General features: G+C 43.6%; 1 protein-coding gene across 1 annotated transcript; it reads right to left on the bottom strand.

Annotated features, from left to right (window-relative positions):
- Positions 1-42,324: 42,324 nt before the first annotated feature.
- LOC124595099 (sterile alpha motif domain-containing protein 5-like) lies at positions 42,325-106,651 on the bottom strand. Its single transcript, XM_047133697.1, has 2 exons — positions 106,034-106,651; positions 42,325-42,432 (listed from the first exon to the last, which is right to left on the bottom strand). The coding sequence occupies exons 1-2, from the start codon at positions 106,616-106,618 to the stop codon at positions 42,325-42,327; spliced, it is 693 nt and encodes a 230-aa protein (XP_046989653.1). The 5' UTR covers positions 106,619-106,651.
- Positions 106,652-144,179: the final 37,528 nt, after the last annotated feature.

Here is a 144,179-nt window from a genome sequence, read left to right as displayed (position 1 = left end):
TATCGGTCGAAGGATGGCATTCACGTATTGCACAGCTGTTACGGCGCCTTCCATGATTACCAGCAGCGTAAGTCGGCCCCACATAATGCCACCCCAAAACAGCAGGCAACCTTCACATTGTTGCACTCTCTGGACAGTGTGTCTAAGGCTTTCAGACTGACCGCGTTGCTTCCAAACACGTCTCCGACGATTGTCTGGTTGAAGGCATGTGCGACACTCATCGATGAAGAGAACTTGATGCCAATCCTGAGCGGTCCATTCGGCATGTTGTTGGGCCCATCTGTACCGCGCTGCATGATGTCGTGGTTGCAAAGATGGACGTCGCCATGGGAGTGAAGTTGCGCATCATGCAGCCTATTGTGCACAGTTTGAGTCGTAACACGACGTCCTGTGGCTGCACGAAAAGCATTATTCAACATGGTGGCGTTGCTGTCAGGGTTCCTCCGAGCCATAATCCGTAGGTAGTTGTCATCCACTGCAATAGTAGTCCTTGGGTGGCCTCAGCGAGGTATGTGATCGACAGTTCCTGTCTCTCTGTATCACCTTCATGTCCGAACGACATCGCTTTGGTTCACTCAGAGACGCCTGGACACTTCCCTTGCAGAGAGCCGTTTGTGGCACAAAGTAACAATGCGGATGTAATCGAACGGCGGTATTGGGCGTCTAGGCATGACTGAACTACAGACAAGACGAGGCGTGTACCTCCTTCCAGGTGGAATGACTGGAAGGGATCTCCTTTCGGACCCCCTCCGTCTAACAGTCGCTGCTCATGCATGGTTGTTTACATCTTTGGGCGGGTTTAGTGACATCTCCGAACAGTCAAAGGGACTGTGTCCGTGATACAATATCCACATTCAACGTCGTCTTCAGTGGTTATGGGAACAGGAGTGATGAAAACTTTTTGATGTGTGTATTATTGCAGTGTGTTTGCTTTCAGATGTTACACGCTGTACAGGCCAACGGCCATCTGTCCTATGGAGCATAAAACGTGATTCGTTTGAAAAGGCCACCTGTCGCCACTCAGTGGACGTCCTGTTGTGTAGTTGGCATGCAAATTCCATCCTTCGTCGCCATTCAACAGCAGCCAGCATGGGTGTATGAAGCGTGCGCCTGACGTGGGGACCCATACGTAGCAACGTTCGCGTAACGGTCGTTAAGGAGACGATGTTGGGAGCCCCTTGTTTCATCTAGGTGGTCAGTTGTTCGACAATTGAACGTCTGTTCGCCCGTACGTATCTCAGCAGCCGTTGTTGACCCCTGTCATCTATGGTCTGTGGTGCGCCGCAGTTCTCGGTGTCGACGCATTTTGTCTTGTACGGTATACTTCAACCGCGGCGGCATGCCAACAATTCAGAAATTTAACCGCTTGGAAAGTACTTCGACCACTGGCCCGAAAGCCGATCACATGCTGTTGTGGACGTCCGATAAATCACTCCGTTTCCCCACTACGACAAAGACTGCACTGTTTTTCTGCGTACCCCGACATGTTTTATATACCGCCCCCAACTAGTGCTGCCACCTGTCGTCTATATGTCGTATTGCACGTTGACTTCGAACATGGGCATGATCACTATAATGTGTCTGGACTGTGTATAATGTTGTATAAAAATATCTGCTGACCTATAACTCGTCTTTAGCCTTGTTCAAAACTGTATTAAATAGCTTTGAAGCTTTACTGACACGCATTTCCTTTACAAAGGCTTCTACAGTTCTCGGCTGGTGACATTAGCTACGGGAGAACTGTATGATTCCAGAGTCACGATTCGATAATGTAGCCAGTGTATTATGACAAATGACCAGTGCGAGATCGTAAAGCCAGTAATTAAACAGATACACAGGGTGCACTCATACGATCCTAAGGACACTAATACACCAATTAACAAACATCTATTACCACTGTAATCAATTTATCCTGAATAAGTGTTTCAGTAATTGTGCAGGCACAGGGGTTAACAACGGACTGCCAAAGGTATTGCGGCCATATTTCACTGAAGAACGTGCCCTGCAAAAGAACTAACCATTTCCCCGTAACTTATTCTCGCCCTGGGCACGTCACTGCATTATGAAGTTCAACCGCAGGGCCAGCCGTTTCGATTAAATCTCGTGTGCGGACGAAGCAGCCAGCTGAAGCACCGCGGCGAATCTCCGCCCGTGCTCTCCAATTATCCATTACACCGTCTCTAGTTGTTCCACGGTCAGTAATGACAGACGAGCACCATTTAATACGTACCCATTCAATAAAACGGACTTTAGCTGGGACTGGTATGGAACATCATAAAACCTTATAGTACTATAACAGGAGTCCGAACATTGTACTGAACGTGATTCCGCATCATTATTCGAGGGTGTGCTCTTGGCATATCAGTCACGTCATTATGTCTGCAACATTTTCTTTCCAAATAAATATTCCACATAAATCGCTTCGAGTGACATTTGTTACCAATGACTGAAGGCTAACAAATAGTGAAAGTCAATCAGATTAACCAGTACACCATGGGCTTTCTTTCCAAGACTTCCACTTAGCGCAAATGACTTTAGTTCAAACTTTTTGTGAATGTACAACGTTTCGTCAATGAATAAACGATTGCAATTACGCAACGGCTCAGTTGAATACATGTGACGGAAAGAAGCGGATAAAATAATTTCAAAAGACTCTTGAAAACTGGGAATAAAAGGGCACATTTTGTCTCTCTCTGTCTCTCCCCCTCCCCTCTCGCCCCTTCCCCCCCCCCCCCTCTCTCTCTCTCTCTCTCTCTCTCTCTCTCTCTCTCTCTCTCTCTCTCATTGCGATATATTGTCGTTCCATGTTTTCGTGTTTCGCACGGTTCATAGAAGTTTCTAAACCTTGAATATAAATTTGTAACAGAACATCTAAGCCCTGTATCTTATTAAAAAAACTTTTTTTTGAATTATTGTTTTTAAAATATTGGCTTCGTTTATTGTATGAAGCATTACCACTATCTTCGCCGAAGCTAGTTATTCAGCATCTAACAGCTGGGGATCACGTACTAAGATTTATTTCAGAACGATATTTAAGTACTTTAATTTGTCAAACTGAGTTAATTTCTGCTATTAGATGAATACACTAAGTGGATTCAGAAGGATGTAGGTTGCAGTAAGCACTGGGAGATGAAGAAACTTGCACAGGATAGAGTAGCATGGAGAGCTGCATCAAACCAGTCTCAGGACTGAAGAAGACAACAACAACAACATTAGATTATATAACGTTCGAAACACTTATACTAGAAAAGCCAGAGAGAGAGAGAGAGAGAGAGAGAGAGAGAGAGAGAGAGAGAGAGAGAGAGAGAGAGAGAGAGAGGTGTCGACAGCGAAAATTTTATTAATGCATGTTAATCTGGATTTTCTAAGTGTTTTAATGTGAGCAACATGTCGTTGCCCAAACTCACATTTCAGAACATTTCGATAGATCTGTTATCCCACTAGTTTTGTGACTGGACGACATTCAAACCAAAGCAAGTATATTTTGTGCAAAAGAATATTTAGCCGGTGTTGACAGAAACCAGACTTTAAAAAATATGAACGAATGTGACGAAAATACACATGTAAATGTCGTGCAGAGCGTTAAAGTAATACCAGTTTAGTGACAAAGAAATCAGAAGGCCAATAACAAGAAAACAAGACAGCACTGGAGAAGAAAGAAATCTGAAGATCGGGTATCAATATCATCAAACACAGTTTTCCTAGTACTGTCTCTCTTCTGCAAGCAATGCATTGCAGTATTGATTAAGATTTAGTTTAAGATTAGCGTATTGATTCTACGTTCCTGATTACCTGTGGAACCCAACCGAAGCGGGATGTATTTTGTTTTTAGTATTACTTAATGTTATCGTAATGAATATTGAATGGTGACATAAGTAATAAATGCATAATTATTAAGCTTCGAATATTTGTCGATAGATTTCGAAATCGTTTGCGTGACCTTTGCCGTATTAAATTTACTTCTATGTAAAAGACGTAGCTACCTGTTGTCATTTCTCACGAACTCAAATTCAGAAATACATAATATTTTTTTAGTGAAATGTAAATTATACGATAGTGCATCGCATGTTAACATAAGCTCCAATAGACTTCTCATGTGGTAACCACACAGCTAGTTTACCAGGGTAATTTCTAATGTACAGTGCCATCTGTACCACATGAGGTACGCAGATGGAAACGATTCTTGTTTCTTTGTACAGTGCCACCTGAACCGGCATGCACTTTTATAGTGGCGCTGCACCTTGCGCATGCGTAGTAGGCCTCCCTCTTTCCCGCTACTCGCTGCGGGAGTCTAAATCATTCACGGGCTCTTGCTTTATGTTACGAGTTTTTCCGACGCGACGAACGATTTCGATTCGAGTGCTTCTCCCTGTCTGGAGTGAGATATCTCTACAGAAGGCAATAAAACCATGAAGCAGCCGTTCCGCTTCTGGGAAATGCAGCTTCCTCGGAAGCAGCAGAAATTGCAGCCAAACGATAACAGATTTATCAGGGACAGTCGAGTCTGTGCAGCGATAAAGCATCTACTCTACGATTGTTTCCTCGCTTCGCCAGCAGTATCGTGTAAGCCGTACTGAGGGGTAGATACCTACACTCTTATCGCGCAATAAGGAGACCCCGTGTTAAAAAGTGGGTATCATGATAAGTTTAAACAGCGAAGTGCTCTTAAGAGGAGAACGAGAGGGGAGTTCATAGTGAATGATAACCAGTAAACGTATCATTTGCTACGCGTGGCTCGACCTGATAAACAGAGCTATGGATGTGGATGAGGTACCCATGAAAGCACCATGCTGTTCAAAGTCTTATTCTTGACAAGTTTGCGGATAAAGAAGAGATTTGTGATCATATTTCTTGACTTATCGTTGAGTGATTGCGTTTACAAACTAAATGCGATTCTTTGTAATTAATTTTGAGCAAAAATTGTTTTTCTTTAACGTTTGTTATCCAAAGACGCTACAGCATTTTTATCTGTGGGGACTCACTTCCATTACTATTGCTTCCATTACTATATCTAAGTATAATTGGTTTTGATCGAAGATACAAACGGTTTCTTCGCTTCCTTTCAGAAGACATCCGGACAGACCACATAAAATGTTCACAATTAAAAGCATTTTGTTACTTTGAAGACCAAAATGATACAACTTAAGATATCTAATCACAACAAAACTATACACACATGCAATACACTTTAGGCACAATGAAGTCACACAGAAAACGAAAACGAACGTGAACCATATTCTACGGAAGTAAATCAAGATCTGCAGAAGATAGTACATGTGGTGAAACATAATATAATACTATCAGTGCATGCAATACCAAAACTTCTAAGTAGAATAAGCAACCAATATTTAACGTTTATATTTTATTGGAAGTTAACGTAAGATATGGCAGTATTTAAAATTATATGTTAAAAGATAATTTCTCAAAAATTCAAGACAGCACTGTTTCTCCACTAACGCTATGAGCTAGTCTTTTTCTGTTTATGGCTCTGAGCACTATGGGACTTAACTTCTGAGGTCGTCAGTCCCCTAGAACTTAGAACTACTTAAACCTAACTAACCTAAGGACATCACAAACATCCATGCCCGAGGCAGGATTCGAACCTGCGACCGTAGCGGTCGCGCAGTTACCGACTAAAGCGCCAAGAACCGCTCGACCACCTTGGCCGGCTTTTTCTGTTTAAACACTGCTTTAAAGTAGCTGGGAACTGTGGGCATAAACATGCCATGTCATTCGTAAGGTGTCCGTCAACACAGCCTATGGCATAACCACCTCATAATGACCGAAATCGGACTGGGACCGATAATGGGACAGTAAATACAGAAAATACGATTCTGAAGTTTTTATTTAAGTTTAAAATCTTTTGAATTAACAGAGACGAGGATTTCAGTATCGAAAAATATGTCCGAAATGCACTCCAGGCTATTTATATTCTATATATATATATTTATTTATTTTTTGTCATTAGTCTACGGACTAGTTTGATGCGGCCCGCCACGAATTCCTTTCCTGTGCTAACCTCTTCATCTCAGAGTAGCACTTGCAACCTACGTCCTCAATTATTTGCTTGACGTATTCCAATCTCTGTCTTCCTCTACAGTTTTTGCCCTCTACAGCTCCCTCTAGTACCATGGAAGTCATTCCCTCATGTCTTAGCAGATGTCCTATCATCCTGTCCCTTCTAATTATCAGTGTTTTCCACATATTCCTTTCCTCTCCGATTCTGCGTAGAACCTCGCCATTCCTTATCAGTCCACCTAATTTTCAACATTCGTCTATAGCACCACATCTCAAATGCTTCGATTCTCTTCTGTTCCGGTTTCCCCACAGTCCATGTTTCACTACCATACAATGCTGTACTCCAGACGTACATCCTCAGAAATTTCTTCCTCAAATTAAGGCCGGTATTTGAGATTAGTATACTTCTCTTGGCCAGAAATGCCTTTTTTGCCATAGCGAGTCTGCTTTTGATGTCCTCCTTGCTCCGTCCGTCATTCGTTATTTTACTGCCTAGGTAGCAGAATTCCTTAACTTCATTGACTTCGTGACCATCAATCCTGATGTTAAGTTTCTCGCTGTTCTCATTTCTACTACTTCTCATTACCTTCGTCTTTCTCCGATTTACTCTCAAACCATACTGTGTACTCATTAGAGTGTTCATTCCGTTCAGCAGCTCATTTAATTCTTCTTCACTTTCACTCAGGATAGCAATGTCATCAGCGAATCGTATCATTGTTATCCTTTCACCTTGTATTTTAATTCCACTCCTAAACCTTTCTTTTATTTCCATCATTGCTTCCTCGATGCACAGATTGAAGAGTAGGGGCGAAAGGCTACAGCCTTGTCTTATACCCTTCTTAATACGAGCACTTCGTTCTTTTTTATTTATTTTTATTTATTTATTTATTGTTCCGTGGGACCACATTTAGGAGAAGTCTCCATGGTCATGGAACGAGTCAATACATGAAATTATAACACGATTGTAGAAACAGATAAAATGAAATATAAGAAACATATTCAGGCGACAAATCGTTAGCTTAAATAAAGAAAATCAAAAATGTACACTGGAATTTGCTTAATTTTGTATCTCTTCCAGGAGCTCCTCGACAGAATAGAAGGAGTGAACCATGAGGAAACTCTTCAGTTTAGACTTAAAAGTGTTTGGGCTACTGCTAAGATTTTTGAGTTCTTGTGGTAGCTTATTGAAAATGGATGCAGCAGAATACTGCACTCCTTTCTGCACAAGAGTCAAGGAAGTGCATTCCACATGCAGATTTGATTTCTGCCGAGTATTAACTGAGTGAAAGCTGCTAACTCTTGGGAATAAGCTAATATTGCTAACAACAAACGACATTAAAGAAAATACATACTGTGAGGGCAATGTCAAAATTCCCAGACTATTGAATAGGGGTCGACAAGAGGTTTTCGAACTTACACCATACATAGCTCGAACAGCCCGTTTTTGAGCCAAAAATACCCTTTTTGAATCAGAAGAATTACCCCAAAAAGTAATACCATATGACATAAGCGTATGAAAATATGCGAAGTATACTACTTTTCGTGTTGAAATGTCACTTATTTCAGATACTGTTCTAATGGTAAATAAAGCGGCATTTAGTTTCTGAACAAGATCCTGAACATGGGCTTTCCACAACAGCTTACTATCTATCTGTACGCCTAGGAACTTGAACTGTTCCGTCTCGCTTATAACATGCCCATCCTGTCTGATTAAAATGTCAGTTCTTGTTGAATTGTGGGTTAGAAACTGTAAAAACTGAGTCTTACTGTGATTTAGCATCAAATTATTTTCCACAAGCCACGAACTTATATCATGAACTACATTATTTGATAATGTTTCAATATTACACACAAGATCCTTCACTACCAAGGTGGTGTCATCAGCAAACAGAAATATTTTTGAATCACCTGTAATACTAGAAGGCATATCATTTACATAAATAAGGAACAGCAGTGGCCCCAGCACCGACCCTTGGGGAACGCCCCATTTAACAGTGCCCCATTGGGACTGAACATCATTACCACTCTCAATATTGCGGAGGATTACCTTCTGCTTTCTGTTCTTAAAGTAGGAGGCGAACCAATTGTAAGCTACTCCCCTTACTCCATAATGTTCCAACTTCTGCAGTAATATTTTGTGGTCAACACAGTCAAAAGCCTTCGTTAAATCAAAGAAAACACCTAACGTTCGCAACCTTTTATTTAATCCGTCCAAAACCTCACAGAGAAAAGAGACTATAGCATTTTCAGTTGTTAAACCGTTTCTAAAACCAAACTGTACATTTGACAGCAAATTATGTGAATTTAAATGCTGCAGTAACCTTGTATATACAACCCTCTCAATAACTTTAGCAAACACTGATGGCATAGAAATAGGTCTATAATTGTCAACATTATCCCTGTCTCCCTTTTTATAAAGTGGCTTCACTACCGAGTACTTTAATCGGTCAGGAAACCGACCACTCCTAAAGGAAAAGTTACAGATATGGCTAAGTACTGAGCTAACATACGTGGAACAATACTTCAGTATTCTGCTAGATACCCCGTCATATCCATGAGAGTTCTTGGTCTTTAGTGATTTAATTATTAACTCAATCTCCCTCTTGTCAGTATCATGGAGGAGCATTTCAGGTAACAGTCTCGGAACACTTTTTTCTAAGAGCGCTATATGATTCCCTGTTGGGACTAGGTTTCTATTTAGTTCACCTGCTATATTCAGAAAGTGATTATTAAGTACTGAACATATATGCGACTTATCAGTAACACGGACATCCCCACTACGCACTGATTCTATATTCTCGACCTGTCTCTGCAGACCAGCCACTTCCTTTACGACTGACCATATGGTTTTAATTTTATCCTGAGACTTAGCTATTCTATCTGCATACCACATACTTTTTGCCTTCCTAATAACTTTTTTAAGCACCTTACAATACTGTTTGTAATGGGCTGCTGCATTTAGATTTTGACTGATTCTAACGTTTTGATATAATTGACACTTTGTTCTACAAGATATTCTTATCCCTTTAGTCAGCCACCCAGGCTGCCTGTTTGTGCTGGTACCCTGTTTTGAACGTTCTAACGGAAAGCAACTTTCAAAGAGCACGAGAAAAGTCTTGAGGAAAGCATTATATTTATCGTCTACTGTATCAGCACTATAAACATCTTGCCACTCTTGTTCCTTGATAAGGTTTACAAAAGTCTGTACAGCAACTGGATCAGCTTTCCTAAAACGTTGGTAACTATATTTAACATGTGTTGCAGCACAAAAAACTTTTAGACTTAAAATTTGTGCATCATGATCTGAAAGGCCATTCACCTTTTTGCTAACAGAATGCCCTTCTAATAATGACGAATGAACAAAAATATTGTCTATGGTTGTTCTACTGTTCCCTTGCACTCTCGTTGGAAAGAATACGGTTTGCATAAGATTATATGAATTAAGGAGGTCTACCAGCATCCTTTTCCTTGCACAATCACTTATACAATTAATATTGAAGTCACCACATATAACTAACTTTTTGTATTTCCTATAAAGTGAACCAAGAACCTCCTCTAGCTTTAGCAAAAATGTTGTGAAATCGGAGTCTGGGGATCTATAAATAACAACAGTAAGAAGTTTAGCTCCACTAAATTTAACCACACCTGCACAACATTCAAACACCTTTTCAGTGCAGTACTTTGAAATGGCTGCATCCACTCTTATTATTCCCTCTTGGTTGTTGTACATATTGTATATGACCCGTCTCTCCCTATAGCTTACCCCTACTTTTTTCAGAATCTCGAACAGCTTGCTCCATTTTATACTGTCGAACGCTTTTTCCAGGTCGACAAATCCTATGAAAGTGTCTTGATTTTTCTTTAGCCTTGCTTCCATTATTAGCCGTAACGCCAGAATTGCCTCTCTCATCCCTTTACTTTTCATAAAGCCAAACTGATCGTCACCTAGCGCATTCTCAATTTTCTTTTCCATTATTCTGTATATTATTCTTGTAAGCAGCTTCGATGCATGAGCTGTTAAGCTGATTGTGCGATAATTCTCGCACTTGTCAGCTCTTGCCGTATTCGGAATTGTGTGGATGATGCTTTTCCGAAAGTCAGATGGTATGTCGCCAGACTCATATATTCTACACACCAACGTGAATAGTCGTTTTGTTGCCACTTCCCCCAATGATTTTAGAAATTTTGATGGAATGTTATCTATCCCTGCTGCCTTATTTGACCGTAAGTCCTCCAAAGCTCTTTTAAATTCCGATTCTAATACTGTGTCCCCTATCTCATCTAAATCGACTCCTGTTTCTTCTTCTATCACATCAGACAAATCTTCACCCTCATAGAGGCTTTCGATGTATTCTTTCCACCTATCTGCTGTCTCCTCTGTATTTAACAGTGGAATTCCCGTTGCACTCTTAATGTTACCACCGTTGCTTTTCATGTCACCAAAGGTTGTTTTGACTTTCCTGTATGCTGAGTCTGTCCTTCCGACAATCATATCTTTTTCGATGTCTTCACATTTTTCCTGCAGCCATTTAGTCTTAGCTTCCCTGCGCTTCCTATTTATTTCATTCCTCAGCGACCTGTATTTCCGTATTCCTGATTTTCCCGGAACATGTTTGTACTTCCTCCTTTCATCAATCAACTGAAGTATTTCTTCTGTTACCCATGGTTTCTTCGCAGCTACCTTCTTTGTACCTATGTTTTCCTTCCCAACTTCTGTGATGGCCTTTTAGAGATGTCCATTCCTCTTCAACTGTACTGCCTACTGCGCTATTCCTTATTGCTGTATCTATAGCGTTAGAGAACTTCAAACGTATCTCGTCATTCCTTAGTACTTCCGTATCCCACTTCTTTGCGTATTGATTCTTCCTGCCTAATGTCTTGAACTTCAGCCTACTCTTCATCACTACTATATTGTGATCTGAGTCTATATCTGCTCCCGGGTACGCCTTACAATCCAGTATCTGATTTCGGAATCTCTGTCTGACCATGATGTAATCTAATTGAAATCTTCCCGTATCTCCCGGCCTTTTCCAAGTATACCTCCTCCTCTTGTGATTCTTGAACAGGGTATTCGCTATTACTAGCTGAATCTTGTTACAGAACTCAATTAGTCTTTCTCCTCTTTCATTCTTTGTCCCAAGCCCATATTCTCCTGTAACCTTTTCTTCTACTCCTTCCCCTATAACTGCATTCCAGTCGCCCATGACTATTAGATTTTCGTCCCCCTTTACATACTGCATTACCCTTTCGATATCCTCATACACTTTCTCTATCTGTTCACCTTCAGCTTGCGACGTCGGCATGTAGACCTGAACTATCATTGTCGGTGTTGGTCTGCTGTCGATTCTGATTAGAACAACCCGGTCACTGAACTGTCCACAGTAACACACCCTCTGCCCTACCTTCCTATTCATAACGAATCCTACACCTGTTATACCATTTTCTGCTGCTGTTGATATTACCCGATACTTATCTGACCAGAAATCCTTGTCTTCCTTCCACTTCACTTCACTGACCCCTACTATAACTAGATTGAGCCTTTGCATTTCCCTTTTCAGATTTTCTAGTTTCCCTACCATGTTCAAGCTTCTGACATTCCACGCCCCGACTCGTAGAACGTTATCCTTTCGTTGATTATTCAATCTTCTTCTCATGTAACCTGCCCCTTGGCAGTCCCCTCCCGGAGATCCGAATGGGGGACTATTCCGGAATCTTTTGCCAATGGAGAGATCATCATAACACTTCTTCAATTACAGGCCACATGTCCTGCGGATTCACGTTACGTGTCTTTAATGCAGTGGTTTCCATTGCCTTCTGCATCTTCATGTCGTTGATCATTGCTGATTCTTCCGCCTTCAGGGGCAATTTCCCACCCCTAGGACAAGAGAGTGCCCTAAATCTCTATCCGCTCCTCCGCCCTCTTTGACAAGGCCATTGGCAGAATGAGGCTGACTTCTTATGCCGGAAGTCTTCGGCCGCCAATGCTGATTATTTATCAAAATTTAGGCAGTGGCGGGGATCGAACCCGGGACTGAAGACGTTTTGATTATGAATGAAAGATGCTACCCCTAGACCACGGGTCATCTCAATCAAAGACGCTACCCCTAGACCACGGGTCTATATATGTTTTGAAATCCTATAAAAAAGGATCAATTAGATTTTTACTCCACAATATGTATGTCGTGTAATAACATTATTCTCAGCTGATTCTCATATTCATAATTCAGATAAACATTCATACTATCAGTTGGTGTTTGTATTTAAAAATGGAATTATTTTCTATACAGAACAGCGATCGATCTGCAATTTCGTGTAGATCACTGTTGTGGCCATCGGGCAATAAATAGGGAAACATCTGTCATTCTAAATGGACACATAATGGTCACAGTTGAAAACAACGTGAACAATAGTACAGTTTTATAGGATATCCACTTACCTTTAATGCCTCTGTAATTCCTGTCCAGACTGGATCTCCTGCAACACCACGGTGGATTCCATTTCTGGCCATTGTCAGAACCGATTTGGAGCTCCTCCCGCAATGACCACGATATCGACAAACCACTATAGCGTGTATAAATTGAGTGGCTGTAATAGATGAGTCAAAATTCTTGCCACCGTCAATAGACGATCGTCTCCTATAAAAGCAGTCGAGATATCCGGTTCCGTGTAGGAAGTAACAGACAGTAACTCATACTGTATTAATTAGTATCCAGATGCCACAATCTTTTATTAGGTTTAAAATTCTGTTTCAGACTAATGTAGCTGTTTCCTAACTTAGACGTCATTGTATGGTATTCGATCCACATGAAATGCAGCATAAACACATCTGAATAATAAATATGAAAGGTTAGCTGCTTGTCAACAACTATTCATGACAATCTCACAGTGAGCCTGAGTGTACATTACTGAAGAGAAATACGAGTAATTCTATCGCACCGACTGTATAGCCGCCTCTTGGCCTTTGCTACTTCATAAGATAAGATGATACTCGTACGTTAAGCGTCAACATAATGGCTTTAGTTTACATTCTATGACCGTTTTTTTTTCCAAAGAGTCGGTAGAAGTTTTTAGGATTGAACACTGACTAACCAACCAACGTGTTCTTAATTCAACATTATCAGATAATTTAATCGAAACTGCCTATCATTATGCATGGTATTTAAAATCCGTCTGTGAACTATTAAAAATACATATTTATTTTACCATACGCGTCCCGTTTTGTTGATTTAAAACATCGCCAGTGGTTCTACCTTACATTTGGAAATGTCGTCTACTTGTATGTTCCCAGGCGTTACGTTTCTGTAAAGTATGCATGTATTGTGTTTGACATTGATACTTTTCTCCTGATTTCACAATGACTCGCAACACTGCACGTTTCTTGACGTAAAATACAACAAAATATTGCAACACTGATGATAGTTTACATTTTGCCTAGGGAAGACCGATACAAAATAATAGTGGAAGAGGAAATCACGAAAATACGGCAAAATAAATACGCATTTTTAGTATCTGCGAAGACGAATCTGAAATACCTCATGTAGCTACGCGGCAACTAACGCACTATGGCTACATAACTGAAGAATTGCCGCTCATTAGTTCTTCACATATCCGAATAACCTATCATCAACCAGTGCAATTGCCACCAACCAGTGACGTAATAATAATAATTTCTTGTGGTTCAGTGACCGATTAACGTCGAAGATGAACTACGCTTCGTTCCAGGCGACTCTGCACATAGCTGAGAAGTGAAGGCTAGATTACCAGCAGGCTGAAAATTACCTGATCCATTCAGTTTCTATGCACGTATTTTACTCTAGATCACCAGACCCTAGAATGACGTAATGACGAAGAGGGCCGCAATTCCTATTACAGTAATCTACATGCAGCGACCGCGCAAAATACGAGTATCAGTAGACGTCAAAACTTCTACACTACTAGCTGCTAGCCTTTATTAATAATTTCTTCAGTCACTCTGCAAATTTCAGTGTTTACAACGACTATAATTTTTTTTTTGTCCCTACGACTGCGGCCGTTTCGAGGACAGTAACCGCTCAACATTGAATATCATAGTGTATTGAATATCTTAATACAATAAATTCAGATCTGTGTTCTCAGCGAGCGTAAATTTTGTGGGTAGGCCGTTTGTGGTGTGGCTCGTAGCAGCCTGCTGCGGGTGGGTTGTCGCCACTAGCAGAGTGAGTACGTGCCGGGCATGCAGAGCGGGCCAACGACTGGCCGGGTCAACGCGGTGTCGGGGCACCGTCCATTAATTAGGCGACTCGCGCCCGCCGCCAGCATCCGTCAAGAGCGACAGCTCGGTGTCCAGCCAGAGCCCCCGAGTCCACGATGGATGGGACGTCCTGCCCGTCGATGGCCAGAGCACTCATCAGCCGCTGCTGGCCATCTCTCTCGCCCCGGAAGTGCCTTCCGCTGGCACATCATCAGCGCTTGCCTCGGTGTCACTTGCAGCAAATTGACTGTTGGCTTTCCTCTGGCTGCAGAGGATTGTGTAATAATTTGAATGGAGCATTGCGTGAGTTGGCGTATAAAAAATAGGAAGGTAAGCGTACACAGATGAAGATGAGTGATACATACCGCGAGGAGAATTTGACAGAGCACCGAAAGATCTAAGGCGAAACAAAGTCCCTGGAGTAGACGACAGTCCGTGAGAACTACTGATATCCCTTCTGAGAACCATCCGTGTTTAAACTATGCCACGTGTGTGCGAGACGTATGAGAGAGACGAAATATCCTTAAACTTCAAGAAGGATACGACGATTCCAATTCCAAAGAAAGCAGATGCTGACAGGTATGAATATTACTGATCAGTTTACATTGAAGTGGCGAAAGTGGTGGGATAGCTTCTAATATCGTGTCCGACCACATTTTGCGGAGTGTAGTGCAGCACCTCGACGTGGCATGGGCTCAACAAGCCGCTGGAAGTCCCCTGCAGAGATATTGAGTTATGCTGCCTCTATAGTCGTCCATAAGTGCGAAAGCGTTTCCAGTACAGGATTTTGGTACGCCAATGAATGGCTGAAAATTGTCTCCAAGTAGCACAACACATACATTTCCAGTCAATAATCGGTTCAGTTCGACCAGAGGAGTCTATTCCACGCAAACACAGCACACACCGTTATGCACTCACCACCAACTTGCAAAGAGCCTTGGTGATATCTCGGATCCATGGCTTCGTGGAGTCTGCGCTACACACGATTCCTACCATCAGCTCTTATCAGCTGAAATGGGACTCGCTGACCAAGCCATGGTTTTCTAGTCGACTAGGGTCCATCACAAATGGTCAGGAGCCCAGGAGGGCCCTGAAGGTGATGTCCTGCTGTTAGCAAAGGCACTCGCGTCGGTCGTGTGCTGCCATAGCCCATTAAGGCCAAATTTCCCCGCACTGTGCTAACAGATACGTTCGTCGTACGTCCCATTATGATTTCTGTGGTTATTTCAGGTAATGCCAGAAATTTGGTACTTTCGACACATTCTTGAGACTGTGGATCTCGGAAAATTGAATTCCCTAGCGACTTCCGAAATGGAATGGCCAGTGCGTCTAGCTCCGACTACCACTCTACGTTCAAAGTCTTAACTCCCGTCGTGCGGTCATAATTATGTCGGAAACATAATTATGACCTGAGTACAAATGACGGTTCCGCCGATGCCCTACACTTTTATACCTTGTGTACGCCATACTATCACCATCTGTATATGTGCATATCGCTATCCCATGACTCCTGTCACATCAGTACAACAGTAAGTCATGGTTGCAAATACTAAGACGAATTCCTTAGAAAGGAATGGAAAAACTGATAGAAGCCGACCTCGGGGAGACCAGTTTGGATTCCAGAGAAATTCAGGAACACACGAGGCAACACTGGCCCTACAACTCCTCTTAGAAGATAGGCCAAGGAAAGGCAAACCTGTTTTTATAGCATTTGTAGACTTTGGGAAAGCTTTTGACATTGTTGATTGGAATATACTCTTTGAAATTCTGAAGGTAGCAGGAGTCGAATAAAAGGAGCGAAATGCTATCTACAATTTGTACAGAAACCAAACGGCATTGTAAGAGTCGAAAGTCATGAAAAGTAACCAGTGGTTGAGAACACCGTGAGACGGGGTTGTAGCCTGTTTCCGATGTTATTCATCTGTACATTGTGCAAGCATTAAAGGAAACCAAAGAAAAATTTGGAGAAGAAATTAAAGTTTAGGAAGATGAAAGAAAACCCTCGGGCTTGTCGACGACACTGAAATTCTGTCAGAGACAGCAAAGGACTTGGAAAAGCAATTGAACGGAATGGACAGTGTCTTGAAAGGTGGATGTAAAACGAATATCAGCAAAAGCAAAACAAGGATAATGCAATGTAACTGAATCAAATCATGTGATGCTGAGGGAAATAGATTAGGAAACGAGACACTTAAAGTAATAGATGAGTTATGCTAGAGAGAATATAAAGCGTACACTGGCAATGGAAAAAAAGCGGTTCTGAAGAAGACAAACAGATTTTTACGTGTTAACAAGTCTTTTCTGAAAGTATTAGTGTGGAGTGTAGCCTTGTATGGAGCAAAAAACCATACAAAACATGGAAGTACAACTGAACTATGAACAAAATACACTCATTCCATACATTAGAAAACTGCAGACCACAACTTGGCAAACTCAAGTGTACTAATTACAAATTTTACTAAGTGCAATAACTGGACAAAGACGATAATGCAAGAAGTGTGCTGAGATCAGCCCCACATACACAAAACACCCAATCCGCACTAAGACCGCCATCTCTGGAGATAAGTTGTTCTACTTTCTGACACCAGAATGTATTCAAATGAGTAGTCAGTGTTTCTTTGACGCCAAGAGGGAGTCTCCAATCAGATATCATAAATGTTTCTGAGGTAGTGGGTTGTAGCATGTCACGCTGTAAGCGTGTAGGAATATCACTGTCCGGAGCCCTATGAAAACTTTTCTCCCTTTGGTCACGCGACAGTAACTGTCAAAAGCAGCAGTTACGATTAGAAAGTAGTGAATGTTGTGAAGTGCACGCCACCAGACGTTTTAGCGGCCAGCGAACAACAAGCAGTAAAATCGCTTTCAAACGGTCTCAGTAATGCCAAAAGACGTCATATTGAGATATCGGATGTATGTGATTGGTTTGGAAAAAGGGTGTGAAGAAGTTATATAAATATTATCGACCTTCTCATATGCGTGTCGTGTCCTGCAGATCCATAATCACCCCCGTCGACCCTGTCTACGGTTGACATAAACAGACAAGCACTTGATATTTTAGTATGAAACATCATTGTAGGGGAAAGTACAAATTATATTTCCCGAGTTGCTGAACATTCGCTTCGTTGTCGTATCATGCAGATTATATTCATCCACGCTGGGATAGCTACTCGAGCCCTCGTTAAAAGGAACTGTGTGTTACGCAACTATTGTGATCTGTGGATATTAACACGAAAAATACTTATTAATCGCAAAACTGTATGTATAAACGACTAAAGCATGTATAGTTATAGACTGCGATACTTGCATCTCAGATTTTACACAAGATATACTCACCTCTGTATCCGAGGTGGCTAACGCACGCCTGTGCGGTAGCGCCCGGCTAGGCTGTAAACCGGTTCGAATCCTGGTGGTGGAAAATTTTCACCGCCGGTACATAGCAGGCAAGGGAAGGAGAGGCGGTGGCGTTAATTTCATCATAAGTCTCTGCGCCACTGTCCTCGATTAAATTACTAAACTCTCTGCAATGTCTCAGGAAGTGAGGGCATGCGACACTGTTGGTGATCCATCCGTCGGATGGGAACGGTAAACTCGGCGGTTCCCTTGATGCTATTCGTGAGGAGTAGGCTTTGTGCCGGCACCTGGTCTCACCCTCTCCCTTCTCTTCGTCCACGACAACACTGAGCCAATACTACACCATGCAAGCATTCATCACAGTCAGACGATTCAGATACACACTTGACACTTCACAACAGGCAGGAGAAAGGCAAGATCAAACCACCTAAATTAGAACGTTCTCTAGAACGGCTCCCCTAACGTCATTCCTTTAGTATGGGTCTACTTCGACTTGAACAGATACACGATTTTACCATAGTCTTGTATAAGTAATTTCGTAGTCTACCCTGTCCACAGCACTGCAGACTTTAAACAATTACAGGAACGCATGCATTTTGTGGAACAGGAGCACCAGGGTGAGCCTGTCACGCGCCAGACCAAGTACGTGAATATTAGGCACCGGCCAATAGAAATCATGAGTTCATTCAACCATATTTCTGGCGAGTCGCTTAAAGCGAGCCTCGTTTACTTACGCCTATTGGTAGAATGAATATCAAACGATGTTGCTTTGGCCTTCTCTTTTCTGGCTGCTACTTCTCGTCGAATGTCAGGAGGTGCGATTCTAGCGGCAGAACACAGCTTCTCCAGGGTAGTCGGCCGTAGTCAGCTAGTAATGAGGCGACGTCTCGTTTGTAGCCATGACCCGTTTTGATATGGTGGGATCTGTATCATACGGGGCATATCGTCCACACGGTGGTTAGCTTACGGTTTGTGGCAACAGTGCCCAGAAATAAATTGAGCACAACTGCTTTTTTACTGAGCTGCTTGTGTGATCTGACGATTATTCGTATACTGTTGAGTTAGATAAAGCACATAGCAAACGTTGTACTCATTGCAGAGATCAGTAACAGTAGCGAATATACTTAACAAAGCAAGAAACAAAAGCTCTGTGTGTCAAAAGTGCCTTATTAATGTTCATAACAGCACTGACATCGCGTAATACTCTGGTTTATATACAGCAGTATTTTTGAGGTAGTTTCTGGATATATAAGCGTTGTAGTCACATTGAGAAAACGTGTTAGTTGTTTTGCACTCTCGTGCAGCGGTTAGCTTAATTAAGAAATGCTCTCAAGCACTGGTCATGAGCGCACAATTTATTCTTTACTAGACCAACATCTAGATAAATAATGGCGATAAACTTACTGCAATTTGAAATACTGAGACCCGAAGACCTATAAATGTGTTCTTTTCAGCGAATAAGAATATTTTACTTCATAAGGCGTATGTGGACCCGTTCGGAAATGACTGGGGGTTTTCTATAAATCAATATATACCCTGTGAACTCCAAAGCCGATGTATAAGGAGAGTGTCCCACGATTTGTGCTCGTTTTACCGTCTACTGCCGTGGTTAAAGGAAGCGATATTTTCAAGTTCGACAACGGGCTACCATATCCGCTTTCTGGGGCTGAGGAGGGGCGGGGGGCGGGGGGCGGGGGGACGTAGAAGCTTATACCGAGGCGAGGGTTATTTCTGAAACGAAGCACTCCCCAAAGTGCTCCCAGTCATCTGTGGTAAGAAGCATTGCTACTAGACTAATGACATTTACGGATAACCACTGTGAAAGCATCGGTGAGTCCTGTATTGAGATAAGTTCAAATGGCTCTGAGCACTATGGGACTTAACATCTTAGGTCATCAGTCCCCTAGAACTTAGAACTACATAAACCTAACTAACCTAAGGACATCACACACATCCATGCCCGAGGCAGGATTCGAACCTGCGACCGTAGCAGTCCCACGGTTCCGGACTGCAGCGCCTAGAACCGCACGGCCACCGCGGCCGGCTATTGAGATAAGTGATGGCGGAATAAAATATCAACTAAAATCGCTCAACAGAGGAAAGAGATCTAGACCTAGCACGATTCTGCACAGATCATGCGAAAAAGCTTGCTCTCCTTGGAATAGCAGTTTATCGCAGGTCGCTATAGCAACGAAGACACTGGAGATACCCATTTTCTTGAAGATTCGTCGGTCAGGTGCTGTGTTCCTTGCCTTTCGGGACGAAATGCAGGTGAGTTGTTTCAAGGCTGCTGGACCTCTCTATCGCTTCTTCCAGCTCACTCGCAGTATCATTGTTGGCACGTTGTAAGGCTATTATGAAGTTTTCGAACCGTTCGAAACTCATTATCATATGTGTTTGATGTCTGGGCTTACATTATGACCAATCGAATAAAATGGTTCAAATGGCTCTGAGCACTATGGGACTTAACATCTGTGGTCATCAGTCCCCTAGAACTTAGAACTACTTAAACCTAACTAACCTAAGGACATCACAAACATCCATGCCCGAGGCAGGATTCGAACCTGCGACCGTAGCAGTCGTGCGGTTCCGGACTGAGCGCCTAGAACCGCTAGACCACCGCGGCCGGCACCAATCGAATAGTACGTTGGCAGAACAAGAAATTTTTCGGTGAAGAATAGCCAGCTCTCAGAAATTTCGTGGAGCACGGATTATGGACAGCCGTCGCTGTACGAATACATTTCAGATACATATTATCTGCTTGGAAACTGCAACAGAACTTTCTGAACGGAAGGCGAGGATTTTCAGTGCATGCTTTGTCCTGATCGCTGAGAATGCTCGTCCTCATACCGCAGTGCACGCAACACATTTTCTGCAGGCTTTAGACTTGGAGAAATCTCACTTTGTTTCTCGTAGTACTGATCTTGCAACTACGATCTTAATCCAAGTCGAATACGCAGACATGACAAAAAATTAAACACCAGGAAACATCACGCAAGGAAGACTCCATAAGTTTTTCAGTTTAAGCAATTTAGTGATGATTAGATCCCGTGGAACTATCAAATTGGGGTATTCTGATTACTACGTTTCACCCACAGTTCCAAACAGTCCGAGATATTGTATATGAGAATAAGATCGAGTCAGTTGAGTTTCAGTACAGTGCCTGAGACTTTGTCGAACCAGGAATGTACGTGTGCAGCCATGTGAATACGCTGTTGGTACCTTGGGAGGTGGGAATGTGCGTAACGCTGTCATCAAGAAGATGTAGAAGAAAAGGCATCATTTTGTAACTAAGAATACTGAAATAAACAACCTGGTTCATTTACACATTTAACTGAATGATTGGGCCCAAGTCATAGTACGAAAAACACCCCCCAAAAGTCACAGGACCACCTTTGGCCTGAAGAACACTTTCTACACGCCGCATTGTGTCGTCGAACGCCTTCCAGCGTTTGATAAGAGACGAAATCACGACTTTTTGAACGACACTACTACACACCTCCAATCACCTACTGACCAATTTCTTTGTCGTTCGGTCCTTTACAGACGTGCAGATTAATGTACCGCTGTGAGCAATGATCTTTCGTGAGGTACCCAACTCCGAAGGTCCATTTAATGCAGTACCCTTCACAACGTTCACTCGGAAACTGGTTGAGGTAGACACTGGTTCACTGACAGCAGCAGTTACTGTCCGGCTTGAAACCTATTGTCATTGGTAAGACGTGACACTCGACTCTTGTTCACGTCGGTTAGGACCTTTTTACGACAACCCTCTTACGCCGTGGCGCAAGCGTGCGAGTCCTACGCCGTTCCCTGTAGGCACGTTGGACTGTCTGCGTTTATTCACCAACAAATCGGGCAACTTCATCCACGGTGTGGTTTACGCACCTCGAAAGACGATAACTCTTAAAACTACCTGGCACATTGAAACTGTGCACCCGACCTTGACTCGCACTCGGGACCTTCGCCTTTCGCAGGCAAGTGCTCTACCGACTGAGCTATCCACGCACAACTCACTACCCGTTTTTTTTATTACTTCCACTAGTGCCTCATCTACTACTTTCCAAACTTCACTGAACCTCTCCTGTGAAACTTGCAAGACTAACACTCCTGAAAGAAAGGATACTGCAGAAACATGGCTTAGCCACAGCCTGCGAGATGTTTCCAGAATAAAATTTTCACGCTGCAGCGGAGTGAGCGCTGATGTGAAACTCCCTAACAGATTAAAACTGTGAGCAAAGATACCGAGTTGTAGTCTCGGTCCGACAAATTTGCTAGGGAATTTTACATCAGCGCACACTCAATTGCAGAGGGAAAATTTCGTTCTGAGAGGGTAGATCCTTTCTGTCATTCTGTCCCAATTCCACGTCAACCCAACTTACTGAGCTGCTTACATACAGTCGACTGGCGCATACACATCAGTTCACTGGCATGTCTAACGCCAACGGTGGAGGGTCACGTGACCGCTGTGTTCCAGTCCTACACCATCTACAGTGTTCCAGACCGACCAGCGTGTTCTGATAATAACGTGACTAATATTTGTTAAGAAATAACACAAATGTTAATCTCACAGTACGGTTGTCCCAATATAATGGCTGAATATGTTGATTAGATAATGACAGCTGTATCTGGACCAACAAACATATCCAGAACTCATCATTCAGTTTTCAGATCTAACGAAACATATTCTTTTATAATAATCTTTGTACAGTGTATTTGAGCATCATTTGTTCCATGTGTTACATTTCAAGAGAGATCGGTACACGCTGTTTGATCGAAAGGGAATCCAACAATCGGAAACGTGGAGAGGGCGGAACTGTGCTGGTGGTGCACTGTGCGGGCATCGACGTGGCGGTCGGCGGCCGCGGCAGCTTACAAAGGCCTGGAGGCGGCTTATCGCCGGCCATCTGCGCAGCCGAGAGCGGCGCCGGCCATCGATCCGGGGGACAAAGCTGCTCGTGTTTTACGACTCTGCTTCCGCGGCAGTCCCACTAATTAGCGGCCGCACTCTAACCTGGTTACAGGCTCGGCCGCGCCGATTTCTCTCTATCACTATCCATCAACTTTTGCTACGTCTGTCATTACATCCCCCCATCGGAGCTAAGCGCACCGCCACCCGTTAAATCGGTACCTGCCAATGCGCGTGAGGCCTAGCTAGCCCTAGCCGCGAGCACCGCCTCCCTTTCCCACTGCGACGGTCAGTCTGAACAGACAGTTGAACTTTTTGTACTGCGTAGGACGCCAAAGCCCGGTGGAATAAGGCGCAATGTACATAGAGCATACCCCCCACTTACATTCTAATCTCCAGATGTCAGACACTCAGATCGGTACTAATCGTTGTGTGCCGATCGAGAACCAACCAAAACACCGATTTAGTTCGTGCTGTGTGCTGTTGTCCAGTAGACGTTCGTAAGCTGGCACGGTAGCTCATCGTGTTCGGTCAGAGGGTTAGCTGCTCTCTGTAATAAAAAAACTGAGTGAACAGATCAACGACGAACCTGAACAGATGTCATGGGACGTCCGTCCCGAACAAATACAGAGAGAGAGAGAGAGAGAGAGAGAGAGAGAGAGAGAGAAGAAAAGGAGAAAAGAAAAAAAAAGGAAGAGGAAAAGCGTGTTCGGTTGGAGGGATGGCTACCCCTCTGTAATGGAGAAAAAAAAAAAAAAACTGAGTGAATGGATCTACGTGAACTTTAACAAGCGTTATGGGACGTCCGCCCCAAACAAATATAACAATCAACGACGAACAAAAGTTGGTAGCGCGCCAGATCGTCGTACTAAAGGTGTAGAGTTCGAAACCCACAGAAGCGATGTTTTTTAACCGTTTACGCGTGAAATTGTTATATGGGAGACATTTTTCTGACATATAAAAGGGCGTTTCGGAATTTGTTGCGATGCTCTTTTGGCAGTCTGTTTTCTCTTTGTTAGTTGAAAACAGCAATCCTATAGCGTACATTTATATATATAACACTATACCTGTCTATACAAATGTACTCTACAGGTTTGCTATTTCATCTAAGGAAGTGAAAGCAGACTGCCAAAAGAACGTGTAAGTAGGCTGTTTAGGTTTTCTTATTGGTAACGCCACGTAGCACTCTGTATGAAAAATCACTGGCTGTGCTGTGTGCAGTCTGTGGCTAGTTTGCATTGTTGTCTGCCATTGTAGTGCTGGGCAGTTAGCTGTGAACAGCGCGTGGCGTTGCGCAGTTGGAGGTGAGCCACCAGCAGTGGTGGATGTGGGGAGAGAAATGGCGGAGTTTTGAAATTTGTAAGACTGGATGTCATGAACTGCTATGTATATTATGATTTTTCAACACTATTAAGGTAAATACATTGTTTGTTCTCTATTAAAATCTTTCATTTGCTAACTATGCTTATCAGTAGTTAGTGCCTTCCGTAGTTTGAATCTTTTATTTAGCTGGCAGTAATGGCGCTCGCTGTATTGCAGTAGTTCGAGTAACGAAGATTTTTGTGAGGTATGTGATTTGTGAAAGGTACAGGTTAATGTTAGTCAAGACCATTCTTTTGTAGGGATTATTGAAAGTCAGATTGCGTTGCGCTAAAAAATATTGTGTGTCAGTTTAAGCACAGTCTTGCGCGCGCGCGCGCGCGTGTGTGTGTGTGTGTGTGTGTGTGTGTGTGTGTGTGTGTGTGTGTGTGTGTGTGTGTGTGTGTGTTTTGTTCTTACCATAATTTACTTTAAGTTAAAGTAGTGTGTAAGTCTAGGGACCAATGACCTCAGCAGTTTGGTCCCTTGGGAATTCACACACATTTGATGAAGGATTTCACAACTGGATTTCTTAGCTGCTGGTAAATCTTCCGTGTTTTTTGGCCATGTTACATGAAACTCTTCCATTTCTAACGTTTCATTCTGTCTGGTACCGGTCATCTTCAAGGGCGCTCCTGGCGACGCTGACCCTTGCCGGTTGATATGCCGACGCCGGAGAGTGACATAAATACTGCGGAAAAGAGGCGTGCAAGAAGTTTACACGTGATCGATAATTCTTGTCAGAGATAAAATTCTACTATCGAGCTGTCATTTGTTAAAGACGAAACTTATCTATCGATTCTGTAGAGCTACTGTCCATATAACACTAAGTTCGTAGCTTCTTCTTTTCTGTTAAAATTATCACCTTATTTATACATTTCGACGGCTTCTCTTTACTGCGTGGATAGTAGTTCGTAGCTGTGGATAAAACTTTGTTTTGGGGAAACTACTTTTCATGACTCCCTGACCGATGAGCACGCTCTATTATAGCTTTGATTTCTATTTTCCCAATCCGACAAAGACTTTCTTTTCACCCATGTACTGGCGCTTCTCTTGGTCGTTCCAATGTATAAACATTTTAACAGAAAAGAAGAAGCCATGCAACATAGTGATACATTAGATCTACAGAATCGACAGATAATTTTATCTTTGACTAGTTCGATAGTCAAGTTTTATCTCTGACAAGGATTATTATCTCTGTTTATCACATGCAGAGTTCTACCACGCCTCTTTCTCATAGTATTTATGTCGCTCTCCTACGTCCAACCCGCCAGTCGGCAAGATCCATCGGAATCCCGAGCATCGCTGAAGATGCCCAGTTCAGCTCAGGACTAAGTATTAGAAGAATGGTGTATTATGTAGTTAATTTTCCAAACAATGACTTGAAATCGTAGATAGCTGCTCCAGACGATTTCAGGCACCGAATAACTACAAGTGCACACCTGTGGTTCGCCTAACTACTAACTAGAAGACAGTAATCAACTCCCCACACATCTGCTGCGGGTATCCCGGTGCCTGCATGTTAATGGCGGGAGGGGCAGTCAGGCCCACGCAAACTTCTCTGGATGAACAGGATCCACTCAACAAATTACTACCAAACAGCCTACTCTATCTTAAAAGTGCCGACGCATAAATTTGAATACAAATGCAAAGTCTGAACAAATTCTAGTGATTATTCAGCATGCGTCTCGTGACTAGGCAAAAGGACCATTAGAGTACATTCGTTCGGCTGGAACAATGGTAATAATTAAGGGTAGGCTTTTTGTTTACTAAACACATTAACGATGAGTTCATGCACCTTCGTGTAACACAACAATATTCGGTGTGGTTCATAATGGCACAACAGTATTACAAGAAGTTTAGCATATCACACAACAGGGGAGAGAGTTAATGGCTACCTTTTATATTTAGTGCCTGGTGAGGGTACAGAAGTGTTTTGGGACCGCGTTATTATTGTTACAATTTGTCGGGAAGGAGCTTAACTACCTGTTCTTAACACTGATATTCTTATCTGCCTTGCAGTCGAGTCAGTCAAATTTTGTTGGAGCTGTGGAGCTCGTTCGTGAGGTAAAATGTTCCGATTCCGGTAATGTATCGGTCTCTTCTGTTTCCAAGACAGAGCTTCGGACTGTACAATCAGTCATCAGTTTACAAGAATGGGCACTGTCAACTGATAACTGAAGTAACCAGGTCACATCCAGAATATTGCATACTTTTTGCATACATGGGATGGGTCCACCTGTAAGTGTCTCACTGTCTGATTTTAGCCTTTTTAAGCTCTATGAAATTTATTTTCTTGTACTCTTATGTCAAAACATTAATCTGTTCGTCCAAATAAGGCGTAACGAACTACACTCCTTAAAAAGTCGTTTTTATGTCATTTGGCTACTTGACAATATAACCCGCAGATTTGTTATATTACTCATCATCCACAGTGTTTTCGTATTACCCCAACATATTTTGAAAATGTATCGATTTTTAATATATTCATCTTATATATATTTTAGTCATGTTGTGTTACATCTATTACAGCCAAATTCTGTAACAGAACACTGAAAACCCACCGATGCTCGAGTCTTGACTTTGAACCGGCAACCTCCTCCTTCCTTGTATATAAATCTTATAATTACCCAAAATCTAAGACAATGGTAACATGATCAAACAATTTTGGCTGTTATGGCTGGTGATTTTTGTTATATGATCATTAGGCCTTGGACAAGGCATGGCTCTCCGTCTAAAGTATCGTCTCCTAATGATGGAGATATTATCAGAAACCACAAAGACTCAGATAATAGTTCAAAACATAAACAAGCTCAGAAAGCAGAACTGTTTGTAGGCATCCACGGGATGGTCGGTTCGTGACGTCATCAGACAGCTTCCTAAAACCGCAGAGTCGCCTGTAGTGCGGGAGTTTGCTTTTTTTTCGCACCAAGGCCCACAACTCGTTTAATTTCAGTAATTCTATTCTGTTTTTGTTTTAGTGCCTTTGACTTTTTGCGGCTTTGTTGCGCGCTTGTGAATTTCTATGGGCTCTATGTACATCTTAGCATAGTGGTGAAAGGGCCCTGATGAAACTGTAGATTAAGGCAAGCGAATTTGGTGGTTCTCCAGTCCCAGAACATGATCTCCTACTGCAGATTTATTCGTGTTGATGACACGAAAATAGCTATTGTGTTCCTTAAGCCGGGTGTTGATGTTTATTTTAGTAGTTCCTATTATTTCTACGACGTAAATGTTAAGTTATATATGAAAAATTTGTTACGAGAAGACATTTTTGTAATACTCTAGGAAGGAAGATAATTCTATAAGTATGTCCCATCGACAATGAGATCGTTAAAAGACGGAGCACAAGTTCGAATTGTTTGTTTGTTCAGGAAATCGGTAGTGCCCACTCAAAGGAATCATCCCGGCATTTGCCTCTGGTGATTTAGGCATTTCGCGGAAGACCTAAATCTGGACACACACACACACACACACACACACACATACACACACACACACACACACCCATGCCCGAGGGTGGAATCGAACCTCCGACGCGAACTGTGACAAGAAGCCCCCGACCGCGCGGCTCGGTTTTTGAATGCTGGGTATTTGTAAAGGTGATTCAAAAGTTCGTTCCTGTAAACTCAGAATCTGTGACACGTGTATGTTTCACTCCCGAACCAGAATCCTTAATAAGTGGCTATCGGGTTGGTAATGTATGCCCAAGATTAAGTAAAGTAGTTCCACGCTTAAATACAATTCCCCTTTTTTTTACCTTAACTGTTTTGCCCTTTTGGGCGTTATGTATTAATGTTGGACCATGCCTCTTTAGGCAGTTTATAGTTTTAGTGCGTTGGGAAGAAGGCGTGGTTATCCGCACCGAAACATAGGTCAACATCCGGTTTCTATTCGCAGTTGAGGCGGATTCTTTATAATCATTAATTTATAATCATTACAATTGTATGATATTGTTGGCTGGGAAACGTCCAGCCGCATAGTAGGAAATGGTTTTCTTCCTCCATGCATTATAGCCGTTTTCCTTACGGGTATGTCAGAGTTGTATCACACTGTATTTTCTGAGTGTAGGTAAGTGTGACGGATGTGTGTATAGTGTCGTATTATGTTTGTGTTGTATGGTAAGAGATGGGGTAGGATGAAACCGAGAGCCAACATGTAGTCAGCTCCTCGCGAATAGTCTTACGGGATCGCTGGGCTTGACGTCCCCACCCGACGGACGGGTTACCATCAAAAGTGTCACATGCCCTCACTCGTGAGACACTGCGGAGAAGCATGGAGTTTAACCCAGGACGTTGAGGAAACACTGCTGATCAGGAACTTTGCCCCACCGCCTCTTCTCTCTTGCTGCCCAGATGTTGTTGTTGTTGTTGTTGTTGGTTGTTGTTGTTGTTGTCAGCTCCCAGTACTTACTGTAACCTACATCCTTCTGAATCTGCTTAGTGTGTTCATCTATTGGTCTGCCTCTATGATTTTTACCCTCCACGCTGCCCTCCAATGCTAAATTTGTGATCCCTTGATGCCTCAGGACATGTCTTACTAACCGGTCCCTTCTTCTAGTCAAGTTGTGCCACAAACTTCTCTTCTCCCCAATTCCATTCAATACTTCATCATTAGTTATGTGATCTACCCATCTAATCTTCAGCATTCTTCTGTAGCACCACATTTCAAAAGCTTCTATTCTCTTCTTGTCCAAACTATTTATCGTCCATGTTTCACTTCCATACATGGCTACACTCCATACAAATACTTTCAGAAATGACTTTCTGACACTTAAATCTGTACTCGATGTTAACAAATTTCTCTTGTTCAGAAACGCCTTCCTTGCCATTGCCAGTCTACATTTTATATCCTCTCTACTTCGACCATCATCAGTTATTTTGCTACCCAAATAACAAAACTCCTTTACTACTTTAAGTGTATCATTTCCTAATCAAATTCCCTCAGCATCACCCGATTTAATTTGACTACATTCCATTATCCTCGTTTTGCTTTTGTTGATGTTCATCTTATATCCTCCTTTCAAGACACTGTCCATTCCGTTCAACTGCTCTTCCAAGTCCATTGCTGTCTCTGGCAGAATTACAATGTCATCGACGAACCTCAAAGTTTTTATTTCTTCTCCATGGATTTTAATACCTACTCCGAATTTTCTTTTGTTTCCTTTACTGCTTGCTCAATATACAGATTGAATAACATCGGGGAGAGGCTGAGAAACCTGGCCAGATACTGGCAGCGAACATTTTCCACTAGCAGGATTCGAATCGTCTTACTTCTAAGTGGAGTGCTACCGCACAGGCGTGGATTAGCGACCGAGGCTACGGAGGCGAGTTCCGTCATATAATGGCGTACTAGGTCTGTAAAAGACAAAAGAAGGCCTCTTTAATGTAGGTAATCGGCGTCCTACGTTCCCCGAGAGAATTGGTTTCGCTGCTCTCTCTTGAACAGCCCGCTTTAATTAGCTGTTGGTGTGAAGCAGTGAAGTGTGCCGCTAGCGCGCAGGTCTCGAACCCGGGCCTGCGCCGAGGTGAGGTGAGGTGAGGTGAGTGTGCCGCGGCCCAGGTGAAAGCGGCTCAGCAGTGGCCCCTCACCGCACGCCTAGCGGCTGGCATCGCAGCCTCATTACGTCGTAAGCCCAGCACGCCAGCACTTTTTGCTTAGTTACCGGTTCTCTAATCCGTCTGACATGTCAGGATGCCTTTGTTTTTGTGTGACGATTGAGATCTGACACTTTCGGAACGTTCATTACTTTCTCTCAAGCCCAAACTAATATTTAATCTCGTAAATGTATTATTTACCTCAAAATGTACTCGTCAGTAGTTCAGACGAAGAACACGATGTAACGCACGTAAAAAAGAGTAGTTTATAACGTTTCTTTGACGATGAAGGTCTGTACAGTAGGAACGTATGCTCGTACAGAACAAGGTAGGGGACGGAACTCGGCTGCCAACTTGTGAAAGGCGACAGTTCAGCATTTGTCTTAATTATCTTAGGGATATCAGCACGGGAGAGGATTCCGCACTCACGAACTAGAGTCCAGTGTCTTAAACATTGCACCACGTCATTCATGCTGGACAAGTAGGTGGCAGGCAGCACTAGCAAACACAGCTCTCTGAATGTGTGGTCAGATGTTTTCTTCATGCTATTCATGCTGTTCATGCTGTTCATTTTTGGAACACAACCTACGACCAGCTTAGACACAGAAGTGATGACACTTTCTGCAGGACCTGACCATCATTTTACAGGACAATGCTCAAGCACGTACAGTGCAAGCTGTTACTGTTTTGTTTGAATGGTGGGGCTGCTAAGTGCTATACCACCTACTGCACTCCCATGACTTAAGCCCTCGTGAGTTCAACTCGATTTCTAAACTGAAACAAACACTTCACGGCATTCGCTTCAGAACGGATACAAATTCGGCGGGCAATAGGCCGCACCGCTCGAACTGTTAACACAAGTGGCCCTGCTAAGGGTATCCTACGAGTTCATTTTCACAATCTCGATTTCCGGTATCACAGCGTTTATCATACGAGGGTTAGAACTGTAATAGTGGAAACTATTTATTTACAGCTCGTACAAAATAGATACGTGTTTCAAAGTTTTACTGGTCTTGAGAGTAGTCACCAGCATTGTGTATAATCCGAGGCCAGCGATGTGGCATCTCCAGTCGTAAATTGTTTAATATTTTAAATGACAGCCCATTAAAAAGAAGCAAGTAAACTGCTTGAAACTCGTGGTCGATAAGCCATTCAAAGAGACGTTACACATATCTAGTATGCAAGGATAGAGAGAGATTCCTTGAGCTAGGTCGGAATGGTGTAAGACAGGAACGCGCTTGCCCGAGTCGTGTGTGTGTGTGTGTGTGTGTGTGTGTGTGTGTGTGTATGTGGGTGGGAGGAGGGAGCTCAGGCAGGCGCAGGCTGCAGCACGGCTATCAGAGCTGCGGTGCGGAGGCGGCGGCTTAGAAGGCACGCGGACAAACAGGTTCTCAAACCGGGGACCGTTACGTTCGGCAAACCGCGCGCAGCCGTGCCTACAGGCAACAGTGTCCGCTCTGCTCTAGGCGAGCGCATCGGCATTTCGCAAAGGGATTGCTGCTATTAGCGTGCTTGCCTCGTTAAAACTTCACTTACGTTTTTACAGAACAGCGCGGTTCTCCGCGCCCGACTGTAAGCGCATTAAATGATCACCCGGAGAAGTGCGGTAAGACTAGCTGAGTGTATACAGCAAAGCTTGACCCACGAGAAAAGAAATTACAGGGTTTATTATCAGTGCCATATAGTGGTTTTTTAAAGCCTGCGAGTAGCAGCTGACTTCACTTCTAGAGAGACTGAAGTGTACTGCACCGCCGACACAGAGTTCATAAAACCCAGAGAACTAGCTAAATTCGAGAGGGATGGAAGCGAAATAAGCTCTTTTACTGACGCATCTCGGTATTTGGCTGTAGTGACTTTGTAAGAGCACCAAAAATTTGTTACAGCCGAACGAAGCTTTTCGTATGGTTTTCCCTGAATTAACCGCTGCAGAACGTAACTTCGCGCTTTACAAATTACTGAAAGGTGTATACTGATGGATGTGGCGCAATGGGAAGACACTGGACTCTCATTCCGGATGGTGACAGCTCTAATCACCATTCAGTCATACATACTATGTTTTCCGTGGTGTCACTATATCGCGTAATGTTTTTGTGAAGAGGGCACGATCGATTACTTTCCAAATGCTTCCTAAATTCAAGCTTCAATCTCTAACCTCATCGTTGATGCGACGTTTAATCCTAATCAACGTTCCCTCTTGAAAGATGCTTGGTAGAGATTATTATTATAATAAAAGGTTTTCCCATTTCATCCTTACAATGTCTGATTTCTCTTCACGGTTGCTCCTACATCGGTAAGCAGAGGGTTTAAAATACTGGGTGTTTCAAAAAGAATATACGTATTTCGAAAGTACATATTTATTAAACTTTAGACACTAATATTAAACTTTACACACATATTTACGAACCTATCAAGCTCAGGTTACAGATGTCCTCCATCAGCGACACGAACAACGTCACAACGATACTCAAATTCCTCCCATACTCGGGCAAGCATGTCCTTCGTCACTGATGTTATGGCAGTACGGATCCGGTTCTTCAACTCTTCCACGTTCTCTGGGAGTGGTGGTACATAAACGTTGTACTTAACGAAACCCTACAGGAAGAAGTCAGAGGGTGTCAAATCCCGTGACCGGTGATCGTTGCAAAATGCCACACGTCTGCGTTTGTCATCAGGACGCAGAGCTTTTTGTAACAGCTGTAACTTGTACGGCTTCATAACCAACCGACGTCTCAAAACACGCCAAATTGTTGTTTTACGCAGTTTAACTCCCGACTGACACGACGAGTTGATTTTGAAGGACTACGCTGGAAAGCAGTTTGAATTCGTGCAACATTTTCTTCAGGAACACGAGGGCAGCCAGGACTCTTTCCTTTACATACACATCCCGTATCTAGAAACTGTCGATACCATCTGCGAATGTTCCACCCATTCGGAGGACTAATCACGGAATTGCACTCGACAACACAAAATGATTTCTGCTGTGGAGTAGCCATTTTAAACATATGACGGTTACCAAGCAAAACAGAAGACAACTGACATATAGCGGCTATTAATAAAAGCTAGAAATATGAAGGGAGACATAAGACCAGAAATCTATCGACGCATCAAGCTTGGCTGGCAAGCATTTGGGAAGAATTCAAAAGTATTCAGATCAAAAATGCTAGTAAATCTGAAGAAAGCAGTATTTGATCAATACATTCTTCCTGTGATGACGTACGGATGCGAGACATGGACACTGAACTCATTCACAAAAGGGAAACTTAGGACAGCACAGAGAGCCATGGAGAGATCAATGCTGGGCTATACAAGAAAGGACAGGAAAAGGGCAGATGACATCCGGTCTGTGACGAAGGTTAATGACATCTTAGAGAGAGTAGGTTCCTTGAAATGGCAGTGGGCTGGCCACGTCGCAAGAAGAAAAGACAACAGATGGACGAAGTTAGTACTGGAGTGGAGTCCGAGAGAGCACCGGAGGCCTAGAGGAAGACCACCAGACAGATGGGACAAATACATTAAGAAGATCGCTGGTAACACCTGGCAGAGAACTGCCCAAGACCGTCCCACTTGGAGAAGACTTCTGAAAGCCTACCTGAATCCACGACTCGAAGAGGCCACATCATCTAATGATTGAATTGGCTGATGATGATGATGATGAGTAAAAGCTAGACTATGTATTAGTTTCTCCAATAGCAGAGCCAAGGCCCAGCGATTGAAAGTATGGACAAAATAATACTTTGTAATACGTATATTCTTTTGAAACACCCCGTATAAGTAGCAGTCAAATGAAAACGAGATAGATGGAGAAAATAAGTAAACTTCATTATTCAAAAGTAATCGCCGTAAATCTTTATGTATTTATCGGAATGTGTGACAAAACGATCAGTGCCTTCATGGAAACGTGTTTGCGGCTCTCCCTGAAACCGTGACTGTACTCAAGCGTGCAACTCTTGATGGCCACAAATGATATTCTTCAGGGCTCAAAAAATATGGAGAACGCACGGGGAGAGATCAGGACTGCACGGGAGATGTCTAATGACTTCCCAGTGAAGTTGCAACAGAGTAGTCGAAACAACTTAGCCAACATGTGGGAGTGCGTTATCCTACAACAGCATGATGCCGTCCGTCAAAATTTCTGCGCGTTTCGACTTAATGGCTCGCTTAAGTATTTGCCAAGTGTCCACGTACCGCTGTGAGTTAATTGTGGCGTCGTGTTCCATAAATTCAATGAGCTGTGTGCCTTTGAAGTCAAGGAAAAAGGCCACAATTACGTTCCCAGAGATGGTATGTCTGTTGTTTCGATTACGTTGCGCAAATTTCGCTGGAAAGCCCTTACACATTCTCCATACAGTCCCTATATAACCACAGGATTTCCATACTTTTTGAAGTCCTTAAGAAAGACATTCGTGGCCGCCGAGATGCATGTCTTGGTACAAACATGGTTCAGTAGGCAACCGCGAGCATTTTTCCATGAAAAAATTGGCCGTCTTGTCTCAACAATGGGATAATCTATCAACATTTATGGCAACAATTTTTAAAATTATAAAGAGTTTACATTCTTTTTTCCACCTGTCTCGTTTTCATATGACTGTCCCTCATATCTACAAAATTTCTCCATGAAAGGATTTTTCCTTTTTTTTTTCACTTTTCACTCCAAGGAGAACAGCGGGCTGTTTGAGATCTGTCCCATTACAGAGTCGTGGTTCCTTTCAGTCAAATGTCCCAGCAGACTCGTATTGGGAGTCCAGTTTACGTGGATTTGGGAAAACAAAATACCTGTTACCAGCTGTAGACAAAACCAAGAATCCCTAGCCCACGATGTCTTGAGGGTCTCACGGAAAATGTTCCAAACACTGGCTACTGCCCCGCTAGCACCTAAAATTGCGTTGCAAAACACGGCCGTTCACTGAGATACAATCAAATGAACATAAACCGAGGTGACGAAAGTTGTGAGATAGCGACTTGCACATATATAAATGGCGGTAATATTGCTTATACAAGGTATCAAAGGGCAGTGCATCAGCGGACAGTCATTTGTACTCAAGTGATTCATGTGAAAAAGTTTCCAACGTGTTTATAGCCACACGACCGGAATTAACAGATTTTGAACGCGGAATGGTAGTTGGAGCTAGACGCATGGGACGTTCCATTTCGGAAATCGTTAGGGAATTCAGTACGCCGAGATCCACAGTGTGCCGAGAATGCCAAATTTCAGGCATCTTCTCTCACCACGGCCAAGGCAGTGGCTGTCGGCGATCACTTCACGACCGAGAACAACAATTTTTCCATAGGGTTCCAGTGCTAACAGACAATCAGAATGCGTGAAATAACCGCAAAAATCAATGTGGGACTTACGACGAATGTATCCGTTAGGACAGTGCGGCGATATATGGCGTTAATGACCTACGACAGCAAACGATCGATATGAGTGCCTTTGCTAACAGCGCTACGTCGCCTGCAGCGCGTCTCCTGGCCTCTTGACAATGCCGGTTGTACCCTGGAAAACCGTGGCTTGGTCAGATGAGTCCCAATTTAAGTTGGTAAGAGTTGATGGTAGTGTTTGAGTGTAGCACAGACCCCACGAAGCCATGGACTCAAGCTGTCAACAAGGAACTGTGCAAGCTGGCGGTGTCCCCATAATGGTGTGGGCTTTGTTTACATGAAATGGACTGGATCCTCTGGTCCAACTGAACCGATAATTAACTGGAAATTGTTATGTTCGGCTACTTGGAGACCATTTGCAGCCATTCATGGACTTCATGTTACGAAACAACGACGGAATTTTTATGGATGACAAGGCGCCATGTCACCAAGCCATAATTGTTCGCGATCGTTTTGAAGAACATTCTGGACAATTCGAGTGAATTATTTGGCTACCCATCGAACATTTATGGGACCTAATCGAGATGTCAGCTCGGGCACAAACTCTTGCACCGGCAACACTTTCGCAGTGAAATGAAATGTCGTGTGGCTAGAGCCTTGTCGGGTAGACCGTTCGCCTGGTGCAGGTCTTTCGAGTTGACGCCACTTCGGCGACCTGCGCGACGATGAGGGTGAAATGACGATGATTAGGACAACACAACACCCAGTCCCTGAGCAGAGAAAATCTCCGACCCAGCCGGGAATCGAACCCGGGCCCTTAGGATTGACAGTCTGTCACGCTGAACTTTCACAGTTATGGACGGCTATAGAGGGAGCATGGCTCAATATTTCTGCAGGGGAGTTCAAAAACTTGTTGCGTTAAATGTCAACGTAGGCTTACGCGGCCTTTGTCATAGTCAATAAAATTCTTCTTGGTTTAAGGCCGCACTGTCATCTGTAAAATTCCGATGTTTCGGCGACTGTTGCAAGGCGCCTTCCTCAGGGTGTGCAATACGCCCTGAGGAAGGAGCCTCGCAACCGTCGCCGAAACGTCGTAATTTTATAGATGCCATTGCGGCCTCAAACCCAGAAGAATTTTATTAACTTGTTGCGTCCATGCCACGTCCAACTGATGCACTACGCCCTGCAAAATGAGATCCGCTACGATGTTAGGAGGTATCCGATGACTTTTGTCACCTTACTGTAATTTTATCATTTTAAATGCGAAAATTTTTGGTTAGTATTTACCGTGACTGTTTTAGATATCGAATCATACGAGGGTGAGCCAATTAAAACCTTAAATTTGTAATAAAAAATCGGAATTTCGCGCCGTTATCCTGTAATTTAGTAAGCGTGCTACAAACAACGTGCAGAATGGCCTTTAGGTGGCAGCCTAGTGCAGATGCACACATACCGTCGCAGTATCAGTATAAAGATGCCCGCCCCATTTGCGACTTGCACCAGGGAAGAAGAGCCTTCTGTTATTCGGTTTTTGCGTAGTGAAGGTGTGAAACCTATTGAAATTCATCGACGAATGAAGGTTCAGTACGGTGATGCATGTTTGTCACAGTAGCAAGTCTACGAATGAAGTAGGAAGTTCGCAAATGGTGCGACTTCAGTGGAAGATGCTCCTCGTACAGGTCAGGCACAACGAGTTGTGACTCCACAGAACATTGCAGCAGTTGAAGCCATAGTGAAGGAAAACCGCCGAGTGACACTGAATGACATTGCACCATGTTTACAGATAAGTCATGGGTCAGCACAGCACACTGTGCATTATGTGCTCCAGTTTCACAAAGTGTCTGCAAGATGGGTGACACGGCAGCCGACTCCTGAAATGAGAGAGCGACGTGTTGATGCTTGTGAAGAACTTCTTCGGCGCTTTGAACGAGAAGATGATGGCTTCGTTGCAAGAATCGTTACTGGGGACTAAACCTGGGTTCAGTGCCACCAACCGGAAACGAAGAGAGCGAGCACGGAATGGCGCCATTTCTCATTACCAAAACCAAGGAAGTTTCGAACAGAACCATCAGCAGGGAAGGTTACGCTGACTCTCTTTTGGGACGAAAAAGGCGTCATTTTGGAGCATTACATTCCTAGGGGAACTACTGTCACCAGTGCATCATACACAGATCTCCTAAAAAAAAAAAAAATCATCTGCGGCCTGCAATCAAATCAAAGCGACGTGGATTGCTGTCAGCAGGTGTCCTTTTGCAAGATGACACTGCCCGTACAACAGTTGCAACAATCACAGACCTGCATTTTGAGTGTCTTCCTCATCCACCATACTCACCAGACCTTGCCCCAAGTGATTTCCATATGTTTGTACCACTCAAAGGTGCAATGGGAGGAAAGAAGTTCCGTTCTGATGAAGAGGTACGCCACGTGGTGAATGAGTGGTTGCGCGGACTATTAAAAGAATTTTTTTCCAATGGAATTTATACACTTTGTAAGCGCTGGAGGACTTGCATTGAGCGTGGGGGAGATTATGTTGAAAAGTGATAGAGCTTTGTACCATTTCTGCACAATAAATAATATTTTAAAAAATATTTAAGGTTTTTATTTGACTCACCCTCGTCCAACTAGTCTACTGTTACCAGTCTCTATTTTGTTTAATTCCCCAACACCTTTCGAAGGTTTAAAACTCTATCATCAGATGGATTTATGTGAACTAATTTGGCATGTATGTACGCAACACACCTCAGTGTAAAATCCCTACCTCAATTAAAATCCAAATCGAACGTATACTGCTCCTGACACACACATCTACAAGCTCGTGAACATGCCAGTGCTGTCTTCAGAATTTGACGTATGGTGCAGGGCGGAACCGTGAGAACTGTGGTCTGCGGCTTCGCCGTGTCACACCGCACCGCAGGAATTCGGCAGGCGCGCGCCAGACCAGCTGCGGCCGGTACGGCGGGAGACTGCGTTCGTGAACGCTTTGCAGAACAGCACAAGCAACGTAGCCGGGCACGGGCGAGATCTGTGTGGCCGATCTGAAGCGGCAGCCGCAACCGCCGCGGAGCGCGCGCGTTTAGGGAAATAAAGCACCGGCGTCGAGGCCGGGACAATGCCCCAGAGCGGGGAATCCTGACGGACTGCCAAGGTAAGCGCGCCCTTCGCCTTTGTGTAGCTTGGCCGAGAGTGACGTCAAGGTGGTCGTGACCTTATGAAAGTCTCCAGCGACAGACTAAGTCCCAGGCACGGACACAGAATCGGAATTATCACAGAAGACGGCTGGAATGGGAAAACACGAGCGGAGCAACGTGCAGCGAATGTGGAACGCGTACCTGTTGAAAGGTATAAAGGTAGGAAAATTGTGAGCATCGATTTTACCAACTTTTGTAGTTTTCGGACAGGAAACGGAGCTCGAGCAGTGTCTCCATAAGTTTGCTCGAACTGACACATTGCTTTTAACTGGTTACTAGGATTCCAATTAGTTTTTCCCTATCTAACATTATCCACCGTATGGGGCGTCAAATGTCAAAAATCTGTTTGAATGTAACTCGTTTCATTCGACATCTATGTCTACAGGATATCAGAAACAATCTGAAAAGCTTGCAAGGGTGTTGCAGGGTAGATTGTGCTGACAAATTCCGAATTACTTAGCGTTGATGTTAGCCAATCAGAACGTTCCGGGCACAAATTCAAACGGCCTGCCAAATACAATTAGTGTCAACAGTCATTGCGTAGATGACAGCATACGATATGTTACTCAGCCCTTGTCTCCGGTTCGATCCTTTTCGTGTCACTCTCTTGTTTAGTTTACGAATCCAAAAGAAGAACACGTTTGGCGACACGGTCTCTGGCAGGCCGCTTGAATTTTCGCGCGCAATGGCCCCAATAGTTCACTTGCGCAACGTATCGAATGTTTTTCTTAACAATTATTCCTCTGCACCGCCTACCCGGAAACGCACTTAAAAGCTTTTCAAACTGTTTCTGACCACTCCATATACTCAGCAAGTCACGGTGAATTGTGTGGCGAAGGGGAATCGGGGGCTCGTTAAACTTATGAACTAGGGTCAATTTCTAGGGACAACATCCCACGGGAAATTTCAGTGCCACTTAAAGAGCGCCAGGAAACCTCTATACTGCACATATAAAACAAGTAGCTTAAGCGTAAGAAACTATTAGAAAAATCTGACGACGTGTTGTTAGTCCCGTTTTAACAGAATTAATTTTCATTCCTCACGTTCATAAAAATTGACCTAAGGTAGTTAAACAGTGAAACCGAATCACATAGACAATGCCTCTAGATGTGACCTGACAGCGCAGTCGTAACACTCACAAAAGTGTTTTAGGTGAACATTATGTGGTTCCCCACATACTCATTGAAAAACTAAGAGACCTCATTAACAGTGTGGGTTTTGAAATTCCTGAAAGATTAAAACTGTGTGCCTGACAGGGGCTCGAACCTAGGACCTTTCCTTTCTGCCGACAAATGTTCAACCGACTGAGCTCCCCAAATACGGTCCGTCCCCATAGCTTCACTTCCGCCAGTATATCATCTCCTACCTTCCACTGCTTGGCTGTGGCTGAGCCATTTCTTAGCAATATTTTTTCTTCCTGCAGTGCTAGTCCCGTCAGGTATGTAGGAGGACGTCTGTGAAGTTTGAAAGATAGGAAGAGAGGTACTGGCGGAAGTGAAACTGTAAGGGTGTGTCGTGAGTCGTGCTTGGGTGGCTCCATAGTAAAGCACTTACCTGCCACAAGTGAAGGTCCCAGGTTCGAGTTCCTGGTCGGCATACAGTTTTAATTTGCCAGGAAGTTTTACAACCCACTCTATTTGGTAAAACCTATTAAGTTTTCCAATGAGCGTGTGGGGAATCATGTAAATTTCATCTAAAATACTTCTGTGAGTTTCACGACTATATTTTCAGGTCATTTTCCTAGCGATAGTGTGTGTAATCCAGTTCCACTGTTTTAACTACCCTACGTCAATTTTTATGAACGTGGCGACCAAGTGATTACCGTGCCCGTCGGCATCTCCGGGAGGACTGTCTCTAATTTTGTACATAAAACTTCAGGCAACGAACGGACAAGTGATGCATGAGACCTGATTTTTGGAGTTTAATAGAAAGGAAGATTGTTGCGGGTAATTCCTGTACACAAGCATATCAGACTAACTATTACTGTAACATAGGCTTCCTGTCCTGATCAGCGACAACTTCATAATCACCGTAACTTTGGTCAAAAGCCATTACTCCCTTCCATTGCATTAGCATACCTTCAACTAGTCGCACCTGCCGGTAATAGACATTCCAAACCCTCTCTTCAGGGCAGAACATAGGTTATCGTTGCGTAACGTATTCAGCTTAATGTATGGTAATGAGGACATTTGAGTAAACACTGCGCATCAGCGGCTTAAGAACCTGTATTTAAAGACGCTGTCCGTGTAACCCCAAATGCTGTACTGTGTGCTGAGATCAAATACAAACCGGTCCGTGGACACATAAAGGCGAAGCTGGGATGATCTGGTCGGAAGAGGGTGGTGCCGTACGTTCTGCTTCGATACTTTCCGGTCGTACTGTTCTCATATTAAACAGAATGACCTATTGACCTTACGATAGACTCGTCCGAAATATGTAAAACAGGAATGACTTTCCATAAATGGCTAACATCTTCACCAGATTGCGAGATTACTCGACTCACTGAAATCGCTGGGCGTGACGAATTGTAAAGGTGCAAGGGAGCGCAACCGCTCAAGTCTTTGTATATGGTTTGTCTACGATAAAGTTGTACCATCTTTATTAATTAACACACGATTCTTTTTTGTTTCCTAACTTCGCGTTACTCTGAAGCATGACATCATACTCTGTTCCCAGCTTTTCTTCACGCTTTGTGTCCATGACTGTTAGGGAAACAGTAATCAGAACAGGGACCTTTTCAAAATCAGAGCTTGCACGATGCAAATCGAGTTAACGACATAAGCTTACGGTTATGACTTCCATGTCGCGCTGAACAATGAAAGGTACTTGCCTTGGGCAGCGACTACAATTAAAATATCTAGAGCGTGCAGTTTAAGGCACAGTAACTTTTGACAGCGAGAACAAATGAGAAATCTGATACCATGATTAACAACTACAGCCTATAATCACGCGACGTTTTAGTTCTACAAAATCAAGAACAATGAAATGGCCGTCTCTAGATGGAATAAAATGTGTGGCTGTTGTAGTGGCGGCCAAGTCCGTTATAACGCCCATTTACCACTGTCCATTAGCAGCCACTGGCTTAATTACATTCGACTGCAGAAATTACTACAATGATCTAGATAAATAAAGGGGGGCAAATATTTCATAATGTGATTAAGAATTTCCTTGTGTACAGTTACAATTCAAGAACAGTATCGGCCTTATAACCTCTAAAGTGAAATGTACTCGACTTTTCGTTGCAAGAAGGTTATTCTGATAGCTATCATTTTTGTAGTGTCAGTATAAACGAATTTGAAGAGCGAGTTTGGTTAGCAGATAGTAATGCCATAGTTGTAACAACACAAGAATAAACATCTACAAACAATAGAAAGCCGGCGGGAGTGGCCGAGCGGCTCTCGGCGCTACAGTCGAACCGCGCGACCGCTACGGTCGCAGGTTCGAATCCAGCCTCGGCCATGGATGTGTGTGATGTCCTTAGGTTAGTTAGGTTTAGGTAGTTCTAAATTCTAGGGGCTCATGACCTCAGAAGTTGAGTCTCGTAGTGCTCAGAGCCAACAATAGAAATACCGTGACTGCGGGGAGAGGTAAGAAATAATGGAAAGGATACTGCCTAAAAACTTCAGATTTACAACAGTCAGACCAGATGAAAAACGAAATGATCGTGTGGCATTGATGGCCGGGAGGCCCCATCCGGAAAAGTTCGGACGCTGGGTGCGACTCTTATTTCACGTGACACCACACTGGGCAACTTGCGTGTTGATGGGATGATAAGGAGGACAAGACAACACAGTCCACGAGCGGAGAAAATCTCCAACTCGCCGGGAATCAAACCCGGGCCCGCTACAGGGTAGGCAAACACGTTACCCCTCAGCTAAGCAGGCGGACTGTTACACCAGACTTCTCCTCAGTTCTATTTTTAGAATTATAAACAGAAGTGATGTGTAATAAAAATGAAAATAAAAATACTTGGCTAAAACATTTGCTTTGTATCCGATGGATGTGACGCAATGATTAAGGTAAGTGACTTGCACTGGGAAGAAGCAGGGTTCGATTTCCGTACACTAATCCGATAACTTCCGATTTCAATTTGTTTCTAGATTCAGGTTAGCGGAACGCTGGGGGTCTTTCCTTCGAATAGGAAACGTATCGGTTCAACCCCCATGCTCATGCTGTTGAGATAACCTGTAAACTTCCTACCTCTGATTTTATCAAATTCCAGAGAAGGCTGTAAGTCTAAAAGAAATTTCTAGTGGGGGGAGCTAAGTAAATTAAATAGCGTGGAGTATATCTTGTGGAGAAATGCAATATAAAGAGAGAAAATAATGTTATTTGTGGATTTTAAGTAGTGGGTCACTGAAGCAAAAAGTACTTACTTGAATAAAGAAAATGAGCTATCCACGTAGTCATGGTCTGGCTGCTCACTGTTTCTTTTGACTTCTTGTAACTCATTACTACTTGCTGTAAGAAAGTTTTTGTACAATGTAAATAGCGCTGAGTTATCGATAGGCACATACAAAACAAAGAAAACTTGCTAGGTTTTGGAGTTATACACTGACGAGCTAGAGTAAAATAAACGCAGGCGTACGTACGTACGCACGCAAAACAAAACAACAAACAAACAAACACACACACACACACACACACACTCTACCGGTTAAGCAAAGCTCACAGCCTCCAGTAATGGAAGCCATCACTGTAGTGGATAACACCCAACTGCATCATTGGCAGCGTCGGGTTCTGGGATATCAATTCTACGGGACCACTGCATTATAATCACATTTCCGTTAGACCATATCTGTACCCAAATGATTACATATTCCAGAAAACGATGGTAAAATGTACATGCTGCAACGTTGCAGCCAGTATAATAGTGGGACAACTAGAAAGCTACTCTCCGTCGAGAGAGACGTAGTCATGTACCACTTCCCTCGGCGGCTGTAGTTTCCCAGGAAAGTGAACTTCCAACCGGTGAGCCATTCGAACGGCCACAACAACAAAAAGTTCATCATATCGAACTTAAGTTTAATCTGTAATTTCATGTCAGAACTACGAAAGAGTTATATCACTAAATTCTTCCCATAAGGATGAATTACTCTGGCGTAAAAAATTCAGATGTGCATCTTGATAATTAATGAAGTTGCGAAAACGCTTTGGTCTTCGTTTCATGAGTCTGTGGTCATTATTCATCTGTGTGAAAAGAGATTTTTAACTCAAAATTCATTTAAAGTGAAAAAGTTACGAGACTCGCACTGGTATGTATACAGAGCAAATGTGTAGACGTAAGGGAAGTTTATTCTGGAAATATGAGCTCATCTAATGTTGAAACGTTCCTTTCGTCCTTCTTCGGAACAATGGTGGCGTCGTGTGTAGTGTCTCTCACAGCTGCAAAGAGAAATACGTACATTCTTAGTGGCATGGGGCGAGTGCCCCGTAATGCTCCATCCATTCTCTTGTAGATGTTTGATGGTGGATTCAGATTGACCCTCTGCACCGCTATACTATTATAGTAGCAGACCCTCTAGGCAGGATTACACTTCCCACTACTCCAAAGTTAACAATTTAAGACTTGTATGTGTCTAACTAAATTTAGAAAGTTTCCGAAGGCCCGAGGCCCAGCACTCCACTTGAATACGCACACCGCTGCATTGAGAGGAATACTGTGCTGTATAGCGGCCTGGTGGACTACAGCAAGACATTACATTTCAGTGGACGTGTTCTCTGCTACGGCTAACGGTATTCGTTTACAAACACCTGAGCGGCTCTAGACGGAACATGAAATACGGTAAATGTACGGGGCTGGGGGTCGGTGCCCTGATATTAACATATACAGTACCGGCGACGGGCCTTTCAAGTGGAGCGGGCACGCCCTCGTGCGCCGCCGGTATTAAGGATGTATGGCGCGGGACGGCGCTCGCTCCCAACAATATCACGCGATGCGAGGCGATGTGATGCGGTGCGGGGCGATGCCTGCCTCGACCCCGGCGGCCTACGCATTCCACACCAGAGGCTGCGGGCGCGGGGTCGCGTGCGCCGCACACGCTGCCTTTCATTAGCAGAACTTCCTTTATACACAGCTGGATGCATGCACAGACAGCAGATTGGTTGCGCTATCTCTCTCTCTCTCTCTCTGCGCGCGCTCGTGTGTGTGTGTGTGTGTGTGTGTGTGTGTGTGTGTGTGTGTGTGTGGTGGGGGGGGGGGGGGCAGAGCATTAGTTATTCATAGGCAATTGGAGAGTATCTACGGGGACCTGGCAATGAAAGAATGGTGAGTCGTTGGGTGAGGCGTTTGTTATCACCGCAACATGGTCGAGCAAACCTTGTCGGCCACATACAGCTGTAACTCCTGTAGTGTTGAAACGTGCGGACACTCTCATTCCAGGTGACCGACGGATCACAATCAAACACCTCGCTGCACTACGGGACGTCCCAGTTGGTAGTGCCGACACACTCGTCCACCAGTTTGGCTATTCAAGGGTGTGTGCCCACTGGCTTCCCTGCCGCCTATCGGAAGACCGTAAAGAGCAACGAAGAACCATCGGTGCGGAGTTGCTTGCGCGTTACGAGGCTGATCGTGGCAATTTTTTGTCGAATATCGTCACAGACGACGAAACACAGGTTCATTACTTCGAAACGGAAACAAAACGTCAATCCGTGGAGTGATGCTATACCACCTCTCATCCGAAGAAAAGGTTCAAAGCCGCAGCCAGTAAAGTCAAGGCGACGGTCTTCTGGGACTCTGAAGGGGTTACTCTGTCAGATGTCCCCCCTCCTTGTGCAACGATCAACTATGAAGTGTACTGTACGACCCTTAGGAAACTGAAGAAACAACTTCAGTGTGGTCGTCGCCAAAAAGTGCAGACGAACTTCTCCTTCTCCATTACAACGCAAGGCCTCACACAAGTCTGCGCACCCAAGAGGAGCCCACAAAACTTCACTGTACTACAGCCTGGCTCTAGCACTTTCCCATTTCCATCTGTTTGGCCCAATGTACGATACACTTAGCGGGAAGCAGTACATGGATTACGGGGAGGTTACTGATGCAGTGTGACATTGACTCACACATGGACCAGCAGAGTGGAACCAGGCGGCCACGCAAGCCCTTCCAGTAGGCTGAGTAAGGCCGTAGCACTGAACGGAGATTTTGTTGGAAAGTAGAGTTTTGTTGCCAAAAGAATGGGGAATAATATGGTCTATTCGAATCATGAATAAATCCAACTTGCTTTCAGAAAAAACATGTGTTGCGTTGCTTATCGAACGCCCTTGTACAATCTTGGTTAATTTTGCACTTACTCACTCACAATCTCACTCGAGTTCTACATCTACATCTACATGTATACTCTGCAAATCGCATTTAAGTGCCTGGCAGAGGGTCATCGAACCACCTTCACAATTCTCTATTATTCCAATCTCGTATAGCGCGCGGAAAGAATGAACACCTATATCTTTCCGTACGAGCTCTGATTTTCCTTATTTTATCGTAGTGATCGGTGTCAACAAAATATTTTCGGATTCGGAAGAGAAAGTTGGTGATTGGAATTTCGTGAGAAGATTCCGTCGGAATGAAAAACGCCTTTCTTTTAATGATGTCCATCCCAAATCCTGTATCATTTCAGTGACACTCTCTCCCATATTTCGCGATAATACAAAACGTGCTGCCTTTCTTTGAACTTTTTCGATGTACTCCGTCAGTCCTATCTGGTAAGAATCCCTCACGGCGCAGCAGTGTTCTACACGAGGACGGACAAACGTAGTGTAGGCAGTCTTCTCAGTAGGTCTGTTACGTTTCCTAAGTGTCCTGCCAATAAAACGCAGTCTTTGGTTAGCCTTCCCTACAACATTTTCTGTGTGTTCCTTCCAATTTAAGTTGTTCGTAAATGTAATACTTAGGTATTTAGTGGAATTTACGGCTTTTAGTTTATACTGAGTTATCGTGTAACCGAAGTTTAACGAGTTCCTTTTAGCACTCATGTGGATGACCTCACACTTTTCGTTATTTAACGCGCACAGTTACACTATCACGCAGCCTTTAAGATATGTAGATGGCCAGTCTCTTCAGAAGACTTGGATGAACCAGCCACCCTGATAACACATTAAAAGTTCCTTCCTAATATCAGAAATGGATTTCCACTTTGCACCGGAACGTGTTTTGGCATATTAAAACTGTGTGCGCCGGTGTGGGACACGAACCTGCGCCTTACTAATATCTTAGGGAGCAAGTTTGATGTTTTAGACCACGTTCGTCTTATCGCCAGCTAAAATAGATGGTAAATCCGTAGATAAATTTTCTACTGATGTTTTGTTTGAATATAAAACACAAACGAAAATGTAGCGCGCTGTGGTCTGTACGCCACAAGCACCACAAATCGGAGCAACAGCTAAGCGATAAGAAAACGACATAGGCGTATTGATTTTACTAATCAACTTCTTTTCTGTACTTCCAGCCATTCTTCTATCCATCTACGAATGACACTGTACCACAACAGCGAGGTGAGAGAATCTAGAGCGGCGGCACACTGAACCACCTGTTTAACACTATGTGCATCCTTGGCTGCGACAGTTGTTAATTCATTTTCCTCAATTCTCCTGTATCCTGTTACCCTGAAGACTGACACTATTCTACTAAACGAGGTTAATCTTAGCGGATGACGTTCAAGAGCGTTTTTATTGGCCTTCGACCTTAAGAGATAAATAACAAAATCTAGGTACGACTTGGCAAAAGGTATATACAGACTTTGACACGGAAATTGAATACATTTATTATCACAATCACTGCTGCACAAAATTTCAACACAAAAATCTTTATCATTGAATTCTTCTGGTGTGACCTGAACGCAGCAGGTAACCGCTTATTAGGCAGATGGCCGGCCGGTGTAGCCGAGCGGTTCTAGGCGCTTCAGTCTGGAACCGCGCGATCGCTACGGTCGCAGGTTCGAATCCTGCCTCAGGCATTGATGTGTGTGATGTCCTTAGGTTAGTTAGGTTTAAGTAGTTCTAAGTTTTAGGGGACTGATGACCTCAGATGTTAAGTCCCATAGTGCTCAAAGCCATTTGAACCATTTTTATTACGCAAATGGCAAAAACTTCAGAATGAGAAAAAACAGCTGAAATTACCAACGAATAGTTATGGACAGCCCCTATGGTAGAGTGAAAGCTGGTCATAGTCGTCACACTTTAGGTGTATTAAAGGCCTCTGACGCGTGTGACAACAAAATTCTACTGGAGAACATATAATCAATAGGAATAAGAGGCGTAGCATACGAATGATTCCATACGGAAAAGTGGTGCTGAGGGTAAAGACAGGAACAGTCTATAATAGCGCGAAATCTTAGTAAAATATTTTTCAGAACTAAACTGTATCACTGCAAGAGATCGTTACAGCAGACTCTTAGGATTATTATTGTTCATATTCATCAACGATATTCCAGATGCTAGGTATCGGGGGACAATCTCTTCGTCAATGACCGCAAATCTGAGATTACATATAAAACATCAGACTTAAGTAGCAAATGAAACTCTTAAGGATGTTTACATTCAGTCAGTAAGCAATAAAGTAACGTTGAAAATAAAGAAAACAAACAACATTAAATCCAGCTTGAAGAGGAAAAATAATGATGTAAAAAGGTAAACTTTAATTTCATAGATTAGTAACGAGCACAAAATATTTAGATATGAATGTTGACTGCCACTTGAAGTGGAATACAAAGTACTAACAGAAGGTCACCATCATGTTATGCTCTTAAGTGTGTCACATAAAGTGCCTCGTAATTACATGTTCCTCCCATGTGTATTTATTCCTCAGCTATCACATTAATTTTTGAGGTTCAAGTGCACAAAAATATGGACACAATATTCAAACTAGAGAGGAGTGGCTTACATTTTCCCATATTCATCCAGCTAGGTTAATACCCATGTACCGCCTCAGATGCACAACGCGGAACCAATCTGGGAGGAAAACAAGCAAAAACAATGTGACATTTGATTCTGCGATTAGGCTAGACACAGGGAGAAGAGGTACATGGATTTCTCCCTGAAGAGGGGAGGGAGGCTGACAGTACTTTTAAATGCCTCTTGGAGTAGCGACCCCATCGTATGGGTAAGTTCGGATCTCCGTAATAATTGGAGTATAAAAAATTGGTTTCATGGTAAGAATTTTTTTAACCTACTTCGTATTCTACCTCCATCACATGAGTCCATACCATTGTATAATAGCAACTAAGAAGAACGGTGTATTAATTATTAGTAACAGAGCCATTCACCACCATGAAACAAACGCCAGACTTTCATACACACAACTAGAATAATTAAACAAAAAATAAAAAAAATAATTTCTACCAGGGAATCTAACTGTACAATAAACTGGCCAAGGAGCTAACTAAAACAAACATATTTTAAAATGCAGTTAAAGCACACTCTTAAATAAATGATACTATGTTGATACTATGCAGTAAAGGATTATTTAAATATAGCATAAAGGAGAGGTTTATGGCTGGTAAAAACTAAAAAATAAAAGCTCACTCTCGTTTCACAATATATTTTCAGAATATGGTCCATGTTACTGGAAAATTGTATGGCTATGAGTTCGATGGAAAATGTTAGCTTTGTTTCAACATCTTGAGCTCAACACCACCTTGATTATAGAGGGATGCACGGTCCATTCTTCAGAGATACGAAAACATACAATTAAAGTAATGGAGAAGCAGAAGTAGCGTCTTGGTCCTCGTAGCAACCGCAAGAAGACTAGTGTGGTGCGCACAGTGATTGCTACACTGAAGCGCCAAGGAAACTGGTATAGGTATGCGTATTAAAATACAGAGATATGTAAACAGGCAGAAAATGGCGATGCGGTCGGCAGCGCCTATATAAGACAACAAGTGTCTAGCGCAGTTGGTATATCGGTTACTGTTGCTACAATGGCAAGTTATCAAGACGTAAGTGAGTTTGAACGTGGTGTTATAATCGGCGGACGAGCGGTGGGGTAAAGCATCTCCGAAACAGCGATGAAGTGGGGATTTTCCCGTACGACCATTTCACGAGTGTATGGTGAATATCAGGAATCTGGTAAAACATCAAATCTCCGACATCGCTGCGGCCGGAAAAAGAGCCTGCAAGAACTTAACCAACGACGGCTGAAAAGAATCGTTCAACGTGACAGGAATGCAACCCTTCCGCAAATTGTTGCAGATTTCAATGCTGGGCCATCAACAAGTGTCAGCGTGCGAGCCATTTAACGAAACATCATCGATACGGGCTTTCCGAGCCGAAGGCCCACTCGTGTATCGTTGATGACTGCACGACACAAAGCTTTACATCTCGCCTGGGCCCGTCAAACACCGACCATGGACTGTTGATGACTGGAAACATGTTGCCTGGTTGAACGAGTATCGTTTCAAATTGTATCGAGAGGATGGACGTGTACGGGAATGGAGATAACCTCATGAATCGATGGACGCTGCTGTTGGAGGTTCTGTAATGGTGTGGGGCGTGTGCAGTTGGTGTGATATAGGACCCTTGACACGTCTAGGTACGACTCTGACAAGTGACGCGTACTTGAGCATCCTGTCTGATCACCTGCGTCCATTCATGTCCATTGCGCATTCCGATGGACTTGGGGAATTCCAGCAGGACAATGCGACACTCTTCATCCTCCAGAATTGCTACAGACTGTCTCCAGGAACACTCTTCTAAGTTAAACACTTCTGCTGGCCACCAAACTCCCCAGACATGAACGTTATTTAGCATATCTGGGATGCCTTGCAACGTGCTGTTCAGGAGAGATCTCCACCCCTCGTACTCTTACGGATTTATGGACAGTCCTGCACTGACGAAAAGGAAAGGAAAGTAGAAACCACATGTTAACATACAGGGTGGTCAAAAACGGTCTCAAACTTGTTAAGGGTGTTGGCGGGTAGGTTGTGCTGAGAAACAATTGTTAAGAAAAAAAAAAATTTGACACGGTTCGCAGTTTCCGTGTTAATTATCATAGAAGTGAGCCAATCGATCCGTTGCAACGTAGATGATAGTGCACATGACTGCTCAGTCTTTGGCTCGAATTCCATCCTTACCACCATCGTATGTCTAATTTTTTATCGTTATCTTGTTGAACGCCGGCCGAAGTGGCTGTGCGGTTCTAGGCGCTGCAGTCTGGAACCGCGAGACCGCTACGGTCGCAGGTTCGAATCCTGCCTCGGGCATGGATGTGTGTGATGTCCTTAGGTTAGTTAGGTTTAACTAGTTCTAAGTTCTAGGGGACTAATGACCTCAGGAGTCCGATAGTGCTCAGAGCCATTTGAACCATCTCTTGTTGAACGAACTAAGAATACATTTGGTGACACCGCCTCTAGCGAGCTGCTTGAATTTGAGCGCGCAACGGCCTGACTGGCTAACTAAAATGCTAATTAATTACAAAACGGCGCAACGTGTCGAATTTTTAACAATTATTTCTCAGCACAACCTACCTCTAATACCTTACAAGCTGTTCAAACTGTTTCTGAACACCCTGATTACACCGTGATAGTGTATATACAGAACGTGGCAAAAATTTGTGGTTCAAGCCATGATAAAATGCAATGTCTGAAACTGATATTTGGCCTCGTCTAAACAGCAACGAGAAGTTTCTGTTTTAGCGAGGCCAAATTTCAGTTCGATTCTCCTTAACGATTTTTCGTTGATTTGTGATAACTAGCTATAAGAACTTAGAAACTAATTTCTGTAGTGCGTGGGACTGGGATGTGTGGGGCAAGGAAGAGAGGGCGGAAAGTGCGAGCAGTGTTAAACTACCCGCACTTAATTTGGTCGAAATTAGCTTTGGAAGGCGGTTGTAATTTCGTAATTCGGATGACGGCAGGTAATACAGGGAGATTCAAAAAGAATCCCACAGCTTTAAAAATGTGTATTTAATGAAAGAAACATAATATAACCTTCTGTTATACATCATTACAAAGAGTATTTAAAAAGTTTTTTTTTTCACTAAAAAACAAGTTCAGAGATGTTCAATATGGCCCCCTCCAGACACACGAGCAATATCAACCCGATACTCGAACTCGTTCCACACTCTCTGTAGCATATCAGGCGTAACAGTTTGGATAGCTGCTGTTATTTCTCGTTTCAAATCATCAATGGTGGCTGCGAGAGGTGGCCGAAACACCATATCCTTAACATACCCCCATAAGAAAAAATCGTAGGGGGTAAGATCAGGGCTTTATGGAGGCCAGTGATGAAGTGCTCTGTCACGGGCTGCCTGGCGGCCGATCCATCGCCTCGGGTAGTTGACGTTCAGGTAGTTACGGACAGATAAGTGCCACCTATCAGGAGGTTTAACACCATACTTCGTTCGAAACGCACGCTGAACAACTGTCGTCGATTCTCTTCTGCCGTACTCAATAACACAAAAAGCTTTCTGTTGAGCGGTCGCCATCTTAGCATCAACTGACGCTGACGCCTAGTCAACAGCGCCTCAAGCGAACAAACGTACAACTAAATGAAACTTTATAGCTCCCTTAATTCGCCGACAGATAGTGCTAAGCTCTGCCTTTTGTCGTTGCAGAGTTTTAAATTCCTAAAGTTGTGGTATTCTTTTTGAATCACCCTGTATAAGCGACGCAAACTTAGATCGCAGTCAGCGGCTCTATGAAGGCAGCGTACGCCATTGTGAGCTAAGCTGTTATTTTGAGGAAGGGGGCCACGCCTTTGTTTCGGGCCGGCCGAGACGGGCCGGATAGAGATAGCAGGCTTATTCCGCGTCGGCGGCCAAGGACACGGCCACACATTCCTGGCGGGTGTCGGGCCCGCTGAGTTATCGCGGCGGTGGGCCGCAGCCACCAGCCGTCAGCCCGCAGCCACGCCCGCCTTGTGCCCCCGCCGGCAGGGGCGCGACAGTCACAGTACCAGGTCGTATCTCCCACTATAGACACCACTGGGACGCTCAATACGGCCTGCAAACGCCTCTCAGTGTCTCTTTCTTATCGTCACTACTGTAATGTCGCGGAATAGTAAAGAGTTGGAAACGTGGAATATTGTCATAGTTTCGTTGCCTATGCCGAGAGCCAGAGGCGGTAGGTTAGCCAAGAGGTAAGAGGGTTGCACATATATCAGAATGTGTCGTCACGCAGGGGCAATGGCCGGCTTACACACAACAGGCGTGAGAGAATTGCTTAACACGCAGGTTTGTGTTAGACGGAGACATTCGTAGAGTGTAAGACAGAGGTCGCAAGAACACCTAAGGGGCGAGTACGACAAATGAATCAGCAGTGTAAGTCGAACGAATGCGTTCATTACAAACGAGCATGACGACAGGACGTCGCTCGTGCTTCCTTTAAATACGCCAGCTTTGATAGCAACAAGGCACTCGCAGTTAGACTTGCAGTTAGATGTGTACTGGGTCGCTGCGTAGCGCTCAGTTCGGTGATCGACATGTTAATCTTTATTAAGGAGATGTTGCAGTAAGGGTGGCCGATCCAGCAGCAGACGTGAGGGGACAGTACCAGCTCTGCTCCTCTCTGCTGCCGCTGTCAATCATCAACCCAGGATTAGCAGACATTGCGGCAGACTCGCTCGCCGCCAATGCTGACCACATCAGTGAGCTGTCGTCGAGATCGTGCGGGACCTAGGCCCTGTGCATTCGCCGTCACAACCGGGTGAGCCGACGACGCTGAGGGACTGCAGCCCGTTCCGCCCGTCCACCGCAGACGAGCCACCAGGAGGAGCAGGCAAGAAGACGGGGTGGGATACAGTAGACTCCGCACTATGAGAAAGCCTCTCGTGCCGACAGCTCCGGGACTCCAACCCGGAGCCTCCTACGCGCAGCGGCTTGCTGCCTGAGCCGGCCGGCCAGCCGTGCGCCACCAGCCATGCGCGACTGAAGTACGAAGTAGGGACATTCCTCCACTACGTCACAGCACGCGGAGCTGCGCTAGCAAGACTGGTGCAGCCCGGAGCTGGTGTCATCGCTACGAGTCAGTGAGGACTCGGGGAAGGTCGTTGATATCACCAAGCTCAGCCAGCCTGTGTTACGCGGGCCACATTGTACTCGGCAGGAATGAAGGTGTTATGAATTAATAATCTTTCTTTGGTGTTTCTGACGCGTCCACAGTCATTTCCTAGCATCCTGACAACTGGAGAGGCCACCGCTCAGCCTCCAGTCCACCGTAGGCGACCGGGACCACCGGGGCACCTACACTACACACTAGCGTTCGCAGAAGTACACACTGAAGTGACTCCATTCTTTTACATCTACACACACACACCCCATCAACCAACATACAGTTCTAGGCGGAAGATGCACAATACCAATATCATCGATTTTCTATTCTGTCCTGTTCGCGTATTCAGTGTGGGTAAAATGAGTACATTACCTCTGTATGTACCCAAATCGTCGTTATTCACACGGTCCCTACGGGAGTTACGTGACGGTGGAACATATTCTTCTTCGAATACTAGTTCTCTAAAAATACCCAACAGACTTTCACAAGAACTACTTCAAAAAGATCCCCATTTAAGTTCCCCAAACATTTCTGTTCCGGCAACGGCCTTGGTGCAGTGGATACAACGGTTCCCGTGAGATCACCGAAGTTAAGCGCTGTTGGGCGTGACCGGCGTTTGGATGGGTGACCATCCCGCCGCCATGCGCTGTTGCCATTTTTCGGGGTGCACTCGGCCTCGTGATGCCAACTGAGCAGCTACTCGGCCGAATAATAGCGGCTTCGGTCAAGAATACCATCACAACGATCGGGAGAGCGGTGTGCTGACCCCACGCCCTCCTAATCGCATCCTCCACTGAGGATGACACGGCGGTCGGATGGTATCGGTAGGCCACTCGTGGACTGAAGATGGAGTGCTTTTTTAAACATTTCTGTTCCACTTTTTTATTGGCTATACCGACCTCTTACGAATCTAGCAGCATGACTTAATTTGTTCGATGTCTGCTTTTATGTGACACTTGTAATATTCAGCTCACTGTTTTCAGGGTGGATGGTCATCAGTCTCTATTCACACTGGGGTTTCAATATTTGAAGAAAACTGTACTGATCTTGACTTGAAATGCTGCTAGCTCGAACTAGAATAAGCTACATAAAAATGATAAAACTGTGTTATATGGGAATGGGCGACAACTTAACAAAAAAATGGGCGCTGAGTTATCCATTCCGAGTTCACTGATATTCTCTTCCTAGGACTTCATCTAGGATGACGACAGTCCACAAACATTAAAATGTAAGTAATACCGTTGCCGTTGTGATTTAGGATGGTAGACATATCACCAGCTAAAATGAGGGCTTTTCCAAATGTCAGCATATGAAGCATATGTAGCTAAAAATGATTTACAAAAAGTAGCATTCCACATACTTCACACACTAGTGGATCGTCTCACCACAGAAGAATCTGTGTAGTCTGGTGAGCATTACTTCATTTGAACGGTGTGGTAGACACGAGGCTGGTCATATTTAGGTGGCCAATTTAACTGACCACAGTTTGTTGCTTACCACTTCCTACCACTCGTCTTCCCTTGACTTGATACTTTCTCAATATTCTGCCTATCTGTGAAGAAATATTCCAAATAAATGGTAGATAAGCAGTCGACCTGAAGGCCTCTTCCTTTTCCTTGTTTCGTCGTCTGTAGGTCTGCATCACTTTGTTCACTTGCCTAGTTGAAAAGCCATTTTTCAGAAATACTTTTGGCAGGTGTTCCACTTCCGCTTGAAGGATAGGCAGAATATTGAGAAAGTATCAATTGAGAGTCATCTTTCGCCCTCCTTCCAACATTTCATCACTGGTGGGATCCGTTAAAGACGACCTGGGCCTGCGTAAATCAGGTGTTTACAAAATTCCGTGTGAATGCGGCAAATCGTATGTAGGGCAAACAACACGAACTGTGCAGGAACGCACTGTGGAACACCAACGGCGTACTCGCCTTCTCCAACCCACGAAGTCCGCAATCGCAGAACATTGTATTTCCACAGACCATTCCATGAATTACAACGACACAAAAATTTTGTCCCATACATCATAAATTTTGGAGCTCGATTATCAATGAATCTGTGGAAATAAGATTGTCTGACAACGAGACTCCCATCAATCGAGATAGCGGTTATCAGCTAAACTCTGCTTGGAATCCTGTTATAGAGAAACTTCGTAGTCGAAGTAGTTATCTGCATAAAGATGAAATTCGACCTGATATCAATACGCCAAGCTTTCACCGCGGAGGGCGCGAGGCGTAGCGCACGGAGTTGTTATGAACGCGCACGTTGAGCAGCGCATGCGGAATGTTACCTCAGTATGGCCTTAAATAGCAGAGCTCAGGGCGTACTCGCCAGTACCACTACAGTGGTACTCACCTGAAGATGGCCAGAAGATTCTGCGCCGAAATATCGTGGCAGGACGTTACTGACGTCCGGCAGTTCTCCCGTGTTTTTATGGAACAACACCGTTATTGGTTGATCACGACAAAATCTGTCTGAGTAGCAATTTGTGAAACGCGTTTATAAAATTACTATTGATCGGAACTCGCAAGGTCTGCAGCAGCTGATGGGCGAGATTCCTGTTTTGGCAGAACCAGCTAACTTTCGGAGATTAAAGTCAGAATGCACTTGCGGTACAGCGGTTGAACAGAAAAGCTGCTCCAGATCGTTACAGAGAACTGCAGAGGGACATGTCCGACTTAGAGCAAAGTACACAGATCGATCTAGACTCGGAACTTCCAGCCATTACTGGTGCCGTCTTCCACACTCAAACACCCCATTTCATACAGGTAAGCATGAGTCAGTGACGTAATCAGCAAGTCGATGAGAATGAGAGGCTGGTTACTTTACGTTAGAGCTTAATTATACAGTTTTAACGTTCGCGGCCAGCTAGTTGCTACCATCATGCACATTTGGGAAACCTGTTGGTGTTCGTACTTGCTTTTACACGGTTCTTTCTTTAAATCCGTAACCATTTACAGAGTCATTGGCCATGCACATGATATAATTTCATATCATTCTTTCATGTGTCAACCCGCCTGTGCCAAGGTATAATAATTACAGTCCTCTGACCACTTGTTAAATGTTTACATGTTTGATGCAGAGTGATATGAGGTGGAACGAGCATGTGAGGACTGTGATAGGAAAGGCGAATGGTCGACTTCTGTTTATTGGGAGAAATTTGGAAATTTGTGGTAAGGTCTTATGGGACCTAACTGCTGAGGTCATTGGTCCCTAACCTTACACACTACTTAAACTAACTTACACACACACACACACACACACACACACACACACACACACACACACACACACACACACAAACACACACACGAGGGAGGACTCGAACCTCCGACGGGAGGAGGGGGGGGGGGCGTCGCGCGGACCGTGACAAGGCGACTAAGACCGCTCGAAAGTGTGGTGCATCCGTAAAGGAAACCACGTATAGCACGCTAGTGCAACCTATTCTTGCGTACTGCTCGGGTGTTTGGGACCCGTCCCAGGTCGGAAGGGAGGAGGAAATCGAAGCAATTCAGATGCAGGCTACTAGATTTGCTGTCGGTAGGTTCGAAACACACACGAGTGTTACGAAGATGTTTCGGCAACTCTAATGGGAATCCCTAGAGGGAAGGCGATGTTCTTTTCGAGGAACTCTATTGAGAAAATTTAGAGAACCGGTATTAGAAGCTGACTGCAGAATGATTCTGTTACATCCAACTTACAATGCGCGCAAGGGTCACGAGGATAAGATGGGAGAAATTAGGGCTTAAGCGAAGGGAGCGTATAGATAATCTTTTTCTCTTTTTCAATTTGCGGGTGGAACAGGAAAGGAAATGACTAGTCGTGATACGGAGTACCATCCGCCACGTGCCGTAAGGTGGATTGCAGAGTATCAAGGTGGATGTAGATCCCATGGGCAAATCAAGTGTACGTCTTATGGCAAGAAACAAATTGTTACGCTGACTGCCAGTTTTCTTTTGTAATTAGATGAGGCCCTTCATTTATGTATCAGTGCGAGGTGTGCTCCCCCTGCCGGCCGTGGTGGCCGTGCGGTTCTAGGCGCTCCAGTCCGGAGCCGCGCTGTTGCTACTGTCGCGGGTTCGAATCCTGCCTCGGGCATGGGTGTGTGTGATGTCCTTAGGTTAGTTAGGTTTAAGTAGTTCTAAGTTCTAGGGGACTGATGACCACAGCAGTTGAGTCCCATAGTGCTCAGAGCCATTTGAACCTTTTGTGGTCCTCCTACTTTAATGCTTACTTGGGCCACCCCTAGTAATTTTCTTCACTGTGTGACATTGTTTCTCTTAAATTTACGTGATCTAATGGGGGAGCCTCCCTCCCCTGTAGATCACTGGGATTAGAATTATAGCAACTTAGGGGTATGCTAAACAGTTGACCCGACACGTCACAGCTTCCTAGGCTCCTTTGTCTGCTGCATCACATACCCATATTCTGATGTGTACAAGTACGCAGCACAATACCAACTCTTTTCCTTGGTTTTAGATCTGCTATAAAGCATTTTGAACAGCCTGAATTATTTTCTCTACTGGATACATTTCTAGTGCACATTGCAAGGTACTGAGAGAACTAATGAGAAATTTTCTGTTCCGGCGTTTTCGTATCTTCTCCAGTGCCTTCAGCGGCATCGTAATTCGTTATTCCCTGGAAGCGAACTCTGAAGACAAATGACTGATACGGTTCTGGGTTCGAGTAACGGTCTGGCACAATTTTAACCTCTCAGAAACCTGCAGATGTAGGGGGAATCGGAGGCACGAGAAGAATGGAGAATCGCTGCTCACTCATCTTCGGACTGATAACTAAATAGAGAAATTCGTGCGGGCTGTCGTGTTCGCCAGCTTCGTGATCCTGCGGCGGCGACGCCGCGGTGGGCGCCTCGCCAGCTGTATTGTTGGCCCCCTCCCTTCTCCCACCCTCTTCCCCTCCACGCCCACCTGCTCCCACGCGGCCTTCCAGTCGGCACGCGGGGCCGAGAGGTTATTCAAACGACGCCGGCCTAATGTGCACCTTACATCATCGCGGTACTCGTCGTTTTCGTATTAACGTCCTTTTCGGCTCCTGTGACTAATCACGATGACTGTAACGACGTGCAATCTCGAAACCACAAGTGCCCAATAACTTACGTGAAGCACACCTAACGATATAGTTTCGGCAGGTTGCCTCTAATTCCGGCCCGAATAAACAACCACCCGTCACAGGTTTCACACCCTACATGCAATATTTCAGGCCTGGGGAGCACACTGTTGTTCTCCTGTCGCTTAGAACAAGTGATTGTAGCGAAATATTTCAGAATACGTCCAGAGCGATGTGAGAGAGGCCGGAGCCCCTGTGGTAGACACTGTGATTCGTGGCATCTGCGATAGTTGAACTGGCTCAATCCTCATAGTAAGGGTTAACACAGTCATCAACGCAGAGGACAGTATGAACGCTATCGTGATTTACTAGCCTTGTTACGTTTCGAGGTGGTCCACCGCTTCTTGGTTCAGCCTTGGGGCCGACTCGAATCGCGCATCCTATAGAGGGACCTGCAGCAAATCATAAATTTTAATCGCTTACAATAGATATCTACAGTCCTGAAGAAAAAAGAAAAAACAGCAACCTGTGCCGAGCACCACAGTTTTCGAGTTGTAATCAGAACATATCCGCGCAACCAGCAAGTCCCTCAGTCCGTAAGTGTATTCCATTGGTTCAGTTCGCTACGCAACGTCTCACAGGAGGCTAGCGACCATAATACGATTAAATGAACACTCCCTTAACGGCGCGTCAGGTCAGTAAACAACAAGCATAAATTCACTAGTTAGAAATTTCTTATTAAGTAAACGCTCTCCACAAACAATATATCATGTGAGGAAAACGAGGACGTTTCTTTCTTCATGCGTTATAAGTAATGCACGCACTCTCTGCATAGCTGTCATGTTTTTCTGTCTAACTGAGCAGATTTTAGTGTGGTTTCGGTACTGTGTGAGTAGTGCAACCACGCTCCGCAACTAGACTCGCATGCTGCTCTTCGATTTTTAGGTCTTTGGATGTATAAATGGTTCAAATGGCTCTAAGCACTATGGGACTTAACATCTGAGGTCATCAGTCCCCTTGACTTGGAACTACGTAAACCTAAGTTACCTAAAGACATCGCACACACCCCTGCCCGAGGCAGGACTCGAACCTGCGACCGTAGCAGCCGCGTGGTTGCGGACTGAAGCGCCTAGAACCGCTCGGCCACCGCGGCCGGCGATGTATAAATTTCTGTGTAAATAATTTGAATTGGATACCCCACAAATGACATTTTTCGACGATTATGCTCTGTTAACAAAGTCCAGTTTATTTCTTTCATCGCTCTAAACAAGACATCGACCGACAGATTTCAATAATATTTTTCCGCTTTTACGGTTTCCCATTTTCCGGTTGGTCAGTTTAGACACAATGGTTTCATTTTAAAGTACTTTTCTTCTCTTGCTGTTCATTAGTACTGTAGCAGTATTTCTGTATTTGATACGTAGGGTGCTGTCATCAAGCACCAACTACGAGATCTAGAGCGATTAAGATGCCGAATCAATAACAATAGTTCATATTGGAAAATATCTGATATGTTATGCACACAATCTTCATAGCCAGATTTACGTTCTAAGATCGTAAAGACAAAATCTTCTGAGCGTTGATTTATTGTTGTTCCATGTAACATTCTGAGATAACTGTGTGTTACATCCTGTGGCGAGTCGGACTAATATTTTTACGAGTTCATTAAATAAATGTAGATTAACAAGCTCAGAAAATAAATTTGTAGCAAATGCTAAAAAAACGCACATTTATGTAAAAAAATAAAAGTTTCAGTCTTGCTGCAGATGGTTCTACATCTACATGGATACTCTGCAAATCACATTCAAGTGCCTGGCAGAGGGTTCGGGTTCATTCTACTGATGTTCTTGTCCTACAACAAAACCGGGTATGTGTATACCAACTACAGACAATTGACACAGCCGCAGCAGCCTGCAAACGACGAGCTTAGATCCCTGAGTGTTTTTTAAGTTAACAATGGGAATAGCGCAAAAGAGGTTTGGACTCGTACCAGAAGACCTAATTACGAATCTCCGCAGTAATGAATATATAATATCAGGGCAGAGTGACAATTTTTCCTGTTGGCAGCACAGCCGTAACAAAATGGTTCAAGTGGCTCTTAGCACTATGGGATTTAACTGCTGAGGTCATCAGTCCCCTAGAACTTAGAACTACTTAAACCTAACTAACGTAAGGGCATCACACACATCCATGCCCGAGGCAGGATTCGAACCTGCGACCGTAGCGGTCGCGCTGTTCCAGACTGAAGCGCCAAGAACCTCTCGGCCACAGCGACCGGCGATCATTCCCACTTTCTGCGTAAGTTAGGGCTGTTCAAAAATTGAAGGGATTGTTAACACTTACCATTGTTGTTAGTGTGCTGTATTTTCAAATGCATAACAAATATTGAGCGCGTGATGTATGTAATTCATGTCTTATGATCGCCGTCGAATAATGAGATAATAATATTATAGGGCGAAGTTTTTCATGGATTGCACAAGTTCGTTGTTCTATCTTGGAACAATAATGCAAAGAGGAGAATGTTCCATACGTGTTTGACTAGTACGTTTTGTACCAGAGATAATCTGAAATTACCTCAAGTTATTCTGTAACGTATGACTTTTAATACTATGTGAGGCTGTGACCAAACCTTGGACTTCACAAGTATACACTACATTTAAGTACGACCATATTTCATGACCACAATTTTTCGTCGGAGGTGGGGAGCCATAGCCTTATAGTAAGAATCTTCTTGGAAAATGAAGGAAAACCTAAATCAAGATCGGGGGAGGGGAAGTGGAGACCGGTGCCCCCAACTCACTCAATGCAGGACCAGTATGTTTGAAATAGCACAACCTCATTCGGTTTATTTCTGCTGCACAATAATACTATTCAGAGAAGTTATTCACTGAAGCGAAGAGTTAATGCTACGCTGGTCATTTATTCCCCCCCCCCCCCCCCATCAATCATTGCGCACAAACACTAAGTACACTATCAGCTGACATCTAGACTATAGCGATGGTATTTGGTTTCCACTGTGCACCCGTTTGCTTGGCTGAAAAATTGTCAGCATCGCTCCATAATGAGCGAGTGTTGAGTTCAGAAAGACGATAGGATGTTAGTATTACACACGGCAGAGTTTTGGGAGTAAGGGTTACCAGAAACAAACAAAAAAAAGTATTATTATAGCGAAAGTCTTGTTTGAAGTGACAGAGATATTATTATTAACTTATGTTACATATATTTTGTACCAAACCCCTTCTCAGTGTTGTCTAAGTACTCCTTCACCATAACCATAACCATGACGACATTAAGTTTCATTTTCTAAATGTTGCACCACTGAATAATTTCCTCAATGTGCCTTTGTAGATTCATACAGCTACTCAACAGCATAACGATCTCTTGCTTTTTCAGTGTAGAATAAGACGGTGTACTTTGCTAATATGGATCAAATTGAACGATAAATTGTGTTGCCTACTGGATGTACACGAATTTAAAAAAAATGATTAATGTACGGCATATTTCGAATGAGAAATACCGCACGGCTTCTTTAGCAAGTGTTCCTCTTGCGGTGACAGTTCGCAGGACAGAAATCCTCCCTTCGGCGGCTGTTTGCCGACCTAGTTTCCTGCCGGGGTTGATTAGCCGGCGTCGCATCAAAGTTGCTCGGCTTACCGGCGGCAGCAAGGCTCGTCATTAGAGGGTGTAAACAGACAGTCGCAGGGCGCTGGAGCCCCCACTGAAGGAACGGCGATGCGACACTGCGAAATCTCTCTCTCTCTCTCTCTCTCTCTCTCTCTCTCTCTATCTATCTATCGATCTATCTATCTATCGATCTATCTATCTATACCTCTCTCATACACACACATAACGGTAAACACTTTGGGCACAAGTGATTTCTAGTATGGAGCAAACGATAAAGGAATTACCGAAGTTCACGAGCAGGGAGCGCAGTGGGTCTGGTAATCGCCGAAATGTCGCACATAAAATGAAATACTGTTGGTTAATTTTTTAGTAAGGACAAAGAGCAACCTCGCTCCATTTCAGAATTAATTAAATAAATATTTATAGCGGAATATGAAATAGCGGCGGCGTGCTCGGCCAAAATCAGCTTCCTAGAAACGAAAGAAATTGCAATGAAAAGACGCTAACCTTAGAGGTAACAGTCTCGTCACTGGGGGATGTGTAAGGGACGATCAAAAAGTTTCCGTTCGAAGCCATACAGTTCAGTACGGTATGCCAATCAGGCAAAATCGCCGTGAGCAATGAGACAATCAACAAACAGACGCACCTTGTTGAAGATACCCGTTTGGTGAAGTACCGTGTCTTGCTGCGTGGAAATGTCCGTAACTGCTTTCTGTACATCCTCGTTCTACGGTAATCTTCCGCCCTTCAAGGGCTATTTTATGAGTCTGAAGCCGAGATAATCGCATGGGAAGACTTCAGGACTATAGGGCGGGTGCAAGAGTGTCTTCCACTGAAGTTGGCGTAACTTCTACATTACGACATTTGCGAAACGGGGAGGTGCGTTATCATGAAGCAGTAGCACTTCTTGTCCAGTTTTCCACAACGGTGGTTTTCGACAGACATACTGCCCCGTCCATATACATTTTTCATTGTCCGGTGGGTGTCTGTCGGTATTTGTCCTTTGGCAGCCAAGAAAAGAATAACAACGCGTTGATCCTGTTTGGATGTATTTGTTAATAACGTCGCCATTGTTCACGTTTTCACATTTACCGCATACACGCCGAAAACACACGAATGCCACACTAATCCCTTGCCGACAAGTCGGTGCTTATATATCGGCACCGGAGTCGCGCTTGTTGCATATCCTCTGAAGCAACGCCCTCAAACGGAAACTTTTTGATTGCACATTCTATGTAGTTTGGGCTAGTAATTCAGCAACGATCCTAAATCGTCAGCGTAAGTATCGTTAGAAAAGCTGTGAAATATTTCAGCAACAAAAATATGTAAACTTACTTTTACACCTATTAGTAGTCGTTTAAAATAATACTCTCTGAATGAAATACTGTCAGTCACATTCTTTGTTCCAGCGCTGTTCCTTATTGTCGGTTATAACTATTCAGGGCTTTATTACTTAACCGTGGAAATAAATAAATTGGTTGCTTTCCAAAATGACTGGTAGTCTTTTTGGATTATATTAATGAACCAACTACAGCCGTGCACATTGAAAGATCTGTTATAAGATATATAAACCAGCAAGAAAGACGGACCGACAAAAAATGATTGCTGCAAGTTATGGACAGTTTACGTTGCTGAAAATCACGTGGCTGGAACTTGAGAAACTGAGATTAGCATTACTATCGTCCATATTTGGATCTGTCTAATAATAACAGAAGTTCATTCAATCGTTAAATATTCTTAAATCATACAACTAGATTAAACATAGGTTCGGAAGTATCTGCAAGGATTCCCATGCAGCTTGTCCTTGATTGCTGTTCAAGAGTTCAAGTTTCTAGATACTAATACTTACACTATGTGATCTAAAGTATTCGGACACCCCCAAAAACATACATTTTTCATATTAGGTGCATTTTGCTGCCACTTACTGCCAGATACTCCATATCAACGACCTCAGTAGTCATTAGACATCGTGAGAGAGCAGAATGGGGCGCTCCGCGGAACTACGGACTTCGAACGTGGTCAGGTGATAGGGTGTCACTTGTGTCATAAGTGTGTACACGAGATTTCCACACTCCTAAACATCGCTACGTGCACTGTTTCCGATGTGATAGTGAAGTAGAAACGTGAAGGGACACGTACAGCACAAAAGCGTACAGGCCGACCTCGTCTGTTGACTGACAGAGACCGCTGACAGTTGAAGAGAGTCGTAATGTGTAATAGGCAGACATCTATCCAGACTGTTACACAGGAATTCCAAACTGTATCAGGATCCACTGCAAGTGCTATGACAGTTAGGCAGGAGGTGAGAAAACTTTGATTTCATGGTCGAGCGGCTGCTGATAAGCACACATCACGCCAATAAATGCCGAACGACGCCTCGCTTGGTGTAAGGAGCGTAAACGTTGGACGATTGAACAGTGGCCAAACGATGTGTGGGGTGACGAATCACGGTACACAATGTGGCGATCCGATGGCAGGGTGTGGATATGGAATGCCCGTTGAACATCATCTGCCAGTGTGTTTAGTGCCAACAATAACATTCGGAGGCGGTGGTGTTTTGGTGTGGCCGTGTTTTTCATATAGGGGGCGTGCATCCCTCGTTTTGCGTGGCACTATCACAGCACAGACCAACATTGATGTTTTAAGCACCGTCGTGCTTCCCACTGTTGAAGAGCAATTCGGGGATGCCGATTGCATCTTTCAACACGATCGAGCACCTGTTCATAATGTACGGCATGTGGCGGAGTGGTTACACGACAATAACACCCCTGCAATGTACTAGCCTGCACATGAGTCCTGACCTGAATCATATAGAATACCTTTGGGATGTTTTGGATCGCCGACTTCGAGCCAAGCCTCACCGACCAACATCGATACCTCTCCTCAGTGCAGCACTCCACGAAGAATTGGTTGCCATTCCCCAGCACCTGATTGAACGTATGCCTGCGAGAGTGGAAGCTTTCATCAAGGCTAAGGGTGGGCCAACACCATACTGAATTCCAGAATTGTTCAAATGTGTGTGAAATCTTATGGGGCTTAACTGCTAGGGTCATCAGTCCCTAAGCTTACACACTACTTAACCTAAATTATTCTAAGGGCAAACACACACACCCATGCCCGAGGGAGGACTCGAACCTCCGCCGGGACCAGCCGCCCGGTCCACAACTGCACCGCTTAGACCGCTCGGCTAATCCGCGCGGCGATTCCAGAATTACGGACGAAGGGCGCCACGAACTTGTAAGTCATTTTCAACCAGGTGTCCGGATACTTTTGATCACACAGTGTAATTATGTAAGTATGATATAAATGATATTGACAACTGGCAACCGATCAAGGGAGATGTGGTTGCTGATGTTTAAGAGAAGACTTGGATCACAGTCAGTGGCCTACGTAACTGCTCATCTTAACTCTTTCAGCGACGTGGTGTGGAGATAAGACACTGGATTCGTTTTCGAAGGACGGCGGTTAAGACCCCTCCAAGTATCCTGATTGACGTTTTGTGATTTCCCGACGTGCTTACCACAAATGTCGCAACGGTTCCTCTGAAAGGGGACAGGTGATTTCCTTCCCAAACGTTCACCAATCCGAACGAGCATTCCGTGTCGAATGACCCCACTATCGACAGGATGTTGTCTCCAAGTCTTCCTTTTCTAGGCTTTACTGGACAGTGGTACCGAGCCGCGAGTCGGCGGCAGAGACAGTGGCCTGCCTCAGCGACAGCGCCGTCACAGGCACCCGGCAGCATAATTACCGCTCGGCAGCGCCGTGCGGCACACCACACAGTGCGGCAATTATTGCGCGGAGGTCGGGCGCTGTAGCGGGGCCTTGAACCCCGGATCTCGGCAGGCGGTCCCGCGCCCGCGCTCGCCTTCGCCTCGCCTTTCCCAGGAGGATCCCGGGACGCTGGAAATTGTTTCGGACGGACGGAGTAATGGCCGACGGGCAGGCGGACCGTGAAAACGGGCGCCAGTCGTGCCGCGCGGCCAGCCAGCCACGCCATAAAGCACGTTCGTCACGCTCCGAGAACTGCAGATGCCATCGCGATCCTTTTTCCTCTCTGCCCGTCTGCATCGGACTGAACGTCAGATGCAACTGCAAAATTTCGGTTTTTCTGTACGAGCAAAATTTCCTTATAAAAAGTCTGCGTAGACACATACGATTCTTCGTAACTATGAAGTCAAATGAATACAACCGTCATTTACGTGTCACATGATATATGGCGTATATTACGTACGTGCACTATCGAAAAACGCAGGTGTGTAAAATGAGTGACCTCATTTCGCCGACCGCTACGGTCGCAGGTTCGAATCCTGCCTCGGGCATGGATGTGTGTGATGTCCTTAGGTTAGTTAGGTTTAAGTAGTTCTAAGTTCTAGGGGACTAATGACCACAGCAATTAAGTCCCATAGTGCTCAGAGCCATTTGAACCATTTTGTCCTTACGTTAGGTTTAAGCAGTTCTACGTTCTAGGGGACTGATGACTTCAGCTGTTAAGTCCCATAGTGCTCAAAGCCATTTGTACTATCTGAACCTCATTTCGCTCCGTCTTATAAACATAGCTTGAAACTTGGCCTGTGAAAAAGCAATGGGCATTGCGGGCTCGGTGAGGCTCATAGCATATGTTAATACACGATCAAAAAAATGGTTCAAATGGCTCTGAGCGCTATGGGACTTAACATCTGTGGTCATCAGTCGCCTAGAACTTAGAACTACTTAAACCTAACTAACCTAAGGACATCACACACATCCGTGCCCGAGGCAGGATTCGAACCTGCGACCGTAGCAGTCCCGCGGTTCCGGACTGAGCGCCTAGAACCGCTAGACCACCGCGGCCGGCAATACACGATCCAGTCACATTAATGTGACCACCGCCTGAGTCCTATGACAACGTGCAATAACCACCCACGGACAGCAGGTGGCAGCACTAGCAGCGGAGGGTATATAAAACACATCGGACGGACGCGGAAAACAGGGCAATCGTTGTATTGCGGAAACGGAGCGAATTAATAGACGACCAAAAGGGCGTCATCATTGGCTTTCGGGCCAAGAGGGGAAGTATTTCCGAAACGACTAAGTTTGTAAACTGTTCGCATGCCGGCCTGGATGGCCGAGTGGTTCTAGGCGCTACAGTCTGGAACCACGCGACCGCTACGGTCGCAGGTTCGAATCCTGCCTTGCGCATGGATGTGTGTGATGTTCTAGCGGGACTGATGACCTCAGAAGTTAAGTCCCATAGTGCTCAGAGCCATTTGAACCATTTGTTCGCATGCCGTCGTGGTTAAAATGTACCATGCATGGCATAATGGCGCTATGGAAAATAGGCGACGAGGCAAATGTTGTGCACCACAGGCCATAGTTGACGCAGGGCTGCACGACGGCTGCGGAGAAGTGTAAGAGCGAATAGACGTGCAACTGATGAGCAACTGACCACCCAGGGGCTACCAACAGTCTCTCTTCGATGACCGTTCAGCGAACGTTGCTGCGTATAGGCCTCCGCAGCAAGCGACTGGTACACGCACCAATGCTGACTATTGTTAATTGGGCTCGAAGGCAGGAATTTGCAGGCCAATACCGCAACTGGGCATTCCCACATCTTGTATAAGACACAATAAAGAAAAATAAATGAACTCGAGTGGCAATGTGCACCATGTCTACGAATTTGAGTTTTACTTACTTACACATACTTCATCGGATGTCAGCGAGGATAAGTAAATTAATACGCTTCTCACTCATAGACGAAATGCTGGATTAAATCTACATTACTTTGCGCTCTGTTGACACAAAGTTTACATTTGTATTTTGGACAATGAGCGACGTTGTCCCACGGATAAATTAAAAATAATTCGAATTATCTGATTTCGACTAAGATTTTCGAGAACTTTCCATGGCTTGTAAGCCAAATGCCGGAACTGTTAATGTTCTTCCCTTTATTAATCATTCGGGTCCCCCTACAACATTAGCAGCATGCCTGGTAATTGGTTGAGAAGAACCGATGCTCTATAACGGATCAGAATACAAACAATTCCCTTAGAGTAGAGAATGAAAAATACAAAAAAAAGTTTCTAGATTTACCTGTACCTTGGGGCTCTGATCATTCCATCTGTCGCAAAATCATCTCATTCTCCGGCCAATAACTTCTCATGACATGATACAAATTCAACAACCTCTGCTTATGGATTGCGCATTCTAGTTAATCTCTGGCCTGATACGATATCATACTACCCCGCATTCATGGTATCTTGAATACATAAAATTCTGTGTATTATGTACCTGTAATACGAAATAGCGTGATTATTAGTTTTTAAGTGGAAAAGAAGTATGCTCTGTCTGGAATCTGGAGCCATATAAGAAAATTCTAAAAGGAATGTATGTGAATTGGTATCTGTTGTAAAAGTGAAGAAAAAGTTTACCGGAGTGAGTCTAAAAATATCTGCACTCGTCGTGGATTTGTAGACTAATTATATTTCTGGGTAGAACAGAATTCAGCTTCCACATTTTCCTCCTTGAAGTCTACAAGGTGAAGTACCGGGTGGTGCTCCGATATGTATTTATCTCATTTTTCTGTTAGCCCATCTCCTCCCCCATCCTGCTCCCCCTGGAACCATCTGCTATTTCCCCCTTTATCCATCTCTTATTCCTTCCTCAAGAGTCAATCTTCTCCTCTCCCTCTGTCTTCCCCTCATCTCCTACAATTCTTCTCTCCCTCTCTGTTTACATCTCATCCTCCTCCCTTTCTCGGTCTGTCTCCCGCTACCCAACTGTCTATTCATCTCCTCCTCTTCCCTCTACTTGTTCATTTCTTCTTCTTCCTCTCTCTGTCCCTCTCATCCTCTTTCCTATCTCTGTCCATCAGCTCCTTCCCCCTCTGCCTGTCTCCTCTTCCCCTCTGTTCATCTCCTCCTTTCCTCTCTCTCTGCCCATCTCCTCGTCCCTATCTCTCTGTCCATCTCCTACTCTTTCTTTTCTCGGTCATCTTCTCGCCTCTCTATCCATCTCCTACTCCCTCTCTCTGTCTGGTCCATCTCCTCCCCTTTCTCTCTACAGGCTATCACTCCTACATTAATAGGAGGATGCTGGCTTTTACACTCATAGTATTTCTTTCCTGATACAGTAGTAAGTAGTATTTGAACTAAATTTAGCTGACCAATAATAAACTACCAAAAGCCGTTATTTTGGTTTTATATGTTAGGCAACCAGTTTCGACATTACATTATGTCACCTTCAGGCCTGCGCATATCGAGGAACCCTCGTATTAGAAACGAATGCAGCACTGTCAATTGGTATTGTGAAGATTTCTTTCACAACTGGCATGTGCGTTCCTTGGACAGCTGTCAGCAACTGAGCCAGTGGTTTAGCAGGAGCTTTTTACGTGTGCTTCGCCCGCGTACGCACATGTCACGTATATCTAACATATTTCACACATATTTGTACTCGTAGTTCGCTTATATCTCTAGCGAATTTCGTTCTGCAGATTCGTTTTCACGTAGTTCAATGTTAATGGCGCCCCGTCTTCTGAACCATCTGTCGTAAAATGATACAGTTTTGTAGGTACATTCAGCGTTTGTGTGGATACTCTCCGCGAAATGCGTTGCGACGAGAGTTTGTAGCATACACGATGCGGCAGTTCTTCACGCATCTCACTGTTTATGACATCATATCTGCAAAACTGTGTGTCAAGTTTCAAGTACATTCAGCGGTGTGTGTGAATACTGTCCGTAAAATGTGTCGTAAAATTAAAACGTCACGGTTGATGCGGCAGTTTTACTGCACGAACAGCGAAAATGTAGTGAGCGATAAACTTACTTTCTTTTAATCATTTCATTTCATCATTTCGCGGAGGTTGTCAGAGAGAAAAAAATTCCTAAATGTTTGAAATTCTGGGTACAGACCGTTGCAAATCGCTAAGTGCTCTAATTCTCAAGTACTGGATGGATAAATTCCGGGTATTGGTGCCTCGTGGGCGACACTGCGTTTTCACCCCCACCCGTTGGTGGTTCTTACCCCCACGGCGATTCTTTCCAGACAATAATTGATATGCGTACCAAGTTTGGTCGAAATCGTTTCTGTGGTTTGCAAGATCGCCTCGCTTCTAAACTGATACTGTTATTACTCAGCTTAGGGTGGTATATGTGACGTACAGTATAACTGGTCAGCATTTCCACCCGGAACTTGCGAGTGCAAGTCGGACCTTCCTTGATCCACCTTGGTGGGTCGTGTCGTCGGATTTCCTCCTACCTGTGCGCGGTGCAGCTCTCGTAAATGTCGTCCCGTGCAGATTCTTCATTGGCGCCAATGCGCCATGTCTCTGTCGGTGGAAGCTAATTATCTGAAATTGCTGTCAATCAACTTTGGGGTATCTATTTACTTGAAATTAACATTCAGAATGCCATAATACCATTTGTATCCCTATTAGATCAATAATGAAACACTCACGTCACAAACTACTCGTAACCGAGAGCATGGCTACCATCGAACAAGACAGGAAGAGCTCTTAACGCCGACTGCCGACTTTGGCGTGCAGTCCGTATCTCTTAATAGTTTCGTCACAGTTCGTAGATTTCCGATCAAGTTCGTACTTACTAAGATATGCATTTGTTAATGAACGGGTGTGAATTTTAATGTGGCAAAATTATGATAAATAGTTTTAAACATACAGAGGTTCCTCCTGGTATTCATGTTGTCATAAATGACTTTAATTATTAAATATAAATAAACAAAATCGGTGACTTTGGCGCCAAGATGGCGGTACTTCCCGTCATGTGTATTTCCCAGGCTGACGCTTGCTGCTACGGTTCAGCGGCGAACCCTGCCACACTGCGCGCGTCATATGGTCGCTTCGTCACCTAGCGTGGGAAATGCTCTCCGACTCATGGCCGCCTACGGACTACAGCACTTCCTAACTATCGTGCATACATCAATAAGAGACAATAATTTATTAAAACTGGTAAGAATGTCTTCCTCATGTGAGAGGCACCGTACAGGTTTAGGAGATGATGTGGTACATGCATTTTTGTAAGTGAATGGGTAAAACCTCATCAGGAACACGAGTAGAGAAAGCTGACATTCACGACAGGATGGTTGCAATATAAAGGTGTAATTTTAAAGGAGAAGACGTTAGCCAACGCACGGAAACTCATAAACAGCATCTATTATGCTCTTCATGGTTCAAATGGCTCTAAGCACTATGGGACTTAACATCAGAGGTTATCAGTCCCCTAGATTTGGAAGTACTTAAATCTAACTAACCTAAGGACATCACACACATCCATGCCCGAGGCAGGATTCGAACCTGTGACCGTAGCAGCAGCGCAGTTCCGGACTGAAGCGCCTAGAACCGCTCGGCCACGCATGCTCTTCACGATCGCGTAAAATGTGACGAAATAAATTTTCATTCGAACACATAAGCCAACAAACACAATCATTGTAGTATTATTATCGTGTATTTAGTTTTCTATTGTGAAGTTGGGAAGTAATGTGAAGACAGCTCTCTGCGAATCCTTTACAGGTCAGTTGTCGAATCATCAGACACTTACGAGTGAAACCGTCGTCATGAGACCAGTAGGAACCTCATATCAAAGTTGTGATTTTTAAGGCTTGACTGGAAAATTCAAGTGGGTCTGGGAAGCTTTATCAAAATTATTTCCCAAGTCATAGGTTGCGTTAAGTTGATATGAATCCATCAAATACAGGTTCCTTCGAGATTTACTGCGCTATTGAAACTAGAAAAAAACGTTCTGATCATAAGAAGTGACAGCTGATTGGACGGATTAATATATCCATCTGCAACCAGCCAATCTTATGTCTTACGCCGCCAACTGATGGGGCACCCGGCCCTCCGCAATTTTCTGGACACTTACAGAAGTAGATCAGGAACTGGTCATCAGTTCTCTAAACAGTACGAAACACGTAAAAAAAAAAATCTTTTACTAAACTGAAATAAGAATTAGGCCGATTTACAAATTTTTATCCGTGTTTATGCATAGGCAAAACATTATTTCCTTCATTTAAACTTAATGATAACAATGCAATTAAAAATGAAAAAAACACAAGGTTACACAACCAATGATTATTCTCTGTTGCATTCTCACGGAAGACTGAAAACAGTCTGAATTTTAAGTCTTTTTCTTTGTGACTTAAAATGATTTTCTCAAACGTCTTCCTGACTGACGCACGTCCTACGTCATGGTTTTCCTTTACTGACATGTCTCGACAATCACTCGCAGATAACTGTGAACTGACTCAGTTTGCGATTACTAGTCGAATACGCTACATGTGTAGCTGCCGCTGATTTCATTCAAATATTTTGTAGTAAACAGCACATGAAATCAACTTTTACTAACCCCCGTTCCCTCCCGCCCCCTCTCTCTCTCTCTCTCTCTCTCTCTCTCTCTCTCTCTCTCTCTCTCTCTCTCTTCTAAATTGAGTGGTATTGTTTTAGAAAATTCAAGTTCGGCCTCACTGACATTCAGCTGTTTCGAGCATGAATTAAATCGAAGAGGACCAGCCGTAGGGTCCATTAGTGAGGCTATGGGGGCTGAGTACCGCGTGGAATGATTTCTGTCACTAAAACAAAAAATACAACGCCCGTACCATTCAGGAGAACACATCCGAAAGGCTTGTTCTTGTTTCGAGTTCCTTGAGGCTAATTAGGAAGCGTTTCCCAAAAGAGATGCACACTGTAATAGTGGAGACGAGCTACGATACCCTTTTGTCGGAGAACGCAACACAAACGTTCGAAGCGGCTCCAAAATAAAACGTGAACGCAAAGGGAGCGATATTTACGAACCTGTTAGGCGATTATTACAAAATGACGCGCGCCGTTCGTCTTACGCCGCTCCGGTCGTAATGATGTTTGCGGTACGGTAGCGCAATCACAGGCCTCGGAGGGGCTCATTACGAAAGGTCGGACGCTATTACGCCGCAACCAAATAACGCGATTACTTCACATTAACCCGATTTCACTGAGCTATTACGTTACCCTTAGCGTGGAGCCGCCGCGCGCAAGGGCATCCTCCTACAAATGAAGATAGATACCGCGGAAATGATGCCGTTAGAAACGGCCCCAGCTGACAAACGCGTGCCCGGCCGCCGGCCACGGGCAGCGGCCGTCCAGGACAAACACGCAGAGAGAGCGGGGTCCAGCGGGCGAACGCCGCTGCGATTTTATCGACTGCTAATACCAGAAATGGCTTTTCGAACGTGCCCGCCGGCCGCTTCACTGTTTATATACTCGCCCGGCCGGCCGGTCCATATGCGAGTAACTCCTGCTTTCCCCACGGACGATCAGCCTGCGGTGCCAATTTCTAACGCTGGTCCAAATAAAATAAATATTTATGAATCGTCGTCGTTCAGCTGGCCAGTGGCTACGTCAAATAAAAATTTTCACTCCGCTGAGCGCCCAACTGGTGCAGCTTTCACGCTACATAAAATTACTCTGCGTGATGCCTTGCACTGTGGTCTTTAGAACAGAGACACCTAAGATATATCTACGTATTTCTCCATTTAAAAGCAGAGTTTATAAACCTCCTTCGAGAGGAAAATAAGAATTTAACGCCCCTTCGGCGACGAAATACAAGGTGTGTCCAATAAGTAATGCAACACATTTTGTCTCTGGCAGTTTCGCTGAAAAAAATGCAGAATTAGTTATGGAATAGCCGGTCGCTGTGGCCGAGCGGTTTTAGGCGCTTCAGTCCGGAACCATGCGGCCGCTACGGTCGCAGATTCGAATCCTGCCTCGGGCATGCATGCGTGTTGTGTCCTTAGGTTAGTTAGGTTTACGTAGTTCTAAGTCTAGGGGACTGATGACCTCAGATGTTAAGTCCCATAGTGCTTAGAGCCATTTGAACCATTTTTCTTGTTGAACATCGTGGACGCGCTTTAGCCCCTATAATGTCATGAAGTTCCGATAGGTGGCGGAGCTATATGAAGACTTCAGAATGGCGTCTGAAACGGAAATATGTTTCAAACAGAGAGCTGTAACTGAGTTTCTTTTCGCGGAAAACCAGAGCATCGGAGGCATTCACAGAGTCTTGCAGAATGTTTGCGGAAACCTGGTAGTGAATGAAAGCACGGTGAGTCGTTTGCGAGGCGTCTGTCATGTCCAATCTCCCACGTGCTGGCCGGTCGCATATACTTAAGTTCTGCAATATTGGAACGTATGGACACTCTCACTCGAGGACATCGACGGGTCACAATCGAACGCTTCGCTGCACAGCTGGACGTCTTTGTTAGTAGTGCTGACACACTGGCTCTCCAGTAGGGGTGCTCAAAGGTGTGACTCTGGGTTCCTCACCGCGTAACAGAAGGCGTTACCAGACTCATCGTGACAATTTTTTGTCAAACATCGTGAAAGGCGATGAAACATGGTTTCATTACTTGGAACCGAAAACAAAACGGCAGTCCATGTAGTGGCGCCACACCACGTCTCCTCCGAAGAAAAAGTTCAAAGCCGCACCTTCAGCAGGAGAAGTCCGGAACTCTGAGGCGGAAGTGTATTGTGCTACCCTCAGAAAACTGGAGAAACGACTTCGGCGTGTTAGTTAGCAGAAACATGCAAACGAAGTTCTCCTTATCCTTGACAACGAATGCCTCACACAGTTTGCGCACCTGAGAGGAGCTCACAAAACTTCCCTAGACTACTCTCCTAAACGCCCGGATCTCGCACCTACCGACTTCCATCTGTTTGGCCCGATGAAGGATGCACTCCGTGGTAAGCAGTATGTGGATGATGGCGAGGTTATTGATGCTGCAAGACCTTGGTTCCGACGTCGACCAGTAGAGTGGTTCCATGAAGACATACAGGCTTTCCCAGTAAGGTGGTGTAAGGGCGTTGCTTGAACGTACATTATGTTGACAAATAGGGTCTTGTAGCTAAAATAGTGGGGGACAATATGGTGTATTAGGATCCCGAAAAAAACCGACCTGTTTTTATAAAAAAAAGGGTTCATTACTTATTGAACGCCCCTCGAAAATAGGGACGAAGCTCAAGCCCAAATTGCGGAAGGTAATAGGCTGTGTTCTTTTCAAAGGAACCATCGCCGATTTGCCTTTACCTCCTTAGAGAAACCATAAAAATCTAAATTTGCATAGCCGGTCGGGGATCTGAACTACCGTCTTCGCGAATGCGAATCCGGTACCTTAACGACTGCGTCACTACGCTCGATAAACCTCCTTCAGTAAGCTGTGAAGTACGTAAGTGTCTTATCAGAACAAATGAAATAGTTACGTAATGGTAGATTCTCAATGCTCCCAGACGCCGTTTAAAAAAAATGAGGGCATAGGACTGATGATGGATTAAACTAAAAAAGTAATGTTCCACGTTCTGGTTCTATACGGGCCAGTCGGACCCGACCGACCGCCGTGTCATCATCTGCCAATGGCATCATCGGAAGCGGCATGGAAGGTCGGCACACCGCTCTCGCGGTCATCGTTCTTAGTATCGCGACTAATCGGTCGCGTAGCTCGAGAGTTGGCCTCACGAGGCTGAGTGCATCCCATACCAGTCCTCACGTCCAGGAAAAATCCCTGGAAGAACCGGGACGCGGGTGCTTCGCGTGGCAGTCTGCCACGTTGACGGCTCAGCTACGGAGGCGGACACCTAGCATGGATACAGGACATTATTTGATAAAGTTATCATCAACCTGGAGATTTACTTGAACACCACAGCGTTGTATTAGGCACCTCTTAAGCGATGTGGTATGCCTTTGAATTCCTCCGTCCGAGAATCTCACTTACACAGACAGTTTAACGTAATCTCCGCATCACGATGCGACTCGATATTTTCAACACTAACAACAATTACGAGAGTGAAATACGTGGTAAGTGGCAAATAAAATTCCTAGGTCTGGGGGGGGGGGGAGAGGAATCAAATTACAGACTTTTGGATAATACAGAATTTAATTTCCAAACATACTCAATGCGGCCCCTTTTAGTTTCTCAGCGTAGCATGTCACGCATGAACCTATGTTATCTGGCAAACTGATGAGTGGCTGTACCGAGCGGTGGTGTGTTTGTATTGTTACGAACACGAACACAAGGTTTGGAGGGAGCTAAGGACTATGCCTGCAATACGCTACTATCTCTCGAACAGCACCATGAAGACAGCTGAGGTTAACATCACCATACTGCGGACAGACAAGTTGCCCATGCCCTCACTTCGTAAGACGCCCAAAGGTTAATCCGTAACATGGGAGTGCAATCCGGCATTGCTCTCGTAGCGCTCAGGTACTGGTGGTAAATTCTCCCACCACCACTACTCTAACTGGCTGTAAAGAGTAATCGTACAACCATCATGAAAATATGGAATGAGAAACAGCGGCCGTTCGAACTGTTGTAAAAATATATACCATCAGCCGTTATTTTCGAAAACTTTATTTAGGCTACTAATTTCAACGCCTTAGCAGCGCCTTCTTAAGGCCCCAGTACATCCAACGTTTGTATTCCAGTCGTACGTGTTCATCATATAGGAACCACTGCAGTAATTGGATTCTGTTTAAGTCTTTCGAAGAGTGTGTGCTCTCCGCAGATGTAACAGCAACTGTGCGGAAAGCATACATTGTTCGAAAGACTTATACGGAATCCACTTACCGAAGTGATTCGTGTATTATGCACACATATGACTGGAATGTTTCAGATGTTCGATGTATCTGGGTCTGGAGAAGACACTACCGATGGGTTGAAGCCGGCCGAAGTGACCGTGCGGTTAAAGGCGCTGCAGTCTGGAACCGCAAGACCGCCGCGGTCGCAGGTTCGAATCCTGCCTCGGGCATGGATGTTTGTGATGTCGTTAGGTTTAACTAGTTCTAGGTTCTAGGGGACTAATGACCTCAGCAGTTGAGTCCCATAGTGCTCAGAGCCATTTGAACCATTTGATGGGTTGAAGCTAGTAGCCTAAACAATATTTCCCAGAATAACGGCTGACAGTAGATATTTCTACAACGGCTGTCAACAGGTACAGTGTCATTGCACCATCACGCTCAAGTAGGAGTATACAATAAAAAAATTCCAATGTCTGGTACATGGTACTGATACCAAAGAAATTAATTTTACAGTGAACGCTTTGTTTCACAAATTACATCTCTGAAGACGTCAGTCGAAAAGCTGGAAAATAGAGTTGCAGATAACTTGTGGCAACCATTTTAACTGCAGTAAGTACATTTCTTTTACTCAGTGAAGTATTTTAAACAGAGAAATTATGTAATATTTCTCAATTTTTTTCTTTATGTTATCAGTGATAATTTAACTGCGGTCTTTATAGGAAGAAATCCAATCTGACAGTCAACAACGAGTGCTGTTAGTCTAACATGGCACGCTATTATACACCAATTGAGATCGAACTCGTGTCATTCTCAGCTGGATGCAAATGCCTTGCGAAGAGAGAAAACGATCAAGACACTAGATTCGAACTCTAGGACCTGTATCAATTCTCGTACAGTCATCTGGATTAGGGTTTTTCGTCGTTTTCTTACATCAACTGGTGTGAATACTGAGATGATAGTAATAACAACCACACGGTCTACTTACTACTCAATCCCTGGGAACCTAAACTAGAACTCCATTCCCAGAGACACAGACGTGCACGGGACGTTGAACTCATGTCTTCCTACTTTCTTTGGTAGATGTGCAGTGAAGTCATAAAGCCACCCAAATTCGTTATAGCACCAATGCACTATTTGCTTTCCTTCCCCAAATGGGAAGAATGTACACGGGGAGCACAGCTAATTTGCCAAATATTTTGTTGCAACCGGAGTGTATATAAAATTATTAGGCATAGATTCACGTATAAATACACGCTAGAAACGAATACCGCTACACAAAACTGAAGACAGATCACATCGAAAACTAGTCTCGCTGAAGGGGTACATTCAGAATCTCTTATGATTCCATACGAGTCCCACTGAGATAGATTATTGCCGTCTACGTAACGTGAAGCTGCAAAGGAAAACAGACGTATCAGATCAACTTGTAGCAATTACTTAATGTGTACAACGCTGCTCTAATTAATATCGTTTTAAATTAACTTTTCTTGTGGAACTATTGCCGGCGCAGAACTATGATCTTCAGGTGACGTACGTTTCAGGCTGATAACACTGCGGTATAATACTTGAGTATAATAACTTTTCGTGCGTCTCAGTTCCTGTCACACAAATGTTATAGGCGAGGTACCTGAGCCTCAGTAATTGTTGGTTATCGTGTTCGACATCGTCGGTGCAAGGAAGCTGAACAAATTAGAATGTGAGCTGAGTCAATAAACAGAACCTGAATTTCCATCGCACAAACCAACAAAAAAAAAACAACAACAAAAAACGCCTTAAATGGTAGCTAGTAGAACTGAGAGCAATTACAAATGCAAATTAATTTCCTGTACTCAGCACTTCAGTTCACGTAACTATGAAAACATAACGGCAATTACACTTCATTCGCCGCAGTAAATTCCAGTGGGGAGCCTGTTAATGAGCGTTGCTCTGTAACCGGATGAACGAACATCTTGTGCTCCAAAGAACGCAGAACGTCACATTAGAGCCGAGTCCTTGCAAACATAATACGACGAACTGCGGCGGTCTGCTTAATGAACCGTCGACACTCCAACAATACCGATAACGCGAGACGGAGCTGCAGCTGCAGAATATGAACGAAGCGACACGCCTCTTACCCAGAACGTCAATGATAGTAGCGCTGCGGAAACGCAGCACATGAACTGCTACTGCATGACTATGTAGCATGGTCAGAGCCTCGACGTTCTTTTATTTTTAGTTTTCGTTTTCCTTTTTATTCGAAAAGCCAGATTACTACCACCAACAGTGCACTTTAATTATGTTCTGACATCTTGATGATCACTTCATCATGAGCCCGTCCCTAGTGGATCTGATTTGATGGGGACTCTACGTAGCCTTCGGCCTCCTCCGTTTACATCCACGTGTAGACATGCAGTGCATGGCAGCGGGTACATCGCACCAGGGTTATCGATTATCACTCCTACTGCATTTACGTATTGAGCGAGAAGATAATGATGGCCCATATTCCTCTGTAATCGCCCTAATCTTTCTCTTATCATAGTCTCGTGATATCTACACGAGATATACTACGCTCCAAAAATATATTTCCAACCTTGTTTTGGTAAATAATGTTGAGTTTGGTTGACTTTAAAATAACGAAAGTTGTGTTAATGAGAGGTCTATTGAACGTAATTGTAGCTTAACGTGTAATGCATTCGGGTTAACTTACGAGGAAAAAAAAAAAAACCATATCAATATTCAGTGTACTTCCCACTGCTTTTCTGAGAGACTGAATTCTTCTCGACATTGAATGAAGCGAACTTTCTCAAAACATGGGTTCTCTTTCGTGGTACCAGGCACTTCTACCAGCTCAGCTGGACAGCTGTATTGGCCTAGCCCTACTGATGTTAGAGACCAGATGTTCTTAATAGCGTTAACGTGGGGGGAGTTTGTTGGTCATCTGGAAACCAGGTCACTCAGACATTGCTGTGCAATAGCTGATCTGTGGAAACTGGCACTATCATCTTGAAAAATAAATTTCCCTTTTGCACCACTGAAACGGTCACTAGCTGTTTTTGCTACTTCCTTTTCCGTGATTTTACAGTACTTCGTATCACTGACTAACTATACATATTTTTATCCTTTCCACACCTTTTAGAACAAATGACACCCCATGACATAAAAATTTCAGAGAACTTTTTGGTTCGAATAACACTGATTGTTCAGTTTTTCTCATGTTTCAAACCAGAGTTTCAAGTCAGCGTCACTAACTTAAACATCCCACTTCTTTTCATCAGAGAACATTATCTTGACCCAGCCTCCCACAGTCCGGTTTCCACTCATGTTTGCAAACTGTATCCTGCCTACAATGTGTTTCTTAGTCAACATAGGCTTTTACTTGGGAATCTTTTTCTTGATATTCACCTCTGAAAGTCGTCTCAGCACAGATGTGAAATACTCCTCTTAAAAACTTGCTCAACGGTGGAAGCAATATGACAAGAACTCATTTTCCTCTCTTTCTGTACTAGCATTTTCATTGATCTAAACAATCGAGGACTTACGTTCTTCTTACGACCACATCCGTGTCGCAAGCTTAATATTTCAGCACCTCTTTGCTTTTTTAAAGTGTTTCCAACTGCTTTGTGTTCAGTTAATGGCTTCCTTACAATTTTAGTCTTTGAATCTCCTGCGTTTTTTTAGGGCTAAAGCAATTACTTGCTTCCTCGGTAAAATATCCACTCTTTCCACAACCTAAAACAAATTTAGTTTACATAGTAAGCAAGGATATTGAGAAATACCTTTAGGTCGCTCCCATCAGTCAATTTGGTTTGCGAGAATTATACAAACATTTAAAATCATAGTAGCGTCATAATAATGGTATTTAACAACAATGAACATACAAAATATGAAGTTGAAACTTACTGTGATTTTTTTTTTCACTCCGGACCAAAAGAAGAGAACTGTATCATACATCAGCAACTGTTAGTAGGCAAAAATAACGAAAGCGAGTATTGTTAAGCCATCTATTAGTACAAGTGCTCTAATCAGCAGTAACATGATGGAATTGAAAAGTTTCTCAAATGCAGTGCCGAATGGTTGAAAAGAACCAGTGAAATCGTGCATAGCAAAATTCTTTGTTATTAATTCTGATGTGGTTTTCTGTGTGTCAAGCCTTATCATATGTAACGAATTTGTAATAAAATAGTGGCTTGTTTACATTTACGCAGATGCTAGCACCGGTACTGTTGTTGGAACACTTTTTTAACTCTGAAACCAAATTTGACAGGCTTCGATCTTTTACGTTTCTGTGGATCCCGCTTCAGGTTGGAATGACTGGTCAAGCTGAGCTGTGCAGATTCCTTTCCTCAGTATTGCCCAGATCTGTAGACATCTTGTTGATGATACCAGCAACAATTCTAACTATAGGAAGCACGTAGATTCACAACAGAACCGCCGATATCACCGATCTGAAGGTGCGATTTGTTAATAGTCCGTGAGTAGGACAAAGGAATATTCGAAGTCTTTAAAGGCCGGTGTGTGCAAGGTGTGGTGAATTATTCCAGTCCCTCCAGTTCCAAAGCGCCATATATAAGAGAAATATCAATCAAGATTGCATTTTTTTATAATCAAAATTTTAAAGCAAAAAATGTACTTCATCGACTACAACATTTATTTACGTTGAAAACGCAATACCACGAAAACTGTAGCCCTGAGGAATATCTTTCTCGTGAACGAAGAATACACATTACCGGTAAAATTTAAGAAAATGGAGCCCATGGTTATCAGTAAAACGTCGATGACTACTAAAGTTGCTAGCGAAAGAGTATGTAGGGCTGTCAGTCAAGAATGCGTCACCATTTAAATCTACTGCAGTGAACGAAAGACTTAAGAAAATTTCGGTAGAAGACAGTAATGTGTTTTGAACATTCCACATCGATGCACAGAGGAAAAAGGGATCACAAAGTACACGACTCAGAACTCTAGTTTTGGAGAAGAACACAGACCACTATGGAAATTTATCACCAAGGAATATCTTTTAGAAAGATATGTCAATCCGAATTTATCAAGGCCATTACACAAAGTAAAGAGAAAAAAATATTGGGATGTATCATCCTTACTGAAGAGCTATAGTCTCAAGCAGCAACCGTTATCGAAATAAAAAACTGTAAAGTGAGGGGGATCCGTGTGGAGAGGAACAGTTTTGTGGAAATGGTGTGGATAAAATGCAGGCAGCTTCGTCAAAAGCCTCTATACTGAAACTAACCATATTTGTCTCAAATAATACAGATACCTTGGCTTACAGGTACCCAGTTTAAGGCTTCCAACACAGTTTGGCTGCATATATTTACCGTTCGTAAATGGTAATACATTCGCAGAGTTTGTTGGCGTAGTGATCAGCGCATTTGATTCGCCTTCGTATTAGCAGGGTTTACATCTTGGCCGACCATGCTGATATAGGTTCCCAGTGGTTTTTCTTAATTGCTTAAGGCAAATATCGGGATGGTTTTATTGAAAAGGGAGTAGGAGACTGTCAAGATTATGGCTCGTCTATAATGACCTCGTCATCGACGCGTCGTTAGTTCTAAAATTCCATCTATCCTTCCTTCCATTGCTACAATGTTCATTAAAGTGCAGCTACTGGCGACACTTTGTAAACTACTTTATAATTTTTGTGGTATAAAACCACTTCAAATGACATTTCGAAATTTAACTGGGTAGCGAAGTTCTTTTTGTGTGTTTAATAACTGTGCTAAGACGAACTATGTTCCCAAAAGCATTGACCAAAGAAGTAAATCTAATATAAGAGGCAGAAGTGTCATATTTTAATATCTGCGGCGCGGTCGATTATGACAATCGGGAGGCAAGTGGTATCTGCTGGATATATAGCTTCGCGTGCTTGCTCGAAATTTACTTGTTCTTTAGTCTGTTGCCACAGAACAGGACACCCAAATAAAATGATACTGATTTATAGGGCAACATTATGAATAGGTAGCAAATGCATCAACTTGTAGTGCTTTCTGGAAGTCGTGCGAAACGGAACATACATAAAAAGAGCAATATATCACGTGCTCCCACGTCGATTAGACCCCAACAACGCCAGTGACAGGAACTGACAGACGCCAATAAATCAGCTTCTCATAGTCACGCAAGCCGTTTACGGTAATTTTAACGTAAAGTAAAATCCCCCCCGGTTATATAGGAGTCTCAGTGATCAGTAATTACATAGTAGCTCAGAATGAATCCGATTGAACCTGTAACTAAGTACGTCACACACACACACACACACACACACACACACACACACACACACACACACACACGCACGCACTGCACACACTATTCAATCACGGTTGGGAGACTAGAGCTTAACGTTCCGCCATGTCGACTACTTTAAAGAGGTGACAGCTTAAAGTGAATTAGGGAACGTTAGGAAACCTTATTAAGGATAGTCTGCTGGACAGTTGAACGCTGCTGGTTTCGTGTCAAGAAAGGGGATGCAGTTTATAGGAAATTAAGGTTGTTTTAGCACTGAAACTTACTGATATGTTTATTAACGAAATAGAACAAGCGAAGCCGACGGAAGAGTGCAGTATTTAGAACTGTACTGAATCTCGCAAACTGCTGGATGGTCGAACTGAATAATGGTGTTACCGAGAAACTATTGTTTACGTGAGTGTATACGTAGATCAGATTTGTTACTCCTGTCCAATATGAGGTTTCAGGCTAGGAGCAAATTCGATCTCCTACCTTCATTCCCATACTGCGTTCTTTGCAAACAGCAGTCCCGAGAAAGCGATTACTACTAACACTGGGATTCTGTGGACGACCTACAGAAATCTTCTCATTAAATATCTCTCGTCACGCTGTACTCGTTCAAGACTGAGTTACAAGCAGGTTTGACTTTCACGTTGTCAGCTTCCTAAGTTGTCACTCCTACATATCGAGCCATTCATTCATGCTTCGTCCTTTACACTTACTGTACTGCAGGCACGTCTGTTGTTACAAGATTCAAAGCAAATATACCAATGTATTCATAATATATTTGCTCAGCTACTGGCAGTTCCCACGTCGGCGGACTCAAATTAACCGGACTACCTTACTTTCCCAGACAGCCATCGTCTTTACCAGTCAGTTAGTTAGTTAGTTCGAATAACCTCTTTTTCAGTTTGATTAGGAAGTGTGAGGGATACACAATATGCCGATTTAAATTCCAGTATTTTTTATTGTCATTTGATTATGTCTCATCCAGCAGACGCTACAACAATAAGCAGTCAAGTAAGTAGATTACGTCATGTTACCAGTTTCATAAATTTCATACACTTCACCATTACTGACGGATTTTCATGCGCTTACACAATAAGTCGATTTAAATTCCCATACTTTTTATTGTCGTCTGATTATGCACCAGCAGACGCTAAAACAGATTATATCTTGTTACCAGTTTCATACTACATTTCATGCACTTCACCATTACCGACGCATTTTCATGCGCCTACAAACAGGAATAAGAGTCGGTACATCTTGCAGCAATTCGGAGCGGAACTGTTCAATTTAAGCAGATATCGCAACAGAACGTCTGTGGAATCACGTCGATTAATGCAGCAGAAGAATATATACTTCCATAAAGCAGGGAAGGTGTAAGACCGATGTGTTGTAGATGTTTTTTGAAGCAGCTGTAACTGAAACAGCTGAAACTCTTTGGACGTCGGCAGTTGTCGTATCAGTGAGGCACTGGTAAAGAGGGGTTAATTCATGCGTAAGGTCTTCACTTACGCCTAGAGTACTTCTGTGATTCTTAGTCGCACATTTTTTATGGCGGGAGATCAAATTATTTGTAGAAAATCAGCAATTCCTCGACAGTAGTGACCTCCTTAGGCAAAAAATATATCAGCGACAAGAGAGTGGATAGGTTCAAAATGGTTCAAATGGCTCTGAGCACTATGGGACGTAACATCTGAGGTCATCAGTCCCCTAGAACTTAGAACTACTTAAACCTAACTAAACTAAGGACATCACACACATCCATGCCCGAGGCAGGATTCGAACCTGCGACCGCAGCGGTCGCGTAGTTCCAGACTGAAGCGCCTAGAACCGCTCGGTCACCCCGGCCGGCAGAGTGGTGAGGAAGATGGGATGGGGGAGAGGGTGAGTAGATGGTGGCGTCGATTTATACGCCAGGTTATGAGAGTCTATGAGGAAGAGTATGCTTAGAATGGCAGTGTGCTAGCATAATTTTAAGATTATTTTTTGCATTGTATCGTGGACGCACGGTGAATGTTTATCAGAGACAAAGGTGTATCAGGAGTGCCCCCAGGTAAGAGTTAATCTTCTGTATACACGTAACTGACCTGAACAGGGTGAGCAGCAGTCTGCGACTGTTTGCTGATGACGCTGTAGTGTAGGGAAAGGTATCGTCGTCGAGTGACTGTAGGGGGATACAGGATGTTTCGTGAACTTAGTAAGAATCCCTGGAGGGAAGACAACGTTATTTTCGCCAAATACCATTGAGAAAATTTAGAGAAACCAGTACATGTAACTAACTGCATAACGATTCTACTGCCGCCAACAATCATTTCGCGTAAGGACAAGTATAGATAATCGCTTTTCCCTCGTTTCGCTTGCGAGTGGAACAGCAAAGAGAATGAGTAGTAGTGGTACAAGGTACTCTCCGCCAAGCACCGTAGACGTAGATGTACACATTAAAACACTGTTTATCTTTTTGTTAAGACTTTGTGCTGGGAGAGTAATTTAGTGCGATTCGGCAGAAGTAGGCTAAGTGTGCTTTTCCACTTCCATTTATATCTGTTGCTGCACAAAGAGCAACCGTAAAATTGGACTTGAGATGAATGCTTTTGTAAGGAGGAGATGACGAGAAAGTAAGGTAACTCCAAATGACAGAGGTCCACTCATAGAGAAAACGAGTCCTTTTTATCTTCTTTTAATGTGGTGTTGATTTTACCGTGCAAGACACAATACTGCAGGGTCGATCGAGGACGAATAGAGAGCGTATCCCAAGTGTTACTATTAAGTCACGCACGTACTAGATGTATGAGAGAGTCATCAGTCGGCACGGCCAGCTTCAGATGTTTCGTAACTACACCATTATCATGTGACTTGTCGTAAGGCTAAGTATTCCAATAGGAGGGTACTACAGTAGGACCAGTAAGAGAGAGAAAGTTGAGCTGTGTGACTTAATGGCGAAGCTGGAAGTAAAATGATAAATATAGTGAGGAGTCCAGTGTGTTCTCCTCATTAAAGAGACCACGTGTGGCTTATTTAGCAAACAACTGATGCTGCGTTTGGGTGTAAGCCACGCGTCATACAAAGCATACATCTAGTCTATTGTGGCGACCTGCAGATGATCACTTGTCATCAAAGAGACGATATTTCACCGACTCCTGAAGTGTCTTACAAGCCTTACGCATTCTGTGGGAACTAACGTGGACGGTCACCGTATATAAACTCCTTGCACTAGGCAGTAAGCAATGAAAAATCCAAGAAAAGTGTTACAAAAAGCTCTGTGTCAACAACCGTTATTGGCATTCCCTTTCTTGCAACTGGTCAGGTGAAATTACCCTGCAGAGATACACTAAAGTGACAAAAATCATCTGATAGCGATCTGCACATCTACAGATGATGCGTGCTATTCGCGTACAAAAGATATAAAAGGGTAGTGCATTGCGGAACTGTCATTTGTACTCAAGTGATTCATCTGAAAAGGCTTCCGACGTAATTTTAGCCGCACGACGGGAGTTAACAGACTTCGAACGTTGAATGGCAGTCGAAGCTAGACGCATTGGCCATTCCATGCGGAAATCTTTAAGAAATTCAATATTCCGAGATCCAAAGGGTCAAGAGTGTGAGAGAATACCAAATTTCAGGCATTATCTCTCACCACGGACAACGCAGTGGCCGACGGCCTCCAATTAACGACCGAGACCAGCAATGTTTGCGGAGAGTTGTCAGTGCTATCAGACAAGCAACGCTGCGTGAAAAAACCGCCGAAATCAATGTGCGATATATGACGAACGTATATGTAAGGACAGTACGGCGATTGCGTTAATGGGTTACGGCAGCAGACGACCGACGCGAGTGACTTTGCTAACAAAGCACGACACTTCCTGCAGTGCGCCTCCTGGGGCTCGTGACCATATCGGTAGACCCCAGAGGTCTGGAAAACCGTGTTTAGTCAGATGAGTCGTGATTTCAGTTGCTAAGAGCTGGTGACATGGTTCAAGTGTGGCGCAGATCCCACGAAGTCATGGTCCCAAGTTGCTAACAAGGCGCTGTGCAAGCTGGTGGTGACTCCATAATAGTGTGGGCTGTGTTTGCATGGTCCAACTGAACCGATTATTGCTTGGAAGTGGTTATGTTCGGCTATTTGGAGAGCATTTGCAGCAGCCATTCATGGACTTTATGTTTCCAAACATCGGTGGAATTTTTATAGATGGCAATACGCCGTGTCAATGGGCTACAATTGCTTGTGACTGATCTGAAGAAATTCTGGAAAAATCAAGCGAATGATTCGACCATCCAGATCCTCCGACATGAATCTCTTGGAACATTTGTGGGATATAATTGAGAGGTCAGTTGGTGCGCGAATTCCTGCACCGGCAACGCTTACGCAATTATGTACGGCTATAGAAGAAGGATGGCTCAACTATTCTGCATGGGACTTTCAACGACTTTTTGAGTCAATGCCACGTGCAATTGCTGAACTACGTCCAGCAAAAGGAAGTACGACACGATATTAGGAGGCGTCCCATGCCTTTTGTCACCTCCCTGTGGTTGACTCGACTGTTTCGATTTGCCTGTGGCTTCAGTTTTTGGTGGTACTGTAGCAAGTTGAGACAGTATGCATCCTGATCTCTCTAGAGATTTACGTCATTTTTCAATACAGGATACGAAAAATTATTGCACGGGTCTCTGAATACTGTTTTGGAGAGTAGAGAGTAAGTTTAGGATGAAGCGACTTCGAATTAAGGAAAATACTGGTCTGCTTCTGTGGTGCCGCTGCCGTGTTGAGATTTGGCACGTACTCTTCCTTCCGGGACCCTGTGACGTCAGCAGGGCCCTCGCAGAGCTGCGGGGCCGGGCTGGGGACTGAGGTTAATTAAATGCAGCCTGGCGGCCGGGCCGGCTCAGGTCACTGCCCGCGGGCGCCGCAAGGCCGCCGTTTTGTCACTCCCGCCTGTCAGCAGCGGCCACCGCGGCGGAACGCATATCAAACCAGGTCGCCACTACAGTGCCTTAATATGTACTGCCGCTGTTTCGCGCCATCACGGAGCGCCGAGCCGAGAAGACAAGCGCGACGCGTCAGCTCGTGGATTGTGTGTAAGGAGCCAGTTACGAAGGGCATTCAATACGTAATGCAACACATTTTTTTCTCGGCCAATTTCGGTTGAAAAAATTGGAAATTTGTTGTGGGGCCTCGTGGAATATTCCCGCTCTAGCCCCTATAGTTTCACGAAGTTTCGATCAGTGGCGGTGCTATACGTTGCCTTCAAAATGGCGTGTCGAACGAGGTGCGTTCCAGCAGAGAGGTATCATTGAGTTTCTTTTGGCAGAGCATCGCAGATATTCATGGGCGCTTTCAGAATGTCTATGGAGACAAGGCAGTGAAAAAAAGCACGGTGAGTCGTTGGGCGAGGCGCCTGTCACCATCGCAAGGTAACGCAAACTTGTCCAATCTCCCGCGTGCCGGCCGGCAGCTCACAGCAGTAACTCCTGCAGTGTCGGAACATGCGGACACACTCATTCGAGATGGTCGATGGATCACAAATACCTCGATGCTGAAAAGAACTTTTCTGTTGATAGTGCTGACTCTTGTCCACCAGTAGAGGTACTCAAAAGCGTGTGCCCGCTAGGTTCCTCGCCGCCTGACAGAAGACCATAAAGAGCAACGAAGGACCATCTGTTTGGCCCAATGAAGGATGCACTCCGCAGGAAGCAGTACGTGATGATGGGGACGTTATTCGCGCAGCAAAACTTTGATTCCGCCGTCAACCAGGACAGTGGTACGATGCCGGCCTACAGGCTTTCCCAGTAAGGTAGCCTAGTGGGGAATATTATGAAGCATTGGAATCCTGAATAAACCCAACCTGCTTTCAGAAAAAAATGTGTTGTATTCCAGAATGAGATTTTCACTCTGCAACGGAGTGTGCAATATCGAGTCTCGGTCCGGCACACAGTTTTAATCTGCCAGGAACTTTCACGTGTTGTATTACTTATCGAAGGCCCCTCGTACTTTTCTTGCTTCTACAATCTCTGCAGATCTTTCACAGATGAATCAGCATACCTAAGAAAGGAAAGTTCGGAAGATCCACTACCCCTACGAGGGGCAACAGAGGCCAGCTGCCTCCCCCACCCTTTTTCTAAGAAGAAAAAAAATCTTCGGAAGTCGAACTCGCATCCTGCCCCTAAACAGAGAGACGTATCCATACAGTAATGAGGAATCAATTTGAATAACGCAAGATGTAATGAATGTTCAGCCGGCCGAAGTGGCCGTGCGGTTAAGGGCGCTGCAGTCTGGAACCGCAAGACCGCTACGGTCGCAGGTTCGAATCCTGCCTCGGGCATGGATGTTTGTGATGTCCTTAGGTTAGTTAGGTTTAACTAGTTCTAAGTTCTAGGGGACTAATGACCTCAGCAGTTGAGTCCCATAGTGCTCAGAGCCATTTGAACCATTTTTTTTGAATGAATGTTCACTAGTATCAAGTGTACCCAGAGTTGTGAAATATCAGAACTGCTTCGTCATTCACTGCGAAACGAACACGTTGCCACCCCCCCCACCCCCCCATTCTTCCCTAGGTCAGATTCTGGGTACGTTCTTGAACGTAGTCCGAGAGCCAGAAGTCAAACACGGCATGGAATGGAAGGCTGGGAGAGGTAGACAGATGTTGGAGAATACGATAGAAGGAGAGAGCGTGTGTGGTGTTATGGGAGACGATACGAGAGAAGAGTGACGGAAAGGGAAACGACAGGAGAGAAAGAAACAGATTTAAAAGGTGAAGGCTAAAGGGAGAGAAAGGGAGGGAGGGGGGGAGGGAGATTGGTCTGTTGATTTGTTTGCGGGAGGGGCCAAACAGCAAGGTCAAAGGTCATCGGTCCCATCGGATTAGGGAAGGATGGGGAATGAAGTCGGCCGTGCCATTTCCCGGCATTTGCCTACGGCGGTTAAGGGAAAATATGGAAAACCTCTATCAGGACGGCCGCACGCGGGTTTGAACCGTCGTCCTCCCGACTGCGAGTCCAAAGTGCTAACCACTGCGCCACCTCGCTCGGCAGAGAGAGAGAGAGAGAGAGAGAGAGAGAGAGAGAGAGAGAGAGAGAGAGAGAGAGAGACCTAAATTGATGCGGCTTAACTGATAGGCCTACTGGAGGCGGCTTAAGAGCTGTCTGCGAGATTCGGTTGGAACGTCTTTACTGCTCCTGAAAGCATATCTGAGTTGTCACCGATGCAGACAGAGCACAAACAAATGAATACTTCCTGCTGATATTCCGGTTAGCTTTAACAGAAAAACACAGCTGCAAGTGTCTCGAAAAGTACTGAGATGCACTGCATAAGTAGCGGGAAATATTCATTAACTATATTCCTGTCACCTTCAGTAATACTCTCTCACGGTTCTTTAAGTTTCCTCGTCTCCTAGAATACAAGACCATTGGCGATGTAGTATCTCTAGTTGGTTACAAGACTGTCTTACTAATAGTCAGCCCCGAAATTTTCTCACGATGAATATAAGTAGGGCAGGATGGTGTTTGAACACGGTTCGTTCATATATGAATCCATTTAATTTATTTTTTGCCATTCTATCGTCAAGCCCGATGTTTGACGTAAGAAACGAAGCGAACAAGCAAATCTGTAAAAATATTTCCGCTGCTTACTCGGAATCCATCTAAGAGAAAAAAAGAACGCATCAGGTGAAAAGAAAGTAGAAGTGCTGAACCTTGCCTTCTTCAAAACCCGCAAAATAACAATGACGTTAGTTTTCAGGTACACTGAATTTGATAACAATGCATACAAGTAAGTATTGACATGTCCTGTACCGAATTCTAGAGACAACAGGCACTACACATATATTTTTTTTAAAAAAAACTATCTTAGCTAGAAACTTCTTAGTGTATTTATCGCAGCAAAAATAAGCGTTTTACTGTGTCAGTGGCAACCTTTCCTGTTGCTCTTTTTCTACGCAGCAAGAGACCAGAAAGCTATAGCAAGTTGTGGATGTTTATTATAGTACACCTCGTCACGTAATGAGGAAACGAACAAAATTCCTGGATAGTACATATTGTCTGTGACTTTTCCAGAAATAGTATACGCTATGCGAAGACAGTGAACAGAACCACAATTATTTTTAGCGAAAATTAGACAGTATCGGATGTGAAGGCAATAGTCATATATAAATTGCAATTGAGAGGGCGAAATGTAGGTTTTCATGTTAGAATGGTGCTTCGGCATAGTTTCAATGTGTCAAAAATGTTCGCTACAACACAATTTAGCTGGAAATACGATGTATCAATTCGGAACTGCAGCAGTCTTTCTTCCACCAGAGACGATGTTGAAAGAAATATCATTTTAACAGGAGTGTAATACGATGCGATGCCGGAGTGGAATGATTATATCAGTATATACAAAAAAAAAAGGTTGAGCAGGTACCAATTTCTACTCCTCCTGGCGATCCCTTAATGAAAGCCCTAAATATTATTGTCCTGACCTCTCTGAAACTTGAGAACAAAAAGCCGTTTGTGACTCCTCTGAATTTTCACAGCATAGAAGGAAACGTGCCTTCAGTTGTACCAAATTCCGTCAACCGCACACGCCCTGGCAGGCACACTCACAAAAAAAAAGAACAAGAATATTAAAGAGTGAGGTTTAGTCCTGTTCACGGGTTTAATATTTTTCGACTGACATTAAATTTTAGGAAAAGTTTATACAGTAGTTTGAGTGATTGGCGGTATTACAGTGCTCTACATACAAGTATAAATTCTTAATTGATAGCACAGAAACGTCCTGAAATATTAATCTAGCACATCCAGAAGTTAACTCAGAAGGACTTTCTAAGTCGGAGAAAACTAAACGTCATGTACCTTTAATATGCTGGATTCTCAGAAATCTTTTCAAAGCTGCGAATGACGGTACCAAAGTTTATTCTGAAGTTGAAACGCACTATACTTTCCGTACATGGGCTCAAAAACCTGTAGCCTTTTGAGTTTTCTTTTTAGATATGGGGGTTAAAGCTTTCGCCATGAGTCATGTAATTCGTGTTTGTACGCTAACAGTGAGAGACATTTCTGTTGCAAACTAATTCCGAGGGCGGCCTGCTGTGCGGTGACGTTTCCTGTCAGTGCTACGTGTCATGAGCCACTTGTAGACAAGCGACCAATTCGGCTTCCAAGAGATGCGAAAAGGAATCATATTATTGAGGTCATGGTATGGTCACTTGCTTAAACCAACTTAATAGTTGTCCCTCAGGTAACGAATTATTATCCAATAGCTACTTGGGTCAGCCGTGCATACTAAACCGACATGAAATAATGTTTTGAGTGTCATAATAGAAGTGGATTCCTCCTTATTTTTTGAAAAGCATACTTCCTTTTATTTGAACCTAGTTATGATTCGTCACTTAATGGGCCTCCATTAAATTATGTATCGCAATTGTGACTTGTTTCTCAACATCTATTCATCGTTTCTGGACAGTATCTCAATTTTTGTTGGTGTAGAAGAAGGTAATAACACGGTCAAAAGCCATGAGTTGCTGAACACGAACACTACATAAATGCTTTAGAGCGGGAAACAAATGGTAGGTATTAAATCTACGCTCACTCAAAAATGAAAACTGAAAACTACTGAAACATATATGGGTACTAACGGCGTAAAGAGGATTTGTTGTTTGACAAAAGTCGGCGGGTCCCAAATACAATTAGTTAGACAGGAACACATATCAAATACGATATTTTATATTAACTTTACTATAGCTTCAGACTTTCCATACGAAGTAAGTCTTTAAACACGTCAAGCTAAGAAGTTGTAACATACATTGAAACAAAATGTAAATGTACAAAAGAATAGCATAGCTCCAAGTAGCAGCTGAGCAGACTATTCGCGCTGTCTTTTTACAGTTTTTTCTTTCAGTTTGCAATAACGAAAAAGTCTGGGATGTCGTAAGGCGAAGTTCAGCTTCACGCCCAACGACCTCTACGCCGTTGGACACGGCGCGGCGCAAGAACTGCCGTCTCCAATCTTTACTGGAGCTCCTCTTAGCAGGTGCTGCTACTCCAGTTGATCTCTCACTCTGGGGCCACGTCTGCTCCTTTACTGTCGGAATGGTTTTATTTATACTAAACGTTAGTAACAGATCTTTTGCGATCTTTACAAGACAATACTTAAGCCGATTTTTTATTTTTGTAGCGGAAAATGGTGGCGGTGATTGGGGAGAGGGAGGGTGGTGGAGGTGGGCTAACGGATTTGGACCATTTCTCAGCTACTTAAACAAGCACGCAATAGCAGAGGTGTAACACGAAAAAAAAAAATGGATCATCGATGTCAAATCTTATGAGGCAAAGACCAAGAAGAGATTCAGGCCCTGCATAGCTCCAGTCGTAGTCACTACTTCCAGCAGAATAAATTTTTTTTCCTCATTAAAAAATTCCATCTGCAGTTTACGAGATGTGGCTATAAAATAACTGGAATATTCCTGCGAAATATTTTATTTCAAAAACGTGCATATTTCGTTGCTGTCACTCTCAATATACTCTCCTCCTCTATCCCTACAACGCTCCATATGAATTTTCCATTGATGGAAACACTGCTGGAAGCCTATGTCTGTGAGCTCCTTGATGACGCATGCCGTTTTTTCTTTCACCGCTTCATCGAACTGAAATCTTGTTCCTTTTAATGCAGATTTGACGTTGGGCAATAGATAAAACTCACAGGCTGCCGGGTAAGGCGAGTAAGGTGTGTTGTCTAACACTGGGACGCTGTACTTCGCTAGAATCCTCTTAACAAACAATGCGTTGTCTTTATGCAGAATCCATGATTTGTTCTTCCACAATACTCGTCTTTTTTTTTCTTATTTTCCACTGAGTTGAGTAGGGACCTGAAGATAGAAATGTTGATTAATATTTTGAGCTTCAGGAGCCCAGTGAAGATACACAATTCCATAAATATCGAAAAAAAAAAACAGTCATCATCGCTTTGAATCTTGATTTGCTCATTCGGACTTCTTTTCAGTCTCGGTGAAGCTTGGCCCTTCAATGCATCGAATGGTGCTTAGTTTCTGGATGATAAGCGTAAAACCAAAGATTCGTCAAATGTTATCACTGTTTCCAAGAAATTGGGATCATTTTCACTGGTAATCAAAGAGTGAGCACAAAAATTCTCACAAGCTTCTTTTCATTAGATCGTGAGAAATTTCGGCACCAGTTTCGCACACACTGTTAAATTGGTTATGCAAAATTTGCCTTACGTTTTCTATTCCTACAGTTTCAGCAATCGATCGAATATTTAACTGACCATCTGATCGAATCAGACTATCTACTGTTTTGGTTTCATCCGTTTTTTATGTTGAAGGGCATCCCAGGTGCGAGTAATTTTCGAAGTCTTCTCAGCCATCTTGGAAACGCTTGAACAACTCAAAAACTCGCGTATGTGATAACCAGTCTTTGCCATATAGTTTTAGTAGAAGATAGGTTTCAGTAGCAGTTTTTCCAAGTTTCGTATGAAACTTCACGACATTTCGTTACTCTATGCTTCCACTAATCATTTTTCTGGAAAAACAAAATAACAGCGCTTACACAAACGAAGACCATGGCCACACTGAATTGTCTGCAGGCCTGAGGCGCAGCATTCGACTGAGATGGCTTCACGCTTCGCAGCTATTGGTCGTTCATCTTTGGCGCATGCGTACTTACTCTGTGACAGCATCAGTTCCGTTATTTTATAACCAAACCTCGTATTTATAAAGCGTTTGTTACTGGACTGTTGTTGCGGAATGAAAAAAGTTTGTTTTTATGAATACTGATTTTCTAATTCAATGTATTTCTGTTTAAATGGCATGCAGATATGTCTAATTTACTCCTGCCTAATTGCTTCTATCTCTGTGATTTTTTGTTCAGTTATTTCTGCTATTTACATGTGTCTACTCTGCAAATATGACCATGTCTGTCTTACAGCTATCCCCGAAGAACTTTGTATAATTTTCGCGTAGGGCACTAATTATACATACTACTACTGCAGTGACAGGGTAATAAATTGGATATTACAATTTTTATTGACTTTATACTGATAATCAATATCGAATAGCACTAAGTTTCTGATACAGGTGGTGATTCCAAGGGCTACGGGGTAAGAATGGACAGAAACGAAGGAAACATTTGATTATGTGAAGAAACTCGTACGAGTTGACAGAATAATTACCAATTTTCGTGAAACGAATACCGAGTGCTCTGAAGTGCTTAGACAACGACGCACAGAACTTGCAGAATTACCAGCACACGCGAATACCGAATCTCTGCTGACGGCGCCAAGTGCCAAATCCGTTTAGAAGTGTGGGGTCGTAGATTCCGTCGCTATTGCACGTAAGGACCAGGTAATTCTTTTATTCGTATTTACTGCACGTAATAGCATGTGAATTGAGACTTGTATAAACATGAGTTAGCCGATCCTACGGCAACGTCGGTCCCCTGTGCATAATGCCTAGCATAAAAATTTACGACGCCCGCCCGAGTTAAGATCAGGGGCACTTAATGCTGTCAAATTAGACCAATTACTTCCGGCGCTGCCAGCAGATGCTGCGAGCCGCTTTTCTTTTACGTAAGCTGCTGCCTGTTTGGTAGAGTAACACACTTCGCGTGGGCTGCCGCTGTGAGAAGACCGTTGCTAGGTTATCTAATAAATCCACATCCTCGTTACTTTCTTTCCGGCCATTGTCAGTTAACGTAACGGTCAAAACTGTATATTTTTCGGTGACGTAATGCATTGGAACATTAACTAAGATCGCACTTCCGATAGGACACACAAAATAAAGGCGTAAGCACCAAGGGGCATTATCTGTTCTTCACCACTCGTTTTGGCCTCGATGTTGCTAAAGAAACTAGCGGTTTGGTGCTCGGTTCGTAGATACCTGGTTCAAATCACGGTGGTAGAATTAGATTGCATCAGTAAGTACTGAGCGACAGTGTGAAGAGAAGTGGTGCCGTACAGCTCCTAACCAGTACTGATGCCCTGGTTTAAATCCCAAACCTCTTTGCACTGTCTCGAAGAATGAGGGAATGTGATACTGTTGCTGCTGATCCGTCTCTCAGATAAGGACGCTGAGTTGGGCAGTTCTTTCGATGATATTCGAGAGGAGTAGGTTGTGTATCAGCATAGTGTTTCACCCCATCTATCCATCGACAACACCACAAACACCTTAATCAACGTGATTCATGACATCCATTTTCGCTAAGCAGATACGCTTAAGATCCAATATTCATGTATTTGGAAAGCAATGCACCAACATACGTGAGGAAAGAAATACTTTCCCACGAGACCGTCGGAAAAACCTCTCTGGTGTCTCGCCTCAAAATGTTACGCAAGTCTTTGGTTCAAATGGCTCTGAGCACTATGGGACTCAACTGCTGAGGTCATTAGTCCCCTAGAACTTGGAACTAGTTAAACCTAACTAACCTAAGGACATCACAAACATCCATGCCCGAGGCAGGATTCGAACCTGCGACCGTAGCGGTCTCGCGGTTCCAGACTGCAGCGCCAGAACCGCGCGGCCACTTCGGCCGGCCACGCAAGTCTTTGCTTCTGCCCAAACAACCTATTTGTTTTAAGCAGAAATCAAATGTATGTAATGACGTGATACTGACGCAGTACTCATAGTCGCTAAAACACGCATTTCAACGTTTTGTTTCATAAATACGCAATAGAAGAATTTGTTTTTCTTTCTTTCTTAAGACAATAACTTTAACTAGTGTAGCTGTACGTGTCGAGATAATGACATCGTATCGAAAAGTTCAGTGTTTTTGGATATGTAGTTACACCGTAGAACCGATTAATTAGGTGAGATTGTGGGACGCATAGTTGAATAATTTCTCAAGGAATACTTTCGTCCTGCAAATAGTAAACTGGTATTATTGTGCTCAAACAATATGTGAGTCCCTACGCCAGTTTACACACCACGTATCTAGTCACTGTTTCGTTAATCGTATACTTCGGACCGCCCCGCCAGCGAACTTGGCATGCCAAGTGTGTTGCTCATTTATGCAAACTGCTGCTTAATTTAGTTCGTTAAATTGAATGGGCTAAGTCCTAGTTTATGATATTCTGAAACAATCAACAATAATCGAAGTAAGTAGCTTTTACGTTGGTAATTACTAATTAACATTGGCGTCCAGTGGGCCACCGAAGTGGCACGAGCGAGGCACACAAACACTATAGCAGATATGTACGAAATCTAACGGACTTCTGAGACGTCAGTAGAGAAGGCGCATGGCTTTCGTTCCCTCTCGCCTTCCAGGAGGTCTGATTTATGTACTGAAACCAATATGTTAACTATACTGTCCGAAATACAGAATTCAACAGCATCTCAATCCAAAAGATTATGCATATATCCTTCCTCTGTCTTTGACCTCCTCTGGGAGGCACCACCGCCTGAAAGAAAGACGACGACGGTTCAAATCCCCGTTTTGCCACCGAGACTTAAATTTTCCGCGATTTCTCCACACAGCTTAACAGGAATAGCGAGACGTTTCCTTGGAAAGGCATGGGAGATTTCGTTCCCTATCCGAGCTCCTTCTCCTTCTGTAATCAACTGCTCGTCCAAGCGGCGTTAAATCCGAACCGACCTTCCTTTATTTTTAGCTCATTTCCACCAGACTGTTAGATTAAAGTAAGTGTAATAAGCACTTCTGGTTAGTTTTAAGCTTTAGATGATTTTTAAGTGAAGAAATGGACGTGTACACATGATACTCTGGCTAGTAAGGCTTAAAAAGTTCTTATTTTAGACTCATAGCTTGGTAGAAATGTTTTTCTTTGATTTCCTCTGTCTACTGATCTGTTAGGGACAGTTGTCGATAAATCATTCCAGAAAACTGCGGCCCGATTTCTGTCACAGGCAAATCGCTAAAAATACAAGCTTATTCCTAGAAAGCGGCATGTCTGACAGATTCCGTTGTTTACTGCGTGACATGAGATATTACGTTTCTACGTTCAGCAGGAACTTCGTCCGCAGTTTCTGGTATCCACGGTCGAACGAAAAAAGTAATAAAACGGAGGGTGGTTGACACACACACACACACACACACACACACACACACACACACACACACACACACACACCTTCAGGTTCACATTTTCGTTGCATACGAAGTGGCCTTTGTATACGTCACCAACAGCCTGTAGGGTGGAATAGATCCGAATCTACCCAGAGCGTTTCCACTGTGTCTTGTGTACAGGTTGATAAAGCAACCCCGATGATGGAGGATCGATTTATTTTCTGTTTGTCGACTGATAAAAGAGCTTCGGTTGTGAAAGGGTTTCATTGTTTCCATAAGAGATAGCTCACGGTTTATTAAACGAGACCGTGAGCCGTAGATTAACGGCCTCGGTGAGGTACTGAACTTCGTGTCAGCCAGCAGTGCCGATGACTCACACGCGTCACACAAGATATGGGACGCGTCTGACGCCGAACTGACTGCGCGCCTTATCGCTGTGTATTGAAACTCCCACCCACGTCGTATTGATCTCACCGTCCAGCTACAGCTGTGTTTGACCCGAGCCTATATGAAAACGACAAATATATCAGCCGGCTTCTTACAAATGAAAGGCAGCTACCGACGGAAGCTCAATGTGTTCCTCCACTGCACAGCGAGATGCGGAGAACAAGCCACTAGGGCTGCATTGCCGCTGGTGGCCGACGTACTGCCTGCTCTTTGTCTCGTCCTGTCCGTGTCCGCTTTGTAAAAATTGCGGACGAAATTATGTGGCTGGGCAAAGTAAAGATGAATTACTTTTCGGTACTGTTTCGGTTTGCATCAGACATCAACCTGTAGTTCTTCAGCATTTAGATATGGGGATACAAGATGCTGTAAGATTAATACCGCGCAACCACTGCAAAGTCTCTAATTGCAAAGAGGGATGCTGTGCAGCTAGACAGTAGCTCGAAGGTTACCGTACATAAAAGCTACACAGTGAAAAGTAAAAATAATACGACTTATTTTTAGTGAACGCTGCTCTGAGAAACATCATATCGGTAAATGTGTAATCCATTGAACTGTTTGACACCTCAAGTTATTCACCATGCGACAGAAAAAAACTTTAGTATTTACATTAAGCATCGCACGAAACCAATTGATATACTACTCTGAGTTCTTACTCTTTTCGGTGGCACTACAATTTTCATCCAAGTATACTACTGTGTTGTTTCACATACTCAACGTTTTTCGACCACTGACATTCAGGAAAAAAACTGTGTGAAATCTTATGGGACTTAACTGCTAAGGTCATCAGTCCCTAAGCTTACACACTACTTAACCTAAATTATCCTAAGGACAAACACACACACACCCATGCCCGAGGGAGGACTCGAACCTTCGCCGGGACCAGCCTCGCAGTCCACGGCTGCAGCGCTTTAGACCGCTCGGCTAATACTGACATTCAGGAGACATAATAATTAGACGTCCCGTGTGTCTAACACAAGTATATACACGATGAATGCTGCCATAATACATCATTCGTATCTGTCATTAGCCGTTCGATGTTACCATTATAGTACAACTGTCACCGACAATCGCATTAGTAGTACTTCGTCATGATATGGCAGAGTAACTTTAGTTGTTACAATTGTACATACAGTCACAGTTTTCTGTAGTTGCATAGTATGCTTTTAATTTTACGGCTCGCATATGTTGAATTTTCATGTTCTCTGTTATGTATGTTTGTAGACTATGCGTTACTGTTCAAGGTACAGGACTAAATATCTGTTATTCTGTCAGACGTCACAGCCTTAATTCGTTCTATGCTGCTTCTGTGAATGTCGTGTGTGCCTGTGTGCTATGACGGTTTATTTCTGAGCATTTAACGAGTACGTAATATCTGCATCAGCCCTGTTTTATATAAGGTTGTGAGAGCAGTGCTACGTTATATCTTTCTTCTTCAACTGACCCTATTCGATACTTCGCAAACGGAAGCAACAGAAACTCATAAATGGAAGCGGGTTTAATATCCATTAACTAATCGTCAGTTAATGCAAAGGTATCAAATGATGAGACCATGTTCATGAAGCTGCAGTCAATCAAAATTAAATAAAAAATGACACAGTCTCAAAATGTTCTATGCAGAAGATTAAATCAATGGTAACAAGGAACAATGTACGACGGTGAAGGAGTTTCGGGTGGGAAACAAGAAATGCGCCTTGTCTTTGGGCTCGATGAGGTTCGCGAGGGCTTTGTTTTCCGACCGTCGAGCCGACCAGCAGCATCGGCAGGGAGGGGGGGCTCTGCGTGATGAGTATTGCAGGTGCCCGCGGATTCCGCGCTGATTGGTTTGCGCGCGGCTGGAAGGACGAACGTTAGCCGCTTCAGATTTACGATCCTGGGGTTCTCGGCCCAGCAATACTACTCCCAGAGCTCCAACTCCATGAATCTGCGGCGGAAGCGATACCGCCACCAACTGTCTACCTCTCGACCAAGTTCGTTGGACAGAGCCAGTGCAGGGCTACCCTCATTATAGTCATATACTGTAAGGTGGTGAGTCAGTTGTTCATCCGAATTGAGAATTCCATTTTAGCACATAACATCCTGACAACTGCGCTAGTCGTGTTCATATTCATACACTAGCATCTACATTTAGAGAACTGCACACACCGAGAGCCTAACCAAGCAAGTACACGAAAATTTTACACCAAATGCTTACAGGCATATACCAAACGAGCGTGCGTTAAGGTGAAAATAAACATCGTCTGCGAAAGAGGTACTGAGAAAGACAAAAAATAATAGATGCAGCTGGTTTTGTCCGATTTTGGCCAAAGAAAAGAAAAAATACATAAAATTCCATTAGTCTCCTACAGAAACGTGGTCGCTAATGCACTTGTTGTAATGTTACAGACGATATAGGTCTCCGGAACACTACGTCACGTATGAACGTTGTATCTTGTACTGTAAGCAGATCACAAGAATGCCATCTAAGGGCGACGTCGGGAACTAAGTCTTCCCGTGGCTCCGTTCTACCCCGTAGTTGCCTATGGTCTATTCTTAGCCTCGGAAAGAAAAGGCCATTGATAGAAGAATGCTAACTATATGAGCATAATTTTGAGTTATGGCATATTTGTATGTTGTCCCTTTCATAGCTGATGGAACACAAACGTCTTCAAATAAGGTAATACGCGGATCAGAGCATTAAGACGTGTATATCCCAGCTCTGAGTGATGCAGCCATTAGCGAGAAACTTTCGGAAACTGGAGAAAACTATTACGGACTATGGGCTGGAAATATAGACGGCTGAGAGCGATTAGGGGATGTGGCATATGTTTATAGCTGACTCAGTACATCCGTTTCATCAAAGGTAAATCAAATCACGATCTTCTCTGTTCCTAGGAGGACAGTTTATATGGCAGACAGTTCTTTCTAACGATGAAGATGTAACTACTTGGTACAAGTGTGTGGTACATTCGGAAACAACAGATTATGCGGTTAATCCAATCCTTGCGAAATTAAGAGTTAGCATTTTAGTTCTTCAAATACTGGACTACTAGACTTATTGTCCGTCTATCTTGGGTGTGTTTCGTTATTTTTCGCTGTTTGTTCTCCGATTTTCTTTCAAATTTTAAGGTTTTTTTTAAATATATTAAAATATTTCTGTTTGTACAGCATCTATTGATAACATGATGACATATGAAGAATTTGACGTATATTATTCCTGAAACATACTATAATTGCCATGGAAAGATTTAACAATTTATTATATTTACGTAGTTTCAATCACAAAGACACACTTAAAAGAGTTTTGGCGTAAATGTATCCACGAAAATGTTTTAAGCGCTGCGCATACTGGTCATGTCCATACCAAGTTACAATGCACACCCGCTTTCCCGCTACGCAACACAATAAGTGGAGTAGAGTGTTGGGACATTCACAGACAGGCGCAAAGAGCATAACCGACACATTCAACTGGAACAGGACACCGAATCAGTTCTTGCTGAGAACTGACTGAAGTACAATCACGAAATGAGATGCGGTGAGCCAGTACGTTGGTTGGAAAATCAGAAAATAAGCAAAGGCGGGAGTTTCAGTTTAAGCAAGGATTGTGATCCAGCACTCAATCTCTAGCCGTCTTCCATGCAGAAAAAGGCATAAAATGTGTGTGTTTTGCGGAATGTGGCGGCGGTCACTGAAAAACAGACGCCTAAGAAAGAGAGTAATGGGTGCCCGGAAACTGATTCTTATCATAATGCAACAATTCGACGTACGGTGTGGTCGGAATCCAAGCAGTGATCAGACATAGCATATGATAAAGACGGTTAGGTCAGTATTAAAAATATTGTGGGCGAAACTGGAATGATCAGCGCCAAACCGAAGACATACCATCTCTCAGTCGCACAGAGAAAAGATCAGAAATATGAGCATGCATTGTGATATTTCCACAGCCGCCACATCTGTATGTGGCGCTAGTTACGTAGGAGCAGGTATCAGACAAGAAAATGCATTCTCACTTCCGGAAAACTGCCACGTACGCGATCGTTAACAACAGGTCACTGGGTTTAATTCGGCAGATACGTCGTCAAACTTGCACCAATGTTTGTTGTTTTCTCTCACAAAACATACGGGAGTAGGGGGAATTAGACAGAATTCGGAATTAAGCTTCCAAAATGAACGCGCGCTTTCGGCTAAATCGGCTAATAACGTCCCGCTGGATGACAATCTGTGACACGGAGCAAATGAGCACCCGCAGACTGGGCGGTCAGCGCTGAAAACACATCGCCCGTTGCCGCGCTTAGGGATCAGGGAGAAACCAGAGGAATCCCACAGCACACGGATAACAAGGGTAACGCACAACGAAGTTCAATTATTAGTTGACATTTCGATGACAATGCAGCCAGGAAAAGATACATATCAAATAGTATCCTATTACATGATTAAGGAGGCAAAATTCAAAGTAAATAAGGAAGGCTAAAGTAAGACGCCCCGCCGACATCATGGTAATTACAGGCGGAACATTATAGCCCTTAGTGAACACAGATAAAGCCCTCCTTTGGCAACCATCCTGGCATTAGCGCCCTGCGATACAAATAAAACAACGAAAACTTAAACCAAAATGGCTGGACAGGAATATGAATCTCACCTCGTACCAATTATGAGACCAGTGTTATTACAACTAAACCACCTTACGCGATGGGTCACAGTGGGTGTTCTCTGTGTCAAAAATAGCGGGGAATAAGAATTCCGCGTGATACGAACTGAAATGATCACTTAGGCCCAACTGAAGAAGAAGAAGAAGAAGAAGAAGAAGAAGAGCATGATTGGTTTCGATTCAATTGCAGGGTACGCCGGCCGTGGTGGCCGAGCGGTTCTAGGCGCTTCAGCCTGGAACTGCGTGACCGCTACAGTCGCAGGTTCGAATCCTGCCTCGGGCATGGATGTGTGTGATGTCCTTAGGTTAGTTAGGTTTAAGTAGTTCAAAGTTCTAGGGGACTGGTGATCTCAGATGTTAAGTACCATAGTGCTCAGAGCCATTCATTCAGTTGTAGGGTACGAGCAGAATAACGTTTATCTACGAAAGAGATTATTCTAATCCCTATACTGGTTCTCATATGGGATGGGTTAAGAGGCGACGTAAACATAGGAAAAGAAGGGCTGTGTGAAGGCACGGGCTTGTCTGACCGGCGGGGAGGTTTAAGGAATGCTCGATGCGCACTTAAAGATAGCAATCCAGTATTTCACAAAACATATTTAGAGAATACCAGGAACCGGCGCCTACCATGAAGTTTATGAATACGTCTCAATCCTTATACTCATGTAGGAACCATATAGACATAGTTAGATGACAGCAGTTGCCATTCTGCCTCCCTCTCTTTAATGAAAATGCTTTCTGCCAAGGATTTTATGACTCGCAGAACTTTACATTTGAGCTTATACGGAGGGACATCGGCAATTTTCCTTTTTGCGTTACCTTCCAATGAGTGAATATGAAGGAGGCTATTGACTCTGTGACACTAAATAATACGTTGGCTTGCAGGATGCAAATATACAACTATACTCCACCAGGATAGGCAAATAGCTACAGTGTCTATAAAACTGATGTGTAATTTAATGGAAGTCTGTCGAGTGTAGCTGGATGACCTGAATCTGTTCCATCCTACTGTCCTCCACAATCACTTGAACATTTCTTCAGAAATCCTACCGAGATAACTAAACATTGATAGCCCTAAGTAGACAATACGGTGATAATAGTGCACGACAAAGCTTCTCCCCATCAGAACTACCAGAACTCATCATTGTAGACGGAAGCAGATCCTTCCACATAAAATCTTCATAGTTCGTAAGACGACTTGCCTTCAAAAACTGAGTGTCAACGCAGTTAAGAGTTCTTACATACTAACGGTCACGGGTTGTGAGGATCAAAAGGTCGCACTTGTCAAACAAATGAAGAAGCTAACAGCACGCCAGAGCAAAAGAGAGCTGATAAGCTTAAGACTCTTTTTGCAGATACGAAATGGTCTTGATTGGACCTGACTTGTCACTCATTAGTTTTTGTTATTAACGAAAGTCCTGATAACGACAAAACTGTTATTCCAACAAAGACGTGTGATGAAGAGAGACGATTTTATTTTGGTCAATGAACTATTTTCTTCTCTCTTACTACAAATAACGCAAAATAAATAATTTTCATCCATCAGACGAGGCCGAGCCCTTGAAACGCGTCTTGAGTAATAAAAACAATGTAATTGCATCCACATTATTCGTCATTTAGTTTCGCTGATTAATAGCTACTACAGTTTTCGTAGCCATGAAAACACCGTTCTAATTGGCAATATATAAAGCAACGAAGAAAAGCGCAGTAAGTACTGACAGATGCGTCATTTACGATAATGTCAATCCATCTCATCCCCCACCCCCCACCCACGGTGTTCCTTGCCCTGAGCTATTCACCAGCCAAAGAGAATATATCTACACGTAGCTTACGAACATCCCTTTCGCATCGCAGCAGTTTTGGTTACTGCAAGAGACGCAGAGCAAGCGCATCAAACGAGTCCTTCCGCTACGCTCACCTGCCTCGGTTACGCACTTTTACTGCGTGTGGAAATTGGTGCGCACGAAGGCAGCGTGTCGGAATCGTGCCACGGCCGCCAGCGGCAAGTAAGAACCACTACACTAAATAGCCAAACTGACGTACAACAGGCGGCATTAGGGAACTACAAACGCGCCGATTTTATTTCCAGCGACGAGTGCAGTTCTCCCCATGCGAGCGCTAAACGAATGCGAGGACAGAGGAAATGTTAATAAGGGGCATTCACAGGTATCCTACGTTCAGAAATCTCCTAAGGGCTGCCGCTCAAATTTCGGTCAGTAATATAAAGGACGCTTCTGATTAGGTTTGGATTACCTGTATCAATAACCATGAGATGAATCTTAATTAAACTTCTGGTGATCGGTCACAGTGATGCATTTGGCTATGAGACTCATCGCTCAATGGTGAGTTTGGTAGTAACCTGTAGATCTTCGTGCTGATTTCGCACGCACTAAAACGGAATCGAATATTCGCACAGACAATAAAGTGAGTAATGTATTAATGATCTGACAGTGGGAAAAATTTCCCACAGAGAATCGTTAGAGGGATAAATAAAAAAAAATGGATGACTGGCAGTGTATGTCGTTCGTCGTAAAAAATGAACCATCGTTTTTATAGCCAAGTTTTCAAAAACCAATTTGTAATAGATAAAATTTTCTTCCCCGTCAAAACAGGTCCAAGAACGTGAAAATGAATTGAAACGTTGAAATGCTCCAAGTAATTAAATAAAAATAGCTAGAAGAGAAATATAGTTAGCTAATTTGTCATTACCTGAAAGTACGTTCTTGCTGGATGAATGATCACTTTTCTTATTCATAAATTTTAAATTAGAGATTTCATTCTAATGACGTACACAGAGAGATTGAATTATGGTCATTCAACAACTTTCTTAGCACTTGTCCTGACATATTGATCCAGTGTGTATGACATTTCTAGTTTGCCCATCCGATTATATCGAACGTGTAGAGAGAAGAGAAGAATCGACAATGACGGATTTTTTTTTTTTTTGTGATACACATTTGTTTGTCGAACGCTCTGGACAATGTAACTGTCAAACGCAATAAAGAAAGATTTATCATCTACGAAAACTTAGTTTTCGTAGAAATTTCAAGAAGTGTTCCGGAATGAAATTATGTCTCCTGCATGCAGGCTCACCGAGGAATAGTGAGACTATATTTCGGGGTAGAGAATACCAAATCCTGCGCATAGCATTTACTGAGACGAATTCTGCTCAAGCTGAAAGATAGAAAGGAATTAGAGAATGGCATGTTGAAGCTTTGCGATCATATTGGGAAAAACGTTCGGAAAAAAGGACGACAGTTTAAAGTCGTGTTCGAGTTCTGGAATTACACAAAGTTTCAACCTGTCACGAATAATGGAAATTGTGAGACATTAAACTCATTCAGAAACATTTAATGGTTGAGACGTACTGACCCATTCAACAGCATTTGACAGCACGATCTAGTTGTAGCCATCAACACTAGCTAGTACTAGCTGACGGCTGTCTCTTTGCAACCGTACACACTTGTCTGATATTGTCTGGCTGATATGCGGCGAGTGACAGCAGAATGACAGGCGCGGAGCACGTGCCGCGTCCACAAGTGTCTGGGCGCGTGGCGGCGCAGACTTACCGAAGTGGAGTACGGCTGATTGCTGAGCCTGATGCCGTCCTGCGCCACGCGGTCCTTCAGCAGCCGCTTCAGTTGCATCCGCGGGATCTTCACCAGCTCCGCCTTGCCCTCCTCGTACTCGTCGGCGTACTTGGGACCCAGCAGGCCGCGCGTCTGCTGACCAGACAGCGGCGCCTCCTTAATGTCGTCGAAAGACGCCACCAGCGTCTGTTGTTGTGACTGCTGCTGTTGTTGTTGCTGCTGCGGTGGTTGTTGCTGTTGTTGCGGCGCCGGAGGGGGCGGTGTCGAGGCTGACGGGGGCTGCGGGGGCGGCGTGGAGGACGCGGAGGCGAGCGCGGCGGCGGCGGCCGCAGTCGTCTCCTCGAGCGTGAAGTAGACGGACGCGGCGCCCTGCTCGCGCAGCGTGCGCACCGAGTGCAGCAGCAGCGCGCGGTGCGTGGGGTCGAGGACGCCAATGGCGTCCAGGTCGGGGTCGCCGACCTGTTTGCAAATCTCCAGGTCGTCATAGCCGTTGTCGAGGAACGACTCTGCGTACTGTCCGAGTCGCAGCGAGCGCAGCCACTCGGCGACGATGTTGCCTGCCATGAGCGCGGCGCGCCACTGCCACCGACGCGCAGCCGGCCTCCTCTCGCACTGGCGCATATCGACATTCTGCGCGCGCCTTTCCCCGCCGCCGCCAGGCAGCAGCACCGTGCGGCTGCCGCCGCCGCCGTGGGGGGGAGAGACCGCTCGCTGCCCGTCGCCTGCAACAATCACACCGGTTCGGTCGCTGCGATGTAGCGTCGCTTCTTTGCACTACCTTCTATGAACGACACACTTCCGAGGCCTACAATATACTGTCCAACAACTTCCTCCAAAGTCATTTATAAAAGACGTTTTCTAAAATGTTTTATCTTGAAACTCTTCCATTGGTCCGTGTTTGCTGAAAAGCAATAATATGGGATTGTGGGTCCGCCTTCATGCAAAACACTTTTTTATTTATTTATCCCCAAACTAGTTTCAGCGCCAGTATCGCCATCATTATAGTACGTTTAAAATTAGTTGCCACTTTCGACGATTCGATGACCGGACGGGGACGAGACGCCGTTGCCCAGGTAACACCAATGGCGAGCCGGCTTTCCCTACGACACTGCCAGCGGTACGGCTAGTAAGGGCCCCTGATGCCACACCTAGAGTACACAACACTACGTGGTGACACGCATTAGATGAACTAAACTTGTATTTTCCCTCGCTGAATTATTGTGGTAGTCGTTAAGTATTGATAACAAGTGTTTTTTTTTTTTTTTTTTTTTTTTTTTTTAAATATCCGGGGTGATATGTTACAATACAGCATCACCGGTCTATTGCGGTCTAACTGTGTTGGTGAGGCAGTAAATTTCCACAGGGCAGTGACTCCGTCACTGCAATTCACTTTGGAGGTGTGGCGGTGGGACTTGTAGCCCCGTACCACCCTCCGACGGTGATGGTACTACATGAGTCAGGCAGAGGAATTTTGCCTAACATGGGCGGGTGAAGGTGTGGCGGTGGGACTTGTAGTCCCGTACGCCAGTGGTTTGTGTTGGCGTTGCATTAATAACAACAGTGCAGTACATCTGACTACGAGAATTGCCGTGAAAATGTCATCTAATAACACGTTCACCGACTGAGAAGACAACGTCCTACTGCAAAGCATTCCTCGGAATCTGACAATAGAAATGGACAAAACGCCATACCACGATGTTCTGATGCATAAAACTCCAACAGTGCAGTGGACGCAAGCTGATACTGTGTTCTGGGTACAAAAGAATGTCCCATGAGATACAGCGTGTATAAGGCGAAGCTAATGGAACTTGTAGTGGTGTACAAGTCAAAACTCCACGCTGCCAGGTCGACGTACTGGCTACCGGTAAAGGGTATAGTTTAATTAGGCTTTCTCCGTATCATGCTCATGTAAATCCGACTGAGAGTATATAGGTCTAGTTGAAAAGTAATGTGACAAAAACAGCAAGAAATTGACGCTCACTGAGGTTGAAATACTGACAAAAGAACCCACTGCAAATGTTACATAACAGGACTGGTGTTGAATTCTCAAACATACCAGGAAGGTAGTGGCGAGTCATTCATAAAGGACTGTGACGAGTTCTGAGGAATACGTAATTTCTCTTGTTGTTGTGTTAAAATCTGCTTCTTTTCTCAGATTACAGCAGATATTAGAAATACTCATCTCGCTAACGTTGTGATGCAGTAGAAATTGTTACAGAATCTTAAAATAATGTATTATTAAACTAACAGCTGACTGCAAGTCAGGTCAATATTCTGCGAAACAGCCTATTCTCAGTTTAAAAATAAACGTGTAACTTAGTCACTTATATTGTTACAAAAACCACAGCAGTTCTCGTTTCACCAGCTATCGGTGGCCCTCAGTAATTACATTATTTGATTGAAAAAATCTGTAGTCTCATGAATATCGCGGTAGATATGGAACTTTGGCATATTAATCAGATGACAAAGCACTCTCGTCTTTGCGCGCTACCATTTGCCAAAATCTTGTTTCGATATCTCTAAACATTTATAAGATACGAAGAATTTAGAACATTTCATTCTACCGTTTTGACTGACGCACGAGATCGAGACGAAGCGCTTTATATACATTTCATTTTCTCGAGATTGGAAGTAGACAGCTGTATCCTTCCAAGTTTAAATAATAATTAAATATATTACCTACTTTTAATCCACTGCAACATCTAACCTAAACACGTAGCAAACACAAATTCATAACGACACCTGTTTTTCACTGCAAACCAAGAATTTATTGCATTAGTTTACCTGTCGAAACATCGCATTGACTATGACCATTAACGGTATGATAGGCGGTTCATCACGAAGCTGACGAATCTGACTATAAAATGTGCGAGAATGAGAGTTTACTACAGAATTGTTTGTTTAAAACCGTTTTAGTTAAGATCGCAGATCGGCCGGCTTGCTGTTCACGCACTCAAGCGATCCTGGCAGATTCCGCACCGAATAGGATTGGAATTATACCGTGGTCACCTGTTAACGCGCGCAGCACACGCTGGAAACTACGCTCCCCTCCAGTCGCTCCGTACTGAACTGTCAAAGGTCGCAACTTATTTTAAACGCACTATAGTGGGGTGCTGTTCTTCACGGCATGGCTTTTAGCTTTGTTGCAGTCCGCCCCCGGTAGCTGAGTGGTCAGCGCGGCAGAATGTTAGTCCTAAGGGCCCGGGTTCGATTCCCGGCTGGGTCGGAGATTTTCTCCGGTCAGGGAGTGGGTATTGTGTTGTCCTAATCATAATCATTTCATTCCCATCGACGCGCAAGTCGCCGAAGTGGCGTCAAATCGAAAGACTTGCACAAGGCGAACGGTCTACCCGACGAGAGGCCCTAGTCACACGACATTTTTATTTTTACCTTTGTTGCAGCTGTTCTCGGCGTATTTTCTGTGTTTTTGTTGCCATTTCTTCGGCGTACAGCATGCTATCTGGAAGTTCGTTAGAAAGTTGCTGACGCTTTAAAACAAAGAAAGACAAAACTTCTGCCCATTGTTCGTAATCCAAAACATTACGCTTACCAGTTTCTTGGGCCTTCCCGAGGTGATACAGCGCCCCTGGCAGAACAGTCGAAACTCTGTCGACCCTCATCCGCCTCCCACGAAACTAAACTTTCTACTATTTTTCTCTTCGCTGTTCAGCAAATTTTAATAATTTTGTAAATACATTTAAAAAATGAAGAATTATTGAAAAATATTGCTTAAATCCGTGCATATTACAAAAATGAATATTGTATGAGTGTACATTACACATCTCATAAACCACTGCACCGATTCAGCCAAACTGGGTATACATATCTCTTACTGTCAGGCTACAATCGCTGTGGAGGTAAGAACCATCTACCTATCATAGTTCAGGCGATACGACGGGCTGAACAACAGCCGTATCATGCATGACGTTTAAATTTATTACTTCTGTATCACTAACTCTATTCGCATTAATTTTCGCAGACAGTAACCAAACATGCCGCTAAATGCACCAACAAAATTATACACTCCTGGAAATGGAAAAAAGAACACATTGACACCGGTGTGTCAGACCCACCATACTTGCTCCGGACACTGCGAGAGGGCTGTACAAGCAATGATCACACGCACGGCACAGCGGACACACCAGGAACCGCGGTGTTGGCCGTCGAATGGCGCTAGCTGCGCAGCATTTGTGCACCGCCGCCGTCAGTGTCAGCCAGTTTGCCGTGGCATACGGAGCTCCATCGCAGTCTTTAACACTGGTAGCATGCCGCGACAGCGTGGACGTGAACCGTATGTGCAGTTGACGGACTTTGAGCGAGGGCGTATAGTGGGCATGCGGGAGGCCGGGTGGACGTACCGCCGAATTGCTCAACACGTGGGGCGTGAGGTCTCCACAGTACATCGATGTTGTCGCCAGTGGTCGGCGGAAGGTGCACGTGCCCGTCGACCTGGGACCGGACCGCAGCGACGCACGGATGCACGCCAAGACCGTAGGATCCTACGCAGTGCCGTAGGGGACCGCACCGCCACTTCCCAGCAAATTAGGGACACTGTTGCTCCTGGGGTATCGACGAGGACCATTCGCAACCGTCTCCATGAAGCTGGGCTACGGTCCCGCACACCGTTAGGCCGTCTTCCGCTCACGCCCCAACATCGTGCAGCCCGCCTCCAGTGGTGTCGCGACAGGCGTGAATGGAGGGACGAATGGAGACGTGTCGTCTTCAGCGATGAGAGTCGCTTCTGCCTTGGTGCCAATGATGGTCGTATGCGTGTTTGGCGCCGTGCAGGTGAGCGCCACAATCAGGACTGCATACGACTGAGGCACACAGGGCCAACACCCGGCATCATGGTGTGGGGAGCGATCTCCTACACTGGCCGTACACCACTGGTGATCGTCGAGGGGACACTGAATAGTGCACGGTACATCCAAACCGTCATCGAACCCATCGTTCTACCATTCCTAGACCGGCAAGGGAACTTGCTGTTCCAACAGGACAATGCACGTCCGCATGTATCCCGTGCCACCCAACGTGCTCTAGAAGGTGTAAGTCAACTACCCTGGCCAGCAAGATCTCCGGATCTGTCCCCCATTGAGCATGTTTGGGACTGGATGAAGCGTCGTCTCACGCGGTCTGCACGTCCAGCAGGTGGAAATGGCATGACAAGCCGTTCCACAGGACTACATCCAGCATCTCTACGATCGTCTCCATGGGAGAATAGCAGCTTGCATTGCTGCGAAAGGTGGATATACACTGGACTAGTGCGACATTGTGCATGCTCTGTTGGCTGTGTCTATGTGCCTGTGGTTCTGTCAGTGTGAACATGTGATGTATCTGACCCCAGGAATGTGTCAATAAAGTTTCCCCTTCCTGGGACAATGAATTCACGGTGTTCTTATTTCAATTTCCAGGAGTGTATTTCACGGCACAGTTTTCTAAAAAATAGACGAAAAGTTATTTTCGGGGCTTGGTACCACACATAGATCAGGAAATATGATGTCGTAGGCTCTGAGACGCGCGAGAAACAGCCACACTGTGCATGAATTTTACACTTATTACTTTTTTGCCTATATCTATTCGCAAGACGTTCGCGTAGCGTTCCAAAGGATTGGAAAAGGGCACAGGTCATCCCCGTTTTCAAGAAGGGACATCGAACAGATGTGCAGAACTATAGACCTATATCTCTAACGTCTATCAGTTGTAGAATTTTGGAACACGTATTATGTTTGAGTATAATGACTTTTCTTGAGACTAGAAATCTACTCTGTAGGAATCAGAATGGGTTTCGAAACAGACGATCCCGTGAAACCCAGCTCGCCCTATTCGTCCACGAGACTCAGAGGGCCATAGACACGGGTTCCCATGTAGATGCCGTGTTTCTTGACTTCCGCAAGGCGTTTGATACAGTTCCCCACAGTCGTTTAATGAACAAAGTAAGAGCATATGGACTATCAGACCAATTGTGTGATTAGATTGAAGAGTTCCTAGATAACAGAACGCAGCATGTCGTTCTCAATGGAGAGACGTCTTCCGAAGTAAGAGTGATTTCAGGTGTGCCGCAGGGGAGTGTCATAGGACCGTTCCTATTCACAATATACATAAATGACCGTGTGGATAACATCGGAAGTTCACTGAGGCTTTTTGCGGATGATGCTGTAGTATATCGAGAGGTTGTAACAATGGAAAATTGTACTGAAATGCAGGAGGATCTGCAACGAATTGACGCATGTTGCAGGGAATGGCAATTGAATCTCAATATAGACTAGTGTAATGTGCTGTGAATACATAGAAAGAAAGATCCTTTATCATTTAGCTACAATATAGCAGATCAGCAATTGGAAGCAGTTAATTCCATAAATTATCTGGGAGTAGGCATTAGGAGTGATTTAAAATGGAATGATCATATAAAGTTGATCGTCGGTAAAGCAGATGCCAGACTGAGATTCATTGGAAGAATCCTAAGGAAATGCAATCCGAAAACAAAGGAAGTAGGTTACAGTACACTTGTTCGCCCACTGCTTGAATATTGCTCAGCAGTGTGGGATCCGTACCAGATAGGGTTGATAGAAGAGATAGAGAAGATCCAACGGAGAGCAGCGCGCTTCGTTACAGGATCATTTAATAATCGCGAAAGCGTTGCGGAGATGATAGATAAACTCCAGTGTAAGACTGCTGGAGAGACGCTCAGTAGCTCGGTACGGGCTTTTGTTGAAGTTTCGAGAACATACCTTCACTGAGAAGTCAAGCAGTATATTGCTCCCTTCTACGTATATCTCGCGAAGAGGCCATGGGGATAAAATCAGAGAGATTAGAGCCCACACAGAGGCATACCGACAATCTTTCTATCCACGAACAATACGAGACTGGAATAGAAGGGAGAACCGATAGAGATACTCAAAGTACCCTCCGCCACACACCATCAGGTGGCTTGCGGAGTATGGATGTAGATGAAGATGTAGAAGACTTTTGTAGACAGGATTCACACACGCCACTGACTGTGCCTACATTACGTTATTGAATGGCACAAAGATCAGGAGTTATGACGTCATCAATATTGAGATGCGTAGAAAACTGCTGCATGATTCATAAAGTTTTAATACATTTATTGTTTACTACTAAGACGAGTCAACTTACGGAAATCCCTAACACCTGGCAGCGCTTTTGACAGCTTTAAACTGCAAAGCGCAAACAGCTGTAGAAAAAAGCAATAGCCTCTACGGAGCTATGAAGAGGCGTTTCCATAGAGACATTTGCAAAATCGCATTATAGACACGCGAAGCGTCAGCACCCGGCCCAGCGTACAGAAACTGTTTTATAAATGCCAAAGGTGTTTTCACGAATATATGGAAATGGATTTTTTCGGGGTATCACACTGCAAAAACAGTACATTTTTTTCTTTCGGTTTCTAATAAAAAATTGGCAAAATTGATACCCGAGCAATGCCGGGTTTGTCAGGTAGTGAACTAACGAAATAAAAAAAGATTGCACTATAACTGAAGTCCGTACGTAGACATATAGATAGACGTTTTTCTCCGCTCCAGTTTCAAGTGGAACAGGAAAGGAAATGATTACTGGTGTTAGAGGGTACACTCCTCTAGACACCATAAGCATGTGGATGTAGATAATTAGACCTGAAATAATATCCATTCCAGGAACTGTTTTTAATTACAATTTTACTTCGCTTCCCGTTGATTTGACTACAGGCAAATGCTGGAGTGGTTCCTTTGAAAGAGCACGGCCGCCTTCCTTTCCTGTCCTTCCCTAATCCGATGGGGCGGATGACCTCGCTGTTTGGTCCCCTCCACGCGGATCAACCAACCAACCTTACTTTGAGTGACGAAAGATTGATTATGCCATTGACATCACATTTAGCAGCTGCGTCGTGCTCTGTCGGCAAGATAGGTAAGTTGGAAAGTCTGTTTTCAGCTATACTGGATACAAGTAGTGTGATGGGTCCACTTGTACGTGGAGCCCGATTTTGTAATACAGTTCATGAAAACTGGCCTGAAATGATTGTCATATATAGAAGACATTGTATTTTTATTACCACATCACACAGTAAATTTGCATGACTCAAACATTACGCATTTCGTATTAATTGGCAAAGAAAAACACCAAAATCATGATCAAGAACGTTGCAGCAGTTATTTGCCATCTTTAACCTGCTGCAGCTATATTCACAAGATGCTGCCGTCACTAGCATTGTCATAATCAACTCAGAGCTACTTCGATGTCTGGATTAACACCTTATTTCTCAAACCGTCATTCCTTTTTTTCGGATAGTTTACTCGTGTTTTCCGTGTCTGCACCATTAGCGGTGGTCTGTCTCGCCACTCGTCACTCTCTCGGTACGACTCTGACGATATCGTTTAAGTTCGAGTGTGGTCTTCGCTTTTATAAAAGAATAAAAGAGAAACCAGTGGTCTAGGGATAGCATCTTTGATTACTACTCAAAATGTCCTTGGCCCCGGGTTCGTACCCCGCCACCGCTTAAATCAGCAATGGCGGCTGAAGACTTCCGTCATAAGAAGTCACTCTTGTTGAGCCAACGGCCTTGTCGAAGAGGGTGAAGGAACGAACAGCGGTTCAGGGCACTCTTTCATCCGTAGGTTGGGAAACTGTCTCTAAAAGCGGAACAATCAGCAACGATCAACGGCATGAGGATGCAGATGACAATGGAAACCACTGCATTAAAGACACATAATGTGTTTCCGCAGAACATGTGGCCCGTCATTGAAAAAGTGTCATGATGATCTCTCCGATGGAAAAAGATTCCGGACTACCAGGGACTGCCAGGAGGGAGCTGCCCATCAGAAAAAGACCGAATAATCAACGAAAGGATAAAGTGCTACGAATCGAGGCGTGGAATGTCAGAAGTTTGAACGTGGTAGGGAAGATAGAAAATCTAAAAGGGATTGCTAAGGCTGAGTCTAGATATAGTTGGGGTCAGTGAAATGAAATGGTAAGAAGACAAGCATTTCTTGTCTGATGAGTATAGGGTAATATCAACAGCAGCAGAATATGGTATAACAGGAGGATTCATTTTGAATAGGAAGGTAGGACAGATAGTGAGTTACTGTGAACTGTTCAGTGATAGGGTTGTTCTCATCAGAATAGACAGCAAACCAAAACCACGAGCTGCTCTCCAGTCCAGTTCCTCCAACCCCCATCTCTGTCCATCTTCTCCTGATCCTCTCTCTCCCTTTCCATCTCCTCCTCCCCCTCTCTTTATCAGTCTCCTCCTCCCCATGTCCCTGTCCATCTTTACCTCCCCCTCTCCCTTTCCATCTCCTCCTCCAATTCTCACTGTTCATCTCCTTCCCTTTCTTTTCTGTGTCTATCTCCTTCTCTCCCCTCTCTCCATCCATCTCCTCCTCTTCCCTTTCTTTTCTGTGTCTACCTCCTTCTTCCTCCCTCTCTGTCTATCTCCTCCTCTTCCCTTTCTTTTCTGTGTCTATCTCCTCCTCTCCCCTCTCTCTGTCCATCTCCTCCTCTTCCCTCTCTCTGTCCATTTCCTCCTCCCTCTCTGTCCATTCATCTCTTTGACAAATTTCCGCTTTTATATCGGGTGATCTAAAAGTCAGTATAAATTTGAAAACTTAATAAACCACGGAATAATGTAGATAGAGAGGCAAAAATCATGACATGGGGTTTTATTTGAAAAAAAAAAAAAAAAGTTCACAAAATGCCCGACAGATGGCTCTGGACAGCAAAACGTCAGTGCTACCGTGACGGGTGAGAGGTACGCCGATATGTTACAGAATCGCATCATCCCCAGCCTGGCTGATGAACACCTGCTGGAACGTACGATGTTTATGCAGGATGGCGCTCCACCCCATATTGCCAGACGCGTGAAAGATCTCTTGCGCGCGTCGTTTGGTGATGATCGTGTGCTCTGCCACCACTTTCGTCATGCTTGGCATCCCAGGTCCTCAGACCTCAGTCCGTGCGATTATTGGCTTTGGGGTTACCTGAAGTCGCAAGTGTATCGTGATCGACCGACATCTCTAGGGATGCTGAAAGACAACATTCGACGCCAATGCCTCACCATAACTCCGGATATGCTTTACAGTGCTGTTCATAACATTATTCCTCGACTACAGCTATTGTTGAGTAATGATGGTGGCCATATTGAGCATTTCCCGTAAAGAACATCATCTTTGCTTTGTCTTACTTTCTTATGGTAATTATTGCTATTCTGATCAGATGAAGCCCCATCTGTCGAACATTTTTTTATCTTTTGTATTTTTTGGTTCTAATAAAACCCTATGTCATTCCAAGCATGTTTTTCAATTTGTACCTCTCTATCTACATTATTCCGTGATTTATTCAGTTTTCAAATTTATACTGACTTTTTGATCACCTGGTACATAAAATCGTGTCTGTAAGAGACAAGTAAAGGCTCTGAAATTGGGTCATTCCATTTGTATAAGTGCCTGCACCTTGGTTTCAGGCTGGACCGCCCATTTACGTTCGATGCTGAGATGCTATTTCAGAACTTGGGTATTCTCGGCAATTCTGTTCGTGTGTAAGGGGGAATTTATAGCAGACTTGGGGGCAGTGAGAATTTCGATTGAGGAGGAAGTCGTGCAAGGGTAATCCGTGTATTTGTGTGAATCTTTGTTTCAAGTAGGCTTAGTGGCTACACACCTGGCAAGTAAGCAGGAGACCCGCTGGGTTCGACTCTCGGCCTTGGCACAGATTTTCACTCGCCGCTTCAGTCTATACGCATAAAAAGATTTTTCATCATTTTGTAGGGGTCATCAGCGGAAAAGCGTTTCGTAAAGGTTTGAAACTATGTGTATTATTGCAAATATCCAAGTGCTCTCATTCTCAAATACAAGATACCTGAACTACGGGTATTCCCACGTCATGGGTTATACTGATTTTTCAGCCCCACCCCCATACCTTTGGCAAATGAGTGGTTTTTACGGCCACAGCAGTTCTTTCCAGGCAATAAATGATATGTGTATCAAGTTTGGTTGAAACGGGTCCAGTGGTTTATGAGGAGATTTGGAACATACATGCATACGTACATACACTTCTATAATTTGTATGGATTTGTCAGATGTAATAGTTAAATACGACGGTAAGACTCACTGAACAAAGACGTTAGCCACTGATTTCAGGTACTTATCGCAACACTGAATGGCTGTCGGCCACAACTCGTGCAATGAACTATGATTTTTCGCTTTTCGTTGCAGCAATATGTAATATGAGTACGCCCGAATTAAATCAGGCGACGAGGGAATTATATTAGGCCATGAGACACTACAAGCAGTAAGTGAGTTTTGCTGTTTGAGCTGCAAAATAACTGACGATTTCCAAAGCAGAGGATATAAAACACAGATTGACAGCAGTAAGAGAAGTATTTCTGAAAAGTGGGATTCGCTAGCTTCAAATGTAAAGTTAATTGTTGTGAAGTCTTTTCTGAAGGTATTTGTTGGGAGTGCATCCTTGCACAGAAGTGAAACACGGACGATAAGTAATTTAGCAAGAAGAGAACAGAAACTTTCTAAACGTGGTGCTACCGAAGAATGCTGAAGAATAGATGGATAGCTCGAATATCTATAACAACTTTGATGTCTTGCTACCTCTTTGAGCATTCTACGGAAAAGGTTGCTTTCCAGGCCGTGTCATTTTAGCTTAGACCACATCTTTACAGAGAGCTACTTATTTTTACTGCTTTGACGATGCACCGTAGGATTTGATTATAATTGTTTTTAATTGTCTACTACAAAGATTTAAAAGATAATATCAAGTGGTGATGCATCTTAAGAATTCGAAACCGGTCGTGATCTTTCAATAAAGAACTTCAATGTCCTGTTGTGTACGCCAGCTTCAGTGTGCCAGCACCTCTTTCCTAGTCTCCTAACTCCACCGAGGCTCTCGCACTCTCCTTTTACACGGGAGACTCTGCCCCAGGAAAAACGCCATGCTCTGAGTGTATGTCCAGTCTGGCAGACAATTTTTATCTGTCGCTATGTATCATTTAAGTATACGCTCCGACCACAGGGAATGATCAGTTTGGAAAATGAAAATAATCGCCATCCAACTGCAAACTACAAACAGATTACTTCCTCGATGATTCACGGCTTTGTACACGAAACTAAATGCTGTGTCTATGTGCCCTGTTATATAATAAATAGTGTAACGTTCTTCCACTCATTTAGAGAGAGATGCAGTTTCGCTTCTTCCTTGCTACGAGAACATTTCACAAGAGGTGTGTTACACTCATCTGCCTTGATCTTACATTAACCCATGGAGCCCTGAGCTTTCGACATGGGAGTGCAAACTGTTTATGAGAGCATAGATACGAGTGTACGCCTGTATTCTTGCACATGAGTTCCAATGTATCGCAGCTTAGTTGGTATATTGTACAACTCACAGGGCTTCTCAGATTTAAATTCTCATTGTCTTTTTTCCGTGATTTTCGTAAACTGATCATGGAACATGCCGAAATGAATTGTATGTAGAGCAACTGGCCGATTCCTTTTCCCATCCTTGTAAAAATCAATGTTTTCTCTTCGTGTCGGACGTCCTCTACTCAAAGCGACAATAAGCCCTAATCTTCCTATCTGCTTGATTTCACCCATGAGATCTCAGCTTAATTTCATTTTGTATCTTCTTCATTTCCTCACTTCGATAAATGCTGCACAATCAAGCTTCTCACCAGCTGTATTTCAACGAACGTACATAGAGAGATTTCTTCATTGTACTAAGGTTATTCTATTCACATAACTAATCTGATTGTGCTTTTCGTTCACGGTATGTGCGGCGGGATGGGGCCTGTCGTGCTTAATGACGTCGGTTGGATATACGCGTTCATGTGAATACGAAATTGTCTCCGTGTGTCAGCGAGAACGTTGTTCCATTTTTGTCTGTTTCACCGCTTAACACTTTCGCTGCGGCTGACGCTTATAAGCGTCGCAAAAAGCCATGAGCCAGTGCAGCTGACGCTTATAAGCGTCCGCGCTCACTATCGGATTACTCAGTCTAGTTGCAGTGTCTAAGCTAGCATCATAGCGTGTAAACTTTTGTTTTCTGTGATCAGTTATCGAATGTATATTGTTCGTAATGGCGGCTAATGAACGTTTGAATGACGCCTGTGTGACCCGTATAGGTGTCAGACAGCAAAAAGACTTTAAAACAAGACCACAATACAGTCGAAGCTTATTTGAAGTAATGCATCTAAGGTGTCATCATTAAGTCGGTGTATAACATGACCCTACAGATCTTACAAGGTCTTTACGTCAGCCTGTAACTCAGGTGTGCTTAGGAGCGTCGGTTACGAGCGGTAGCTGCACTTTCGGAGTGTTACCGGCCCGCACTCGCAGGTTGCCGGGCCGCACTGGAGAGTTGCGCGCCTGCACCGATGCCGCAGCGAAAGTGTTAAAGGCTTTTTTTGCCTTCGTATACACGCAAAATTTCTTCTTAAATTAACCGCGTTTTTTCTTTCATTCTTCCGATAATTTCTTGCCAAATCTCATTTTAGCCTCTTCCATGCATATGGCAAGACTATTTCTTCTGCGACGTTCGTGTCTTGCAAATCTTTCCTTTTTTCTAACCAGATGCGATTTCACTCATACGTTTTTTTTTTATACTTTGGAAGAAAATCTTGTAGATCTACATCCAAATCCACACTCTGTCAACCACTGTGAGGTACACAGCAGAACGTATTTTCCACTGTATCACATATCGTCCTGGCTCCATTCGGATATGAAACATGGCCCTTGCGGGAGACGTAATGTATCCCGCGGAAGCCTACATAGAAAGTTTCAGGGACAAGTATTATTGCGAAAGCCTACACACAAAGATTCAAGAACAAGTATTATTGAAGAACCTAGGAATGTATTGCAGCGTCTGCGAGTTCAAGTTTTCCAGTCTCGTTCATGTGAGATAAACATGTGACCATACGTGCAATCAATCTTTGTATGCTTTCGAATCCGCTATATTGGTACCACAACATTATGGCCACCTTCCCAATAGCCGGTATGTCAACCTTTGTCACGGCTAACAGCGGCGACGTGTCGCGAGATGGAAGCAACGAGGTCCTGATAGATCGCTGGGGGGAGTTGGTAGCACACTTGCACACACGTCACCTATTCCCGTAAATTTCGTAGAGAATGGCGGTGAGTTGTGATGCCACGTTGAATCACATCCCAGATGTGTTCGATTGGTTTCAGATCTGGCGAATTGGAGGGCCAGCACATCAACTGGAACTCGCCACTGAGTTCCTCGAACCATTCCATGACACACCTGGCCTTGTGACATGGCGCAATATCTTGCTGAAAAATGCCACTGCTGTCGAACATGATCATCAAGAAGGGATGTACGTGGACTGAAACCAGTGTACGATACTCCTTGGCCATCATGGTACCCTGCACGAGCTCAACTGGACACATGGAAGCTCACTGAATGTTCCCAAGAGTGTAAGGGAGCCGCCGCCAGCGTGTCTCTATCCCACAGTAGTTGTCAAGGAGTTGTTCCACTGGAAGACTACGTATTCACGCCCTCCCATCAGTATGATGAAGCAGGTATCGGGATTCACCAGTTCATGAAACGCTCTGTCACTGTGCCAACGTCCAGAGCCGATGGTCACGTACTCATTTCTGTCGTAGTTGCCGATGTCATGGTGTCAACATTGGCACATGCGTGGGTCGTCGGTTGCTGACGACCGTCGTTAGGCGTGTTCGGTTCGTTATGTATTCAGACACAATTGTACTCTGCCCAGCATTAAAGTCTGATGTTAGTTCCGCCACTGTTCGCCGTATATCCCGTTTTACCAGTCTGTCCAGCCTACGACGTCCGTCATCTGTAATGAGGTGCGGCCGCCCAACCCTACGACGTCTGGGCGTGGTTTCACTTTGGTTTCGCCACGTATTGAAGACATTCACCACAAAACTCCTCCAACACCCGACAACCCATGCAGTTTCTGAAATACTCGAGTCGAGCTTCGGGGCCATTACAATCTGCCAACGGTCCAGTTCAGATAAATCGTACACCTTTCCGATTCTGCCCACGGTCACTGACGGTACATGCACCGTTTTTCTGACTAGCAGTCATTCCTCGCCAGGTGAGACAGCTATCGCCTGGAGGACTGGTTTATATCGATAGTAGGTCGGCGGTCGTAATGTTCTGGCTGATCACTGTGTATGAGCGCCCTTGAGCAATTTGTAGGATCTGTCGTACGATTATTTAATAAGCAATCTTCTTTGTTGACTGCCTGCGCTTCCTCAGTATTCTGTCTATGAACCGAAGTTCAAGAAAATGGTTCAAATGGCTCTGAGCACTATGGGACTTAACTGCTGTGGTCATCAGTCCCCTAGAACTTAGAACTACTTAAACCTAACTAACCTAAGGACATCACACACATCCATGTCCGAGGCAGGATTCGAACCTGCGACCGTAGCGGTCACGTGGTTCCAGACTGTAGCGCCTAGAACCGCACGGCCACTCCGGCCGGCGAACCGAAGTCTGCCACATGATTTACTTATGACTGAGCCTATACTACCATTCCATTTCATGCTGCCACACGAAAATAGCGCGGCTTTGTGACCTGTCTACGCGGACCGTTTCTTCTTGCGTTAATCATTTCTGTTTAAATCGTCGTCTTACTTTACGAGTGTTTTCCTCTTTTAAATTAATGCCAGAGTCATTTGATGTATGACCAGTTACCAACTGTAATTAAGATATTCTTGTTTTGACCAATGTGCTCAAATGTGCGACATTAGCTGAGAATGGTTAAATTTTTAGATAGTTGTAGCTATTACAAGTGCTCAGGAGTGAGGTTATCTTGTGAAGCGCTAAACTATGAAATAGAGAATACGGGTGAGGAAGGTGCGTGACAGTGTCTTGTATACACCGGGTATTTCAAAGGGAGAGTGTACGTTTTAAGGTTTTGTTAAGAAAAAATATGTATCATAACGAGAAAAATTATGGATACATTGACGGAGGAACTTCAGGTTTTATATCCACTTTACATTTCTACGTACATTATACGTGGATATTACATGTTGTGTATCAAATTAATATTCACTTCGTGTATACTCCATTTTCTAGTTAACTCGGGTCCAAATATGATGCCTCAGTTTACAGTGAAGCAGGTACTAGCTGTACAAGAACGTTATCTTTGATGTAACTCCGTAAGTGGGAAACATATGGAATGATGACTGCTAACCTGGAAGGCCACAGACCGTGAACCAGATGTTGGACCTCCCCTCTGTCGATTCATGATCCAGGAATGGGCTTGTTTTAATTATCGATGTACACAGTACACTCATTTTCGGTACAACTTCTCTATATTTCGACATTAATATACGATATCCACTCCGCAAAATATTTAAACCCATCCGCTCGCATAGCTTGACGTGCAGCGTATGTTTTTTCTTTAGAGATATGGGGATGAACCGCACACAGATAGAATCTGCAGAACGGATTAAATAACAACTACTGACCTGCGATATCGGCTAATTCGACAGTGGCTCTCAAGCACCATTAAAACGTGAATATATACGTTTCACGGGCAGGAGGCGCGCAAGATTTTCCTCCTTTAGGATACTGCCTATTTGTGGTGACAGGATACTAATAATTTCAAATCACACTTGGCGAATTGGCCACTATCGTCGCACACTGCCGCTGTGGAACAATTAATGGAGGAAAGGTGCTGATATTCTGTCGGTTACCGTATTTCATGAATGAAACGTTGTTTCGACCGAAAAGACTAAGTGCTGAAAAAAAGGACTGTTATATGAACAGATTTGCTGTCCATAAAGCATACTTTCTCTCTCTCTGTCTGAAGTTGTGCTTAAGGTAGCTGCAGTTCCTAACCTTCGTTCTAACATGACAGGGCCGGCTGAACCTAGAGATACTGGACGTCGGCTTTCAGTCGTCACGATCTGATGTAGTGGCGTGTGACGTTATACGTGGTTGTGTGTTGACGAAGCCAGATAAAGTGAATCGTAAATCTTCATTGTAATAACGTAATCACCTGTAGCGTAGTCCGAGATCAAGGTTAGTTTGAAAGATGGAGTTTGATACCGTGTTGGCGAAGTGAACGAATGCGTTCTCGTGGGAATAACTAATATTTTTGTTAGGCACGTACTTCACCTAAACTCGATTTCGTTAAGTTTTTTTTTATTTTGATGTCATCATTGCTCAGATTAGACGGGTTAAGCAATCGACCGTTACAGTCGTCCGCGGATGGACACGGATCACGTCTACCTCGCTGGCGGCGTAGCACATCCGGCCAGACGTTACGTACATTCACATAGATGTCTCAACCGATTGCAGTCATGTCGTGTGATTCTGCCAATATTCTACAGACTTGGTAAGATTTATTAGATCGACGAAAAAGGAAATGAGAGGATATGGCTTAGCGTATCACCAACAGTGAGATTATTACTGTGGACATAAGTTCGATTTGAAGAAGGAAGGGGAAGAAACTGGCCGTATCCTTTCCAAAAGAACCATCCAGAAGTATAACTTAATCGGTTAAAAGTCTCGCAAAATCTAATTCTGGATGGCGAAGTCTAAATCTTAAAATTCTTCTCTTGAAATGTAGGTTCAGCGTATGAATCACATAGCACCTCATTCGTTTCGAGCACATCACGTCACATTGGCCTTCCATCCTAATGTGGTAAGGCCTTGTAAGTTTAGCTGAGAGCAGTGGAGGTCATGAAAATAAAAGGCGTGCGATGCGGGGAGGGAGTAGGGTAAGATGTGAGTAGCGTGGAGATTAGTGGTCTCTCTAACACTTTTTCTTTCAGCGTCTAAAGTAGTCAACGATATGAAGAGTCGTCGCTGTGATCAGGATGTAATAAAATGGTTCTATCAGAAATTACTGAGTTATGTCAAAGGGCACTAAGCTACCTCATTAATTCATTACGACGCAGACCATTTATTCAGATATCAACCTCCAAATACGCTATAGTACTGTCTCTGATTAAGGGGATAGACCAGCATGACGTTCGATTTTGGAACAGATATTCACGATTTTTTCAACAAATTAACAAAAAATTACAAAATTGCTTTCAGGCCTTTATTGTACACACTTAAGAGTGTGTTATTTTCAAGTGACGCAGGACAATACACGACATCGACAAAAGGCCTTCGCGGCGGTTGGTGGGAGCTCTGAAAGCCACAATTTTCAGCCAAGAACGAAATTTCAAAATTGCTATGAAACTGATGATATTGTCTAACTTAGTGCGTATGAATATTTAAAAAATTATGGTTTTTAAGAAAACTGAGGCAATCTGAAATAAAATTCAATTTTTTGACCAAAAGGGTCGGTATAAAAACATGCACCGAAAATCGAAATTAAAATATGTCGCAAAAATCCTGCGTACTACAGTAGAAAAAATGCCGACTCTCAAGTTACAGAAGGTATAATATAACTGCACGTATGTTTCTTGAGTTATATCTCCCGCCAGGTTGAAAAACGTTGTTTTGAAAAAAAAGAGCGATTAAGGTTTCAACTTGTGTTTTTTAAATTTGAAACTGAACAAACTTTTAATCAGCAATACCAGCGTCATAGTTTGTAAAGTACGCTACGGCAAGGCACAGTCAATGCCTTCTCTATTTGACAGCAATGGAAATACTATCGACGACAGTGCTGCGAAAGCAGAGTTACTAAACACAGTCCTTCGAAATTCGTTCACCAAAGAGAACGAAGTAAATATTGCAGAATTCGAACCTGGAACAGCTGCCAACATGAGCAACTTAGAAGTAGATATCCTCGGAGCAGAGAAGCAACTTAAATCACTTAAGGCTTCTGGCCCAGACTGTATACGATGTAGGTACCTTTCAGAATATGCTGATGCAATAGCTCCATACTTAACAGTCATATACAACCGCTCGCTCGACGAAAGATCCGTACCCAAAGAATGGAAAGTAGAACGGATCACACCAGTGTTTAAGAAAGGTAGTAGGAGTAATCCACTTAAATTACAGGCCCATATTATTAACGTCGATATGCAGCAGGGCTTTGGAGCAAGTATTGTATTCGAACATTATGAATTACCCCGAAGAGAACGGTCTATTGACACACGGATTTAGAAAACATTGTTCTTGTAAACACAACTAGTTCTGTACTCGCATGAAGCGTTGAGTGCTATTGAAAAGGGATTTCAGATTGATTCCGTATTTCTAGATTTCCGGAAGGCTTTTGATACTGTACAACACAAGCGGCTTGTAGTGAAATTACGTGCTTATGGAATATCGTTTCAGTTATGTGACTGGATTTGTGACTTTCTGTCAGGCAGGTCACAGTTCGTAGTAATTGACAGAAAGTTATCGAGTAAAAGAGAAGTGATTTCTGCCATTCCCCAAGGTAGTGATATAGGCCCTTTGCCGTTCTTTATCTATATAAATGATTTAGGAGACAATCTGAGCAGCCGTCATAGATTGTTTGCAGATGATGCTGTCGTTTATCGTCTAGTAAACTCATCAAAGACCAAATCAGATTGCGAAACGATTTAGAAGAGACATCTGAATGGTGCGAAATTTGCAATTGACCCTAAATAATGAAAAATGTGAGATCATCCACATGAGTGCTAAAAGGAATCCGTTAAACCTCGGTTAAACGATAAACCGGTCTAATCTAAAGGCCGTATATTCAACTAAATGTCTATGAATTACACTTACGAACAATTAAAATTGGAAAGAACACGTACATGTTGTGGGGAAGGAAAACCAAAGACTCAGTTTTATTGGCAGAACGCTTAGAAAATGTGGCAGAGCTACTAAAGAGACTGCCTATGCTACGCTTTTCTGTCATCTTTTGGAGTACTGCTGCGCGGTCTGGGATCCTTACCAGATGGGATTAACGGAGTACATCGAGAAAGTTCAAAGAAGGGAAGCAATTTTTGTAGTATTGCGAAATAGGAGAGAGTGCCACGGACTTGACACAGGATTTGGGATGGGCACCATGAAAACAATGGCGTTTTCCACTGCGGCGGAATCTCCTCACGCAATTTCAATCACCAAATTTCTCCTCCGAATGCGAAAATATTTTCTTGAAGCCGTCCCCCGTAGCGAGAAACGATCACCACAATAAACTAAGGGAAATCAGAGCTTGCACGGGGAGATAAATGTGTTCGTTTTTCCGCGTGCTGTTCGAGAGTGGAATATTAGAGAATTATTGTGAAGGTGGTGCGATGAACCCTCAGCCAGGCACTTAACTGCGATTTGCAAAGCTTCCCTGTAGATGCAGATGTTGGTCTTTTTTTTTTTTGACGATGTTGGAACACTCATTTTGACAAAATTATATCGATTTTAACTGGCTTCCGCTTACCACTCGAAGCGTTTGTTGCCCCATGAGGATTACTTTACTAATCTTTTTTATCTGTTTAAAAACGTTTGCTTATCATTTTCAAGCACGCATGTTTTACTTCGTATAGATAACAACCGATATGACAAGTTAATGAGACGCGAGACAAACACGTGGTTTCAGACTGTTTACCGTAAGCAAATCATGTCACGAAGAGAAATCTTGTTGAGAACACTACTTTAGTTGATAGTAATTCGTTCTGTGATACTTTCCGAAACTAATAGGAGTCCAGTTCCGTTAGTAACCATTATATTATCATACCAGATAGATATGAGCGCTCGGATGCTCCAGACCTCCATACTGTAAATCGCAACTTTAAAACATTTTAACTTTTATGGCACACTTGGTATGAATGAATCTTAAACATAGACTCTCAAACTTACATTTTAAGCCAGCAAAATAATTCGGCTAGTAAAAAAAATTCTACGCTGATCTACTCCCTTAAGTGTGAAACCTGTTTAGTAGGAGGTGTGTGGACTCTGCAAATATTTTATTAAGACACAAACAGATGATGTAAAGTGGGTTTTGGGGAAACGGTATAAATGGGAGGGAACCAGATCTTTCGCTTTTATGACGGGCGCTTTGATCACAGAAGGAAAAGTGGGTAAAGTTCTTCGCTGACGTATGATGAACTTGACAGATGTCACAGGATAGAGAGACTGTTTTCAGAGAGAGAGAGTGACCATTGGCGAAATCGCATGTGACTGGCTGATCAATAACAACACTATTTTTTGCCACGTGTCTCTCTTGATTCGTATGTTCGCAGTGCTATCTGGAGCTGGATTATTGTTTTTAAGACTTTTAGGAAACAGTTTCAGTCTATATAGCATACCACGTCTACGGATTTCTTGGCTTGGGAATAAAAACATCGACTTCGAAAATTTCTGGGCACTTTTATCTGCAAAACATTTCGCCTATTTGTCATGATGTCGCGTGCTGTTCAGTAAGTAGCATTCACAAATTTATAGCGTGTTGTCGACAGTTCGATTCTCGCTGTCACCAAATTACTTTTTTTTGCTTTTATTTGAATTGTTTGAGTTGTATTTATCGAAGTGATATGTCAGTTAACAAATCTTGGATCTCAGTCTTTTTATATTTAATTACTAGACGCATGAAAATGCAGTTATCTGTAATAAGAAGTTTTGTTTTCGAAAATCAGCTCCTGCGAAACTGTTTCACCTTGTTTTCATTTTTCAGCGTTTCTATATATTATTCCAGAAGTATTACTTCAGAACTGGTCCAGTATAAGATATAGTTTCTACGCTACTGGCCATTAAAATTGCTACACCAAGAAGAAATGCAGATGATAAACGGGTATTCATTGGACAAATATATTATACTAGAACTGACATGTGATTACATTTTCACGAAATTCGGGTGCATAGATCCTGAGAAATCAGTACCCAGAACAACTACCTCTGGCCGTAACTCCGGCCGGAGTGGTTCTAGGCGCTACCGTCCGGAACCGCGCGACCGCTACGGTCGCAGGTTCGAATCCTGCCTCGGGAATGGATGTGTGTGATGCCCTTAGGTTAGTTAGGTTTAAGTAGTTCTCAGTTCTAGGGGACTGATGACCACAGCAGTTGAGTCCCATAGTGCTCAGAGTCATTTGAACCATTCTGGACGTAACAACGGCCTTGATACGCCTGGGCGTTGAGTCAAAGAGAGTTTGGATGGCGTGTACAGGTACAGCTGCCCATGCAGCTTCAACACGATACCACAGTTCATCAAGAGTAGTTACTGGCGTATTGTGACAAGCCAGTTGCTCGGCCACCATTGACCAGACATTTTCAATTGGTGAGAGATCTGGAGAATGTGCTGGCCAGGGCAGCAGTCGAACATTTTCTGCATCCAGAAAGGCCCGTACAGGACCTGCACCATGCGGTCGTGCATTATACTGCTGAAATGTAGGGTTTCGCAGGGATCGGATGAAGGGTAGAGACACGGGCCGTAACACATCTGAAATGTAACGTCCACTGTTCAAAGTGCCGTCGATGCGAACAAGCGGTGACCGAGACGTGTAACCAATGGCATCCCATACCATCACGCCGGGTGATACGCCAGTATGGCGATGACGAATTCACGCTTCCAATGTGCGTTCTCCGCGATGTCGCCAAACACGGATGCGACCATCATGATACTGTAAATAGACGTTTTGCTATTCGTGCACCCAGGTTCGTACACCATCGCAAACGCTCCTGTCTGTGATGCAGCGTCAAGGATAACCGAAGCCATGGTCTCCGAGCTGACAGTCCATGCTGCTACAAACGTCGTCGAACTGTTCGTGCAGATGGTTGTTGTCTTGCAAGCGTCCCCATCTGTTGATCAGGGATCGAGACGTGGCTGCACGATCCGTTACAGCCATGCGAATAAGATGTCTGTCACCTCGACTGCTAGTGACACGAGGCCGTTGGGATCCAGCACGGCGTTCCGTATTACCCTCCTGGACGCACCGATTCCATATTGTGCTAACAGTCATTGGATCTCGATCAACGCGAGCAGCAATGGCGCGATACGATAAATCGCAATCGCGATAGGCTACAATCCGACCTGTATCAAAGTCGGAAACGTGATGATACGCATTTCTCCTCCTTACACGAGGCATCACAACAACGTTTCACCAGGCAACGCCGGTCAACTGCTGTTTGTGTATGAGAAATCGATTGGAAACTTTCCTCATGTCAGCTCGTTGTAGGAGTCGCCACTGGCGCCAACCTTGTGTGAATGCTCAGAAAAGCTAATCATTTGCATATCACAACATCTTCTTCCTGTCGGTTAAATTTCGCGTCTGTAGCACGTCATCTTCGTGGTGGTGTAGTAATTTTAATGGCCAGTAGTGTAGATCCACATGATCTCACCTAAAATACTGTATATTAAGATAGGAAACAGAAAAAAATTATAAATTTTAGAGGCTACTTCAACAGTGAATATCCAAGCAGGAAACACTAAAACCTACTCAGAGCATCTAAAATAATACAAATGGAAACTCTTTTTATTTCACGATCGTGTCCCGTTTTTTCAGGAACATTGCTGTTAAAAGACTAATATACTGGATCTTGCCACATCTTAACTTAGTCCACATTAAATGTATAGTAGTTATATAATGACTGGAAAAATAGAAATGAGCGTTGGTGTCATTGGCCGGGAGGCCCCTCGCGGGGCAATTCCGGCGGCCTCGGTGCAGGTTTTATTACATTCGACGCCACATTGGGCGACATGCGCGCCGGATGGGGATGAAATGATGATGAAGACGACGCAACAGCCAGTCCCTGAGCGGAGAAAATCTCCGACCCAGCTGGGAGTAGAACCCGGGCCCGTTGGACGGTAATCTATCACTCTGACCACTCAGCTATCTGGGCGGACGTATACTAACAAGCCAGAATTTCTGCTATAATGTGAGTGTCAAATCCAAATCTTGCAGTAGTTAAAAGGCGACAGTGTTTCCCGCCCGAATTCTAGCAGAAAAGGGCGGCCGCATGTACATATTATGTATGGTCTAAAGAGCATTGGCCACTCTCTGTCTTGCTCTCTTTCAGAGGGAACCGATTTCAGTTGCGTGGCTGCACTTGCTCGACTCCGAGTATGAGGCACCATCCAAAGAGGAAGGCACAGAGAAAATCTGCAAGAACGTATTGAGTTCGTGCGCGGTTGATTCACGAGCATACATAACGAACATAGATACGAAAGGTGAGGAACGTATTGATTAAAGATTGAAGTCAGGTTTGATGCAGCAGTAGTTAGAAATTGGGTTTTTGCGTTCTGCAAACCGAAAAAGAGATCTGTACTATGAGAAGCCAAATTTTATTCTCCTCCGAATTTTCATTTAGGTTACATGAGGATAATATCTCTGAGTAACTTTCTGTTTTGTTTGGGCAATTTATACTCCGTTAGTATGCATTTATTTTTTGTATTATATACTGTTTCTAATTTATGACACATGCATCTGCCTGCGCGACACTCATTTCGAAAAATTTTGGCAATTTGTATTTCTTGTCGATGCTCTGCACGACGGTGTTTAGATTTCTTGTTATTTACGTTAAATTAAGGTGTCGCAAATCAGCTGAATTCAGTTTTTTATTAGGGGTAAATGAGATATTATGTGTATTTGTGTGTCTGTATGTGGCGAAAAGGTATCGTTTGCTAGTTAAGTACCAGACGAAGTACGTAGCTCTGCACTAAGATATTAATTGGCTGGTTCGCCGAGTGAGAAGCTCCCATAACTTGTCACGTATATCTTACAAGATCTGCTTGAATATAGAAATCCTATGGTCTTCCACTGAAATGAAAACGGAGAAACGGTTGAGCGACAATGACTGCCAGTGATTTTAAGAGTAGTTTCTAAGGATTGTCAAAAAACATTGATGTTACTAAATTACGGAAGAATCACAAAATAGAGCAAAAAATGGTTCAAATGGCTCTGAGCACTATGCGACTTAACTTCTGAGGTCATCAGTCGCCTAGAACTTAGAACTAATTAAACCTAACTAACCTAAGGACATCACACACATCCATGCCCGAGGCAGGATTCGAACCGGCGACCGTAGCGGTCGCTCGGCTCCAGACCGTAGCGCCCACAACCGCACGGCCACTCCGGCCGGCAAAATAGAGCAATAGCATGAATAAACTTAAAACAACTGACACGAAACTCGAGTCCGTTGCTGTCACTAGTTGCACTAAACTGTGGACCAATGGCGCTATAATCTGTTTGCGTCGTCCGCATACAGCTGACAACTGCATGGCAGCAAAGTTATATGAGATAGCTGAAACAGCCAGCTTGTTCGCATAGCATCAAGCAATCAGTTACTAGGGGATCTGCTATGGTAAGGGGATATCGTTCGGAGACATAAATGGTCATGCCGCTAAATGTTTGGCTTTCCGTTGTTCATTTAATGTGACAACAATTTCTCACCATAGTTTAAAAGTCCTAATATACAATGACATACGTTTAAGACCTTCGATCTAAGTCTTTGACTATAACTGCTGTTACGCAATCGAAGCGATTTTAACGGGGCCGCATTCCAACCATGATCTACCTTTGTCACGGTATCTTGGAGGTTGATGTTATTAAATCCTACGCGATAAAGGATTCGTGAAGATGTATGTGCGGCGACCAGTCTGCTTTCTGTGTAGCACAAGTGGAAGCGTTTGCTGTGAGCTCGCCAACATTTACATTGGACTGCCGATGGATGAAGGTCCGTTCTCTTTACGAATGAGTCTCAGTTTAGATTGCTAAGCGACAGCGTACGTGCGTGGATTTACAAGAAACCGGAACCCGCTACCATCCATTAAACATCTGTGAAAGGAATGCCTTCGGACGATGTAGTGTCTGCGTTTGGGATGGTGTGTCCTTAATTGGAAGTAGAGCTACGTTTATTTCCACGTGCTCTGTGACTGTGTTTTATACAGATGGAATTTTCGATGCTTAGATACGTCCCTAAGACCGGTTCCATAATTGGAGATTTATTCCACATGTCGACTGCACCCGACCACAAAGAACTCTTACACCGAACGATTATCTTCGACAGCAAGCAGCGCAGTGCACGGGGTGGCTAGCTCTATCTCCGAACGTGAATCACATAGAAGAAGGATTGAGGATTTGAGTTTAACATTCTATCGAGGACGAAGGCATTAGAGAGGAAGCACACACAAGAACTGGGTAATAATGGTGAAGGAAATCGGCTGTGCCCTTCCTACCCGGCATTTACCCTGAGCGGTTTAGGGAAATTACGGGAAAGCTAGATATGGATGTCGAAGGTCGTACCAATGCCCCACTCACTCGATATAAATCACGTAGAGCACGTTTGATATGCTCTCCGGAAGCATGTTGCTGCTTATATGCTTCCTGTCCATACCCTTGTCTCTTCAACAACAGAAAAAAGAAACATTGCCTCCAGTTCCTATGTGTTATCATGAAGGCCACAGAACATTGTAATATGTGCTGCTGTTCTGCTCTGAATAATACCACTCCTTACTGACGTAATTTGCGTGAAATTTTTTTGGCGTTTCCTTTTCGTTTATTTCAAGCGTGTTCTGAACTCGAAGGGGATTTTTTTGTTTTTCATTTTTCAGAAAATTGACTTGTTACACATTGATGAATTGTCTGTTGGCTCTTGTCTCGGGACCTTTAGCCGATGTTTGATTCACGATCTTCCTGCACCGCGGCTTAAAGACTATTTAAAAACAGTCCAAGAAGATCAAAGGATGTCGCAGATCGGCAAAGGACGAACGGAACGCACTCGCAATGTCGGTAATACATCGCATACGGTTTACATATGGAAGAGTTTATGTTGTCGGAATGACTGGACGACCCATTTGTACCAGGATCACCGAACATAAACGGTACTGAAATTGGGATAGGTGGAGAAAACGGCCATGGCGGAGCACACGCTGCATTAGACCGATCACATAAAAAAATCGCTGAAACGCAGGTTCTCGCTTTGGATGACAGCTATCACGCCTGCTTGTTCAGGTAAACCATACAATTTCAGCAAAAAAAGAAGGAAGTCTCAAGGGTTTCCTGTGCTTAAGAGAACGACCGTTGCAGGTAGTAAGGGGAGAAAACTACAGCTGTAGTGACCAGCGAGAAAACCTCCGATGATCCCACGAAAGATACGTGTAGCCCAAGGCCACGGGCTCGAATCCGGTCCGCCACCAGCGATGGAGGTTGAACCTTTGACAATGCCAGTCATTCGTGCTGACGCAACGTCATGAAAATCGTCAAACAAACGTCGAACGAAGATCTCGAGACAGACATCAACATATAATTCGTTAACAAGCGGTCACAAAAGGCTCATAAAATTTTATCATATATGTAATGTGCTCCACATTTGATTTTGCTGATTTTTGGAAATAAGTCCATAAAATTGCTTCAAAGACCTCTTAATTTGGTGAGGCATCGCCAGAACGACGAGCTGTATTGCTTAAACCGAAATGTCATAATACATTCATGAACTACGTCACCCACACATGTTTCAAGAGCAGGCCAACAGACCACAATAATCCAGTAGATTACTAATCTATACTTACCTCTCTTAGTGTAACCTGAAACTTACTGAAATGGGCGTTTCTAAAATAAAAATGAAAGTAGTAAACACGTCAGTGACAACGAAATCAGCAAGCACTGTCAATAGCCTTGTAAACAGGCGAAGTCGAAAAATAACTATCGGCAATTGCGCAAATTTAACAGTCCAGAGTAGTTCATACAAAACCATTTACGATCCTCGAAATACCTGCAGTAGCATGTGTCAGTGGCTAATTAGTATAGTCCCACACCTTACCATTGGCAAAACTCACGAAATAAATCAACAATGGACCCCATCTAACAGCAGTTTGATGCAACACCATTCTGTAAAACTCCTACAAGGATTCTGGTATTTAAAGTTCGTCATTTGGTCGCTGTAAAATTCCAGTCAACACCTAATACAGCATCTTTCATTGACATATATTTATTGAACGATTCGTCAAAAGGCTGTAACGTGTAATTTGCCTTTAGCAGAAGTTTTCAATAAACGATTGGTCAACATGTGTTTCATGTGTATAGGAATGGTAATAACAAAAAGCGCACAAAAAAATCGTTATTAATGAGAGTCCAGCATATTTTGCTTTACCCATGGAGACAAATACAGGACCAACTTGTCTGTTGTACATGGCAAATAGTCACATTCATCGGGTTAGTGGGGCAAGTGGTGCACGGCTATCGATATTCACACGCGTGTGGCAGTAGCGGCACATTGATACTGATACTCTGTACATACCCTGGTCACAGAGGCGGGTTGATTGCACAGGCTTATTCTAAAAGATGGGCCCATTTTCAAAAATTCGTACGTATTCAAGTACAAATCCAAAATGAACAAGCCGTATACCAATGAAAAAGTAAGTTTCAAAGTTTTTGGCGGGAGGTGGCGGGCGGGAGGTGACGGTTTCAGAAGCGACCGACAGAGTTCGCGCGGTAATAGGGCCGTCATTCCGTTTCACTGTCAGTTGCGAGTGAGATGGCGATTGTGGAGCACAAGGTTTTCTGCGTTCTTGAGTTCGCGAAAAGTGAGTCGCAAATTGCAGTGCAGCGGACATGGCGTACCAAATTCGGTATTCAACCACCAACTCGCAAAAGCATTAGCCGTTGCTTTAAGCACTTTAAACAGACTGGGAGTGTGTGCAATGGAAAATAAGCCCAGGCCGACCGTGTGTGTCAGAGGATGATGTCCGACGGATTCAAGAAATTTTGTGCGCAGTCTCAGTAAGACTGCCAATACGGCCAGTCGAGAACTTAGAATACCCCAACCAACGGTATGGGAAGTTCTGAGACTGCTTTTGCTGTACAAGACCTAACGTTTACAGCTTGTGCAGGCTCTCAACCCCAATGACAAAGAGAAGTGTCTCGCATTTTGTGGTTATTTGTTAGCAAACATGGAGGATGAAGCATTTCTACAGCGTGTAATTTTTAGCGATGAAACGATGTTCCACATTAGTGGAAAAGTCAACAGACACAATGTTCGCATATGGGGTTTGGAAAATCCACATTCACCATTGCAACAAGAAAGAGACTCATCAAAAATCAACGTGTTCTGTGCCGTATCCCGTACAAAGGTTTATAGAACATTTTTCTTTGCGGAAAGAACTGTAACGGGAATTATGTACCTGGACATGTTGGAACAATGGCTGTTCCCTCAAGTTATGGAAGATTCCCAGGACTTCATTTTCCAACAGGATGGAACTCCGCCCCATTGGCACCGTTATGTACGAGGCCTTTTGAATGACACCCTTCCTCGCGCCGGATCGGTCGCAGGGGACTTAAGGACCTGGCTCTGCACTTTTGGCCCCCAAGATCTCCTGATCTCACACTCTGCGACTATTTTTTACGGGGTTATGTGAAGGAAGCTGTCTATGTCCCGCCTCTACCAACGATTCTGAACGATATGCGGAACCGGATCACTGCTGCCGTGCACTCAGCAACAGCAGATACGCTTTTGCGTGAGCGGGACGAGTTTGGCTACCGTGTCAATGTTTGCCTTGCAACCAACCGTGGCCACATTGAACATTTATGACATTTTTGATTATTAAATAGTTATTAAAAACTAATTAATTACAAATTATTTAATTTATTAAACTGATATCAAACATTACGAAAAAATCTTTGAAACTTGCTTTCTTCATTGGTATAAAGCTTGTTCATTTTGGATTTGTACTTGTATAAATGCGATGTTTTGGAAATGGGTCCATAATTTAGGATAACCCTGTGTTTAACAATTCAGAAATAGTCATGGAATAACTTAACTATTTTGCGTGTTAAAAAACTTGGTACTACATTGGGCATATATCGCGTGGTGAAGTTGAAAAAGAAATTGTTTGAAAAAAGAGAATTATAAACTTATGAAAATAAGATATTTTGCTTTGCGTCTCGCAGTCATTACAGAAAACCGATGAACGGTATCGTCACGAATTCGGAGACTTCTATCATCTACCGATTAGAATCAAGATGGCAGGGCGCATAAAACATTCCTTATACTGATCATGAATACGGAACTTCACACACTGTGCCTGCTGACACTTACCTGAGGCAAGAGATTTACTATTACTACAAGATTTAATTTCAGATGGTAAGCATAAGTGAATTAATATACATAAATATGACGCACTACTGGACAACATAAAACGTCAACAACATGAACGATATCTAGAGGATATTAACTTCATTTATTTACTTCAGTTTCTTGCCAAACTTTCTGCTCATCGTATGGTTGCTACGAATCAAACACAAAACCAGCAGTTATACACCGCACACCATGATGCCAACATTAAAAACGAGACAACTGCAAATCGTTTCAAGTTATCTCGCTGTTTCAAGTAACCCCATTTTACGATAATGCTTTTAACATCGCGTTCAGTAGAAGAAATAAACTATCATGTGATTTGATCCGATTACAAATTCTAAAATCAGTTGTGAATTACGTACACAGTTACACACGTAACGTCATTGGCTACGTATGTACACAGATGCAACCTTCACAGAAAATATGCAAAGCATATCGCTTGATTTATTTATTTTTGCCGAATGAGCCAAAGTTCAAACACTTCACGATACGTATAATAAGCAGAAATGTACTAAGTCGTGCAGACGGTCACCTAACAGAACATTTTGGCTTTGCTTCCATTCTCACATCCTTTCCGATAACACAAGTGTAAACTTTTCGGGCTCTTGCGTTAACTGTAAATCTCTGGCCTCTGATCAGTGTCAGAAGGCAGAGGGTGTAAAATTCATAAATTCGAGATCAGTATAAGGAAACTGTAAGTACAATGTTCTTAATGCCCTCCCCTCTCGGTTCAGATCAGTAGATACCAGAAGAAGTCTCTAAATTCGTTTCGTAGCCGGGTACAAGTTTTCTGTTAAAACTGGCTGTGAGAAACAAAGCAAAACATCACTTTTTGGCAATTTTATAACTATAGTTTTTAAATAATTTTGTTTTTCACACTCACAGCATGACTTGCAGGCTATGTTTTGCCGAGTGTTTATGAATACAGAAAACAGTATCTTCATACTTATTTCCATGACATTATGTATAATAAACCCACCTTAGTGACAGATGACGCGCACAGAGTCAATATCCATGAGATGCCCGAGAGTCAATATCCATTGCTGTGCTGCACATATGAAACAATAAAATGTAAAGACACAACAGTCATGTTATACATAAATGGATATCAGCACTACGTACCAAATTCTCGGTTGTCGTAGGAAAAGCTACATTTTTATGAATAGAAATTATTCCAAAATCTTAAGCATGGCTACGAAACAGCAGCTGTGTAGATCTGAAGAGGTTGAATAATCAACAAACCAGTTGCAGACAAAGGTTTATGAGCCCTTGACCTAGGTTTCGATATTTGTAAAAATATCTTCTTCAGAAACAGTGAGCCTTGTTACATCACATGACGGTACATTAGATTAGACCAAATCCTGAAATTATTCCGTCATATTCTGTCAATGAGAATCTCTTTGAACAACATTCGTGTAAAATCATATTGCTGTGTCGGTAACAGCCTGGCAATGGCGTCTATTATCGATGTTTTTGGTACTGTAATAAATATTATTGAAAAAGATTGAAATTAGGATTACGGCCCATAAATATACTGCCATAACTTGTAAAATTTTGTTGTACAAGAACAGTCACTTGCTCCAAATAAATCTTGATAAATGTGGATGTGTGATTGGAAGCGAATATTTTCGATGTAGTACTTGAAAGTTAGTGGATGTCCTGTATAATGAAACTAAACAACCGTCTTTGGGATACGTTCTACTCTTCACCTACGTAAATCAACAAGACATACTGGGAAGTATTTCTCATTTTATTAATCTATTACAAATGTTGCGCAACGCATTCACGAAATACACGAAGTATTTTCAAATAGATGGGCCTTACAAAAGGAAAAAGAAATCTTCCATTTCTTTCAACTGTTTGCCAGCTTTTTTTAAATTCGCATTCTACAATAATGTTAAAATAATCATTTACGTCCTACAGGTAAAATGAATTACTCAACTAATACAATTAATTAATAAATAGTTTAGTTAAACGTAGATGCTTATTAAATTTATTTTTGGTTCAACGATTGACAATGGATGTTTTCCTAATTCATATTCGGAAATGTTGGCTTTGAAACATGGACTGTTGTTTACAGCATTGATAATGACTCTGAAAAAAATTCATTATGATGGGTATTATGTGGCTTCCACAGCGTGATAGTGATTCAAGATGTTTACGTACCTATGACTGTGCAGATAAATTTGCAGTCGTGATGCAGACAATTGTTGCTGGATGTTCGCCGCAATGCATGAGGGAGACACAGAGATGTCTGCCTCAATTACTCAGATAAACTGACATAATTGCTCCTCTGAGGTGATGAGCGACGCCCTAATTGCAGTTCAGTTTTAATTGCTACTGCCGCAGCGTACTGTCTCGCTCCACTAGCGCCTCAGACAACACGCTACAGCAGAGAGTAATTATTGCCTACTGTCACTCTGCATTTCATTATCCGAGATAAACCACTTGCTCAACACGTGTCGAGCTGGTATCCTTCTCAGCCCTGGGATACATTCCCTCTCTTAAATTCGACGAAGTTTGAAATACGAGTATAATGCTTTCGTGTCAGCTTTTTACAGAATACTTCCTGTGCAATGAAAAGCATTATTTATATTCTAGCATTTCAAAAAATTCTCAAGTTAATTTTTGATTGTTGGCTATCTACCATAATTTTGAACAAGTCATTACTAACGTCACCATATAACGCTTTTTATTACGTGAGTGCTTACAGTTTATAAGATAGATGTTCAAGAGAGGAGATACCAGCACAGTCGTCTTGTTTGCTATTTCACAACTTATCATTTCCGGCTATATTTTATGTTCCACACAGGTCTGATGTGTTTTTGATTTGGTTTAAGCATCGTTATCCAGGTGACAAGGCAAGAGAAGTACGAAAATGAATTTATTTTCTTAATTTTTTTCCCCTAATGCTTCAAGAATATTCGGTTTGTGTTTTTTGTGCAGGGTGTTTAATTTCAACTTCGTTTAATAACTGTATCTCTTTTCTTAAAAAACGCATGATATTGTTGTTAGTTTTTTGTAGGTACGTTATGTGTTTAAAACCGCTATAAATGCTCGGCAAATCTTGAAAATTGCGTTTATTATGTTTACTTTGAAGTTTACATTGGAAAATTTACTGTACTGGATTACATATCTTTTGGGGCAGCTTTTAGCAATTTATGAAAACTTTTCCTTTATTATTTTTACTGATTCGTTGATTCATTAATTTACTTATTTGCTTGTACTTCATTTGCTTCTACTTCATGAGACTATCGTAGTACCACTGTGCTCGAACCGACACTAACGAAAATTTCATTCTTTGCTACTTAATTTTCATAACATTTCTTTGAAATTTCGCGTGATTTGTTTTCCTGTGCATATACTTTGCGTTAACGCACCACCATTGAATACCTCACAGTAAGACAAAAGCCAGATCCGTTGTCAGTATTTCAGACGCTCCTTTTGACTGAGGTTTATTCAGTTACTGTTTTAATTTTCTGTTGTCGTAACTTTGTATTTGTTTTAATTTTCTGTTGTTGCTTTGAATGTTTTCAAAATAGTTATAATTTTAAGAGTGTTATTACAGAAACAAATTTTACCATGGTTCCAAGCCTTGCATAGTCAACTAGTGCATTTTATGTGCAAAATGAACTATTTTTATAGGGAAAACTGTTTAAGTATGTATGTGTTGGTTTATATCTTGTGGAAAAAATCCAGTCTGTGGAATTGCGCAAATGTTAACTATGACTGAAGCACGTTTAACTTTAATATATCACAAAAAACATATTCTGAAAATTCAAATAAAAAAGAACAGTAACCATAAATGCTACTAAAATGAAGTAACAATTACTTCTAGGGATGAAATTTTACTTATTGATACGAGGTACCTGTGTGCTGTATCCGGACTCTTAACAAGAACCATTGCCCAGACTGATTTATCCAGCCACGTTTCACACGTTCATCCTGACAGTATCGCATTCCTACTTTTCGAACTCTCATAAAGCTCTTCAGATTTCTGACTGTACTAAATCACTTGGGAGACATGATGTCGGCAAGAACTGTTCCAAAAAACGTTCAAATGTGTGTGAAATCTTATGGGCCTTTACTGCTAAGGTCATCAGTCCCTAAGCTTACACACTACTGAACCTAAATTATCCTAAGGACAGACACACACACACACCCATGCCCGAGGGCGGACTCGAACCTCCGCCGGGACCAGCCGCAGAACTGTTCCACTGCAGTATATGCTTTGTTTTACATATTATACTGGTGCTCGAGCCGGGATTATTAATTCTATATTTCGTGCGCATTGCTCTTACCGAGTGAGGAATCCAGAAAACTTTCGCTGATATGGTCTGTTAACAGCATTCTTCTGTTTTCCAAATTCCACAGGCGTTCTCCCTCATGCCTTGCTGGACTAACACACCTGGGAGAATACTTATTGCGGAGAACGTCTTAGTTTCAGCCCATCGGTTTTTACAAGTATCAGTTTTTAATTTTTCAGGAAATTGTACATTGTCACGAAAAACATAAATAGAGTAAAATTCGTGCTCGACCGAGTTTCGGGTCAGGAGACACTGCGTTCATGGGTAACGGTCTATCAGCTTGAAATATTAAGGCTTATTTAGCTCACTGCATTGTAGCTTCAATCTGAGGAAAGAGACACAACTTTAATGTGTCTTTAAGTCTCTTAGTTCCGGTTTTATTTTGCTTGCTAACCGATGGAGAACTGGTAAATTCAGTCACTATGCTTTTTTATTGCTCTGTTTCAGAAATTATACGTTTTCCTCTGTTTTGTTTACAGGTACTCGAGCGGTCCCGAAACGTCAATTGTATATCATAACTAACTATCTTCAGTGCACTCGCATTTTTGCGAGGGATTTCCTCGTATACAGGGTGTTACAAAAAGGTACGGCCAAACTTTCAGGAAACATTCCTCACACACAAATAAAGAAAATATGTTATGTGGACATGTGTCCGGAAACGCTTAATTTCCATGTTAGAGCTCATTTTAGTTTCGTCAGTATGTACTGTACTTCATCGATTCACCGCCAGTTGGCCAATTGAAAGAAGGTAATGTTGACTTCGGTGCTTGTGTTGACATGCGACTCATTGCTCTACAGTACTAGCATCAAGCACATCAGTCTGTAGCATCAACAGGTTAGTGTTCATCACGAACATGGTTTTGCAGTCAGTGCAATGTTTACAAATGCGGAGTTGGCAGATGCCCATTGGATGTATGGATTAGCACGGGGCAATAGCCGTGGCGCGGTACGTTTGTATAGAGACAGATTTCCAGAACGAAGGTGTCCCGACAGGAAGATCAAATGGTTCAAATGGCTCTGAGCACTATGGGACTCAACTGCTGAGGTCATTAGTCCCCTAGAACTTAGAACTAGTTAAACCTAACTAACCTAAGGACATCACAAACATCCATGCCCGAGGCAGGATTCGAACCTGCGACCGCAGCGGTCTTGCGGTTCCAGACTGCAGCGCCTTTAACCGCACGGCCACTTCGGCCGGCGACAGGAAGACGTTCGAAGCAATTGATCGGCGTCTTAGGGAGCACGGAACATTCCAGCCTATGACTCGCGACTGGGGAAGACCTAGAACGACGAGGACACCTGCAATGGACGAGGCAATTCTTCGTGCAGTTGACGATAACCCTAATGTCAGCGTCAGAAAAGTTGCTGCTGTACAAGGTAACGTTGACCACGTCACTGTATGGAGAGTGCTACGGGAGAACCAGTTGTTTCCGTACCATGTACAGCGTGTGCAGGCACTATCAGCAGCTAATTGGCCTCCACGGGTACACTTCTGCGAATGGTTCATCCAACAATGTGTCAATCCTCATTTCAGTGCAAATGTTCTCTTTACAGATGAGGCTCCATTCCAACGTGATCAAATTGTAAATTTTCACAATCAACATGTGTGGGCTGACGAGAATCCGCACGCAATTGTGCAATCACGTCATCAACACAGATTTTCTGTGAACGTTTTGGCAGGCATTGTTGGTGATGTCTTGATTGGGTCCCATGTTCTTCCACCTACGCTTAATGGAGCACGTTATCATGATTTCATACGGGATACTCTACCTGTGCTGCTAGAACATGTGCCTTTACAAGTACGACACAACATGTGGTTCATGCGCGATGGAGCTCCTGCACATTTCAGTCGAAGTGTTCGTACGCTTCTCAACAACAGATTCGGTGACCGATGGACTGGTAGAGGCGGACCAATTCCATGGCCTCCAGGCTCTCCTGATCTCAACCCTCTTGACTTTCATTTATGAGGGCATTTGAAAGCTCTTGTCTACGCAACCCCGGTACCAAATGTAGAGACTCTTCGTGCTCGTATTGTGGACGGCTGTGATACAATACGCCATTCTCCAGGGCTGCATCAGCGCATCAGGGATTCCATGCGACGGGGGGTGGATGCATGTATCCTCGCTAACGGAGGACATTTTGAACATTTCCTGTAACAAAGTGTTTGAAGTCACGCTGGTACGTTCTGTTGCTGTGTGTTTCCATTCCATGATTAATGTGATTTGAAGAGAAGTAATAAAATGAGCTCTAACACGGAAAGTAAGTGTTTCCGGACACATGTCCACATAACATATTTTCTTTCTTTGTGTGTAAGGAATGTTTCCTGAAAGTTTGGCCGTACCTTTTTGTAACACCCTGTATAATGGGCGCTTGACTAAAAACTCTTGACGAAACTCATGAAAGTATCTAGAAGGCTACGATCTAACCATGACTGGTTTCATGGCCCTTTAACATCGAAAACAACAATTGTAATAGCACACGTTTACGAACTAGGAGACTAAAAACGGAAAGAATGTCTGAAATGCGCTCGTTTTGTAATAGTTGATTACGTTTGTGGGTAACTGATTTATTTTTTGTTAGTTTATTCCAGTTATCCCCCGTGGCTGTGACACATGGCTATGGATCACGTCATTACATTTCGTCGATGGTTTTCGAGTAAAAAGTTGCGTATCTATAGTGACACCAATTTTCAATTGCATCTACCGCAAAGAGCGAATGACAGTTTTTTATGTGAGAGCCATACTTCGACACATTTTTCACAGCTTGCATACTGAGACTGTGTTATAGTATGAGACGCTCTGCTGTTATTGGGGACGAAGTGTTGAGAGGCATCTCTTCTGCTGGACAAAGAATTGGACGATTACAGATTATGTTGTACTGAAACGTGAGTATATTTCTCTTAGTTCATCGTGGATGGAACTGTAACCACTTGTTCCATTCCAGCTGCAGCTAGCCAACCCCTCACACCCAAACTTGTCGTTCAACTTTGTGCTTTGTTAACAATATGAATTGGAGAGTACTGAGTGCTGCCGGGTCTCCACAAAGGCAACCTGTCATCTTTGTTCGAACAAAAACCTTTTCTTGTCGGACCAGACCATAAATACCCAGGTGTGTCAACAGGCGCGGGTACTATATACAGAACACTGCGCTTCTTCATGACGGGATGTAATCACTATTTTTCTTGCAAGATTGTGGTAATGGAAGCTGGCAACAAGAAGGTATCGTGAACAGTAATTGCACTCACTGGCACACTGAGACATTTTCTCGCTTCGTAGGTTACAAGAATGAATCAGTACTGGCATCTAAAACCTTCGTCCCTAGTAGTTGCTTTAGGCATTTCCATTGAGAAACTTTTTGTTCGTCTCCTTTTTATTTGCCCGCATCTCGTGGTCGTGCGGTAGCGTTCTCGCTTCCCACACCCGGGTTCACGGGTTCGATTCCCGGCGGGGTCAGGGATTTTCTCTGCCTCGTGATGGCCGGGTGTTGTGTGATGTCCTTAGGTTAGTTAGGTTTAAGTAGTTCTAAGTTCTAGGGGACTGATGACCATAGATGTTAAGTCCCATAGTGCTCAGAGCCATTTGAACCATTTTGAACCTTTTTATTTCCTCTCATCCAGATTTTTGCCCTGAATTTTGAGAGACACTTTATTTATGCAAAACGAGCGACCCCATTTCCATGTACGGAAATCGCGGCCTCTAGTTACAAAAAGGAAGTTTAGCTTTAACGACCCATTGATGACTGGACCATTAGAGACGGAGCTTAGATCTGTGTGGCTGGGGAAGAAATTCGGCCGTGGATTTTCAAAAGAACGGTCTTCGAACTCGACTTAAGTGACTTAAGGAAATAACGATGGAAAACTTAAAACTGAACCGTCGTCCTTCCAAATTCAAGTCTAATAC

The sequence above is a fragment of the Schistocerca americana genome, chromosome 1 (genome assembly GCF_021461395.2).
Source record: "Schistocerca americana isolate TAMUIC-IGC-003095 chromosome 1, iqSchAmer2.1, whole genome shotgun sequence".
NCBI lineage: Eukaryota > Metazoa > Arthropoda > Insecta > Orthoptera > Acrididae > Schistocerca > Schistocerca americana.
Note: the sequence above shows the minus strand (reverse complement) of the source record. Positions and strands in the feature narration are given on the sequence as shown.

Excerpts from the sequence above, each read along its gene's own strand:
- LOC124595099 (XM_047133697.1), bottom strand. The coding sequence starts at position 106,618 with ATGGCAGGCAACATCGTCGCCGAGTGGCTGCGCTCGCTGCGACTCGGA. Across the intron at positions 42,433-106,033 it reads ATCAGCCGTACTCCACTTCG|CAAGTAGTAATGAGTTACAA; the intron begins GTAAGTCTGCGC and ends ACTTTCTTACAG.